General features: G+C 42.7%; 1 protein-coding gene across 3 annotated transcripts; it reads right to left on the reverse strand.

The window, feature by feature from the left end:
• Positions 1–15,455: 15,455 nt before the first annotated feature.
• Positions 15,456–103,086, reverse strand: arap3 (ArfGAP with RhoGAP domain, ankyrin repeat and PH domain 3). 3 transcript variants are annotated; one of them, XM_034182251.1, is made up of 36 exons: positions 102,964–103,086; positions 77,477–77,622; positions 72,818–73,780; positions 71,438–71,478; positions 70,374–70,447; positions 70,141–70,208; positions 69,854–70,069; positions 68,645–68,788; positions 65,759–65,828; positions 65,563–65,683; positions 63,801–63,985; positions 63,609–63,715; positions 62,267–62,466; positions 62,065–62,150; positions 61,761–61,943; positions 49,236–49,359; positions 47,125–47,229; positions 46,756–46,906; positions 46,394–46,496; positions 44,939–45,137; positions 44,169–44,232; positions 41,347–41,510; positions 40,722–40,934; positions 38,198–38,303; positions 37,915–38,062; positions 37,766–37,834; positions 36,192–36,266; positions 35,954–36,071; positions 35,690–35,818; positions 34,045–34,181; positions 28,840–28,922; positions 27,353–27,388; positions 26,727–26,790; positions 25,492–25,635; positions 17,433–17,471; positions 15,456–16,593 (listed from the first exon to the last, which is right to left on the reverse strand). In XM_034182251.1, the coding sequence occupies exons 2-36, from the start codon at positions 77,536–77,538 to the stop codon at positions 16,114–16,116; spliced, it is 5,271 nt and encodes a 1,756-aa protein (XP_034038142.1). In that variant the 5' UTR covers positions 77,539–77,622; positions 102,964–103,086; the 3' UTR covers positions 15,456–16,113. The 3 variants fall into 3 exon arrangements, with proteins under 3 accessions (XP_034038142.1, XP_034038141.1, XP_034038143.1); XM_034182250.1 differs by having other exon boundaries at positions 70,374–70,456; XM_034182252.1 differs by lacking the exon at positions 68,645–68,788 and having other exon boundaries at positions 70,374–70,456.
• Positions 103,087–112,770: the final 9,684 nt, after the last annotated feature.

Raw genomic sequence — 112,770 nt, forward strand, 5'->3', positions numbered from 1 at the left:
CAGCTGAAAGAAGGAGAAAAATATTATTGCTTTATTACTTAGTCTTTTTTAAACTGTGCCATGACTTTGCATTACGGCACGTTTGTTCTTTGTGGTTTTGTGACGATGGTTTGGATTTGCTGAAGACGCATCAGGAGCCTGGAACTTGTGATTGTATTTTGGAAACAATCAGCGTCGTGCCTGAGCTCCGAGTCCTCGCTGTGGAAGGAGGAGGATGCAGTGATTATTCCTCCCCTCTAAGTCCACACATCTGTCCCCATTTAGGGCGTCCTGAGCGTCTTTCAGGAGACCTGACAGGAGCCTGCAGTCCAGGAACAGAGAGCTGGTGGGGGGGCCTCCTCCATAGCTTTTTGATAGGCTTTCAGTCCCCACAGACACGCCACACTGTGGCAGGACAAGAGTGTGTCGGGCTGAGGGACGAGACAGAAGGGAGGGGAAGACAGAGCTGATTTTTCAAGGGGACAGGGAGGAAAGAGGAGGGGACAGAGGGAGGAGGGTGGAGGAAAGGAAAAACTGGGACAGATGGGGCTGATTGTTGCTCTCTACGCAAATTAAGGAATGAGACATCTGCAGGACAAACGTCCTGGTGGTCCGAGGCAATTAGAGACAGACAGACAGAATGAGACAAACAGACAGAATGAGAGAGAGAGAGACAGACAGAGATAGTGAGACAGATGGAATGAGAAAGAGAACGAGAGAGACAGACAGACAGAGAGATAAGACGGTCCGAAAAAAAAGTACACCTACGTCAGAATAAACATCAGCACCAAAGACAACTTCAACAAAGCTGTAAATGACCTGACAGACGAGGCAAGAAGGGCTTTTTGTGACATCAAAAAGAACATCAAAGTAGACATCCCAATTCAAATCTGGTTCCAAATATTGGACTCCGCCATAGAACCCACTTCTCTTTATGGTTGTAAGGTCTGGGCCCGTTCGCCAACCAAGACTGAGCAAACTGAGACTCTGCATGCAGAATTCTGTAAATCCATCCTCCGTGTCCAACGGAAAACACTGAACAACGCACGCAGAGCAGAATTAGGACGATATCCCACTAATTATTAAAGTTCAAAAGAGAGCAATTAAATTTTATGAGCACCTTAAAAACAGTGACCCCAGTACGCTCCATAAGAAAGCCCTGATCCACAGAGAGACTGTAGAGAGACCCCCCTCAGCCAGCTGGTTCTACACAAACACAAACAGAGCCACCAAACACAAACCCTGTTAGACTAAAACAAATTCTAAGAAAACAAAAAGAAAACTATGTGACGCACTGGGAAAAAGAAAAAAAAAAAAAAAAAAAAAAATCAACCAAAAACCAGAGTAAATTGGAATGCTTTGTCCCTAAACAGACAGAACTCGGTGGAAGAATACCTAAGCACTGTGACCAACCCAAAGCTCAGGAAATCCTTTACCAAGTACAGACTCAGTGAGCACAGCCTGGCCGTGGAGAAAGGCCGCCACAGACAGACCTGGCTCCCCAGAGAAGACAGACTGTGCACCCACTGCTCACAACACCAGGTGGAGACAGAGCTGCACTTCCTGACCACCTGCCCGCTGCACCAAGACATCAGAGACACGAACAGAGACACAGATCACAAACACCCAAACAGACTCTGACAGCAAGATCAACAAACTTCACTATCTGTTGGCTGAAGGACAACAAACACAGCAACAAGGTTTGAAACACGAAAAGAAGGAATAATGGACACAAACCAACGTAAACCCAAAACAGGAGATTAAACTGCTACCTCATTTTATCTACGTACAATATAGGATAATATACTATTACACCGAAAGCACAATTTTTACTATTATTTCAATCCCACATCTGCTGTTTACACATTTATTTACTGTAGAATATTGTTAACTGTTTGTACATCTATTTCATTTTTATTTGTTGCTCTGTGTAACATTTACTTTAACAATGTAAACAAGTTGGTAAATGTATGTTTCCCGTGTCAGTAAAGCTCCACTGAAACAAAATGACAGAGTGAGAGAGAGAGGCGCTAACCATGATTAGCCCAAACATAACATTAGCTTAGAGCAGTAATAACACTAATCCTCATATAATTTTGAAGGGAAAATCAAATAATTTTCCACCTAGGCTGTGTTTTTTATGAGACAAAAAGCAGTTTAGTTGGTGCAGTTTTGTTTTAGAAGGCAAACACAGTCACGGGCTAACTGGCTACATGAGGTTATTGTACGGAGCTAAAAACACAGAGATGATACTTAGAGGTCCAACATAGACTGAAACAAACATATTCTTAGAAAACTGATAATACGGCAGCACAGTGTCTTAGCTGTTAGCACTGTAGAAGGTTCCAGGTTCTGCTCCTGCCTGGTTCTTTCTGTGTGGAGTTTCCATGTTGGCCCTGTGCTCATGTTAGTGTGCCTTGATTGAGAAGTGGCGTCACGAAGAGGACAGCAAGCAGACACGCGTGTCACAGTGGACAGTTGTTAGTTCATGTCCATCCAAAGACGGTACGTGTTCCCCAGCTGTGACATCCAGATCCACAGATCTCCACAGCCACTCCTGTGGGTGGCTACACCTCCTGTCAGTTCAGCGCACACACCAACGCGTCACTATGTCTGTTTGCAAAGCCACACTCGTGGGATTCACATCCAGCTCGAAAGTGATCATCTGCAGACTGTTGTCATGTTAAATGTGCGAATGGCCATACATTTTCTAAGTGCCGAGCGAGTGGTGTTAGATGTTCGTGTGTGTGTCACCTGGAATTTGGCAGACACCTGCCACGAGAGGGTTCGATGGGCTCTCACAGCACACACTCTGTCTTTCAGCCGCTGGTGTGCACAAATAGTTGTAGCAACAGGTGTACGAGGCGTTGGAGGCAGCTACGATTTTACACGTGTTGCATACGATTCCTGCTTCTGCGCACTTCATGTGCAATTCGACCACATTCATGCTGTGACGGGGCCTTAGTAAATACCTTAGAAATGCATATATAATATTATTGATTTCAGACTCTCTAAACCCATGTTAATACATTGTTGCATTTTTTCTGGGGTTATGTGAGGTTAAGAGTGATGACTGTCAGCAAGGCTCCATTGGATCAATATGTTCCTGATATCTGCACAGTAATTCACTGTACTCTTAAGATATTTATCTGCACCAAAAGTATATCTTGTAAAAGCTAAGCAGTTTTCATCTTCTTATCATTTGAAAAGACCTAACAGCGGCAGCTGTTCCACTAACACAAGGTGCTGCTTTTACCACATGTGCTAAACATGACACAGCATTTTTTGATCACGTAAGCACGCGCACAGGAGGATCACTGCTTTATCAGTGATGTCAGTGGATGTCTATAAAACCTTACTGTAAACTGAACGAGTTCCTGTGTGACCTCGGGATGGTGAGAACCCCAGATCTGGTATGGTATGAACTAAACAGGCTTCAGGTAACTAAATGGGTTTCAGGGAACTAAACAGGCTTCAGGAAACCAAATGGGTTTCAGGGAACTATCTGGGGTTCAGGGAAGTAAACCGATTTCTGATAACTATCCAGTTTCAGGGAACTACACAGGCTTCAGGGAACTGAATGGGTTTCAGGGAACCAAACAGGCTTCAGGAAACTATCTGGATTTCAGGGAACTCAGTCAAGCTGTCTGAAGAGAGCTCAGGCAGCACAGGAATTAAAGCATTTCTTTGCTATAAATAGGTGACAATCAAATGAATGAGTGGAACCTTTTTTGTAAACTTGTACCAGGAATATAATCAGACTTTATGAAAAATAAATGTAGTATAAATCTGATAAAATCTCATCTGACATCTGGCCACTTCATTAGGCATGCACTATTAAGGACGTAGAAGATAAAACCAGACATCAGCTGACTGGACCGGTTACTGTCATACTGTTTACGTCAGAGAAACGTTTTCACAGGGACACCGACTGTTCGATGACATCAACTCTGTGGGTGTGGTCAGAGTGACATCATCATAATGAGTCTGAGAGTTCCTGCCTTTCCCAAGTTGAAAGTTTGAGAGTTCTGAGTCGTCTGGAAGGCAGACCGAAGTAAACGTGTCCTTTCTAAACTCTGCACAGAAAGAGATTAAGACTCAAGTCCAGGTCCACCTGGTTCCGGCGCAAAGTGGGTCCTTCAGTTTGACTTTGGGGCCTCTGTGGATCGCAGCTGCCACTTTAGCCACAGTCCAGGTGGTGGGGTCTCGGTCTTGGACTTGGTTTGAACCTGACTGCTGTGACCACAGATGCAGAACTGCTCCTCACTTCAGTCTGAACAGCAGCTGTTGGAGATCTTGGTGCTTTCATTTAGTTTTTCACGTCTTCCACTGGCACCTCGGGGCATTTTGTCACTTAAGGGACAGACAGAGGACGATCAGTTTTCCACCGCCAGCCACCCCTCCTTGCCTCTGCACTTCAAACGGATGAGCAGATCAGGGGTCAGGACAGACTTGGGACTAACTGATTTAGGGGACAGTCTGAAATCAATCCTCTTTGTTCTCGGTGCTCAGCTTCTTGATCCGTTTCTCTTTGCATCAGCGAGCTTCAAAACCTGGGGCAGGACGAGTCACGCTTCCTTCTCACGTCCTCGCCACACTTTTTATTTTGGTCCACCCACAAGGTTCAGTTTTCACCTGCACCATTTCAGAAATAAGAGAGGTCGTCATGTGAGACATCTATACACCAAATTTGGCAAACCTGCTGTTATTTTTTCTCAAGTTATCAAGTTCACAAAGAATTTCCTAAATTGACCTCTGCGACCTTGAAAAAATGTTCTGGGCATCTCACATGCAAACTCATAGGAAGGTCCCCATAAGAGGCTCTGACACTAAAAGTTTAGTGGGCCTGTTGTCATTTGTTCTTCAGTTATCATCTTCACAAGCTGCATGCAAATCTGTCCTCCCCCAAACTGAAGCTGTTTTCATGAACCCTGCTTTATTGAACCCTGGATCAAACCTGAACTTGCCCAGGACATGTTAACAGTTTTGTTGTTGAAAGTGTTCAGCATACTAGGTGAAAGAGAGCAAAACACACACACACACACACACACACACACACACACACACACACACACACACACACACACACACACACACACACACACACACACACACACACACACACACACACACACACACACACACACACACACACCCTCTTTTATGACCATGAGTCTAAAGCTTTCTTTTAGTTTATTGCTGTCAGTCAAAATGAAATAAGTCTCACATTTTTTAAAAATTCTGTTCAAATCAGTTTTTGTGGCTGACATGCTGGTGACTGAGTGAGTGTGTGTGTGTGTGTAAGTGACTGACTGTGAGTGAGTCACTGACAGCGTGTGTGTGCATGACTGACTGACTGAGAAAATAACTGTGTGACTGACTGAGTGAATGTGTGAGTGACTGTTTGTGTGACTGTCTAATTGAATGAGTGACTGAGTGACAGAGTTACTGACTGAGTAAATGACATTGTGAGTGACTGAATGAATGTATGCGTGATTGACTGACTGTGTGTGACTGACGGAGTCTGTGAGTGACTGACTGTGTGGGTGACTTGAGTGTATGAGAGACTGACTGACTGTGTGTGAGTGACTGAGGGAGTGAGTGACTGACTATGTGAGTGAATGAGTGAGTGTATGAGTGACTGAGTGTGTGTGAGTGACTGACTGTGTGTGACTGACGGAGTCTGTGAGTGACTGACTGTGTGGGTGACTTGAGTGTATGAGAGACTGACTGACTGTGTGTGAGTGACTGAGGGAGTGAGTGACTGACTATGTGAGTGAATGAGTGAGTGTATGAGTGACTGAGTGTGTGTGAGTGACTGACTGTGTGGGTGACCGAGTGCATGAGTGACTGACTGTGTGAGTGAATGACTGACTGACTGTGATCCCTGAAGGATGCAGTGTACTTCACAAGGAAAGAAACTCTAAGTCATCGCCATAGGAAAACTCCTGCAGCGTATGGCTGAGCATCATAACTATCACGGTCTGGTTGTCGGGTTGAAGGCCATCTATGGTCCCAAAAGCAATGCTGTTCCCCAGTGAAATCAGCTGATGGTAGTAAGCTGCTCACAGACCTTCAGGACATTAAGACTAGATGGAGGGAGCATTTTAACAACCTGTTTAACCAAGAAGGATCTGCACAGACATATGCATGTGTAACAGAGGCCAGCAGGTGTCGCTGTGCAGATGTAGTTAGTAAACCTCACTCCCAACTGCTCAAAAGGATTCTCTGGTCACAAGGCCAGAGCCCTGGGTTCACCATCTATATGAGAAAGGGTGACCGCGCAGAGTGCAGAAACCACCGGGGTATATCATTGTTGGCCACATCTGGTAAAGTTCTTGCCAAAACTGTGTTGAATAGATTGAAAATCATTGCAGAAGAAGTTCTCCCTGAATCTCAGTGTGGATTCCGGACTGTCCATTCCACTTCCGATATGATATTCACCCTGTGGCAGCTCCAAGAGAAGGTGGCAGAGCAACATCAGCCGTTATACAGGCTTTCGACACCGTGAACTCCACAACTCTATGGAAGGTCCTTGAAGTCTATGGATGCCCTGACAAGCTTGTAAATATCGTCAAACAATTCCGCGATGAAGGCACAAGTCTCAGGCAACGGTGAACCCAATGATGCCTTCTTGGTGTGAAGCAGGAAAGTGTATTGGCACCAACTCTTTTCTCCCTTTACCTCACAGCTGTGCTGGATATTATGAATGAAGGGCTCAACAAGGGTGTGTTTATTGTGTTTATCTGTACAAGAACAAATGAGAAACTTTTCAGTCTTGCCGGCCTTTGCGCAATATAGCTTTCAGAAAAGTTATATTGGACTCGGCTACACCTCGTCCAATATAACTTTTCTTCATCCAGTATTTCTCTATGTTGGACTCCTTACCATCCATTATTTGTGTAATATATATATATATATATATATATATATATATATATATATATATATATATATATATATATATATATACATACACACACACACACACACACTGGGGAAAATAAGTATTTGACCCCCTGTCAGTTTTGCAGGTTTTCCCACCTACAAAGAATGGAGAGGTCTGTAATTTTTATCGTAGGTTCACTTCAACTGTGAGAGACAGAATCTAAAAAAAATCTAGTAAATCACATTGTATGATTTTAAATACTTAATTTGCATTTTACTGCATAAAATAAGTATTTGACCCCCTAGAAAAACAGAGCTTAACAATTGGTACCGAAAAATTTGTCTGCCATTACAGAGGTCAGACGTTTCCTGTAGTTCTTGACCAAGTTTTCACACACTGCAACAGGGATTTTGGTCCACTCCTCCATACAGATCTTCTCCAAATCTCTCAGGTTTGGAGTTTCAGCTCCCTCCAAAGATTTTCTATTGAGTTCAGGTCTGGAGACTGGCCAGGACACTCCAGGACCTTGAAATGCTTCTTACGGAGCCCCTCCTTAGTTGCCCTGGCTGTGTGTTTGGGGTCATTGTCATGCTGGAAGACCCAGTCATGACCCATCTTCAATGCTCTTACTGAGGGAAGGAGGTTGTTTGCCAAAATCTCGCACTACATGACCCCATCCATCCTCCCTTCAATACGGTGCAGTCGTCCTGTCCTCTTTTCAGAAGAGCACCCGCAGAGTATGATGTTTCCACCCCCATGCTTCACGGTTGGGATGGTTTTCTTGGGGTTGTTCTCATCCTCTAAACATGGTAAGTGGAGTTGTTTCCAAAAAGCTCTATTCTGGTCTCATCTGACCACATGACCTTCTCCCATGCCTCCTCTGGATCATCCAGATGGTCACTGGTGAACTTCAAATGGGCCTGGACATGTGCTGGCTTGAGCAGGGAGACCTTACTGCCCTGCAGGATTTTAAACCATGACAGCATCATGTCTTACTAATGTAATCTTTGTGACTGTGGTCCCAGCTCTCTTCAGGTCATTGACCAGGTCCTCCTGTGTAGTTCTGAGCTTTCTCAGAATCATCCTTACCCCACAAAGTGAGATCTTGCATGGAATCCCAGAACGAGGGAGACTGACAGTCATCTTGTGTTTCTTCCACTTTCTAATAAATAATCATAACAGTTGTTGTCTTCTGACCAAGCTGCTTGCCTGTTGTCCTGTAGTCCATCCCAGCCTTGTGCAGGTCTACAGTTTTGTCCCTGGTGTCCCACAGCTGTTTGGTCTTGGCTATGGTGGACAGGTTGGAGTGTGATTGATTGTGTGAACAGGTGTCTTTTATACAGGTAACAAGTTCAAACAGGTGCAATTAATACAGGTAAAGAGTGCAGAATAAGAGGGCTTCTTAAAGAAACATTAACAGGTCTGCGAGAGACAGAATTCTTGCTGGTTGGTAGGGGGTCAAATACTTATTTTATGCAATAAAATGCAAATAAATTATTTAAAAATCATGCAATGTGATTTTCTTTTTAGATTCTGTCTCTCACAGTTGAAGTGTACCTACGATAAAAATTACAGATGTCTCCATTCTTTGTAGGTGGGAAAACCTGCAAAACTGACAGGGGGTCAAATACTTATTTTCCCCACTGTATATATGGTTGTGACTGACTGACTGACTGACTGACTGAGTGAGTCCACCCCAGGGAGATGATACAGTTGTATGCAAAAGTTTGGGCACCCCTGATGATTTCCATCTTTATAAAAAATTGGTTGTTTGGATCAGAAATTTCAGTTAAATATACAGTAGTGTTCAGAATAATAGTAGTGTTATGTGACTAAAAAGATTAATCCAGGTTTTGAGTACAACCCCTGGCAATAATTATGGAATCACCGGCCTCGGAGGATGTTCATTCAGTTGTTTAATTTTGTAGAAAAAAAGCAGATCACAGACATGACACAAAACTAAAGTCATTTCAAATGGCAACTTTCTGGCTTTAAGAAACAGTATAAGAAATCAGGAAAAATAATTGTGGCAGTCAGTAACGGTTACTTTTTTAGACCAAGCAGAGGGAAAAAATATGGACTCACTCAATTCTGAGGAATAAATTATGGAATCACCCGGTAAATTTTCATCCCCAAAACTAACACCTGCATCAAGTCAGATCTGCTTGTTAGTCTGCATCTAAAAAGGAGTGATCACACCTTGGAGAGCTGTTGCAACAATTACAACCATATATCTCAACTCCTCTCCTTTTGCGCTAATCTCAGCCTCAAGGGCTTTCACTTCAGCGACTGTCTGTGTGCTCTTCTCAGAGCATTCGACTTCGAAAGCAGCTGAGGCATCTTTGAGCTAGCTCTCTTCTCTGCCTCTTCAGTGAGTGCATCTGCCTCACTGGAAAGACAGGCGGACACACTTTCCAGACTCCTCTTCCTCTTCTTCAGGTCCTCCAGAGCCTGCTCGGCCAGCTTTCTTTTCTGACCCTGGGTTTCCTTGTCTTTTCTGACACGCTCCTGATCCAGAAAGAGTCGGTATTTTGACCGGGCTGCACCCACAGACGCCATAAGTTCCTTGGTGAGGGGGACCTGAGTGACACCATGCATTGCAACAAAGTCATATATGAGCCTTTGGGCAACAATTGTGTTACCCATTTCACAAACACACGTCCACACTATCGATTCTTGACTAACAGCAGTGGCATACACTTGGCGGAAACGAAAATGACAAAAATTTGAAAGGTACGGAACGCGGTAGTGGACATACCGAGCCAACTTATTAAGGGCCTTTCACACTGAACGCGTCAGAAGCGTCAAAAATCGGTCTAAAAAGCATTATTTTCAATGAGATGCGTTGCTTTTTAGACGCGTCAGAAGCGTCGCGTCAAAAGCCGAGCTAAAATGACACTTCTGACGGGAGCGCACATTGCCGCTTGGCGGCAGGCTGACGGGGTCAAAGTTCAATCCAATCCAACTTTCGACACTGAGCTGTGACGTACCTTTGCGTTGTCCAATAGGAACGACGCGTTGGGCCAAAACACGGAAGACGAGTGGCAGAAATCACTGATTTCTACAAAATGGATCGGTAGAAACCACTAATCTGTACAAAACATTAACGTGTGACAGGACTGCTCATTTATAGAGCAGTTTTCTGAAGAAAAATCATTGGAAATGTTTTTTGTTGCTTGTTACCTCAAAATTTCTGATTACTGTTAAAAAAAAGTTTAGAACACTTGTAATTAAAACAGCTAAATAAATCAATAAATGGTTCTTTAGAAACCTTTCATCTGTAAATTAAAACCACCTGTTATTTCAGATTAGATAATTTCTTGTTTAACATAAGGAACCTTGGACATTTATTTTTAGACAAATAAAATAACATGGAAACTTGTACATTTTTTCAAGTCTGGTAGATTATTTATATCTCATTTCAACCAGAAAAAGACAATAAATACAAATGTGTATTATAAATGCAACAGGAAATAATTTAACAATGACTGCAGTGTGATTGTAAAGTAGGATTTCTGTGACATAAACCTCATTTTTTTTATATAGTCATTTAAACTTGTAATTACCTCAAAATATGTAATTGCCTTTAATGTTGTTATCAGGACAGTCATTTCTAAAATATGAATTTGAGCACAATAAGTGGAGAGCTTCTACCTGTGCAAATGTCTTTTGACTTTGATTTGTGGATATTTTTAATGATCCATTCATTTATTGTTAAAATATAAAATGAAACAGCTTTTTAAAAATAATGAAATTGTTGCTGTTTAAAGAGCCTTTTATTTAGAAGCAGGTGATGTTCTGCTGGATTCTGTGGACCAGATGAAGGTCTCTTCTGCAGTTTTGAACTCTGGCGGTGTTGCTGAAAAGCAGAGATGTTGCTGTAGCTTTATTTGGTAACAATAAAAAAACCTGAACCATTTAGAAATTAAAGCGTTCACTCAGATCAACTGTGCTAAGAGGCTACGGTAACGTTAGCCGATCATTACCTTCACAGCAGTTCAGCAAACGTCATGTTTTATTTTTACATTATTCTCACCTCGATAAAGCTGCAGAAGTAAACTCCGTTGGGCAAACTGGGACTTCACATATATCCAAAAAGTGGGAGATTTCGGACTGAGTGGGTTTGTTCCATCTCCCCGGCTGCCTGCCTCGGTCTGCCTGAAGGCCGGCTTCTCCGTGCGGGTCAGCCCGCTGTCGCGGTTCGATTGATATCCCACCAAGTCATCAGTCCTCCCTCGGTCGGCGTCACTCCAAAAAGTAGCTGAAAAAAAGCTTCTCCCAGCAGGGTGATGGGAGAATCATTTTACTGCTGTTTTTTAAAGCTTTTTTGTGGTTCAGGCGACGCAAATTCAAGATGGCAATCGCTGAACTTTTTTCAGGTTGTGAAACAGCCAGAATGTGACGTGGCCACAATCTCTGCCCCCTTGCTGCTTCCGAAGCAACGCGTCTGACATCACGACGTGTTGGAAAGCGTTTCATTTTTCTGTTCTACAGACACTTCTCGGAATGGACGGAGCGAATGTAATTTTTTAAGACTTGAGTAAATTAAATTTTAGACCTGTGATGAAAATGTGAGTGTTTTTAAGACATTTAAAGGCCTAAAATTTTAGTTTCTCAATTTAAGACTTTTTTAGACCCCACGGGAACCCAGCAATTGAAACAAAGGAGAGGATTATCAAACTCTTAAAAGAGGGTAAATCATCACGCAATGTTGCAAACGATGTTGGTTGTTCACAGTCAGCTGTGTCTAAACCAAATACAAACAACATGGGAAGGTTGTTAAAGGCAAACATACTGGTAGACCAAGGAAGACATCAAAGCGTCAAGACAGAAAACTTAAATATGTCTCAAAAATCGAAAATGCACAACAAAACAAATGAGGAACGAATGGGAGGAAACTGGAGTCAACGTCTGTGACCGAACTGTAGGAAACCGCCTAAAGGAAATGGGATTTACATACAGAAAAGCTAAACGAAAGCCATCATTAACACCTAAACACAAAAAACAAGGTTACGATGGGCTAAGGAAAAGCAATCGTGGACTCTGGATGACTGGATGAAAGTCATATTCAGTGATGACTCTCGAATCTGCATTGGGCAAGGTGATGATGCTGGAACTTTTGTTTGGTGCCGTTCCAATGAGATTTATAAAGATGACTGCCTGAAGAGAACGTAAATTTCCACAGTCATTGATGATATGGGGCTGCATGTCAGGTAAAGGCACTGGGGAGATGGCTGTCATTACATCATCAATAAATGCACAAGTTTACGTTGATATTTTGGACACTTTTCTTATCCCATCAATTGAAAGGATGTTTGGAGATGATGAAATCATTTTTCAAGATGATAATGCATCTTGCCATAGAGAAAAAACTGTGAAAACATTCCTTGCAAAAAGACACATAGGGTCAATGTCATGGCCTACAAATAGTCCAGATATTAATCCAATTGAAAATCTTTGGTGGAAGTTGAAGAAAATGGTTCATGACAAGGCTCCAACCTGCAAAGCTGATCTGGCAACAGCAATCAGAGAAAGTTGGAGCCAGATTGATGAAGAGTACTGTTTGTCACTCATTAAGTCCATGCCTCAGAGACTGCAAGCTGTTATAAAAGCCAGAGGTGGTGCAACAAAATACTAGTGATGTGTTGGAGCGTTCTTTTGTTTTTCATGATTCCATAATTTTTTCCTCAGAATTGAGTGATTCCATATTTTTTTTTCCCTCTGCTTGGTCTAAAAAGGTAACCGTTACTGACTGCCACAATTTTTTTCCTGATTTCTTATAGTGTTTCTTAAAGCCAGAAAGTTGCCATTTGAAATGACTTTAGTTTTGTGTCATGTCTGTGATCTGCTTTTTATCTACAAAATTAAACAACTGAATGAACATCCTCCGAGGCCGGTGATTCCATACTTTTTGCCAGGGGTTGTATATTTCCTATTGTTACATGGGAAACAAGGTACCAGTAGATTCAGTAGATTCTCACAAATCCAACAAGATCATATTGTAGGTCTTTGGAGCAGGTCTGTGGGTTGACTTTGACTGTTCTCACAATCCTTCACTTCAGCTTATCTGAGATTTTTCTTGGCCTGCCACTTCAGGCCTTAACTAGTACTGTGCTTGCAGCCTTCCATTTCCTTACAGCCTTCCATTTCCTTACTATGTTCCTCACAGTGGAAACTCACAGCTGAAATCTCTGAGATAGCTTTTTGTATCCTTCCCCTAAACCATGATGTTGAACAATCTTTGTTTTCAGGTCATTTGAGTTGTTTAGAGGCTCCCATGTTGCCACTCATTACAAGAGATGCAAAGAGGGGAAACATTAAATACCCTTTCTCGATTGGATTCACTTGTGTAAGGAGGTCAAGGGTCAATGAGCTCACCAAACCAATTTTGTGTTCCAATTAGTGCTAAATGTATTCAAATCAATAAAATGACAAGGGTGCCCAAATTTATGCAACTGCCTAATTTTGTTTAAAGAATTATTGCACATTTTCTGTAAATACTAGAAACTTCTTTTCACTTCTCAAATAACAGTGTTCATCTGCTATATATTTAACTGAAATTTCTGATCCAGACAACCAATGATTTATAAAAGAAAATCATGAAAATTATCAGGGGTGTCCAAACTTTTGCATGCAACTGTAACTTAATCATCTTGTAAATCATACATGAAAACGTCTGCACCATATCAATCCCAAACCAAGTGTTTTCTGTGTAAAATCCCATAGACGTGTCTGCCACCTGCTGGATGGTTAGTAGCTACTGGATGGGTTTTGATAATTTAAACTTTTTTTTTTATAATTTTGTCTCTTTTCACCACCACAGTGGCTCTGAAATGAATCTTACAGGTGTTCTTGTAGCTTTAATTCAAAATAACCATTTAGCAATGATGGACGTTTCTGGAGACAGTTCCTCCGTTTTCAGAGATGGAACTGGACAAACTAGACATGAGAATTCTATTAAATCATGACTTTTACAGCCAGTTTTTGTTGGGGGACATCAGGTTGATGGACCCTGAATATGTACCACCAGGTCTCAGTGATGCTGCTGGAGCTGATGTAGTGATGAAACTCCCCCTTGTGGCTGATGAGGAGAGTGTCCAGTGGAGTTGGCTACGTGTTTATCTGCTGGAGAGGGACAGACGAGGACTTTCTGAGACATGAAGAAGATGCAAAATTTCAGCCAGCGTTCGTCAGAAGGCACATGGAAGACTGGAGGCTAGATCAGAACCCTTCTCCACTATGAAGACTGAACTCGCACCAGCCCCAGCTTCTCCAGTCAGCCACAGGACCCAGTCAGTCAGTCGGTTGTCTGGGTGTCTTGGGGCTTCCCTCAGCCATCTCGTTTTTGAGATTGCCTCCTCCAGACAGATTTACGGGACAGAACCGTGCTGAATGTTGATGTAAACCGGTTGATGTAAATCATCACGTGTCCTCCACTGACGGCTCCAAAGGAAACTGATTTCAACTACAAATAAGTTCAATTTTCAATTTATTTTCATTTATATAGTGCCAAATCACAACAATGTTGCCTCAAGGTGCTAAAAATAATCCTCATGTCAACGCAGTGAAACAGCTGAGCTGAAGTTTCAGAGCTGATCTCCAGGCACGCGGACACACTGCTCTGCTGGTCCTGCAAATAACCTGTTTCAATCTGAGAAACGGGTGACATCCCTCAGACTGTGTACAGGGAATAAGCACAGAGGTGTCCAGTGACTGTGACCAGGTCCTCTGAGCTCAGAACCTCAAATATCACTGGCTGGACATCATGTCCAGCCTGGACAGCAGCACTGTGAGGACTGTGTCCAGGCTGCGAGGACATAAATGGACTTTTCCCCACTGAAACTTTGTCTTCCATCAGGGATGTGTCTCAGGGTTGAGGACCCCAGCAGGTGGAGGAGGTCAGGGACATGCCCACATTTCACTGGAAAAGATGGACCGGGTCTGCCTGGGTGGTTGCCATCCAGGATCCGGTACAGTTCAGCTGTGGTCGGAGCAAAAATGTTCTAACCACAAACCTCCATCACGTGACCTTCCCACTGATCTGAAAGCAACAAATCAAAGTGAACAAATGACATTTAAACGTTTGTGCTCCTTTAATGACGTGTCTGCACAGAGTTTACGCCTCAGGGTTGTACTTTGAAGTACTCCATCAGTACTTTTACCTGACAAACATGAACGTCTGCTCCCACCTGCTGGTCAAACAGGGCCGTACAGCTGTTCACAGCAAAGCTTTACTTGAAAATCAACACTTAAAAACTCTTTCAGTTTGTACATTAAAACATTAAAAGGTCTCACACGTTTCCTTGAAGACGTTGCACGAGCCGAAACAACAAAGAAACAACCTGAATTTTTAGGAAATCATTTGGAACTTTTCAGGAAGCAACAGTAAGATAAAAAATTTAAAGGTTAAAACAGAAATAAACTTGATTTTGGGAGATGCTCAAAGTGGCTTTTATTCAAACAGTTTAATTAGTTAATCTTAATTAATTAATCTTCAAACTTTAATATGATGAGAATCAAAAATCACATAGAAAATTCTCCAAATATCTTTATATATAGATTTCATTTACAACTTTTCTTGTGACTATTTTCTCAAAATTGTAACTTTATTTTCTGAAGACTGGAACCGTTGGAGTGTCATGATGCCAGAGTTTGACCTTTAGTGAGCGTAAATATCGGCCGATTATTAAATCTAAATGCAGATGAGAAATTAAGAGCTTTGTGTTACAATTTGCAAAAAATAATGTTTGTGTTTTAAGCTAAGAGCTTTTTCTTTTCTTTTTTTTTTTTTGCTGAACAGAACTGGAGGAAAAGATAGAAAAACTGCTTCAGAAGAAGGAATAGCATTAGCATGTTAGCAAACAAGCCTTCAGGTTTACTGAGGTTTTGCATTAGCATTAACTAGCTAGCTTTAGCGTGTAGTGCTTATGTTAGCAAACAAACGTTAGTGGGTTCTGGTGTGTTCTGATGTCAACTGTGTTCAACGTGACGCCCACAAAACCAAACATCAACTATAAATAAAAGCGCTGATTAACTCGTAGCTGTTAGCTGCAGCCGCGAGCTTGTTAACGGAACAAATGCTTGGATTAACGCGATATTCTTTCTTAATATTTTCTTTCCCTTCGATAATATTTATCGCCATTGTTGTCTTTAATTATTCTGTTCACTCAACAGCAGGGGGTCCACATTTGTGGACGGACTGGGACGATAATTCGGAGGACAGGACGCCTTCAGAAGAAGGTCCATCAGACATCGTAGGGACGCTCAACCGGCTCATCCTCAGGTCTCTTAGTGAATGCAGACGACAGTTCTTGCAGCAGCAACTCCTGTGATGGTGTGCACACAGCGTGCGGATGCTGCCTCCTCCTGGTCACAGGATGAATGTCCCGCTGTTCCAAAATGCTGAAGTCCGCTGAATCACATTCCGGTTCCCCGTCACCGCCAATACTGCTGCTGCTGCTGCCATCATTGTCCAAACAACCTGCCATGGACAGAAATGGACTAAGTCCACCAGTTCCATCCATGTGGGCAGTTTCCCGCGGAAGCAGTGCCAGCGGGAGGTGGTCAGGGAGCTCCTGGGTTTCTGGAGCCTTACTGGTCAAGAAGCTGGTTTCCAGGGATTTGAGGACCTGCAGGCCAAAGTCTCCAACCTCCTCGTAGAGTGGCTCCGGAAGGTCGGGAGACTCTGAGCGCTCCTCAAAGGAGTCCTGCTGGACCTTCATGGGCTATAAGGTGGAAACAGAGAGGACATTATATATTATATCAGGTGGTGGTGATCCTCAGGACTCAGTTCTTGGCCCTGTACTACTGTTCTGTGTAGGTGTCTGCACAGCGGACTACCTTGTGTTGTTGTATTTTTTAATTAGCTAAAGAGATGAGTCTGAATTCAAAACCTGTTGTGTGATAAAAATCCACCCACTGATCCTTCTTAAAAGCACGTCTGTGCGTGTGCTCAAGTACAGCACACGCTAACATGAATGCTAAAAATTTTAAGTGAAAACACACAACATGCACACACACGCACACACACACGGAATGCACACCAAACACACACACAATGCACACCACACACACACACACAGTGGACACCACACAAACAGTGGACACCAAACACACACACACGCACACCACACACACAGACAGTGCACACCAGACACACACACACACACACACACACACACACACACACACACACACACACACTGCACACCACAGCGTGCACACACACAGTGCACACCACACACACACACACGCACACACACACACACACACACACACACACACACACACACACACACACACACACACACACACACACACAGTGCACACCACAGCGTGCACACACACAGTGCACACCACACACACACACACACACACACACACACACTGCACACCACAGCGTGCACACACACAGTGCACACCACACACACACACTGCACACCACACACAGTGCACACCAAAGCATTCACACACACACACACACACACACACACACACACACACACACACACACACACACACACACACACACACACAGCAAAAAATAAAGGTGCAAAACACTCACAAAGTACATGGACAGAGTCCTCCTGTCATGCAACTTTCTCTGCAGAAAAAAACACAATGTTATAAATTGTTGTACAAACATCCTGCGCTCATTAAAACAGGAGTCATCAGAAGATGACGTGTGTGTGTGTGTGTCTGTGTGTGTCCGTCCGTCCATCCCACAGAGCAGCAATCGACTGGTGTCGGGGATCATCCAAGCACCCCCTTATGCTAAATATGAATGAAATTGGTCAACTGGTTCTTGAGAAATCACGCTAACAGGTGAAAATGGGCGGACGGACATGCGGAATCCTGATATCCCCCCGGATTTTATAGTACTGTATGTACTGTCATTTATTTAGCGCCAAATCACAACAAAGTTGCCTCAAAGAGCTTCACACAAGTAAGGTCTACCTTAACCAACCCCCAGAGCAACTGATGATTTGAGAAAGAAACCTCAAATAGACCAGACTCAAAGGGGTGACCCTCTGCTTGGGCCATACGACACAAATTACAAAACAATTTACAAAAGCAATATACAGGAAATGTTGCCTGTGAACAGGACAGGATGGTTTCAGAAACAGACACCACACCCATCTCTGGATGGAGCCACACCTCAAACAGAGAGAAAAAAACAGAATCAGACATCATAAAGACAACAAATACAGTATAATTTGTCAGCATTAAGGACAAAGAAAAACTAAGGTGATCGCTGGCCACTAGCCCTAAGCTTCACTAAAAGACCCAGAATTTAGGTAAAGTTGAGGCCACGGCCCGCTCTGTCTACTAATAAAATGAATTAAACGAGTAAAAAGCATAGTAACATACAGTAGTGTTCAGAATAATAGTAATGCTATGTGACTAAAAAGATTAATCCAGGTTTTGAGTATATTTCTTATTGTTACATGGGAAACAAGGTACCAGTAGATTCAGTAGATTCTCACAAATCCAAGCATTCATGATATGCACTCTTAAGGCTATGAAATTGGGCTATAAGTAACAAAAAAGTAGAAAAGGGGGTGTTCACAATAATAGTAGCATCTGCTGTTGACGCTACAAACTCAAAACTATTATGTTCAAACTGCTTTTTTAGCAATCCTGTGAATCACTAAACTAGTATTTAGTTGTATAACCACAGTTTTTCATGATTTCATGGCTAATTGTAACCTCTTCTGCACATGTCTTATTTAACAGAGGGACTTTGCGGGGGATTCTTGCACATAAATTAGCTTCACACAGGCGGCGTCTAACTGTCACAGCACTTACAGGTAACTCCAGACTGTCTTTGATCATCCTGGAGCTGATCAATGGGTGAGCCTTTGCCATTCTGGTTATTCTTCTATCCATTTTGATGGTTGTTTTCCATTTTCTTCCACGCGTCTCTGGTTTTTTTTGTCCATTTTAAAGCATTGGAGATCATTGTAGATGAACAGCCTATACGTTTTTGCACCTGCATATAAGTTTTCCCCTCTCCAATCAACTTTTTAATCAAACTACGCTGTTCTTCTGAACAATGTCTTGAATGTCCCATTTTCCTCAGGCTTTCAAAGAGAAAAGCATGTTCAACAGGTGCTGGCTTCATCCTTAAATAGGGGACACCTGATTCACACCTGTTTGTTCCACAAATTTGACAAACTCACTGACTGAATGCCACACGACTATTATTGTGAACACCCCCTTTTCTACTTTTTTTTTACTAATAGCCCAATTTCATAGCCTTAAGAGTGTGCATATCATGAATCCTTGGTCTTGTTGGATTTGTGAGAATCTACTGAATCTACTGGTACCTTGTTTCCCATGTAACAATAAGAAATATACGCAAAACCTGGATTAATCTTTTTAGTCACATAGCACTACTATTATTCTGAACACTACTGTACTATGCCAGTATGCTAGCCATATGAAAGGGAAAATAAGTGCGTCTTAAGTCTGTGGACTTGAAAGTCTCCACAGAATCTGACTTTTATTGATGCAGGGAGATCATTCTACAGAAGAGGGGCACGATAAGAGAAAGCTCTGTGACCCACAGACTTTTTATTCACCCTAGGGACTCTACGTTGCCCTGCACCCTGAGAACGCAGAGCCCGTGCGTGTACGTAGGGTTTAATTAGGTCAGCTAAGTAGGGAGGTGCCAGCCCATGAGCAATTTTATAGGCTAGCAGCAGAACCTTAAAATCTGATCTCACTGGGACAGGAAGCCAGTGAAGAGACACCAAAATGGGTGTAATGTGGTCAGACTTTCTGCTTCATGTCAAAACTCTCGCAGCAGCATTTTGATCCAATTGAAGAGCCCTAATGCTGTACTGTGGTAAACCAGAAAATAGAACATTGCAGTAATCCAATCTAGAAGAGACGAACGCATGAATCAGGGTCTCAGCATCAGCCATAGACAGGATGGGATGAATCTTCACTATATTTCGCAGGTGGAAGAAGGCAGTCCTGGTAACATCCCTGATGTGGAGGTCAAAGGACAACAGAGGATCAAAAATTACCCCAAGGTTCCTCACTTTTTCATTGTGATGTATGACACTGGTCAAATTGATGCCGATGTCTCACTAGACCAAGAACCATCATTTCAGTCTTATAAGAGTTTAAAGTAGGAAGTTGCTCGACATCCAGCGTTTCACTGATGCAAGGCAATCTTCTAAGGATTTTATGTGGATGAGATTTCCAACAGTTATCGGCATGTACAACTGAGTATCATCATCATAGCAGTGAAAAGTAACCCCAAAATGCCGCAGTATGTGCCCAAGAGGTGCTATATAAAGGGAGAAAAGCAGGGGGCCTAAGACGGACTCCTGTGGAACCCCAAATTTCATGTCACTAAGGCTAGAGGTTGTGTTATTGTACAAAATCAAATCAATTTTATTTATATAGCGCCAAATCACAACAAACAGTCGCCCCAAGGCGCTTTATATTGTAAGGCAAAAGCATACAATAATGACAGAAAAACCCCAACGGTCAAAACGACCCCCTATGAAACCCTACAAAACACAGTGAGAACTGGTCAGGTATGATGCCAATCACGCAAGGGCATTCCCAGTAATCCCAAAATGATTCTCCAGCCTATCGAGTAGAATATGATGATCCACAGTATCAAATGAAGCACTGAGCTCTAACAGCACCAGACTGTAGTGGTGTCCGAATTCATTGCAAGCAGAAGATCATTCACCACTTTAGTGAGAGCTGTCTCTGTGGAATGATATTTTCTAAAAGAAGATTGCAGTGGCTCAAAAAGATTATTCTCAGTAAGGTGGTCCACAAGCTGTGTATGCCGGTGGGCAGGTCTCATTTAAGGGGAGAACAGCTGTAGGTTTAAGACAGGTTTCACATAATCCTTTTGAAAGATCATTAATCAACAATGATTTTGAGGACAGAGATTTTATGTTAATATGACCCAGACTAATAGTGGTGCAGCTCAGCTAAAATTTTTGCTAAGATGCTTGTTATCACAAGCTAAAAAGCTTGTGATAACAGCTTGGGACACCGTGAGGGCGTTTGCATCTCCTCCTCTCTCCTCTAGCTCTGCTCCAACCTTCAAGTCCCCTACTTCACCAGACTGTGAATTCTTCAAACTATATTGGATTAACCATGGAACTGATCAGCTGGTCTCTGAACGCTATTGATGCCATTTTTTCAACAAAGAGATCAGGGCTGGGGCACCCTGCATGCCCAGATGGAACCTACCCTGCGGACTATGTTCTTGACGCCTGGGAGACATGGCGGGCCACATGCTTTGCGCCATTCTCTGTGGAGGACATCGAGGATTTATTTATATTTGGTTTCACTGTAGGAGGGCTGGTACGTATTGGCCTATGTGTTGCCCGGCTTTTCCGGAAAATTGGCAAGACGGCTGCCACCAAAACCACGACCCCTCACCTGTCCGTTATGATTAATGAGTTGGGCAAGGCGATACATTCTCAGACTGCATTAACCCTTGAACTCAGACGCAAATTGGATAAAATCTCAGAGCAAATGCACACCTTGCAAAGGAAGATGTCGGAGACTAGGAAATATTCATAATTTGGTTCTGGTTGTTCATGTGAAGCTGTAAAAGTGTTTTTCACTGCTCAACCATGAACATGGCAGGCTTATCAGCCTCTGAAAGACAAAATGCCCCGTTGTTTTCCTCCAGAAGAGTTTCTACAGCCTTGGTGAACATTCGGCTGCCTCCTTATCTTCTCTAACTCCAGGACACACGGACAGAAACTGACTCGCACATGGACAGAGACTGAAAGTATGCTCCACCTCCCCCCCCCCGTCCCCAACACACACCCCATCCCAGTCCCCGCTCACGCCACTCCTTTCCCCCTCCAAGGGCTGAGCAGTTTTGGCTGCGGTAGGTCCCTGTTCCCCACATGCTGGCAACGGAGTGACTGCATGTTGCTGCGGCTACCACACACTCATATCGCCTCAATTTGGAAAACGGACTGTTTCAAGTTTAGTGCACATAAACAATGTCAAATGTATATGTGTTGTCTTAATTCTGATGTGTGCCATTATCACAGTAAACAAGTAATAATTGTGGATTAATTGCTATATCTTGTCTGCGGCAATTTGAGTGTGGACGTAATCTCGTTGTTGTTGCACTTGTAATGACAATGACAGTAAATCTCATCCATCCATCCATCCATCCAAAAGCATGAAATTTGCCACACATATTCTAAATTAACTAATGTTTATTTTCAGATATGGAGCCATCCTGGAGCTGACCTCTAATAAGCTACAGTGGTCAATAAAGAATTACACAGGGGTCAAACTTTAAAAATGCTTCAGTCATATTGAGAACTACACCACATTATTTGTCTGATCATAACGATTCCAAAAAGGTATAGTTTGGACTATCTACGAAGTCTGTCCATAAAGTAACGGTCCTTTTTATTTTTTTCAAAAACTATATGGATTTCATTCATATGTTTTTACGTCAGACATGCTTGAACCCTCGTGCGCATGCGTGAGTTTTTCCACGCCTGTCGGTGACGTCATTCGCCTGTGAGCACGCCTTGTGGAAGGAGTGGTCCCACCCCCTCGTCGGATTTTCATTGTCTGGAAATGGCGGAATGAAAAGGACTTTTTTTCCATCAGAATTTTTTCAGAAGCTGTTAGAGACAGGCACCTGGAAACCATTCAAAAAATGTATCTGGCTTTCTGTGAAAATTTTACGGGCATTTTTCGCGCATCATGACCGATTCGCTGATGAAGCGAGACAAAGGAACACCTCCGTTTCGGAGTGTTAGAGGAAAAGTTGGGACATGTCCAGCTCTCCACAAGTTCTCTTATACTCACTCGACTGGTAAGCACTGAAAGCCGAGATAGGCATGTCCAAACTTGTCCTCTAACACTCCGAAATGGAGGTGTTCCTTTGTCTCGCTTCATCAGCGAATCGGTCGTGACGCGCGAAGCCTCCGCACAGCTTTCCATGACAAAATCTCTCGTTAAAAGTGAAATCTGCCGGAAAATGGCTGATGTCCAGCTCGTGTGATAACCAGAGAAAGAGCACACGACGGTCTCGTATCCACAGAGCCATCAGCTTAGAAATGATCCAGTGGTTTGTGCCGCGACGTTGCAGCTCGGAGCGCGGTGCACCGACCGTCCTTAAAGGGGTCCTTAAAGCTGTAGTTAAAGTCCTTATTCTCTGTGAAGCCCGTAAAATTTTCACAGAAAGCCAGATAAATTTTTCGAATGGTTTCCAGGTGCCTGTCTCTAACAGCTTCTGAAAAAATTCTGATGGAAAAAAAGTCCTTTTCATTCCGCCATTTCCAGACAATGAAAATCCGACAAGGGGGCGGGACCACTCCTTCCACAAGGCGTGCTCACAGGCGAATGACGTCACCGACAGGAGTGGAAAAACTCACGCATGCGCACGAGGGTTCAAGCATGTCTGACGTAAAAACATATGAATGAAATCCATATAGTTTTTAAAAAAAATAAAAAGGACCGTTACTTTATGGACACACCACGTATGTCTGAATATTCTGGAGTTATGGGGTAAAAACAGCAAAAATGGTGACAAAGGTCAATTTCAGTTTGTACAGGGGTCAAAGTGAAAGTTGCTCCAATTTTGTTAAAAAAAATGTTGCAAATTATTGGCTGAGTTAATAGCATTTTAAAAAGGAATAGTTTGCGCCATCTGTCATGCTTAGTTATCATGTTACGGGGTAACATATGTCACATGTCATAGAATCCAATAGACGTCAACCTTTTTTGACCTTTACTTTGGAAACCAAACATTCAACACAGTCAAAACTATTCCATTTATTAATCCTATTTGTAGCAGACACAAAATATTTGCTATTGATCCAACAGCCAAAGGCCATCCTCAATTGCAAAGCATATCCCTCGATTTTTTTATGTGGTCTACAGAAACAGATCGCAGTCTCAACTTGATGAATTTCCCTCCCTGGCAGATAAAATCCACTATCAACGTAGTGGATTTTCTGCACTGATTTCCTCACTAAGCTTATGGATTCAACACCTGCATTTGTCATAAGCCTTGCAGAGTCTCTAATCACCTGCTCCGTGGCCTGCTGTAAAGTCCTAATGTTATCCTCCCTGTAGAGCTCAAGATGGTGCTGGCTTCCCCAGTAGGGTGAAGGCCGTCTGGCATCAGCAAGCCACCGCGGCCCAAGAACAAAGGTTAGTTATCAATAAAACTAAAGCCTTGCGCTCTTCAAAATTGCACCAGCCACCTATTTAATGATGTCAGCCTGCTAAACGCCTCATCATTACAAGGGGAGGGGAGCAGAGACTAGTGTGCCTAGACAGAGAGAGAGAGGTGACATGATGAGTTGAAAAAAATCGGTCATGTGACTCATGGTTACATCTTGGGTTCAAAGCAGTGTTTGCTGGTAATCTGTCTGTATGTAAATCCAGCTATTTTATTTATTTATTCAATGAAAATGACGGGTTGTTGTGCATTTGGAGGAATAAATAGACACAACAAGGGCTTCAAGATGTACAGATTCCCTTCAGATCCGAGCAGAAGAAACATTTGGGAAAATAAAGTCAGTCGTGTGGGATGGAAGCCGACATCATCGTCAAAGCTTTGAGAGGTAAATTTACTGTCCCATGTACAGTAAAACTCACCTAAACAGTCATCGTATAACCAGATATTCACAGTCACCGGACAAAATAAGTCCCAAAGATTTTGTATCGTTTTCCATGTTATAAACATTGTATATAACGGATTTTGTACAACGGATTTTTTGCTCACAGCGGATAAAATGTCCCGTCTGGTCGCAATGTATTTCCATTAAACCTCTCACATGAGACCAGAGTCATTTCTGTGATTAAAAGACCGACCATTTATTTTTTCACACAGTGTTCAGCCTGACGAGCACATGTTAAATCAAACACAAAAGGCTGTGATTTGACACTTTTCTACTTTCAGCCCTTCGTCTGCCATCATATTATAATAGTTTTTACAGTGCACGTGCTGATAAATAGATTAGAAAAGTCTGCACATTTACAGCACAAAGTCAGTACAAGAGGAAATTGTGCATCTTACCTTTGACTTGGAGGTGATTGCAGAAAGAAAAGTTTGCTGAGGGACAAATTAGTCCAGAATAAAGCAAAATCCAGAGATGGAGAACTTTCAAAAGGATAAATCAGGCTTTAAATTAAGTAAATCATCATAAATTGTAAATTTGTGTAAATTTGATAACTATTTTATATCTATTTTGATAGTATCTGTACCTGGATGTGTTGCTGTATGTGGTTAAATGAAAATACGAGTATTAAAGGTTCATTCAGTAGTTCAGCACAACTGGAACCAAAATGGCGCCATGTTCTGAGTTGACGCCACTCTATCTAGGCACACTACAGAGACTATTAATTGATGCTGAGACGTTATTCCACATAGAACTTGACTTCCGTGTGTTTTTGGTATTTATTGTTCTTTTACCTTATTTTTGCACACTTTGCACCATTCTGTGACTGTCCCTTTGCTGCTGTAGCATTGTAAATTTCCCAGTCATCCCAGGACTAATAAAGGGTTATCTCATCACAGCAGCCCTTCATATATCCTGGACAAACTCCTCCACTGAGGAGACAAACTGAGACTTAAGTGTTCTTGGTCTCACCAGCGTCTGGTTGGCCGACAGCATGGTGCTGTTACTCTCGTCTCCTCTGATGGGGACGAGCGGCATCGTTCCAAACCTCTGCTTGGAGATATCTGAGGAGGAGGAGGAATGGCGCCTCAGCACAGGAGGACCGGGATCATCATTCTGGAAAACACACAAAAAGTCTGGAAACTGCAGTGAACCTGATGTTGCAAACCGAATGCCCCCCCCCCAATAATCAGTCCCCCTTTCCTCCATTGCACATGCGTCATTTGTGACCATAGCAGCTCATCCAAAGCGATCAAATGGAATAATGTGATTATTAACCATCAAATGACAAAGTAAAACCTCTTAAATCATTCTAAAGTCAGTTTTAAGCAGAAACGAGGCGATAATCAGTGACACTTTGAAATGATGGAGGTGCAGTGAATGAAGCAACTCGTCTGGCCGCGGCGCTCTGATCGCTTCCTCTGTGTTTTATGATGAAATGATGCTGAATTTATGCAGAAATGATTGTTGTACAAAAGCTTCAGATATTTTTCGCTGAGATAGATGATGACTGGGGAGCAGTTTGAAGCAGAAACGAGGTGTTAATTGGTGAAATACTGCAGACGCTCCGAAATGACATATGCACAGTGAAGGCAGGGCAAACTGATTTTTAGGGGGGGACCGTTTGGTCTGCGACACTGGGACTCCAGAACAGCTTTAGCCCCACGTTTGTTTCCTTTATTTATCAAGATACGACGGTTTATTGTTTGTTTTTGTGTCTGGCTCGTGATACATTCAGGTTTCCAGTATTTTACTGTTAGTTTTTTCTGTTATAATACTGTATATAGCTGTGTATAAATGTATTATTACTGTTTATCTTTCATCATGTGCAGGACTTGAGAACGGCTTGTGGATTTCAAATGTGTGCAGTCTAACGTTGGCGTCACTGGAGTTCAGAGAGGAAAAGCTTCAGTTCCTCTTTGAGCAGTATGTCTGAAGCTACTCTGCAAACAGGTCTTAGGTCTGAACAGGGCGAGTCTGTACACTCAGAAGGACCGAGTCAGCACCAGCCAGCTTGCTTTTGTCCTGTGTGAGCATTAATGTCTAACAAACCGAAACTATCTCTTACGTTTCAGGTTTTTAAACTTTTACAGGCAGCAAATAAAGTCTTCATGGTCCAGGTGCTTCCTGTGTGACTGTCAGAACTGGACTCTAACCAGTGACCTCAGGCGGTGAACGGACATCTTTGGTGTCTACTGGGAACGAACCTTAGCCTTGAGGAAGCTGGTGATCCAGTTCCAGAGGTCGACTTCAGAGCTGCAGCACAGATACCTGAGGAAGAGAAGAACTTCATCCACCACCAGCTCCACCTCTGTCTCCTCGACAAGGAGCGTGATGCAAATCAAGTGCTTTTCACTTTAACATGTCTTTTAGATTATGTTCATACATAACGAACAGACTTATTTGGAATTATTCAGAGTTATGTGCAATATTGTCAAAGATCTTGTGCAAATATATCTTCCAGCCATTTCCATGGATTTGTTGAACTTATTGTAAAAAAGATTAAAAAAAAATTGATTTATTTCTACTTAATACTAACACTTTCTGTAATTGTGTATTTAGCTAACCATTGTTTACTGTTTCAGTACTCTGGCAAAATAATTTCCTTCAGGATAAACAATGTTGATCTTTATCTTTATCCAAAAATCAAAATCAAATCAATCCTCATCATTTTGCCAACAGATATGAATAAAAAAATAATAATTTAACAGAAATGAAAACTAAACATAAAGAAAAAACACAACAGAAAGCCACACCCTCTAATTAACAGACCCTTAAAATGTGAGTATTTTTTCCCCTCATGTGACTCATAAAATAGACAGTTTTTACTCACAGCTGATGTTTGTCCGACATCACCGTGAAGCCCCACCTGAAGGAAACACAAGATTAATTTTCATCATGACATCATACAAACATTTTCAAACACAAATGTCTGCAGCACCAAACCAACACAACGACCATCTGCACACAGACATAAATCTCCTGCAGAATCACACGCCACACAGCCTCCACTCACTAAAGTGGTGAATAATGTGTTGTTGGCTTTAGATTCAGATTCCATGTACGTGCTGCTATTGTGGGATTTATTTGCAGCCTTTTACAACACAGTTGATCACTGGAATTCAGAAGTATTATGGTATTTTTGCAAAGTACTGAGGTTTTACAGCAACACTTAACATTTTCAATTTTTAGTTAACTATGGCATACTTCAGGGTTTTGTTCTGGATCCACTGATAAGTTTTCTTTATGTTGAATGATATGCAGCTCTGGGACTGACTTTCAAAGTTTTCTTTATGTTGAATGATATGCAGCTCTGGGACTGACTTTCACAGTTATGCTGATGACCTGCAGGTGTTCAGGCCTCCTTATCTCAGTTTATAAAACTGGAGGTTTGTCTGACTGCAAATGATAGTAATGCTTTTTTAATTCTGAGTGGAATTCATATATTTGATAACATGACCCCAGTGCTGGTTTATCTTCACTGGTTGTGTGACAGCAGATTTGGCATCTTACATGACTGCGTGTCTTTGGCCACGTGTGTACGTGGCCTGCTGTGTGTCCCAAAGGTTTAGCAGGTCAAAGAGCATTTTCAGGTCATGCACCAACAATATGGAGTAATTAGTCAGTTGAGGTCTGCGAAATTAGACTTTTCTTTTCTCGGCTATCTACAATCTGTGATAGTAACTTAAAAAAAAAAGAAGTAATATTTTAATGTACTTATGTATTTTATGTGTTGTCTTGTTATTCTGTTTAATTTTGTGAAGCAGTTTGCATGTTTGATTTAAAAATACATATTATCATAATTAAGTACTATCATTATTGTGGGAATCGAGTTCTTCCAAATGTTCCATCAGACATTCAGTAACAAACTTATTTGTCCTGTTGTGTGTGTTGTTAAAACAAAACCTCCCAGAATGTAGGGTATTTTTTTTAATTCCATGTTTTCCTCTTCTTTGTTGTTTCCTGTGTTAAAAGCAGCTTTGAGGTTATACTGCCCCTGTGGTTGATGTGAGTACTACAAGCCTTGGTTTCATTATTTATTAGAAGCAAACTACAAATACTCAAAACCAATGCAGCACACATATAATATCAGCTCAGTGTCCTTTTAAAATAAAAATAATAAAAATAATCCTGCATGTGTTCTTGTGAAAATGAACATTTTAGACTCAAACTCACTTTTTCTGGATCCAACCCAGAATGCATGTTTCCATTACAAACAAAATAAAACTGTTGACCATGTTTAATGACAAGAAGTTCATTAGTTTGACTCGTGCTAAGAAGCAGAACCAGGTCCAGCACCTCGGGTTAAAAGCTGATTACCGTGACGGTGCTTTAAGCTTCCTGCGGATGCCGATGTAAACCTTCATGTTCTTCAGAAGCCACTCCTTCTCCGGCCTGATGCTCTGCGTGAAAAGAATAAACAAACGAAAAACTCTTGAAACTGCAGTCACTCTGATAAATTCAGCTTTAAAATATCAGAGTTATTAATGTAAAGTAAGTGAGCTTTTTGGCTGCTCTGTTGTTTTTTTATGCTGCATGTTGACTTGGCACAAGTTTTACACTGGATGTCCTTCCTGATGCAACTCCAAATTACATGGAGAAATGTGGCAGGGGTGGGGTTTGAACCAGGAACCTTCTGCACTGAAACCAAGAACACAAACCACTTGGCCACCACCCCCATCAGAGTTATCAACAACGGAGTGAAAATAATTTAGTCACTCTAGTGCAGCAGATAACAGAATACAACCCCTGGCAAAAATGATGGAATCACCGGCCTCGGAGGATGTTCATTCAGTTGTTTAATTTTGTAGAAAAAAAAGCAGATCACAGACATGACACAAAACTAAAGTCATTTCAAATGGCAACTTTCTGGTTTTAAGAAACACTACAAGAAATCAGGAAAAAAAAAATTGTGGCAGTCAGTAACGGTTACTTTTTTAGACCAAGCAGAGGGAAAAAAATATGGAATCACTCAATTCTGAGGAAAAAATTATGGAATCATGAAAAACAAAAGAATGCTCCAACACATCACTAGGATTTTGTTGCACCACCTCTGGCTTTTATAACAGCTTGCAGTCTCTGAGGCATGGACTTAATGAGTGACAAACAGTACTCTTCATCAATCTGGCTCCAACTTTCTCTGATTGCGGTTGATCAGCTTTGCAGGTTGGAGCCTTGTCATGGACCATTTTCTTCAGCTTCCACCAAAGATTTTCAACTGGATTAAGATCCGGACTATTTGCAGGCCACAACATTGACCCTGTGTGTCTTTTTGCAAGGAATGTTTTCACAGTTTTTGCTCTATGACAAGATGCATTATCATCTTGAAAAATGATTTCATCATCCCCAAACATCCTTTCAATTGATGGGATAAGAACAGTATCCAAAATATCAACATAAACATGTGCATTTATTGATGATGTAATGACAGCCATCTCCCCAGTGCCTTTACCTGACATGCAGCCCCATATCATCAATGACTGTGGAAATTTACATGTTCTCTTCAGGCAGTCATCTTTATAAATCTCATTGGAACAGCACCAAACAAAAGTTCCAGCATCATCACCTTGCCCAGTGCAGATTCGAGATTCATCACTGAATAGGACTTTCATCCAGTCATCCACAGTCCATGATTGCTTTTCCTTAGCCCATTGTAACCTCGTTTTTTTCTGTTTAGGTGTTAATGATGGCTATCATTTAGCTTTACTGTATGTAAATCCCATTTCCTTTAGGCGGTTTCTTACAGTTCGGTCACAGACGTTGACTCCAGTTTCCTCCCATTCGTTCCTCATTTGTTTTGTTGTGCTTTTTCGATTTTTGAGACATATTGCTTTAAGTTTTCTGTCTTGACGCTTTGATGTCTTCCTTGGTCTACCAGTATGTTTTCCTTTAACAACCTTCCCATGTTGTTTGTATTTGGTCCAGAGTTTAGACACAGCTGACTGTGAACAACCAACATCTTTTGCAACATTGCGTGATGATTTACCCTCTTTTAAGAGTTTGATAATCCTCTCCTTTGTATCAATTGACATCTCTCGTGTTGGAGCCATGATTCATGTCAGTCCACTTGGTGCAACAGCTCTCCAAGGTGTGATCACTCCTTTTTAGATGCAGACTAACGAGCAGATCTGATGTGATGCAGGTGTTAGTTTTGGGGATGAAAATTTACAGGGTGATTCCATAATTTATCCCTCAGAATTGAGTGAGTCCATATTTTTTTCCCTCTGCTTGGTCTAAAAAAGTAACCGTTACTGACTGCCACAATTTTTTTTTCTTGATTTCTTATAGTGTTTCTTAAAGCCAGAAAGTTGCCATTTGAAATGACTTTAGTTTTGTGTCATGTCTGTGATCTGCTTTTTTTGTACAAAATTAAACAACTGAATGAACATCCTCCGAGGCCGGCGATTCCATAATTTTTGCCAGGGGTTGTATTTGCAGAGGAATCCTTCAAATCCGGTTACAAGCACCAACGTTTGACTGTGTATACCTTTTGGTACATATTTTAGAAAAATAACGTTATCCATTTAAATTTTCAATAGGGGGCCAAGTAGGCGTCAATTGAAAAATTGCCTAGGGGTCAAAAGAAGAGTTCCAATAATATTGAAAGCTATACCACATTATGTGTCTGATCACAAAGGTTCCAAAAAGGTATAGTTTGGACTATCTGTGACTGAATGTTCTGGAGTTAAGGGGCAAAAACAGCAAGAATGGTGACAAAGGGCAGTTTCAGTTTGTACAGGGGTCAAAAGTTAAAGTTGCTCCAATTATGGTAAAACATGATGCAAATTATTGGTTGAGTTAATAGGGTTTTAGGAAGGAATAGTTTGCACCATGTGTCATGCTTAGTTATCATGTTACGGGATAACATATGTCACATGTCATAGAATCCAGTGGATGTTGACATTGTTTGATCTTTACTTTGGAGACCAAACATTCAACACAGTCAGAACTATTACATTTGTTAATCCTATTAGTTCAACCAATAATTTGCACCACATTTTACCAAAACTGGAGCAACTTTAACTTTTGACCCCTGTACAAACTGAAATTGACCTTTGTCACCATTCTTGCTGTTTTTACCCCATAACTCCAGAACATTCAGTCACAAATAGTCCAAACTATACCTTTTTGGAATCATTATCATCAGATACATAATGTGGTATCACTTTCAATATGATTGGAACATTTTTTAATTTTGACACTGTGCAATTCTTCAATTGACCCCTACTGAAAATTCAAATGGCTAAAGTATACACAGTCAAATTTTGGTGCTTGTAACCAGATTTGAACTATTCTTACAGTTACCTGCTGTACTATTCTGATCTGTGACAGAGAAAGAACATCTTTGACCTCTGACCTCAACCTGACCTTTACCAATGGAAACATTGACTTTCATTGGTTGAAACTAGGACGAGTATAAAGGAGAGGAACATTCATTGGTTCTTCATTCTCAGCTTGTTTGTTTTTGGGACCTGATTTTCCCTGTGCACTCTGACCTTTGTGAAGGTTAAAGGTCAGGCATCACAAAGCAGTTTTACAGTCATCACAGTTCACCTGATGGTCAGTTTAGGCAGTTAAGGTTTTCTGCACAACATTTTGGCAAACCTGTGAGATACTGGGAGAATATAGTCTGGACAGATGAGACCACAACAGAACTCTTTGGACGCCATCATACACATCAGCCCAAAAACACCAGATCAACAGTGTGAAGGTGGAACATCATTGTGTGGGGCTGTTCTTCACTGACAGACTTCATATAACTGAAGGAAGGATGAAAAGAAAATTTACAGAGACATTCTTCATAAAAATCTACCAGGATGATGAAGATGTAACAAGGGTGGACAATGACCCCAAACACAGAGACAAGGAAACTCTCAGCTGGTTTCAGAGAATGAAAATAAAGATGCTAGAATGGTCAATCAGCCGACTGGAATCCAACAGAAAATCTATAGAAAGAACTAAAGGTCAGAATTCATAGAAGAGGTCCACGAACCTTCATGATCTGAAGACTGTTTGTGTGGAAGAATGGACCAAAATCACACCTGATCAATACATGTGACTAGTTTCTCCGGACAGGAGGCATCTAGAAGCTTCATTACCAACAAAGGTTTTTGTACCAAAGTATTAAATAAATTTCAGTGAGCGTGTTCAATACTTTGTCCCTGTGTCATTCCATTTTATTATACATAACTTCATTTCTGTACTTATTTGTGCTGGTTTCTTTGCATGTGTGGGTTAGTTGGTTTGTTACAGAAATCAGGTGAAATTTCACATCATTAGGACTTTTAGAAATATATTTACTGAAACAAAAGGTGACGTGTTCAATACTTATTTTACCTGCTGTGTGTATATTATATTTATATAGACTGTAAAATTTTATATTGGTCCAAACCTCAACACGTCATCAAACAGACACAAAACAACCATCAACATCAAACTTCACTCGGAACATCCACGGTTTTCTTACTTCCTGTGACTGTTACAGCACGTACAGGATTAATGTCGCCTGTCAGTGGGTCCACAAAACCTCCTGCAGTGTCGCTGTAAAATCTACTGAAACCTTGGGTTCTGACAGATCCGGGTGAGGACCAATGGACCTCCTGCTGTGGACCACGCTGGCATCTTCTTGCATACAAAATAACATCGAACAGGTCTACATTACCTGTGATGCCTTGTTTCTCGTCACAGGCTTGGGGTGGGCACTAGAGGCCACTGTTGCATGTTTTTAGCAGTGGCACCCTTTCTCAGAGTTGAAGAGGAAACTCCTGGTAACAACTCCTAATTTAGCCCCGGATGCAAAGAAAAGCTGACCATGAAATGGTGAATTATGAAATAAATTGAACCACTTCCTATCCAGGGTGGTTTGGTTCGCTTGTTGAGCCCAATCAAAGGGACACTCCATGACTCTGTGTCTTTTGGTGCCCTCTACAGGAAGTTAATGTCTCAGAGTGATGAGAAAAAAACTGACTTTTCATCAGACAGCCACAACTGAATGTCAACAACCTTTAGCTTTGTCTGAACTAAAGGTCTGTGACGTAAAGCAGAGACTTTGTGATGACATATACACTCAGCAGCAACAGTAAAGGTCTGTTCTGTGTCAGTGTAACAGAATGATATATTTTGTGATTTTACTGATCAGCAATGTTTTAATTTCACATCAGTGTATGTGGAGTATTGGCTCTAGTGCACCCTCTTCTGGCCAGGTTTAGAAGTAACAGATAAATGCCACTTGCAGGTGTGACATATTGCCAGTCTGTGCGAGACATTAATACACCACAAATATAGTGTATTCATGTCCACGGTATGGCCACCATACAAATATGGAAATGCACCGCCATCTAGATGTTTCAAGCAGTTTCATGTACTTCTTGAGTGGTGACTTGACGGTTAAAGAGGACCTATATCACTTCAAACGCAATTAACTGGCCGGTGACAGTCAGGTGGAGCTGAGCGTGGGGATGTGGATTTAGTGCTGATGTGGGTCAGAACCACCTGAAGGTCCCATGTTCAAGGGTTCCTGTGTACCTTCTTGTCTTTAAGAAGCACCAGCTTATGGTCTCTGATCTGGAAGGTTCTCTCTTGGAACTTATTGCCTTGTAGAAACTTTGGAGGCTCCTCGCGGCACTTCAACAAGCCGATCTTCATGACCTCACTCCTGTAGGCTGCTCAGAAGACAGAAGACAACATCATGTTGAGGACACCATCAGGCACCGGGTGGGTGTGGGCTTTCCACAAAACAAACAAACAAACAGTTTATTTGAATAGAGCCAAATCCCAACGCAGGTCATCTCAAAGCACTTCACAAGAGCAGGATCCAAAAGAGCAGAGCCAATGCAGCTGGAGGAGCACCAATAACAACACGAAACATCAACAGGAAGCAACACAAAATATAACCAACAGCAAAGAAAAACTTCAAAGAATTAAAACACGGAAGTACAAAAAGTACAAAACCAAAACATGACATCAGTGTCAGTTATAAGAAACAGAAAACAGAACAATTCTTCAATCTACATTTAAATGAGACCACAGGATCAGAATGTCTTAGCTGGCAAACCGTTCCATGAAAAAGGAAAGTCCCTGTGACCAGCTACCTTCTTCTTCACCCTCAGAACATACAACAAACCTGGATCCTGAGAACGGACAGCACAATCTGGTACATACGATTGTAAGCGCAACCACCAAACATGAGTCCATGAAGCATTTTATTTGTTAAAAACAAAACCTTAAAGTCAGACCTCATGTGATCAGGAAGCCAGTGAAGAGAGACCATAACTGGAGTAATAAGATCAACCTTTCCTCTCGTAGTTAAGCAGCATTCTGAACCAGCCGGAGACCTTTGATGCTCAAACGAGGTTAAAAAAAAAAAAAAAAAAAAAAAAAAATTACAATTGTTGATTCTCGACTAAATGAAGGCATGAATCAGTGTCTCTGCATCCTCCACCTCCACTGACAGCAAAGGTCAAATCCCTGCAATATTACACAAGTGAAAGAATCTCTCTAATGTGCAGACCAAAGGACAGTAAAGGGTCAAAGACCACCCCTAAAGTTTTGACCTTATTACTCTGTTGACACACATGCATCCAGTCTTAAAGATAAATGGTCAAACTCCTTTTGTGACTCAAGGGACCAATGATCATTAACTCTTGGCAGACATCAACAGCAACAAATTTTCTGGACATCCAATTTTTCTCAGATGCTAGACAATTCTCCATAGTCCCAATCTCAGAGGGATTATCAACATAAATCAGCATCTAAAGTTGGGTGTCATCGGCATAACAATGAAAAGTAATTCTGTCACTAGACAAATTTGTCGGAGAGGTGCAATAAACAGAGAAAACAACAAAGGGCCCAACACAGAACCCTGCGGGACCCCATAGTTTACTGGAACAAGTTTCAAAGTCATGTTGTTATACAGTGATGTTGTTATATGGGTGAAGAGACTCCATCTCAGACGAGTGTCTAAGCTCCGAAATGACGCATGCACAGTGGAGGCAGGGCGTGGGAGGCGGGCGGTAGAGCTGATTTCACTCTACAATAGAGTGTTTTTTACTCTATTTAGACTGGGATCAAATGTTATCCCAGCAGAGTAAATTTTACTCAGAAAAATTTACGGTGTGGAAGAGAGGAAGATGTCGATCTGGATCGTGTGTGGACCTGCTGATGGACCTACATGTCAGGATGTTAATTCCTTCTTTTCTAGGAACCTTCTTCACCACCAGGTACGCAGAGCTTGGGTTGGCCATTTCACACCACTGCAGCGCCTGTTCCAGGACCTTCTCTTTGGGGTGTAACGGCCGCTCTGAAAAACATCCACCATATACTGAAATTAAATTTAAAACAAGGCCAGGAAAAACTAGGTCTTCACGCTGACTTCAGGACCCAGTTTTTTAACTGGCAGATAGTTCCTGCAGTGTACAAACACACAAAAACTCACCCAGCTGTCCATCCTCGACAGCCTCAAATGTCATCCAAACATCTTTGTCTCCAGCCGGGACGTTTCTCAGATACAAAACCTGATTGGTTAGCTCTTCAGCACACATGGAGGGAGAAACCTGTAGAGGTCAAAGGGCACAAACTCTTCTCACATCACTCCTTTGTGTGAAGCCCCATTGGGGTCGGGTAGGCAACTGCAGCTGGTGTGTTTGACATTAACAGCCGATATGTTGACGTACTTTGAGAGTAATGCAGCAGTCTGGGATCTTCATCTCCAAATAGACCTCAATGATCAGATCACCTGCCTGAGAAAGCTGCAAAAAGACCACCCAAAGTCCATATCTCAGATTAACACGAATCCAATAAAATCATGAAGTTCAGTCACACCTGACCTAACATATTAATGCCAAAAAGCTCCAGAGATAACAAAAATACATTCTGATGGAATCTGTTCAATCCACAACAATGTATTCTGACACCACCAGAAGGAGCCAATGGACCTTCAAAGCAGCTGCTACTCCCTCAGTATGTCTGCCACTGGGGCCTTGAACAATTGGTAGGTCTAACCTCCCACCAAAATCTGGTGTCTTCAAGGTCTCTGAACTTCAGACATCACAGCCACTGCAATGGAGAGTTTCCAGTCTCCCTGGACAGCAGTGGATGAGGGTCAGCAGACAATCTGCAAGCACCTAAGGAACTTCTCCAGTGGTTTGGTCATGAAGACCCAAACAGCTTTTCACGAAATGTGTGCCATCCTCTGATGTAAAGTGGCAGAGTTACTCCAGCATGGTGTTAAAAGCACTTCTCCCACGCCAAGCTTTGAAATGTTTGACAGGAGCTTAAGAGCCAACTCACACCCAACCCCCAAAAGGGAACTGACTGCAGCCTGGAGGACCATGTACCGACCCGGGCGCAGTTTAAATGTTTTGTTCAGGGTATATGACGGTCTGAAGGAGAACAAAGGTCCAAGTCTTTAGGGTCCTGGTGCTTCCTGTCTGACTGTCTGGTTGTCAGACTTGGACTAACCCGTAACCTAAGGTGACAACTGGATGTCTCTGGTCCCAGGTCTCTATAGAGGATCTTTGGGTCTTGCTGGAATGAGTTTGTGTCCAATGAACGGTTACTTAGTGAGACTCAGATGAGGAGGATCACAGGACACTGTGAGGGAACATCAGACACCACATGTGGTCCATGTGGTGAGTTTCTCTGGAAGTGATCCAGGACACAGGTGCCTCAACACTGAGGCAAAAACATGCCCACATTTCACCTGGCTGCAGCAGATAAGTTGTTACTTTCAAGAGGTGGGGATGGACCAGTTGTCTGCCTGGGTGATTGACAAGCAGGACCCAAGGTGGTTCTGTAGTGCATGTTCCCAAAACCTGACCTGACACCATAGTAACCAAACTAAACACCATACAAACATCCTTCAGACGTATCTGCGGTCTTATTTTTAACCCAACATGCCTGTGTCCTGAACTTGCATTTGAGACAAAACCTGCAGAAGACTTTATCAGGAATAGAGACGGGTTTGAGCCTGAGGTCTCCTTCTTCAGAAGTTTCATCTTTTCTCCAGTTCTGCCCCTGTATTCTCAGACTTTAGTGAAAATCATCAGCTTTGGCTGATGGTGTCATCAGGTGGTGAATCAGCAGCTTCAGTCAACACTGCGCAACGTTACACCCATACAGGAACGTTTCTGTAGTTCTGACACTGATGCAAATAACCACTGACTGAAGCTGAAGATCTCCACTGAAACGTGTTTTAGCTTCAAATAGTGTGGTGACCAAACTGGACTTGTGAGACAGTTGTTTGAACCTGAGTGTCCTTCCAGGTGGTGATGAGGCTGATCTCCAGCTCGATCTGCGTCTGATGCTCCTCATCGATCTGAAACCGACCACATGGAAAATTAATCAAAGCTTCACTTTGATCTGAAACCATCAAACATGACGAGGAGTTTAACTCACGTCGAAGATGCACAGGTAATTGTCGATCAGATCTTCTACAATCTTCACCTCGTGCTCGCCCTTCCCGTCCGTCTGGAACAGACTGGGGGCGAAGAGCAGCGCCAGGTTCTTAGTGCACATCTGGTTCAGCCCGGCACACTTCTGGACCCTGATGGGGATGGAACAAGGAGTCAGACAAACGGGGAAAAGGAGGGTGGAGAGAGAGAGAGAGAAGACAGAAGAGATGGAGGCAAAAAAGGGGTTTCTGATGATCTGAAGCTCGGTTCTGATGGCGTAGACTCACCTGTACAGGTGACTGATGAGAGCCGCCAGAGTGGTTCTGTTGACTCGAGGTAAATTGCGGATGATCTCTTTGTAGCGGTCCAGTCTCTGCCTCTTTTGGGGGATTTCTGAGAAATAACAGAACCGAGCCACTTCATCAGAACCACACAGAATCTGCTGACGTTAAACCCAAACAAATATTTAAAGTCAATCAAACGTCTGGTGAGTTTGTCACAGACACACACAGTACCATCAGCACGATATTAACCCTCTGGGGTCCGAGGGCATTTTTTGGACAGTTCGCTCGCCTGGCATAAATGTTTTATTATTGCTGTTAACAGCTCTCCCTGCATCCCACAATCAAGTTTTATGTCTATTTTTCAGGATAACCTGTGCTTTCAGAATATATATGTTTTTGTTGTGTTTTATAAGTGTAATAAAGGTTTACAATCAAAAATAGGCAAGGAAAAAATAAAGTGAAAAATAATTTTCCACACATTTATTCAAAACACACAGCAAACTATAATAAACAATTGTTTTGACACTTTAGAAAGGTAATTTGAGGTCTTGTGTGAAAGACTATACAACAAAAAGATTCAAACAATAAACACAAACACAATATATACAAAATGGTCTATGCGTTTTGTTGTCCATTGATATGGTAAACAGTGCTTTACGCAGAGAAAGCAACAGAGTTATCCAGTAACATTCACATGCAAACTAGTGGAGCAATCCTGATTACACACTCTTTGTTTGAGCACGTGAGATTGTCATCAGAGACTCTCTGTCTGCTCTTGCTTTCACTGATCGCTGTACATAATGGCGCAGGGCACACTGAGTATGTACTAATAGTAGGTACTCACTGGAGCACCCAGGGGGCTATTCAAACGGGCCAACTAGTAACACATCACTCCAGAAAATGATCTTTGGCTTTTCACGTGAGGCAAATCTGCCCTACGATTGGATTTTGGAAAACCATGTGACGGTGAACTACGCAATTCCAATTGGACACTCACATTGCGCACATCATCACACAGCTTCTATGAGGAGTATAAAGATGGCCCATGGCTGGCTCGAAAGTCTGCGGAACTAACTTTTCAGCAAAAAAAAAAAGTAAGTTTCTATCTTATATCATTCAAAAGTTATTTTGAATGAAAAGCTTGGTCTTAGCCATCGTATACGACGACGTTAGCTCCAGAGGGTTAATGTCAGTGGGTCAGTAATCGTTTGGACACAGCAGAGACGAGAATTCGGCTTCTCTATCAACAGAAAAAATAAAAAAATTAAAAGAAAATCAGCTGGACCTTAATGTGGTTTGAAGCCATTTAAATCTTAAACCTGATCACAGCCGTCAGTCACACAAGAGGCTGCTGCAACAGCTCTCAGACAATCTGAGATTATTTCAGGGTCAGTGTTCAAAATATTTCACAAAGACTTCATCTTTATGAAGTTTGACATGAGTTCAGCTCACCGGCCAATCACAAGCCACTCTGATCCTGCTTCTTCACCTGAAAGAGGTCCCCCTGAAAGGAGGAAGAAGGTCCTGCTGAAAGGAGGAAGAAGGTCCCGCTGAAAGAGGACAGCGATCCTGCTGAAAGAGGACAGCGATCCCCGTGAAGGAGGTCCCTTATCAAATTTTCCTGTCACATAATCCAGCTTTATAAAGTCTCTCTCTGACTGACTTTATCACCATTTAACTCTTATATGAATGGTGATGTCACTGTGAATATTTATTAAAGTAGATCAAACATGTGACAGTATAACTGAGGCCAGAACAGACAGGTGCCTATTTTTGTGGCGCTCATTCCTTTAATATGCAGTGATGAATACTAATGATCTGTCAAAAGAAGCTTTTTCAGCAAGAAAACTATTTTGTGTTTGGTGAGGATTTGGGATCAATATGCATAATAAGTTTTTCCTGTTTGGTGCCAATTGGACAAGCACAACTGAAGTCCTCCCACTCACAAGAGAAACGTCTCACGACTGACTGACTGACTGTTAAGTAGAAGAGAACAGAATATAAACTTTATTGTCACTGCACATATATAAATACAACAAAACTTGTCCTCTGCATTTAACCATCCTAATTACAGTTAGACACAATCCAGCCACTAGGGGCAGTGTGCAGACACAGTCCGGCACCCGGGAGGTCCCCATGAAAGGAGGAAGGAGAAACCCCTGAAAGGAGACTCTGCCTTGCTCAGGGGCAGAGAAAGGAGCAGACCCTAAATAAACATGTTTTTGATTGTGGGAGGAAATCCACAAAGACACAGGGAGAACATGCAAACTCCACACAGAAAGGCCAGGAATTGATCCCATGAAATTCTTGCTGTGAGGCACCAGTGCTAACCACTAATCCACCGTGCTGTCCTGTGGAAAAAAAAGGGGAGTGTATCTTGCTTTATTTCTGAGTGAGTTTCACTGTTGCGGTGCAGATGTTCAGCACAGTATGCAAATCAAAACATTGTGGTGCACAGATGGTTGGTGCAAAGCAGGAACCAGATTGAAAGGTTCAGACTGTGAAGAAGCCTCAGACACAAACTCACTGGCGGCCTCCTGCCACAGTGGGTGAAAGTCAGCCATGAAGATTGGGTCATCGATCTCTCTGAAGAACCTCTTCAGGACGTCAGTCACATCCTCAATGAAATGGTCTCCGATACGCAGCTTGACATTTCGGGCGTCTTTCCGGAACTCTTCCATCAGCAGTTTGATTCTGGATTTGGCGCCGTTCTTCCTGTAGATCCCCTCGTGGCCCAAACCTGAAGAACAAACCCGTATGTCAGTAACACTTACGACGATCTCAGCCCCCCACTGACAGCGAGAGTTAGCACTCAGCCAGCGCACATCTTCAGAGACAAGAAGTCTTTTGAGAAGAGATCACGACCAGGCTCCCAGAGGTCACGACCCAGCTCCCAGAGGTCACCCGCCCTGAAAGTTCTCCACATCAACCTGCTGTAACCACCCACAGTTGACCAACGGTTCAAGTACGGCATTTTCTGGCTCCTGATTGGCTGAGCACATCTGACTTAGTCAATTAGTGGGTGAAGCAGGAAGTGTTTCAAAACATGTCGGACAGGTGACCTCTAGGAGCAGGTTGATGACCCCTGATTTAGAGGAACCGTCTAGAGAACCTTCATTCCTGCTGTTGGAAGTGGTGGCGTTTGTGCTCACCATACTGTGTGATGAAGGAAATGCAGCTGTCCACGATGATGGGAATGTCGTTTCTGCTCAGCTGCTGCTCGCGCAGCGCATTTCCCTTTCCACCGGCCGCTCGCTGGATGTCCGCGTGCCAGAGTGAAAAATCAGACTGCCCCACCCCCTGCAAATGAAGAGTCCTGAGAAGACCCGCAGCAGAGGAGGAGTTGGTTACTGTTCTTTCAGAAGAGGATGATCTCACTTTGAAATAGTCCAGTTGTGTATGTGAGGAAAAAGACACACAGAGATTTTATAAAAAAATCACACACTCCCAAAAAAATAAAAATATAGAAGATAAACTCTCTATTTCCTGCTGAACTTTTAATGTGAAATATCAACAAGAAGTACTGAATATCACTATTAGTCAGTTCTGGGAGAGCGACGGTGTCATGCATTGCCACATCCACCACTACACAGAACTCTGTCAGGTCCTGGATGACAACCACCCAGGCAGACAATGGATCCATCCCCCCAATCTGCTGTAATCTGGTGAGACGCACAGCGCGTCCTTGGCCAGGTGAGACACAGAATGCGTCCTTGGCCGGGTGAGACGCACAGTGGGGGAAATAAGTATTAGATCCATTATCAATTTGGCAGGTTTTTCCACCTACAAAGAATGTTGAGGTCTGTAATTTTTATCGTAGGTACACTTCAACTGTGAAAGCGAGAATCTAAACCAAAAAAAAAAAAATCCAGAAAATCACATTGTATGATTTTTAAAAAAATTATTTGCATTTTATTGCATGAAATAAGTATTTGATCACCTACCAACAGCAAGAATTCTGGCTCTCACAGACCTGTTAGTTTGTCTTTAAGAGGCCCTCTTATTCTGCACTCTTTACCTGTATTAATTGCACCTGTTTGAACTTGTTACCTGTATAAAAGACACCTGTTCACACACTCAGTCAATCACACTCCAACCTGTCCACCATAGCCAAGACCAAAGAGCTGTCTAAGGACACCAGGGACAAAATTGTAGACCTGCACAAGGCTGGGATGGACTACAGGACAACAGGCAAGCAGCTTGGTGAGAAGACAACAACTGTTATGATTATTTATTAGAAAGTGGAAGAAACACAAGATGACTGTCAATCTCCCTCAGTCTTGGATTCCATGCAAGATCTCACCTCGTGGGGTAAGGATGATTCTGAAAAGTCCAGAACAACACAGGAGGACCTGGTCACTGACCTGACCAGAGCTGGGACCACAGTCACAAAGATTACATTAGTAACACATGATGCTGAGTAACACACGATGCTGTCATGGTTTAAAATCCTGCAGGGCAGCAAGGTCCCCCTGCTCACACCAGCACATGTCCAGGTTTGAAGTTCACCAGTGACCATTTGGATGATCCAGAGGAGGCATGAGAGAAGGTCATGTGGTTGGATGAGACCAAAATAGAGCTTTTTGGAATCAACTCCACTTGCCGTGTTTGGAGGATGAGAACAACCCCAAGAAAACCGTCCCAACTGTGAAGCATGGGGGTGGAAACATCATGCTCTGGGGGTGCTCTTCTGCAAAGGGGACAGGATGACTGCACCATATTGAAGGGAGGATGGATGTTCAGTGCATCTTCAATGCTCAGTAAGAGCACTGAAGATGGGTCGTGGCTGGGTCTCCAGCATGACAATGACCCCAATCACACAGCCAGGGCAACTAAGGAGGGGTTCCGTAAGAAGCATTTCAAGGTCCTGGAGTGGCTGAGCCAGTCTCCAGACCTGAACTCAATAGTAAATCTTTGGTGGGAGCTGAAACCCCAAACCTGAAAGCTCTGGAGAAGATCTGTATGGCGGAGTGGACCAAAATCCCTGCTGCAGTGAGTGAAAACTTGGTCAAGAACTACAAAAAACGTCTGACCTCTGTAATGGCAGACAAGTGTTTCTGTACCAATTGTTAAGGTCTGTTTTTCTAGGGGATCAAATACTTATTTCATGCAATAAAATGCAAATTAATTATTTAAAAATCATACAATGGGATTTTCTTGATTTTTTTTTTTTTTAGATTCTGTCTCTCACAGTTGAAGTGAGCCTACAATAAAAATTACAGATCTCTACATTCTTTGTAAGTGGAAAAAAACTGAAAAATTGACAATGGATCAAATACTTACTTCCTCCACTGTAGACCGCATCATTGGCCAAGTGAGACTCAGAGCGCGTCCTTGGCTGGGTGAGATGCAGAGCGCGTCCTTGGCCGGGTGAGACGCACAGCGCGTCCTTGACTGAGGCATCTGCATGTTGGGTCATGACCAGAAAAAACACAGAATATGGTAGCTGACTAGAACTGCAATGTTCAATTACTAATCAATCATTAACTGATTGATTAAGTTAATGGACAACTATTTTGATAACTGCAGAGCAGTAGCTCATTGGATAAGGCACTGAGCTGCCAATATGTAGACCTGTGTTCAAATCCCTGTGTGTTTGGACAAGACACTTAATCTGCACAGTCTCAGTCCCCCCAGCTGTAAAGAGATACCAGCCTTGGCTGGGGAAGTAACTTGCATCTGACTGGCGTCCCATCCAGGAGGAGTCATAGACTTTCATCTGCTTGATGCACCAATCACCAATTTGAATGTGTCCAGAGAATCAGTCTGTTTTATCTCATCAGGCGGATTGTACAAGTGCACGGTAAGAGAAAATTCTGTAACCTGCTGACTTCTTTTTAACCTTTGGGACACACAGTAATCCTGCATCCTGAGAACTCAGAGCACAGGTCAGTACATAAGATTTAATTAAATCAGCCAGATAGGAGGTGCTAGTCCATAAACGATTTTATATATTAATAATTTATCTTCTCACCTTCCTTTTTCCACTAAAACCAGGATGTCCTTCTTCTCGTGGTTCTCAGTCTCTGAGGTAACACCTTTGAGACAAGTAGAACAGGATATGACATCACAAAAAAAAAAAAAAAACAAGAACATGGAAGCACAACAGTAAACAATGTCTGAGGTATCAGCGAGTAAATTGGCTGAGTCAAGCACGCTGTCATTTTACAGATTCAGTCACTTGTTTCTGCTGTCACACATGTCCTGGAAACCACGTGTGGACATGAGTCTAAGTGACATTTAGTCTGTCAAATGTATAAACATGGCTAACGGTGTAAAAAACTGTTTTATAAACTCCTGACTGATTCAATTATTAAAAAAAAAAACTAACACAGGGACAAACTACAGGACAAGCCAACATAACGTGTCTTCATAAGGTTTTGGACCATTGCTCTTCCCATGCTCCTTCAGAAGGATTCTAAAAGTCTGTGCAACTCTGCTAGGCGGAACTCAGTTCCTTGAGAAGACAATCCCTCATATGATGGTGGCAGAGAGACACATTGGTCCAAAATCTATGAGGTGAGACCTACTTAATTGTACTGTGTAGAAACATCGCCATTTGTTATGTTTCTCCAGTCAGTTATTCAGGTTTTTCCCTTTAATGTGTCATCTGTCTGTGAGTACAGGTGGACAGACAGGCAGACAGATATACAATGAAGCACTTCCTTTTTTTTAAACCACAGTCAAATTTGAGGAAAACACAGGATGTGAAGGACAGGAAGGGAAGAAGAAAGTGTAACTCACTGAGCTCCTGCAGGCGCTTGAGGTTGATGATATCCTCGGCAGCACTATCATTCTGAGGACATACAAAGAGGTTGGACTTCTGAAGAACAAAGTAGGCCTCCTTCCACTCCTGTGGGTCCAACATGGCTCTGTAGCGAAGCAAGCCAACACGTTCAAACTCTCGCGTCAGGAGGCAGTGACAGCTTAGTGGCGTCGCTGCCTGAGGACAAAAAACAAGACCATTGTCGAAAATATCACAATATTGTAATAGTACCAGGTGGTGATGAATATTTTGAGGTGGAGTAGTCCAGGGTGATGTGTAAGAGTGGAGGAAGGTGCACATAGGTGGACTACATCCTATGTAGGAGATGCAACCTAAAACAAATGAGAGACTGTAAGGTGTTGGCAGGAGAGAATGTAGCTAGATAGCATCTGTGGAGGTAAAGAACAAGAAGAGAATAGAGCTGACCCAATGATCAGATGGTAGATTGCAGTGTGAAATCCAGGAGGTGACACAGGTACTGAATGGAGATGAAGTGATGTTGGACATCTGGACAGAGGAAGAAAGACACTGCAGATGTAGTGAGAGTACAGAACAGGTTGAGTCTAGCCTGGAGAGGTGGAGATATGCTCTGGAGAGCAGGGGAATGAAAATCAGTAGGAGCAAGACTGAGTCCATGTGTGTGAATGAGAGGGAGCCCAGTGGAATAGTGCAGTTACAAGGAGTAGAAGTGGTGAAGGTAGATGAGTTTAAATACTTGGGGTCAGCTGTCCAAAGTAATGGAGAGTGTGGTAGAGAGGTGAAGAAGAGAGTGTAGGCAGGGTGGAGTGGGTGGAGAAAGGTGGCAGGAGTGATTTGTGACAGAAGAATATCAGCAAGAGTGAAGGGGAAGTTTACATGACAGTAGTGAGACCAGCTATGTTGCTGCAGTTTTCTTTGGGATTGATGATTTCTGCCTGGGTAGTTGCCATCCAGGTTTGTAGTGTGATTGATGCAGCAGCGTGCAGCACCAGTGCATGCGTCAAGACATGAATACATCAGATGGACAACAGCGGTAGGACAGTTTGGAGACAAAGTCAGAGAGGTGAGACTGAGATGGTTTGGACATGTACAGAGGAGAGACCCAGGGTATATAGGGAGAAGGATGCTGAGGATGGAGCCACAAGGCAGGAGGAGAAGAAGGAGGCCAAAGAGGAGGTTTATGGATGTGCTGAGGGATGACATGCAGGTGGTTGGTGAGACAGAGGAAGACACAGAGGACAGGGTGAGATGGAAACAACTGGTCTGCTGTGGCGCCCCCTAACGGAAGCAGCCAGAAAAAAAAGCCATTTAAGTTGGGGCACACTGTTTGAGATTAAGTGTGGACAGAACATGTCAGTTCTAATCAGACAGGACAAATCTCTGGACCTTTAGGATACCTTAGGTCCTGGTCAAAGTATGTCAATTTCAATTTAAGTCAGAACAGAATCTTGGACCTTTCCAATGGCTTTAGTCCAGCTGTGTAGAGCATCTGCTGTCTCCAGCCCAAACAGGTAAAGCTTCTCTGAGGTCAAGTACAACTCGAACGTGTAACGAAACCTGATGGCAAAACACAAAGAACATCCAAAGTCACTCAGAAATGCTCTCCTCTGCACATTTCTACACAGTCAGCTGATCTTTTTTTGCTTAAGGCCTGAAAAAGCCTGAACTAGTCTCAGCAGCAAACAGTAGTGAGAATGTCAGTGTGACTTTTGTCCCAGCATGTTAATATCAGATAACAAAGAACTGCTCTTTGGGCTTTAAAACAAATGGAGACTAAGGAGTGAAAACATCCCAAGTGGACACCAGGGGGCAGTACCTGTCAATGAAGCCGTTGTTGATGGAGTTGGGTCGACTGACACCCAAACAGACGATATCTTTAACGCCGATCTGCATGCAGGGATCAGCTGAGTGGTCTGACTCGTACAACAGCAGAGACTGATCTACAGAACACCAGAACTTCTGGAAGTCTGACAGAAAAAAAAAAACAAAAAAAAAAAAACACAAAGTTGGCAGGCTGGCGAAGGTTCGAATCAAAATCAGGAGCATGAAAACTAATAATTAATGGAAGCATCTCCTGTGTGTGATCAACATATTGAGCCTGTTGAGTTCTGAAAGTTCTTTTCTACTTCTCAGAACAAAGTTGTCCTTTAAACCTGCCAAAGTGTCCTCGTCCTTATCATCCTACCTTCTCTGGTTTTTCTGGACAGAGTGCCTTTGTGGACTGAAGCCGACTTGTAAAGGTAACCAGAGTGAAGAACGGGCTGCATGATCTCATCGTACACGCTGGGGTCTGAGAACCAAAAGAACACAACAGGATTACATCCAGCCACTTTCTAAATCCACTTACTCCAATGGGGGGTGCTATCTGAAGAAGATTACAGTTTTAAATAAGTTAACGACAAACCCTGAACAATCGTCTTTTATGTATTTGATGTGCTTTCAGGGAATCACACAGTCTGCAAAGCTGGATTCTGTCATGTGGGCAGTCATTTCATGTGTGGGTTTTTGTATTTTCATTGTATTCATGTATTCATGTTTGGGTTTTTCTTTATGTTCAGGTTTCATCTGCTTTGAGTTTTTCTGGCTGCACAGTCTTGTCTTGCGTTTGGGATTGGGACTAGGTGTGTCTTGTCCCTTTCGTTTGCTACGCCCTCTTCCTGGCTGTTCACCCACACCTGTGTCTCATTTTCCCGAATCACACCTGTTATTTAAACCCTCCGTTGTCCCTCCTGTCATTGCCAGCTCCTTGTGTCTTCATTCCAGCATTTTTTCCACAGTCCTTGATCTTGTTTTTGCCTCGCCCTGTTACTGAACCTTTTCCCTGTTTTTGACCTCGATTTAGTCTCATGATTTGGATACTGTTGTTGATTTTGGCTTGCCTACCTGTGTACCAACCTCAACTCGGTTTTTCAGTAAATCCATTTTTACACTCAATGCCTCCATGTGATGCTCACATTTGTGTTGTGTCCACCCCTTTTGGGTCCAAGTTCCTTACAGATTCCACCCTGCATGTATTTGGTTCACTACTCTTCTCTGAGTTCTATGGGCAGGGGTTAAGTGTTTCCAGTGTGGAAGGTTCCTGGTTCAAACCCCACCCCTGCCCATTCTCCTTGTAATGTGGAGTTGTGTCAGGAAGGGCATCTGGTGTAAAACTTGTGCCAAATCAACCTGCAGATCCACATCGGATTTGCTGTTGTGACCCCAAGTGAAAAACAAGGGGACAGCAAAAGGGACTTATGTTCACTATTCTCCGGGTTCTGGGTCTACATACAAAAATACAACCAGGGTTTTCAGGGACCACTGGGATGTTTGCACCAACCTGAAACTTCCAGCAAACTTTCAGCTGAGTTGAATAATGTTGGGTTAATGCAGATGATTGGACTTGGGTTGGGTAACCTGGTCTGGTTGGGTAGATTAAAGGTCAGTTGGGTGAAGTGGACATAATTCAAACACAGTTACCCGTGTTCAGAGACCCAGTAAAGCAGAGCTCAACATTTTCTTGTCAAACAGAAATTGAGTTGGTTCGTGTTTTGCAGGGTTAAGTCAAATCGAGCTGAATCCAGTTCAACAGGATCAAGCCGAGTGAGGTCGAGTGGCAGAGATTAAAGTAGACTAGTCAGAACTGTCTGTGGTTCTTTAACTGCAACATCTGTGTGACTGTATGTTCTGAGGATTCTGAATTATGTTTTTTGGTTTCATAAGTTTGACCACAGCAGATGGTCCTCCCCACAGAATCCGGTCTGCTTCAAGATTCTTCCTGTCATCCAAAAACACAGAGGGTTTTTCTTGACCACAGTCTCCGGTGTGCTGGGTAAACTCTGGACTCTAGTCCTCACTTGTATGTAGCATCTTGAGATGATTTATGTTGCAATCTGGTGCTGTATAAATTCACTGAATGAAACAGGATTAACAGATTAACAGTTACATTAGTAATGTGCAAGAGACAAGCTGACTCTGGAAAAGTAGAATCCAGGTAGGTCAAGTAAAATCAGACTAATCCACTGCAGCAGAGTGGAGCCAAAACGACCCAAAAAGGTTTACTCCAAGCAGAATGCTGGACCACGTTATCATCTGTTCATCACTTCCTGAGGCTAAAGTCCCGGCTTCGGCTGGTTAAAGTCCTGCCATATGTTGTTCCTACCTGTGCACCTGAAAGAGGTGATTGCACAGAGTAACTCGTCAACCTGCATGAAGATCTGAACTCAGTCTCAGCTGATTTAGTGGGTGGACTTTGACTCACTGAAGCCGGGTTTTCCACCTCTGATCATTTCCAGTGTGAGTTAGAAAGGAATGAACCTGAACCTCCTGCTGGACTGTGATCCGTGTTAGAGACATCAGACAGGTGAGCAGACTCCGCCTCCAAGAAGATCTGAGTGACAGTTTTCAGGAGATTCTGCTCAGTGACAGCAGTACATAACACCTAGAGAGCGAGAGAGAGAGAGAGAGAGAGAGATTCACTGGGTCTGTTCATAGTCGATGGTAGATTCCTACGGGAAACACCTACAACTCATCTCTGGGTGATGAAGTCATCACCCAGAGATGAGCAAAACCACACTCAACCTGAACACATCAACACCAAATCACCAAAGCAAACTACACACCATCAAAACACACTACAAATGGAAAGAAAAAGGACAGAGACAAACCAAAACCAGGACAAATGACTTGACAAGGAATGTAAAAATCTCAGAACAAAGTTAAGAAACATCTGCTGTCTAAACTGTTGGAAAGTGGGGTTGGAGCAAAACATATGACATCACAAAGTCAATGTACACAAACAACAAGCGACAACAAACACAGACTTCTTTCTCCAAAGCAGGGGGTCAGACAGGGAGGCAGTCTGAGCCCAACCCTCTCCAACACCTACATCAATGAACTGGTCAAATCATTAGAACAGTCGGCAGCACCGGGCGTCACTCTAGTGGACACAGAGACCAAAGGTCTGTTTTTAGCAGATGACCTGGTGTTGCTGTCTCCAACCAAAGAAGGACGACAACAACAACTTGACCAACACAATTTCTCCCAAACCTGGGCCTCAACAGTGAATCTAGCCAAGACAAAGATGATGATATTCCAAAAAGGATCCAGCCTCCAGTCACACAGATGTCATTTCTTCCTGGATCAGATGGTCCGAGTACACACAAAAAACTACACCTACCTCTGAATAAACATCAGCACCACAAACAACTTCAGCAAAGCTGTAAATGACCTGAGAGATGAGGCAAGAAGGGCTTTTTATGACATCAGATAGAACAGCAAAGTAGACATACCAGTTCAAATCTGGCTCCAAATATTGGACTCCGTCATAGAACCCATTTCTCTTTATGGTTGGGAGGTCTGGACCCGCTCACCAACCAAGATTTAGCAAAATGGGACAAACACCAAACTGAGCCTCTGCATGCAGAATTCTGTAAATCCATCCTCAGTGTCCAACAGAAAACACCAAACAACGTACGCAGAGCAGAATTAGGATAATACCCACTAATTATTAAAGTTCAAAAGAGAGCAATTACATTTAATGGGCACCTTAAAAACAGTGACCCCAGTACGCTCCATAAGAAAGCCCTGATCCACAGAGAGACTGTAGAGAGACGCCCCCTCAGCCAGCTGGTTCTACACAAACACAAGCAGAGCCACCAAACACAAACCCTGTTAGACTAAACCAAATTATAAGAAAACAAAAAGAAAACTATGTGACGCACTGGGGTAAAAAAAAAAAAAAAAAAAAAAAAAAAAAAAAATCAACCAAAAACCAGAGTAAACTGGAATGCTGTTTGTCCCTAAACAGACAGAACTCGGTGGCAGAATACCTGAGCACTGTGACCAACCCAAAGCTCAGGAAATCCTTTACCAAGTACAGACTCAGTGAGCACAGCCTGGCCGTGGAGAAAGGCCGCCACAGACAGACCTGGCTCCCCAGAGAAGACAGACTATGCACCCACTGCTCACAACACCAGGTGGAGACCGAGCTGCACTTCCTGACCACCTGCCCGCTGCACCAAGACATCAGAGACACGAACAGAGACACAGATCACAAACACCCAAACAGACTCTGACAGCAACATCAACAAACTTCACTATCTGTTGGCTGAAGGACAACAAACACAGAAACAATGTTTGAAACGCGAAAAGAAGGAATAACAGACACAAACCAACGTAAACCCAAAACAGGTCATTAAACTGCTACGTCATTCTATCTATGTACAATATAATACATTTTAATAGGATAGGGTATTATTACACCAAAAGCACAATTTTTACTATTATTTCAATACCACATCTGCTGTTAACAATATTCTACAGTAAATAAATGTGTAAACTGTATGTATCTACTTAATTTTTATTTGTTGCTCTGTGTAACATTTACTTTGACAATGTAAACTTGTTTCCCATGTCAAAAAAGCTCCTTTGAAATTTACTTTGACAACGTAAACTTGTTTCCCATTTCAATAAAGCTCCACTGAAATTTAAAATTTAACTGAGACGAGAGAGAGAAAGAGAGAGAGAGATGTCATGGAGACTTGCCCCTTTGGACATCTTGTGTAAGGTTTGTGGATGACGTCAGATAATTCTCAGACATTTAATCCAAATCAATTAATTTCATTCTGTTTTCTGTCTCCGGGCATGTAAGAGGCAAATAAAGAAAAATGCTTAAAATGGCTGGGGGTCAAGAGGGCCCTGGTCGGGGGGTCTGGGGGGCTTCAGCTAATGCTCCCCAGACCCATTTTCTTAATTTAATTTTGACTGTAACAAATAAAAATGTGAAAAGGGCAGTGAGAAAAGAAATAGGACATGACCATACTACATGAAACTCTAACCACATGGGTTCCTGCAACCCTCATATAATTTTAATAAGAGAATGGTTGCCTTGTTGTACAGGATATAAAATGCACGTACTCATGCAAATGGTAAATGGACTACATTTATATTGTGCTTTTCCATCTGCATCAGACACTCAAAGCGCTTTACACATCAATGCCTCACATTCACTCCGATGTCAGGCTGCTGCCATACAAGGCGCCCACTACACACTGGGAGCAACTAGGGGATCAAGGACCTTGCCCAAGGGCCCTGAGTGATTTTCCAGTCAGGCTGGGATTTGAACCGAGGATCCTCTGGTCTCAAACCCAACACTTAACCATTAGGCCATCACCTCCCCCAGGATGCACATGAGTCCAAGCTAACATTCTGAAAATACATGAACAGACATGCGGGAAAACTTGACTAAATTCCATGAAAACACTTCTCACACAATTTAACCTATTTTCAATAGTCAAGATTATCAATAGCTCCACTTTACATGTTGTTGGTACTTGTATGGTTTAATCAATATCATTCCAGGTTATTTTTTTTATTTGCCTTTGGTTTCTGTGCATTGATTTACTATGAGACTGTCTTGCTCTCTTAGCCTCCGTGCGCTGTACTGGGTGAAGTGTCGCCTCCTGTCTGTCTCTACAGCCTCTGCAAATCCGAGCCATCACTTCGATTGATTGATTGATTTTATTTAGTAAGTTCTATGTAAGTACACAAATGTAACTGTAAATGCATTAAAACACATGAATGACAAAGTGAAAACACTTATTTCCATTGTGGTCTATTTAAAAATCAAATGACAAAATAGAAGAAAAAATACAATAATAATAATAATTCATGATCTGATAAAATTCGTTATCAGACAGCCACGTTCGGTTCACTCTGTCAGCCATCGAGATGTTTATACTTTCCGAAAATGTATACATTTCGAGAAATGCTGAGTAAGATGTTTTCCAGAAATCATCACTCATCTTCAACCGGATAAGCAGTTGAAGACGAGTGATGATTTCTGGAAATACATGCAGGGTGGAATCTGTAAGGAACTTAGACCCAAAAGCGGTGGACACAAATGTGAGCATCACATAGAGGCACTGAGTGTAAAAATGGATTTACTGAAAAAACGGGAAAGGGTCCGGTGTGGTCCCTTTCCCGGACCACACTGACTGGGGGATCCCGAGGTGTTCCCAGGCCAGTGTGGAGATATAATCTCTCCAACTAGTACAGGGTCTTCCCCGGGGTCTCCTCCCAGATGGCCGTGCCTGAAACACCTCCCTAGGGAGGTGCCAGGGGGACATCCTTACCAGATGCCCAGACCATCTCAGCTGGCTCCTTTCAACGTGAAGGAGCAGCACCAGCCACCCTCCTAAGGAAGCCGATTTTGGACACTTGTACCCGCAATCTAGGTCTTTCGGTCATGACCCAACCTTCATGACCATAGGTGAGAGTAGGAACGAAGACTGACCAGTAGATCGAGAGTTTCACCTTTTGGCTCAGCTCCTTTTTCGTCACAACAGTACAGTAGAGTGAATGCAACACCGCCCCTGCTGTGCCGATTCTCCGCCAATCTCACACTCCATTGTTCCCTCACTCGTGAACAAGACCCTGAGGTATAGTGCAGCAGATAACAGAATATTTGCAGAGGAATCCTTCAAATCCGGTTACAAGCACCAAAGTTTGACTGTGTATACCTTTTGGTACATATTTTAGAACAATCACATTAGTCATTTGAATTTTCAATAGGGGGCCAAGTAGGGGTCAATTGAAGAACTGCATAGGGGTCAAAAAAATGTTCCAATCATATTGAAAGCTATACCACATTATGTGTCTGATCACAAAGATTCCAAACAGGTATAGTTTGGACTATCTGTGACTGAATGTTCTGGAGTAATGGGGTAAAAACAGCAAGCATGGCGACAAAGGTCACTTTCAGTTTGTACAGGGGTCAAAAGTTAAAGTTGCTCCAATTATGGTAAAACATTGAATTAAAAAATGTTCCAATATGATTGGAACATTTTTGACCCTGTGCAATTCTTTAATTGACCCCTACTTGGCCCTCTAATGAAAATTCAAATGGCTAAAGTTATTTTTCTAGAATATGTACCAAAAGGTATACACAGTCAAATTTTGGTGCCTGTAACCAGATTTGAACGATTCTTACAGTTATCTGCTGTACTAGAACTCCTTCATAGATTTAGAGGTGCTGATCCTCGTCCCAGCCGCTTCACACTCGGCCGCGAACCGATCCAGTGAGTGTTGGAGGTCACAGGCTGATGAAGCCAACAGGACCACATCATCTGCAAAAAGCACTGATGAGACCCTGAACCCACCAAACTGGAAACCCTCCTCCCCCTGACTACGCCTCGATATCCTGTCTATGAATATCATAAATGGGATTGGTGACAAGGCGCAGCCCTGGCGGAGGCTAACCCCCACCGGAAATGAGTCTGACTTACTGCCGAGCACCCGAACACAGCTATCGCTTTGCAAGTACAGAGATTGGATGGCCCTGAGAAAGGACCCCCTCACTCCATACTCCCGCACCACCTCCCACAGTATCTCCCGGGGTGCCCGACCATATGCCTTCTCCAAGTCCCCAAAACACATGTAGACTGGATGGGCATACTCCCAGGCACCCTCCAGGATCCTTGTGAGAATAAAGAGCTGGTCAGTTGTTCCACGACCAGGACGGAACCCGCGTTGTTCCTCTTCAATCTGAGGTTCGACTATCGGCCGAACCCTCCTTCCCAGCACCCTGGAATAGACTTTACCAGGGAGGCTGAGTAGTGTGATGCCCTGCAGTTGGCACACACTCTCTGGTCCCCAATTTAAATATGGGGACCACCACCCCAGTTTGCCACTCCTTAGGCACTGTCCCAGACCTCAACGCAATGCTGAGGAGACGTTTCCAGAAATCCAGCTGCTAATTCGCTGAGTGAGAGGGATCATTTGTAGTGATGTTCTGCTCAAAGCAAATGCCTTGACAATGTACTGATCTTTCAAAACAGAAGTGTTGCTGCAAGATGTTTCAATGCCTCGCTTCACCGTGAAAAATCATGTGACTCCCCAAATGAAGCTTCATTACGTCACACGCGTATCGGCGACGTATCACACTGATTTGAATTCAGGGCGGGGCTTATTACCAGAGGTGCAGTGTGATGTGATGTGTTTGTGATAGTTCTCACATTAACCAGCAGGCGTCACTGTTACGCTGAGTAGGGTAGTGTGCACAAGAGGCTTGTTGGAAGGAGAGATTTTTTTGTAGGATACTTTTGGCATTATGTACATTTCTCAGCCAATCAGAAAGTCAAAACTCATTAATGCCTAACGGGGTGGAGCGCGTGCGGCTCTACATGTGATGAAAGACGCCCGAACACGCCTCTCTGTGATGTCTGATCCACCTAATCTGGGTTTGGGTGTTTATTAAATCATATTTTTGGGGACTGTGCAGTGGTTTTCCGAACGGTTTACTTTACTGTGGAGATTAAAGGTTATGAGCCACATATTTTTTCCAGTAATCATACATTAAGTGAAGCTATCAACAGCTGAGGTGTCAAGGAAGCATTCTTTGTAAAACAGTTGAAACCCAGCCTTAACCGGGGGGCGGGTCTCAGACACGCTTTGTCCCCCGTTTACAATGGGGTACTCAGGTCAAAGCAGTTTCAGTCTTTTGCTCATGGTAATGAGTCATTCACGTCATCAGGAGAGTCATCAAGGGAGCCATCAGGGGAGGCTTCCATCCCATCATTAGGAGAGTGCTAACTAGAGCACAATAGGTGCTAATTAGAGCTATTGTTTAGTCACTAGCCTATAGCAGTCGGCCTCTCGGTAGGAGGGGTCTGGTTAGGTTAAAAAACTCCAGCTTTTGTTGGCTTCTGGTTTATTCTTCTCTACAAGAGTCAAGACAGAAGTCAGACTACCAGAGCAAGAATTTTAGCTGAGGAAGCTTCTGTGATTTGAAGCGAAACGTCCTCACGTCAAGCAACCCAGTCCAGTCAAAGATTCAAGCTTCTCTACTATGGAAACCACCTGGACAACTGAGATCCTACACAGAAACTATCAACAGCTGCTAAAAGTGCTAACAACGTTAGTATACAACATTAAATCCAACGAGAGTTTCACTATGTGTCTACTACAACAGAGGCGCCTGATCCATTAGGACATTTGCGCCCTATGAGCGTGGTGTTCCAGTTTGGAGAATTTTACGACAAACACCTGGAAGAATCTGGCTTGTTGTGCCGTGAAACGTCCTAACAACCAAACAACCTGCAGCCCTGCGACTGCCTGCTTTGATGGTGGCACGAATATCTACCCCTGATGGAAAAAAATGGACTAAGAGGGTAAAAAAATACAAATACAGTAGTGTTCAGAATAATAGTAGTGCTATGTGACTAAAAAGATTAATCCAGGTTTTGAGTATATTTCTTATTGTTACATGGGAAACAAGGTACCAATAGATTCAGTAGATTCTCACAAATCCAACGAGACCAAGCATTCATGATATGCACACTCTTAAGGCTATGAAATTGGGCTATTAGTAAAAAAAAAAAAAAAACAAGTAGAAAAGGGGGTGTTCACAATAATAATAGCATCTGCTGTTGACACTACAAACTCAAAACTTGTTTTTTTTTTAGCAATCCTGTGAATCACTAAACTAGCATTTAGTTGTATAACCACAGTTTGTCATGATTTCTTCACATCTGCGAGGCATTAATTTTGTTGGTTTGGAACCAAGATTTTGCTTGTTTACTGGTGTGCTTGGGGTCATTGTCTTGTTGAAACACCCATTTCAATGGCATGTCCTCTTCAGCATAAGACAACATGACCTCTTTAAGTATTCTGACATATCCAAACTGATCCATGATACCTGGTATGCGATATATAGGCCCAACACCATAGTAGGAGAAACATGCCCATATCATGATGCTTGCACCACCATGCTTCACTGTCTTCACTGTGAACTGTGGCTTCAATTCAGAGTTTGGGGGTCATCTCACAAACTGTCTGCAGCCCTTGGACCAAAAAAGAACAATTTTACTCTCATCAGTCCACAAAATATTCCTCCATTTCTCTTTAGGCCAGTTGATGTGTTCTTTGGCAAACTGTAACCTCTTCTGCACAAGTCTTATTTAACAGAGGGACTTTGCGGGGGATTCTTGCAAATAAATTAGCTTCACACAGGCATCTTCTAACTGTCACAGCACTTACAGGTAACTCCAGACTGTCTTTAATCATCCTGGAGCTGATCAATGGGTGAGCCTTTGCTATTCTGGTTATTCTTCTATCCATTTTGATGGTTGTTTTCCATTTTCTTCCACGTGTCTCTGGTTTTTTTTGTCCATTTTAAAGCATTGGAGATCATTGTAGATGAACAGCCTGTAATTTTTTGCACCTGCGTATAAGTTTTCCAATGTTCCAAGTTTCCAATGTTTCCAATGTCTTGAATGTCCCATTTTCCTCAGTCTTTCAAAGAGAAAAGCATGTTCAACAGGTGCTGGCTTCATCCTTAAATAGGGGACACCTGATTCACACCTGTTTGTTCCACAAAATTGACAAACTCACTGACTGAATGCCACACGACTATTATTGTGAACACCTCCTTTTCTACTTTTTTTTTACTAATAGCCCAATTTCATAGCCTTAAGAGTGTGCGTATCATGAATGCTTGGTCTTGTTGGATTTGTGATAATCTACTGAATCTACTGGTACCTTGTTTCCCATGTAACAATAAGAAATATACTCAAAACCTGGATTAATCTTTTTAGTCACATAGCACTACTATTATTCTGAACACTACTGTAACTAAAGTAGATGGAAATAAAGGTTGAACACATCAACATGGGGCATGGGTGGGGCCATGTTTCACCAGGATTCAACATAAATTACTGAATAAGAGTAAAACACCACATAAACTAGCTAGAACTGTCTGTACATGATGTTTTTGTTCTTCCTTTCAGTACTGTAGATCGTGTTAACTTGGATTTTACATTGGACTGAGTGAAAATCAACATACCTGGCCTTTTAATGGAAAAAACAATTTGTTGTGTGATCTTGAGTGGATTTGACCAAGATTTACATGTACATTGGACTGACTATCCTGGCTATTAGGTTTCATTGACAAACATTGATTTGTCATGTCTGGTCATAATAAATTTAGATACAATTTATTATGAATCGTCAGTCATGGTCAAGATTTTAAACAATTAAAGGTATGAATGAGAGCATTTTATACCCACATAAAATCATCTTTTCATCTGTTAAAATTCACCAGAATAGCTCCTTTAAAGTGTGAAAAATTCTAAATTTTCCCCTTGTAGGAGGGGGACGTTTCCCCCCAGTGGTAGTTACTGAATTACTCCCCGGGCGAGACCTCCTTAAGCGTCCCCCCTCCAAAAAAAAACAACTGCCATTTTTTCTTATTTTATTATTATTTTAAATATTTTAGAAGTGCCCTGAAATTGCAATTGAAATTGACATTAAAAGACTACAGGCTACAATATAACTCTGATACAAAACATCCATGAGTTGCAAATTTGAATAAACACGCCCTCACATGTTAAATGTCTGTCATTAGATGCTATATTAATCTCTCTTTTAAGGAGGAATGATTAGCGCTTTTATTAAGGTGCATATTTGTCTCAACATTCAGCTAAATATTTAGCTTGATGTTTGTAAAACCACCTAAAACAGTTCTGCATTTTTAAAGGTTTAAAGTGGTCTCACCATTTTCGTACTTATTTATATCTGTTGTCAGCCGTCAGTCATATTGACTGTGGTGTAGCACCAGAAGGATTATCTTGTTTGACTGTGTGGATTAATCTTAGATTTATGTCCTCTGTTGGACATTTCTGACATATGAAGACAGACGCTTGTTGTAGATGTGAGTGCTTCTGCAGTGCTGACTTTCCTTCTGGTCCTGGTTTCATCTTTACAGTTTCTGATGACAGTCCGTCCATTTCTGAGTTCTTGTGATATTTGTTCTTGAATCTTTTTTGTTTTGTTTTTTCCTGTTTGTAAGTGACCGTTATCTGATCTCACAGCCGTCATATCACCAGTGATGACATAGAAAGTAGAATGAAATCAGAACTGAATCTGATCTCTGAGCAAAAACACAAAGGAAGGTAACAAGAAAAACACATACATTAAACTTAAACTGTTCAGACGGCGCATAAAACAGTAAGGCGCACAAATCTCACATCAAATCATTTGATTTGGCACATTCACACTCTGCTATATTCACTTAATCTAGTTCTGTAAACCGGTCCAGCATACCTCAGTTGTTTAAATATTAAATAGAATATACTGTAAAATACAATTAATTGTATATTTTGTTAAATTAGCTATATATTTTGTTAAACAACTAGGTTATGTGGTGAGGGTTAACAACAAATTAGATTAAGTACATATATGTTGTAATTTGTTAAAGTGTACACTGCATCACGCAGGCACACAAAAAACAAGGTCAGATTCAAGTCACTTCAGCTCGTAATGTCAACGCAGCTCAATTTCTAAACCCTCAATAAGCAGGCTCTCCTTCTGCAAACTTTTTTTTTCCACAAGTGGACAGTTTGTCCTCTCTGGTGAAATTCGAACCCGTTCTTACACTCTTGTCTGTTCGCTTTCAAACACCTGTGCTGGCCGCAGAGTTTTGGTTCTGTGCTGCGTCCGACGTGGACTTTGCCATCGGACAGCAGGATCCTGCTGAGAGGAACAGTGGAGAAACGGGAGCACTGCAGGATGATCCATCTGTCAAACCGAAGCAGAGCGCTGGGGAGGAGAGCGCCTGTCATAGGGGACAACTGCAGAAAAGAACCGCCGAACCTTTTACACTGGTTCTGTTCTGTCCAGCTCAGCAAGCAGGGGCGCCTACAGTTGCAGGGACGGGGGCACCAATTTGCTAATTCCCATCCCCACAGTGATATGATCACCGCAAGTGTTTGTGCCGCCCCCTGTGTGTCATGGAAAAAAAACGCCCCGGGCAGCTGTGCAGTTCGCCTGCATCAAAAACCGTGTCTGCCTCCCCCTCACAGACACCCACCAGTCTTTTTCCTTCCTGACTGTTCTCATCCCTGGTTGTAGTAGAGAAGCTTGAATCTTCGACTGGACTGGGTTGATTGAACGCGAGGACGTTTCGCTTCAAATCACAGAAGCTTCCTCAGCTAAAATTTTTTGCTCTGGTCGTCTGACTTCTGTCTTGAATAACAGAAGCAACAAAAGCTGGAGTTTTAAACCTAACCAGAACCCTCTAATTAGCACCTATTGTGCTCTAGTTAGCACCCTCCTAATGACAGGGCACCTGTCCCTCCTAATGATGGGACGGACGCCTCTCCTGATGGCTGCCCTGACAATTCTCATGATGACGTGAATGACTCATTACCATGAACAAAAGACTGAAACTGCTTTGACCTGAGTACCCCATTGTAAACAGGGGACAATGCCTGTCTCAGACACCCTCCCCGGTTAAGGCTGGGTTTCAACTGTTTCACATAAAATGCCTCCTTCACTCCTCTCTCAAACCATTTCCTTTCTCTGGCTAAGATTTTAACTTCCTTGTTCTCAAACGTGTGGTTAGTGTCTTTAAGGTGAAGATGAACTGCAGACTGAGGTCCACTGGCGCCCTCTCTACGGTGCTGGTATTGCCTTTTGTGTAACGGCTGCTTAGTCTCACCTATGTAGCGTTCGTTACAGTTTTCCTGACATCTGATAGAGTACACTACATTGCTCTGTCTCAAGGTGTTAACAGGTTTAAAGTAAACTGGGATTTTGTACTGTCTGAAGATCCTCTGTAGTTTTTCCCCTACTCCTGTTAAATAAGGGAGAGACACTCCTCTTCGTCTTGGCTCTGTCTCCTATCTGTCTGGTCTCTTTGTTCTTTGAGACTTTTGCACTTTATCCAGGGACCATCGTGGGTAACCACATACTGTGAGGGCTTTCCGGACATGTTGTTGTTCTTTAGCCCTTCCCTCTGTAGTTGTGGGCACCTGTAGGGCTCTGTGTTGAAGAGTCCTGATCACCCCAAGCTTGTGTTCAAGGGGGTGGTTTGAGCCAAAGAGCAGATATTGGTCAGTGTGAGTGGGTTTTCTATAAACCCCTGTCTGGAGCTGCCTGTTCTCTCCAATCGTAACATCGCAGTCTAAGAAGGCTAAATGGTTGTTTCTGGCATCTTCACGTGTGAACTTGATATTGGAGTCCACCGAGTTGATGTGCTCTGTAAAGGCCTCCACTTCCTGTTGCTTGATTTTAACCCATGTGTCATCGACATATCTGAACCAGTGACTGGGAGCGATGCCCATGCACGATTCCAAGGCTCTCTTCTCCACAAGCTCCATGTACAGATTGGCCACAATGGGGGATACCGGAGACCCCATCGCACAACCATGGATCTGCCTGTAGTAATTCCCCCTAAACAGGGAATACGTGGTGTTGAGACAGATCTCCAAGAGTTGGCAGATGTGGTCTGGTGTAAGTATGATCCTTTCAAGTAGAGACACATCCTCCAGCAGCCTCTGCCTCACAGCTGTGACGGCCTCCGCAGTGGGGATGCAGGTGAACAACGATGTCACATCAAATGACACCATAGTTTCATCTGCCTCCAGCTGAAGGTCCTTGATCTTGTTCACAAAATCTTGTGTTCTCCACATGGTGGTCTGAGTTGAGTTACAGAATCATCCCTGGTTTAATGACATCTTGCCCTTTATTGTTCCGTACAACTGCTATGTTAAACATTGGCCAGCAGATGTCGCCATATTTAATTGTATCAAATGCTTCAAAACACTGAACCATTTCAATACAATTGCTTCATATTGATTCAGTGGTTCAAAACTCTTGGGATCCTCACTAATAATTACCAGTAAAATTAAGCAGTGATCAGTAATTATTCTGGCATATGCACAGACAGACTCAGATGTCTCAGTGGGTTTGATTTTGTTCTGTTTTTGTCAAACAGGAAACAACATCATGAAGCAGCAGACACTGAACGCTTGCATATTATTGAAACCAGCAGGTGGTGACCTTGAGTAGCTCATCCTGTGTGCTGAAGCTTGGGTGAGCGAGGCGAAAGTGGCCCTCTTTGTATTTCTGGGTGATGAACTCTCTGCGCTGCTCAGGCGTGGCGTCGCAGTCCAGAGCCTCGCACGCCGACAGCCGGGCCGCCCAGAACTCGTTGGCGCGGTCGTTCCCCAACATGATAAAGAGCTGCAACAGAAAAACAAACTGCACATGATCTGTGTAAGCTCTGAGATCTGAGTGGTATTCCTGCACAGTGTCACGTGACCACAAACGGGTGGATCAGTGCGACGGCGCTGTCCGATCTCACCTGGACGATCTCGTTGCTCCACACACTCGTGTCCAGCTTTAAGCTCTGAACCTTGGACACCATTGTTCCCAGACTGCGGTGTTGGCCTGTGGATCAAACAATAACAAGGCTGACTAAACAAAGGGGCAGGACTGTGCTTTTGCTACGCTAACATGGCTCCTCCCTAAACCACTGTCATCTAGTCTCCAGTCTAATCTGGTACCTGCACAGTTCTTGCAGATGACCACAAACAGGTTGATGGAGGCCCAGTCCGGGTTCAGGGCCCTGCAGTCAGCACAGGTTCTGTTGGAACGGTTGGACCAGATCTTCTCAGCCACTTCGTAATCCGACAGTGTCTCTGCTATCGACTCCTGCAGCGCCTCCATCCACTCCCGTTTCTCTGAGTCCGACTCGGCTGTGAAGCTGAAGAAACACAAAGTCGGTGGCAAGAATACCAAAACAATGTCGGTGACACAAATCCAGACCGAGTTCTGACACGGGGTCAAGAGCACTCCATCAAGGAGTCAAGGACTAATCGTGACACTGGATTAGGACGGTCAAAGCTAAACCGATGGAGTCCTGAGTCTTCAGCTTCAGCTTCAGTCCCTCCTGCAGAGGGACATCTGATTCTCATTCTAACAAACTCAAACAAAGATTCCTGCAGATGGCCCAATTTTTAGGAATGAACATCATCACAGTTCGAGTCGCCGAGTGGAAATCAACCAGAGTGGAAACATCTGAAGACATAAAAATACATAAGCAGCTATTTGTCACATTATTTTTGTTAATGATTTAGGAAAATTATCCGACAAGTCTGGGTACTAGTTGGGTGCTAGTTAGCTGTAGTTAACTCTGATGAGTGGTTTCAGAGGGTGTGTGTCGATTGTTGCCCCCCCACCCCCGAATCTGACATTAAGTTGTCGAGGAGAATTTTCTGGATGGTTTTGGTTGTTGATGCACTTTTGCTGATGAATTTTGGTTGAAGAGTTGAACATGTATTTTGACACCCACAGTTCTCACAGCAGATGGCGTATTGCCTTCACTTTGACCTCTGACATGGTCGGTCACTATTAAATCCATATTTTTGTAGTTTTTGTCTGAGCGCCTAATTATCTGTCAACTTTATCTGCCGTCACTGTGACTGCAGCTCAAGGTGGAGGAAGGCGGAGCTAATGATGCTGGGGATTAAATCCTGATTCTGGATCAGCATACAGTCGAAATGAAAGCACTCCGATCGCGATCCAACAAACTTGCCGTCCTGAAACATTAGAACCTCACAGCTTACTGTCAATCATTCAGTCTCCATAGCAACAAGACCACTGGTCTCTGTCCATGATGCATGTGGTGTTATTTTGCAGAAGATTGGGTGTGGGTGGAGAGATCTGCCCAGGTTACAGCTCCAACGATTTTTTCCAAGCACTCTGACGCAGGAACGCTGACTAACGTATGTGGTGCGTGTCTGAACTGCTCAGGCCACAGACGCGTCTCTACACCATAAACACAAGGACTTAAGCTCTGGATGCAGAGAACCGAGCCGATCCTCGCTGGAACAATAAGAACGCTACCTGAAGGTTTTGTACGGCGTGATGAGGTCAAAGCTCTTGTGCTTCCCATCTCTGATTGTTGCTCCATGAGCCTCGATCACAGTGATGGCGATTCCATTACGAAAAGACTGAAAACACAACCGAGTTAGTCAGACTCACGTCCTGGACTACCGGTCTGCAGACAAAAAGTTGTTTTTGTTTTTCACCACTCACGCGTTCACTCTTGTAAAGCCAGATCTGCTCCGTGTTGACAGCGGCGTAGACTTTGGATTTGGTTCCTTTCAGCTCCAGCGCTCCGTGTTTCTGGCAGTGTGACCCGGGTCCAAAACATCGGCGACCAAACACCAGCTGCTCTCTGATGTGCGCCTGCAGTGTCGAAACCCAACGACGCCTTAACACTGACAGTAAACACAGAGACATGACGTGTGAACAAAAACAAGGTGCAGACCAGCTTCAGCCACCTGGGAGGGTACTCACACGTAGCCGCACCAGCAACACGCGGTTCTCCCTGTAGGTATCGGTGTCGACGCCACGCGATTCTCCCCGTACATATCAGCGCCGACAACACGATTCTACCTGTACGTATCGTGCCGACGCCATGCGATTTTCCCCGTACGTATCCGTGCAGACAACATGCGATTCTCCCTGCACGTATCAGGGCCGACAACACATGATTCTCCCCGTACGTATCAGCGCCAACACCACGCGAGTCTACGCGCACGTATCGGAGCCGACAACACGCGATTCTCCGCGCACGTATCGGAGCCGACAACACGCGATTCTCCGCGCTCGAATCGGAGCCGACAACACGCGATTCTCCGCGCACGTATCGGAGCCGACAACACGCGATTCTCCGCGCACGTATCGGAGCCGACAACACTTGATTCTCCGCGCACGTATCGGAGCCGACAACACATGATCCTCCCTGTACGTATCGGCGTCGATAACACAATTCTACCCGTACGTATCGGCGCTGACACCACGTGATTCTCCCCGTACGTATTGGCATCCGCGCCACACGATTCTCCCCGTACGTATCCGCTCAGACAACATGCGATTCTCCCCGCATTCATGTGTGGTACGTATGATAACTTCACGCTGTGACCCTTGTACAGCGTTAGTGGAAGGACACTGGCCTTCTGAGCCAAAAGTCCCAGGATGAATACCAGTTATGTTAAAAGCATTTTCTTTTTTTCTACTTCAACTAGAAAATGCATATACGATGATCATCTTAAATAAACAATTATAAATATTTTGGAACCAGAGAAAATGTTTAATATCACTTCAAAATTTAATTGTAAAATGTAATGTAAAAATGTAATTTTGACCTACATATAGATAAGAAATAAAAATGTACATCACATAAACTATACTGACCAATCACACGTGATACGTACAAATAAAATTGTGTATCATCAATACAGCTACGTACAGCTGTATTACTTAAAAAAAAGTAATATAGATCTATCCTAACAACAGTATCCCATTGAACACATTTTAGTTATGACTGTTTAAATTAACATCATATTAAATGTTACCACAATCTGTACAGATTCCCAGCATCATAAAAGATTCTCATGTAAAAAAAACAAACAAATGTGAACACCTGAACATTTCCCATCCAGTCCATATTCTACACCAGAACCACAAAGACCACCTGCGGTATGGTTAACCCAGTCATCAAGCATGTGTTTAAAATGGTGACCAGAATCTCAGAGTCCCCTGAGCCACCTACAGGTCAGATATAAAACTGCAGCATCACAAAGTTCTACAACATCATCACAGTGACAGCCAACTCTCCTCAAAACCTCTTTGCCCACCTAACCTCTGCAAAGAAGGCTTGAGATCAGACCAGAATCACCAGACTGAGTGACAGATTACCCCCCCAGTCTGTTCTGTCTCCCCACAAACCCCTGCAGTACCCCGACCCGAGGTTCTCGTTATGCTTTCTATGAAAAGAGAAAGAAATGTTTACCATCATTCTCGGTGCGGAAAACAAAGATCCTGTGACTCGTCACAATCTCAAACTTATTGTCTTTGGTTGGGCGGGTCATCTGCATGGCAGCCAATGGGATCACTCCTTTAGGATATACGTCCTGAAACAGACAGAGGTCAAGAAAGTCTTTACAACATCCAACCCTGGTATCTCTTGCAACCCTGGACACTCGTACCTTCTCACTGCCGAAGTACATCAGGTTTTTGCCATCAAACTTCACATAGCGCTTCTGGAAAACATAGTTCCTGGAACATAAAAAAAAAACACTAACGGGTCATTTCACCTGGACATGGGTTTGGTCCTTCAACCATGTCAGAGCACACACTTCACATTTTCTCTAATTTGGATTGAATTACCCTCAAATTCAAACTGGGCTCATCGTTATTATTTGATTCTAACTGTAATAAGCCTCAACAGGAAACTAAAATAACCAGAATTTAATCCAAATTTATATGTGGCAAACTGCATTTTCTTGCTTCTTTTACATGGAGTTTATGATTAAAAGGTGCATCCACCAGGGGGCAGATTATCACTAAATCATCTCTGCAGACACCAGAACATCTCCTTTATGGTGTCACTGTGTCAACACCACTGTGGTGTCACCAGGAGATGGACCCCAGGTCCTGATGGACCTCAGGTTTTGATTCCTCAGCACAGCTTTAAACCTCACACAGACCTCGGGCCGTTACGCTCTGTGCTCGATTGGCATGTTGTGTTTTCGTGTACCTCGTGTTCGCACTGAAACAGGAAAGGACGCTTTTAGTTTTTCTGCTCCCTCTGATCTGAACGTCCTCCAGTCTGAACTGAAACAGTTTGGGTTAATTTCTTTAAACGCCTTCTGCTCTGTTGTAAGAGATTGGGAATGGAATTCTTTAGCCCAGTGTCTGTGTTTCTAAATTTTAATTTGTTTTATCCTGTACATTGTTACTATGAGCAAACTGATTGTTTTTTTATTCTCTGTATATTCCTTGTATTTTATTTGTCATTAATGTTCTCATGTTGTTAACGTGTGTTTATTATGACATGTGCTGCTGCCTTTTGTTGGCCAGGTCACCTTTGTAAAAGGGGTGTTGCAGACTGAACGGTCTGCCCCTAAAAATCGGTCTGCCTTTTGCATCTGCGCATGCATCATTTCGGACCACAGCAGCTCGTCTGAGACGGACTCTCTTCACCCAAAGCAATCAAATGGATTAATGGGATTAGTAACCATCAGATGATAAAGGTCAAACCTCTTAAATCATTCTAAAGCCAGTTTGAAGCAGAAACAAGGCGAAATTCCGTGACGCTTTGAAATGTCCGATGTGCAGTGAACGCATCAGCTAGCAGCTCGTTTAGCCGTGGTGCTGTGATTGCTTCTGCCGCCTTTTATGATGAAATAATGAATTTATGTGGAAATGACTGTTGTACTAAAGCTTCAGATATCTGTCACTGAGATAGATGATTAGTTTATTAGTGTATTGATTTGGCTCCCCATTAGCTGTAGCAAAGCTGCAGCTAGTCTTCCAATCAAATTAAATTAATCATCACACATGGCCAGTCTCTATACACAAAAAAACATGTCTATACTTGATCAAAAGTCAAACCCAGAATGCTTGTCATACCAACAGATGCAGCCTTAGAGGTTCCTTAAAAAAAACAAAAAACAAAAAAACATTCATATGAAGTGAGTTTAATGCAATCTGGTAATAAATTCCATTCCTTCATACCCCTGAATATGACTGTTTTTTTTATGGCATTAGTCCTGGCTACAGGTAGCGTAAAGTTTCCCACCACAGCATGTCTAGTTATGTATCTACAATTTTCTGAACTGAAAGAAAAATTCCTAAACAAAATACAAGGTAACTTAGTGACAATAATCTTTCTGGTAAAAATAATCAGTGAATATAAAAGTCTGTCTTTAACTAACAGCCAGTTCAATTTTTTATGCATTGTAATGATGTTAGTCCCATAACTGCACTTAAGTGCTATACAAGCAGCCCCGTTTTGAATAATCTGTAATTTATTTATCATTTCTCCGGAGGCATTTGACCAAACTGCTGGGCAATAGTCCAGGTATACTAATAGTAATGCTTTAATAGCATAATTCAATGTTGTACAACTTAAAAATGTTGCATGTCTTCTCATAATTGATATACCCCTGCCCTTTTTTACAAAAATATTATTTATATGTTTTTTCCATGATAATTTTGAATCTACCATTACACCCAGCAGCTTAGTCACATGTACTTGATTTATTCTCATGTTATTAATTTTAATGTTTAATGCGGGATTTTTCATAATAACAGGGCTGGGGACAATAATCATGCACTTAGTCTTTATTGTATTTAACACTAGCTTATTGGATGTTACCCAGTTAACTACCTTGTGCAGTTCAATATTTAAAACAGCTTCTAAATCACTGTGTGAGTGTGCTTGTGTGGTTGACTCATCTGCATACACCACTATACTAACTTTATCAAAAGTATATGGTAAATCATTCGTGAAAATTGTAAATAATAGTGGACCAAGGCAACTCCCTTGTGGCACTTCACACACTCCTGGTGTCAGAGAAGCTGCCATTAAAAAAAAACACTGTCTGTGTCCTGTTAGATGGATAAATATAAAACCAAGTAAGGGCTGATAGCTCAAAACCATAAGCAGCAAGTTTTTTCAGTAACAATTCATGGTCAATGACATCAAAAGCAGCAGAGAAATCGAGAAACACACTGCCGACTATATTCTTCTTTTCAACCTCTCTGAGTCAATCATCGGACATCTGAGTCTATGGAGGCAGTTTGAAGCAGAAACAAGGTGATAATCAGTGAACCGCGTCATCGGGGGGACCGATTTTTAGGGGGACCATTCGGTCGGCCACAGGGGTCACAGTGTTTTTGTGTTTATCTGCTTTCGAGACAATCACTAAATTGTGGCATCCGCCCCCTAGTGGCAGGTAAAGAAACAGAAACAGGAAGGAGGAAAATGAGAAAGTCACATGTGTCTGTTCTCTGAAAAGAACGAGGAATGAAAGAAAGAAGGAAGGAAGGAAGGAAGGAAGGAAGGAAGGAAGGAAGGAAGGACACACCAAGTGGATGATGAAGAGGTGGCAAAGGACGAAGAAGACGAGGATGTGATGAGAAAGAGGCAGCTCCTCAGGAGGGAGGAGACACAGGGTGGAGAGAGGAGGAGGAGGAGGAGCTGCAGCACAGTCAGCACTGACCTTTGACCCCTGGGAAATACAACATATACATGAAAAACAGGTGAAAATCTCCATGAGACCATCAGGATAAATGGAACAGCACTGTCTGAACACGCTCAAGCCTCTGGACCAACAGAACCCCAGTAAGAACTAGTTCCACTTAACACTTTTAAATCACTCCGGCTGAGTTTTGAAACAAAGTCTCTGACCTGCAGATGTTTTACCTTATTGTATTATCTTGTTTAAGTGTGTGTTTTTGTGTAAATGTAACTGTGTATGTAACTCTGCCCTGCCTCTTGGCCAGGACACTCTTGAAAATTATATTTTTAATCTCAATGAGTATTATCCTGGTTAAGTAAAGGTTAAATGAAATTAAATGTTCAGTAGCGAGACCGGATCCAAACCAGACCTGACAGTAATCAGACTTGACAGTAACAAGACCGGATCCAAACCAGACCTGACAGTAATCAGACTTGACAGTAACAAGACCGGATCCAAACCAGACCTGACAGTAATTAGACCAGACAGTAATTAGACCAGACATTAAGGAGACTGGATCCAGACAAGACATTAACAAGACCCGACCCAAGACAGACCCAACAAAAATGAGACCTGACCCAAAACAGGCCTGATGGTAATGAGACCAGACCCAAACTAGACCCGACCATAATGAGACTCAACCCAAAAAGGTCATGAGCAAAGAGGTCATGAGCTAAGACCAAAGATTTTCAGACCTGTCCCAAATCAGACACAAGTCCAGTGGTCTGACCCAAACTGATTTCAGTTACATATGAAACAAAACGGATCAGAGAAAAGCCCAGCTCGACCCAAAAACAATCAGACCATAATTACACCTGGCTTAAAGCAGCAAATTCTATTAAAGCCAAAATAGGCGAAAACCTCGAGGAACTGCAAAATCCGTTTTTCATTTTTACATTACATTTTACAAGTTCAAGAACAGAAATAATAACCAGTCGAGGATCTTTCCTGAGCATCAAAATGGGTCACATCTTAGCATTTACCAAAACAACCAGAAGTTTGTCAGTTTCAATCCCTGAGCAGCTCTATGACCTAGTACGACTGATTCAAACGCACCCCTGAGGCGACAGCTTGTCCAGCCAGCCACAGATGATAGGCGGCGCCCGTTCATTCAGAGAGGTGTAGCTGGCGTAGGGAGAGATGGTCAGGTCATCGTCGGCCTCGGGGGGAAAGCTGCGGAGCGGCAAGGCTTCACCAACGGTGCTATAACCCTGAGCCTCGCCACAGTGCACGGCCTGAGAGAAATGCTTGGCCCAGGACAGCTTGTATGACCTGCAGACAAACGTTTCAGCTGCAACATTTCAGAAAGCAGGACTGACATCAGACGCACACAGAGACGTTACCCATGAGCCTCGGCGGCCTTCTCCTTCTCCTTACTCGCGTCCTCTCCCACCATTTTTCCACTTTCAGCCTGGAAATGAGGAAAAACATCCTTTAAATGAGCACACATCTGCTATAACAATAATAAGTGATACAACAACTATTTGATTTGATACTGAACTTGAAAATATTCTGTGTAATTTTCATAAATGTGGATATTTTCAGCGCTCATCTTTCCACACTCGATGGTTCTCACCTCGCTGAGCTGGTGGTCCCTCCGGGTTTGGAAAACGGTTTCACAGTAAGGCGTGATCTCGTCCTCGGGGTCATCCGTCGAAACTGCAATTTAAAAGAAGAACGAAAGCTGAGTAATGTTTTGCAGCACTGGTGGAACCCTGAACGCCTCGTCTGTCTGTCAAGCCACAGAAATCAAACCTGAACCAGAACCCAAGAACTGGGCTGGTCAGGATTTCAACTCATTTACTCATTCATTAACTTTGAGATATGAACAAATTAAAACTTACACGGCCAAATGACATTAGACAGATGCAGATAACAGCCTGTATGTGGCGCTATAACAAACCGCAGAACCTCATTGTTTTGCCATATTCATCTTTTACGTTTCATTGCATCTGTTGGATATTTATAACAGTTTTCTGAGTCTTCACAAAGTCTTCCCATCTCAGACAACTTTAAACTGTTTATTTCACCAAAACCCTGAAAAAGTGTTGAGATAGTCAGATGATCAAAACCGTTAGAAATCATCCAGTTTATTATGACAATGAAAGAAAAAAATCTGATTATCTTTGGCCTTAAAATGAGCAAAAACCAACTGGACAAAATGATGCAGTTTAAATTGTTTTGACACAGGGTTTACATCATTACATTATTTATTTTTATTATTATTTTTTATTATTATTATTATTATTTTTATATTATTTTTTATATTATTTTTTTATTATTTATTATTTTTTTATTTTTTATATTATTTTTTATTTTATTATTTTATTATTATTTATTTTTTTTTTACAGGGTTTACATCAGCCAATGTGATTTAAATCGGTTTAGAACATGTTTGAAGGAGTTCTATAGCAGCTTAAACCAGTTTAAGTCAAATTAGAAAGTGATCAAAAACTCACTGCAAAATATCAAAATACAGCTTTAAAAACTGATACATAATAAAGATTTAATCATTCAAGCAGTTAAAAAGAATTCTATTGATTGATATATTTATCCAGGAATCTAAACTGTCAAATAAAACAAACAGACAAACCTGAATTTTAGTGAGTGTCATGTGGAATAAGTGGTGGCTGAGCTCACCTCTGGCCGAGCATGAAGAATCGTTACTCAAAGTGCCGCAACTGTTCACACACACACACACACAGAAGAGAAGAAAAGACGAGATATTAATCAATACTGTAGCAACCGGATTATGATCAGGAGTGAGTACAATCCACAGAAATGTCACTTCAACCATCTGGTCACCTCTCAGTAATCTCATTACAACGGGCCGCGCGGTTCTTTCGCCACACGACGGCATACGGACTACATTTACATCACACGTTTCCCATCTCAATCAGAAACACAAAGCACTTTACAATGATGCCTCATATTCACCCATTCAGACAGACATGTCAGGGTGCTGCCACACAAGGCGCTCAACTACACACCGGGATCAACTTGGGGATTAAGGACGTGTCTACACACCGGGATCAACTTGGGGATTAAGGACGTGTCTTGTTTCCAGTGAGCAGTCCGGGTCGGTACGCCACAGTGTGATATGGGTCTGAATGGTTATTTCCACCATCAGCAGGATCCATTTGTTTGGTAGGCGGAGGCTTTATGTGGGTATGTTTTCGTCAGGCTGTGATGATGAATCTGACTGAAACCAAGAGGTCAGATTAAGACTTTATATTTACTCTGTGTGTGAATGGTTTTAATATATGAAAGAGTCTGAACTGTTCACATGAGGACTGCAGCTTTCAGCCAATCAGTGGAGAGCAGCGGGTTAGCGCCTCCCTTTTGTAACCGGTCCATAATTCTGGGACACCAGCAGAAGGGTGATGACAAAATGGTACGTGCGGGTCAGTTATTTTGGTACCTGTTCTTACATCTGGATGTGGAACACACACAAGACAGCATGCTGTACCAACCTGGACTCCTCGGGGGAAACGGGGCTTTAGTGACTTCCAGCCCGGTGGGGTTTGAACCAAGGATCCTCTGGTCTCAAGCCCACCGCTTAACCATGAGACCATCACCTCCCCCATGGTTTTCACCACCATAACCAAAAACCATTCTTTTCTTTTTTAAGTCACTACTCCATTGTAGCAAGTTAGCTAGCTACTGGCACTCTGTCTCCAATTACTTTGTGGTCTCCAGTCCTGGTTGACACATTTTTTTTGTCTTTTCAGAAGAGTTAAATGTCCCTCTTTGGTTAATGAGTCTTTTTTGTGAACATGGATTCTGTGACACAGCTAACTGCCAAGGTACCTTCCCGCTGTTCACTCCAGTGCTCAAACTTAATTTACGAAATCAGTCAGTTCAAAGCCCACACTGATCAACTGCACAAAATCTACTTCCAAGTGTGTAGCTTCTGCAGGGGGCGTGTCAGCCATCTTCATACGCTGTCAATTATACCGGCTGACGTTTCACAATAAATCTCGTCTTTTAGCCCAAGGAATCGTAACAACAAAGACATACCTGTTTCTTTCAAGGTTCTTCTCCAGCGTTTGTCTTGGCAGGACTGGAGGAGGTGACTGCAAACTGCAGTAACTCCTACCTCCACCAGGGGCAGTACAGCCCTGTAACGTTCCCCAGTAGATGTCATTAGAGACCATCTCTATGCTGCTGGTCCTGGGTGAAGCAGAAGGTGAGGATCCAGAATCCCTGCTGTGGTCAAGATACGCAGGGACAGAAGCTTGTGGAGACAACGGAGGTGAAGAAACCAACGAGGGCAGAGAACTCTGGAACATGGTGGAGGTGACGCCATGGTTCAGCCTCGGAGGAACAGGAGGCAAAGGTCCGTCTGACTCTGATAAAATTAAGCTATGACTCAGCCTCCTTTCCACCCAATTCTGGTTTTGGTTGAACGGTTTGGTTTTGTCAGGCGTCAGGTTATCATCAGATGTAAACATGTCCCCTGAGATCAAGTCCTCCAAAACAGTAAAACAGATGGATTCCTGGGAAAGCCTCCTTGGCGGTGGCAGCACAGGGTCTGGGGTTGGACAGAACTGGACTGGTGCTGTCCGTCGTCGATTGAAAACAGTTCTGGGTTTGGGAACCGGTTTGTGGACAGTTTTCACCGTGTTGTTGCTGTTAATATCTACAGAACTCAGGTTTGTTGCCATGGCATCAGAGACAGGAGAAGAATTGCTTTGGGATTTCTCAATGTGAACTGATCCCACTGCTGAACCTCCTTCAGACAAATAGGTGTTCTTGAGAGATTGACAGCAGTCCCACATTAGCTCAGCCGCTGCTTCCTGATTGGTTCTTTGACCTACTGGTCGTGTTCGGTCATGAGTTCTTTGCATGTGACTGACCACACGTAATATCCTCTTTCTGTGTCCTGTAGCAGTTATTCCCAGGCTCACCAAAGCATCGTGATCCAAGTGTGTGAAGTCTTTAGCTAACAGCAGGCCGGCTTGGAGGAAGGTGTCCAGGTACCTTCAACAAGGAGACAAGTTAGTCACATTTAAAAATCCAAAGGTCTCTGAAGTCCAGGAAGCTTTGAGTTTTACAAACAACAAAAATAACAAGAAAGAACAGATGATTTGCTTGTGTTGGCCAAGACCATATTTAAGACCTTCCTTACCCGAATGGTTGTTTGTTCAAACTCTTTGTTGAATGATTGCTGACTAGCACAATAGCATACAGTCACTGAGCGTGAGTAAGCTACATGATAACAATTCAGGCTGTAGCACACAATGTAATAAACACCAACACCTTAAAGTCTGCTTAGTTCTATTCCAACACTTTTGCAGCATTAAGGAAAAGGACAGTTCACCTCAACACTTTGGAACACAAAATACTGAAAACAAACTACACAGAAATATTTTTCATTTACATTTTTTGTTCCACAACTAGTATTTCAGTTATATGATGCTTTGTTCTGAGGTTTAACACTCTGCACAACAGCATCTCTGTAGTTTACTTGCCAATGTTACCGCGACAACCCCCTTGAGGAATTATGAACTACCACCTTTTAGTTGTAGAACAATTAGTCTGCCCGTGGTCCTGGAGCGGTGTACCTGAAAGGGTCATCCTGGAAAACAACTTTGACTTAGAAAACCCTTCCAGCTACACAGCTCCAGGACCACAGGCAACCTTCATATGTCGTCACGAACTCTGGGTACTGATCCCATGAGATCACCAATGCAAACTGCAAAAACAAGTTTCCTCTCTCAGGGCGATTATAGACAAAGCGATGACATCCAGCATCTGGAAGGAGCCCAGAGAAGAAAAGCGGTTCCGGGTATATCCAACTATATGGAGAACCTGAGGTAGTCCTGCAACATGCTGAAGGGTTTCTCTATGTAACCAGAGGTCTCACATGAGCAGCTAGTTATGGTTACTGAAATGTGAAACGCAGCCTCAGATATGTTGTTGGAATGAAAGATCGGCTCTGTTACCATTAACAGTCAGCAAATAATAAGGAGGTCGGATTATGTGCTTGTAGCAGACCACTTCCAGGACATTTCTGCAAGGTACAGAATCCGACAACCTGTGACATCACTGAAAAGAGAAGACCACACCCATATCTGCTGGGTTTAGACTTCATTTTTGCGTTGCCCAAGTAAACAGGGAACGGTGGTTATCTGTAGTTACTGCAGCAACTGGCAGTTACAGTTGGGAAAATAAGTATTTGACCCCCTGTCAGTTTTGCAGGTTTTCCCACCTGCAAAGAATGGAGAGATCTGTCATTTTTATCGAAGGTACACTTCAACTGTGAGAGACAGAATCTAAAAAAAAAAAAAAAAAAAAAAAAAAATCCAGTAAATCACACTGTATGATTTTTAAATGATTAATTTGCATTTTATCGTATAAAATAAGTATTTGACCCCCTAGAAAAACAGAGTTTAACAATTGGTACAGAAACATTTTGTTGGGAAAGTGTAACGACACGGACCCACAACAGGGGGCGTAAATGAACGGACAATAGATGAGCCAAAATACAACACTTTACTGTTGTGAAATGTGCACAACGAGAATACGGACAAACACAGAATTTGGGTTACAATCAAAATGTACAAGGTGACGTGTGGGCAGGCTTGAGGGTAGGAGACGTCTGTCCCGAGAAGAACCGGATCCCACACGATTTCCACTGCCACCGAACCCGAAGGATACTGGAGCCGCCAAGTCCTGAGTCCCCAGGTGGTCACCATCTCCGACTGTCGGATCTGGTACTGCTGGCAGGAAGCAGAGAAACAGATATAATGAGTGTGTGGAAACACACCCAGTAAACAGTCAGCTGGAACAATAGTTTCTGTTAAGGTGGGAAAGACACCTCCACCTCCGAAACAAGTACACAGTTCGTGCAGAGCCTGAATAACTACTTATCAGGTTTGGTGTGAGGAGTGAAGAGCGTCGAGTCCTCCACAATCCGCAAACCCCAGCTCCAGCTGCGAGTAATCACCAGGTAAGTCTGCAAAAGTTTCAAGAACAGATTACGTGCGTTCGGCACAATAATGGCTGAGAGTTTTACCTCGTAGGTAGACGATATCTCGGCGACGAGGTGGAGATGTCGTCCGGCTTGTATAGTGTGGTTGATGACCTGGTGATTGGTGACAGCTGTCACAGTTGATGAGTGACAGCTGTCTCCTCCGGCTGTTCTTGTGCGGCGGCAGCTCCCTCTCGTGCCTGAAGCCCGCATTTCAGGCAGGGCGCCCTTTGGTAGTGGACCAACAGTACCTCCTCTTCAGCGGCCCACACAACACATTTGTCTGCCATTACAGAGGTCAGACGTTTCCTGTAGTTCTTGACCAAGTTTTCACACACTGCAGTAGGGATTTTGGTCCACTCCTCCATACAGATCTTCTCCAAATCTTTCAGGTTTGGAGTTTCAGCTCCCTCCAAAGATCTATTGAGTTCAGGTCTGGAGACTGGCCAGGCCACTCCACGACCTTGACGTGCTTCTTATGGAGTCCCTCCTTAATTGCCCTGGCTGTGTGTTTGGGGTCATTGTCATGCTGGAAGACCCAGCCATGACGCATCTTCAATGCTCTTACTGAGAGAAGGAGGTTGTTTGCCAAAATCTCACAATACATGACCCCATCCATCCTCCCTTCAATACGGTGCAGTCGTCCTGTCCCCTTTGCAGAAGAGCACCCCCAGAGTATGATGTTTCCACCCCCATGCTTCACGGTTGGGATGGTTTTCTTGGGGTTGTTCTCATCCTCTAAACATGGTAAGTGGAGTTGATTCCAAAAAGCTCTATTTTGGTCTCATCTGACCACATGACCTTCTCCCATGCCTCCTCTGGATCATCCAGATGGTCACTGGTGAACTTCAAATGGGCCTGGGCATGTGCTGGCTTGAGCAGGGGGACCTTGCTGCCCTGCAGGATTTTAAACCATGACAGCATCATGTGTTACTAATGTAATCTTTGTGACTGTGGTCCCAGCTCTCTTCAGGTCATTGGCCAGGTCCTCCTGTGTAGTTCTGAGCTTTCTCAGAATCATCCTTACCCCACAAAGTGAGATCTTGCATGGAATCCCAGACTGAGGGAGATTGACAGTCATTTTGTGTTTCCTCCACTTTCTAATAAATAATCATAACAGTTGTTGTCTTCTACCAAGCTTCTTGCCTGTTGTCCTGTAGTCCATCCCAGCCTTGTGCAGGTCTACAGTTTTGTCACTGGTGTCCTTAGACAGCTCTTTGGTCCTGGCTATGGTGGACAGGTTGGAGTGTGATTGATTGAGTGTGTGGACAGGTGTCTTTTATACAGGTAACAAGTTCAATCAGGTGCAATTAATACAGGTAAAGAGTGCAGAATAAGAGGACTTCTTAAAGAAAAATTAACAGGTCTGTGTGAGCCAGAATTCTTGCTGGTTGGTAGGTGTTCAAATACTTATTTTATGCAATAAAATGCAAATTAATTATTTAAAAATCATACAATGTGATTCTCTGGATTTTTTTTTTTAGATTCTGTCTCTCACAGTTGAAGTGTACCTACGATAAAAATTACAGACCTTTCCATTCTTTGTAGGTGGGAAAACCTGCAAAACTGGCAGGGGGTCAACTACTTATTTTCCCCACTGTAACTGTGTAGAGCGACTCCGCAAACACATCATTTACTCTGGTTGTTGGCACATAGAGCAGCTTTTCCTCTATCAATATCTACATCTTCTTCTGGATCTTAACCTCTCCAGATGGATCACTGCCAGAAGTGTCTCAACTGCTGTGTTTCCATCCAACGAGGCCATCACGACCAGAGAGGGCTCTGAACCGGGCTCTGTCTCCTCCACATCCGGGAACAATAACGGCCATCACAGACAATGTTGTTCCATCTGCAAAAGAAAAACACATTCACGGCTCATTATGGTGACGGCAAAAAAACAAACAAAACAAAAAAATCAGTAAGAAATACAGCTCTATGGACACAGGTGAGGAAGAAAATTAGTACACCTTTAACAACTTCACAGGCACTTAAAATTACTAAGATTGCTGATTTTTTACCGAATAAAATAGACTCTGGATTTAAGGCCTGGGCAGAAAAAGGTTTAATAACTATACACCAAATGTTTGATGGAGGGATATTAAAATCTTTTAAACAGTTGCAGGACAAATTTGGTTCAGGTTCTGACAGGTTTTTTCCATATTTACAATTGCGAGAGTATATAGTGCAGTCGTGCAGAATGGGGCTCTTTGAAACAACTGCCTACGCCAATTGAACACTTACTGATTAAGGCGACTGAAGAAAAAAAGTAATGTTAAAATAATATCGAACATGTATAAACATCTACAGTCTCACCTGTCTGACACTTCACTGGACTTGAAGGAAAGTTAAGATTTTTTAAGACACCATCAATTAATTTTAAAAATGATAATAGTAAAACTAATCTGTGTTGGAGGGATTGCAAGCAAATTGGTGATCATCTGCATATTTTTTGGGACTGTCCCTCCTTGAAATCATATTGGCTAGGGATCCAGGGAGAGATTCGAGCCATACTAAATTTTAATTTACCGCTTGATCCAAAATATTAGCGAAACGTCCTTGCGTCAAGCAACCCAGTCCAGTGGAAGATTCAAGCTTCACTACTATATTATAGGACTGACTCCAAGGGGTAGTTTGACAAAAGGGAAGTTCAATTACTCTACATTTGTTTATTGGTGGCAAAGAAAATGATAACAAGGTCTTGGTTAAAAGCTCTACCTCCCACTCTTCTTCAATGGCGTGAGGGATTAAAAAACGTATATCTGATGGAAAAAAATTACTGCGAAGCTTCATTTGAAAATGGACCTGTTTTTGGACTGGTGGGCTCCTGTCATTTTTTACTTGGATTGGACATAATTATTTTTGCTCATGGTTCTTCATTTGAAGTATGAGTATTATTTATTTATTTATTTATTTAAATATACCAATTGTAGATAGGGTGAAATATATTGTAGGATGTACCCCTATTATTTCAGTGGGATGGAATACTTTATTTGTCCTTATTTTACTATGTTGTAATTTAACATGGAGTTGACACGATCTTTTTGAATAAACAGTGTTAAAAAAAGAAAGAAATACAGCTCATTATTCACCATGTTACCCTCTAAAACACTGCTTCCCAAAGTGTGGGTCTATAGAGGTACTGCAGGTGGCCCACGTGGGAGCAGTGTGCAGAGGACCGTGCAGCCTGGCGCCTTACTGTTACAATAGGTGCACAGAGGGCTGAGCAGGAGAGAAACCAAGGTCTTGGTGAGCAACGAGCTAGGAGGAAGGAGCGACAGCGGCAGCCTCAGCAGGCATCACAGTTCACGTGCAACAAATGCAGCAGAGATTGTCACTCGTGCATTGGACTGATAAGTTATTCGTGCAGGTGCAGACAGAAACAAAAGACAAAAATTTCCTGTATATTCATTTTGTAAATTGTTTTGGTAGCATGGCTCAAGCAGAGGGTCCGCCCCTTTGAGTCTGGTCTGCTTGAGGTTTCTTCCTCAAATCATCAGAGGGAGTTTTTCTTACCACTGTCGCCTGTGTTCTTGCTCTTGGGGTTGGTAAGGTTAGACCTTACTTGTGTGAAGCACCTTGAGGCAACTTTGTTGTGACTTGGCGTGATATAGATGCAAATAAATTGAAATTTAATTGAAAAAGTGTATTTAAAAAAGCAAAAAAAAAACACAAACAAACTGGACGCTACACCATCGTCTCCCGCAGATGGACAGATGCCAAGATGCAGGTGAGTCACCAGAGGTGATTAAAAATAAATTTCAACATTTCTGATTGTCAATTTTGTAAAAGTTCAAAATGACCTAAAATATGATGTAAAAAATCTTATCAGAAGTAATAAAACAAACCCATGGGATTTAATGGATTTAATTAAGAGAGAGTTTAGCATATTTATGGAAAACCTTTATCTTAGTCTCAAGTGTTGATCAGATTTCAAAGTGGGCCCTACCTTTTTGTTTGTTTGTTTGTTTTTTGGTCCCGGATTTTTTAATTTTGGGAATGTCTACTCAACACCAAAAGGTCAAATATGTGACACAGCGGATATAGAATGATTTAAAGTGGTACTCATCAGCAGACAAATATTTCCTCAGTCTGCTTTTACGCTGCAGACAGATGTGAGGAAGTGAAAACACCAAAAAAAAAAAAAAACCCAATCAATTCTGCCTCAGACAAATAATCATCATCACATCATCCAACAATATCACACAGTATTATTACTATAAGATCTCAGTAACAGTAAAAATGTCTGAAGGTCTGCAGGTACATGAACATTATCGAACTTCAACAGATGCTGAGGATGAAGAAGGCTGGTGATCACGTGACCTCCGCGGTGGAATGAAATACTCAGGAAAACCCTGAAAATACAAAGGAACAGAAAAATTTGTCCTGAACGGAAAAACAAGTCAACAAACACTCAGAAAGGCAGAGGAAGTAATGAGTCAGCAGCTTCCTGCTGCAGACTTTAATAAATCAGGACAACCTTTAAACACACACACACACACACACACACTTAAAATCCTTTACGGCTCAGAATCTGGCAGGTTCAGAATCCGACGGGTTAATTTAATCACAGATCAAAATAAATTTAACAACTCCACTACTACAAAATCCCATTTTAATGGCTCTAAAACTCATTTTTCACGCCAATATCGGCTGAATGAAGCCATCAGTATTTGAGTGACAATGTCAATCAATTAAAGCACTGTACAGGTGGACACTTTGACCTTGTGGTGGCGCTAGAGCTCAGAGAATTCACACATCAGGAAGACACTTCCGCTGAGAAAAATGTCAATGGCGAAATATTTCTTTGTCCAAATTTTTGGGTTCTTCTCATTCATAGTCCTAATTCAGAATGACAATAAAACAAAGTAATGAAACTGGTTTTGAATCTAAAAATCTGGTTCTGATTCTGAATTCCTGAAGTTATAAATATCAAGACATCATGAGCTGGTCTGGCTGTGCACATGCAAAAAGTGCACAAGAGCCATCAGGAGATGACACAGTAATCCCCCACCCCCCTCCCCGTCGGCCCCACAAATCAGTCGGATGGACGGACACGCGGATCACTATATCCCACTATATCCCCCGGATTTCATACCACGGGGATAAAAAGGAGTGAAACATTTTCAAGCCTTGTTTGTCGGCGTCTCCGCCCACCAGCTCGGGTTAGATGAAGAGTCTGACCCTGGGAGGTGACAGTGGGAACACATGTTCACAGAAGACGTGTGTGTGTGCGTGGGATGTTAATGGAGTGTAAGAGGCGGCTGTGCTTTGACTGACTTGCCACACCCCAGCAAGTGTCGGCAACCATGTTGTGTTTGTGGCAGATCATGGCGAGCGCTACATCTGCCAGTAAATGCCACAAATTTGCTGTCTGTGACGGAGGAGTTAGACTATACATGCAAGAATGATGAGACACATTAAAGTCTTTCTGTGTGTGTGTGGAGGCAGGGGGGAGACCCATCCTAATAAATAAATTAATAATTAATTAAATGACTTAAAGTGCCAAATCGTATATAACCCTCCAAAAAGTTAATAATGACAATAAATATTTTGAACCAAAAATTAAAAATCTATCTGCTAACTTTATGAGCCTGCTTAATTTGATGGAACTGTGGTTCTACAGATTCTAAACATAATAGAGTGAAATCCAGAATGTGTTGGAAGGAAAATCAGTAGATTTACTGCCCCCTCTCCAAAAGTCAACCAGCATTCTTGTTTGACTGTTTGATTCTGAAGAGCAAAATCTGACATGATGCTGATGACATGGTGATATTTCAATACAATCACACAGACGATATAACGGGAACAAGAAACAAAATTCTGTTGCTGGCAGAAGACACTAATAATAAAGGAACAAAGACACTGATAATAAAACAATAAAGACAGTGAAGCTCGTTTAGTCTGACGCTGAGGTTTAGTCACAGCTCTGACTCGCGATGAGTCCACAGGAAGACGATGCTCCTTAAGTCAACAAATCAATGACGTTCATTTGTCTGAGCAGGAAACAAACATCCATCTCTGTTTTCTACATTTACATCATTCTCCTATCTATCAATCAACCTTCTGAAGCCACTTATTTCAGTTCAGGGTCCAGGGGCTGGAGCCTATCCCAGTGGTCACTGAATGAGAGGCAAGGTTCACCCTGGACAGGACACCAGTCTGCCAGAGGGACAAACACTTTCACATGCTCACTCACACCTATGGTTAGAGTCCTGCAGGTCTTTGGAAGTGGGAGGAGCACCCTGGAGGGAACCCACGAGAACACAGGAAAAGCATGCAAACTCTACACAGAAAGGACCAGGTCAGAGGGGAACCTGGAACCTTCAACAGTGCCGATCACTGAGACACTGTGCTGGTTCTAAAATTAAAAGTCCTCAGATCCAAAACAGTGCCAGATGAGGTTTAACTGAAAATATCAGGAGCCAATTAGAGAAAAAGTAGAATCCCAGAAGGGACTCAGAGAAAAACTGGTGTGAGAGGAAAAGTTGCCAAAGGCCACACAGGAGGAAGAAACACGACAGAACAGATGGCAGGTTTACAGAGAGGCAGGAAGCCGGTGAAGGCTAAAGATAAAAATGGAGGCCCAGAGGATATGGACCCTCCCATCCCACCCCTAGTCCATGCTCAACCCAAACAGACCGAGCTGGAAGATGGGATGGAGGCCGGAATGAAGGGGGTCTGGGGGGGGACAGAGAGTTTCACATTTTGTTTCAGGTTGGTATGAAAGTTTTATTTTTCAGTCACTCATTGTTACTTACAAACTACAACTACTAATAATTGCAAGGAAAACTCTGACTGATACCACTAAGCTCCAATAACATCAACATGCCTCATGCCTTTTCACAGTAAAACTATTCCTGTGCAGCTGCTTTTACTGTGAAAAATGTTGAGGAACAATTATTGCCAGCAGTAGCTTTACAACGGTCCTCAGAGAGAGTTTGATAGGAGGTTCATTTTGGACTATTAACATGAAGAAGCCGTGAGGTGCAATACTCCATGAGAGGTGTGTCCTGTTCACAGGACAGACTGTTAGCGGAGCGATGTCGCACTCAAGATGCAAAATGCATGATGGGAAAAGGACTATGGTAGTGGTTAATGGGAAATAGAAGAGTGTGATGAATGAATTTAGCAAGAAATGAAATATGAGTATGCCAAAGAGTCTTTATTCAATGAGGTAGAGCAAGTGGAGGTCTGGCTACACAGAGTCCGCAAGGCAACAGTGTTTGTGAGGGAATAATCACTGAGACAGTTCAAAAACCATAATCAAAGCACAGTCAATCATCATCCCAGCCAGATCATCCAAAAGGTGGCAGGCAAAATACACAGGCCGCAAACGGTCGGTAACAGGAAAACAAAAACAAAGAAAACACTGTGAGAAGATGTGTGGGAGAAAAAAAATATTCTTACCCTGGAGTGAGGAGAGAGGAATAACTAAACAGAATGTGGTGCAATTAGTGAAGAAATAGACATGGATAGGGTTGCGTATCAAGAACCGGTTCTTTTTGAGTATTGTTAGGAAATGATTCGATCCACCGACATCAATAGCCTTTTTGCTTAACGATTCCCTTATCGGTCCTTCAAAGCAGCTGTTTTTGAGGGTGTTTGTCTGGAAAATGAATGATCATTCTCTACATTGATTACAGATCCTGCAGCGGGTCTGTAATCAACTGCTTCTGCAGCGTGACTCCACTTTGAAGCTTGAACCAATGAAGCAGTGCTTTGATCCATTGGCTCGTTGGTTCTTTGATTCATTGCTCTTCAGAAGTGGCAAGTCCGCTTCTTAACCCCTCTCAAAGCCATTAAAATATGTCAATCGTGAGTCACTTTGTGTGGATTAAAGTCATTAAATGGGACTCTTGTCTTGTTGCAGTAAAGAAATGAGAATCATCCTCCATTCCGTTGGTACAGCTCCAAACACTGCGCGGCTCTCTGCCAAGACAGAGTACGGTCGGAACTGATAACTTCAAAGCGAATCGCCACCGGGCGACTGACAGGCTGGTGAGGAAAACTGGTTTAGTGCTGGGAACAAAGCTGGAGACACTAACATCAGTGGCAGAGAGAAGGACCCTCAGTAAACTGCTGGCCATCATGGACAATGTTGAGCACCCTCTGCACAGCATCATCATCAGGCAGAGGAGCTCATTCAGTGGCAGACTGCTGTCCCAGTCCTGCCACACGGACAGATTTAGGAAGTCTTTTGTCCCTCAGGCCATCAGACTGTTTAACTCTTCCCAACACAGCAAAAAATAATCCTGTGATACATCTGATTAGACCTTTTATTGCTTTTTTTTGCACTACCAATAATGTTTTCACTGTTTACTTCTTTGCACAACATACACTGTTTATATTGTGTACTGTTTACATCTGCACTACCTCCTTATTACTGCATTATTACACTATATTTACTCCTCCGTTATATTCTGTGAGACTGGATGCTGAAAAAAAAAATTTTTATTTTCAGTTTAGTTAGTGGTTTTTATTGAGTGGTCTATTTTCTTTTATTTATTTAATCTTATTTGTGTGTCTGGTGTAATGTGTGTGTCTTGTCTAATGTGTAAGCTGCTGGATGCCTTGAATTTCCCTCTGGGATCAATAAAGTATCTATCTATCTAAAGAAAATGACACCTCTTTCCAAATGCTGAAATACAGACAAACTACAATCAACTAAAACATTTTTTTCCTCCCAAAATGAGATGTCCTACATTCTTTATGAATTACATCCTGACGTGAAGCACAGCCAGCTGCAAGAGCTCAGCTCAGAGGTATGGAAAGACATTCATGCTAATAATGTCTGAAAGGAAATGCTTTTGACAAAAACTACAGATTTTGTTTATTTCTATTTATGTCCTGAGATCAAGGATCCACCATGTAGAGTTTATTATGTCCAGAGTTTAAGGATCCAGTGACCAATTTCATTTGATCTGTTTTGGTGAAAGAAAATCCTTCTCTGCTCTACTCCACTATGAAAGCTAAGAGTAGTTGGGCACCCCAACAGAAAAAAAATTCATCAATATTTAGTAGATCCTCCTTTTGCAGAAATAACAGCCTCTAAACGCTTCCTATAGCTTCCAATGAGAGTCTGGATTCTGGTTGTAGGTATTTTGGACCATTCTTCTTTACAAAACATCTCAGGTTTGTTGGTTTGCATCACTACTCTTAGCTTCATAGTGGAGTAGAGCAGAGTAGGATTTTCTTTCACCAAAACAGATCAAATCCAGGCTTGCATCTCAGATGTACCTTCTGGTATTTTGTAGCTAAACTTTCAGGTCTTCTTTTTAAGAAAATCCTCTTCTATACCACTTCATCATGAAGATGGATAACTGGTGATACAAAATGCAAAGCTTGCACTGTGCATAATTTCTCCAATCACAGCCACGTAAGCCTATAACTTCTTCTGGGTTTTCTGGGTGTCTTGGTGGCTTTCCTCACTCCTCTACTTCTTGCACAGTCACTCAGTTTTTGAGAACTGTCTACTCCATGCAGATTTACCATAGAGTGCCATATTGTTTGCATTTCTTTGTAATTGATGTAAATAAAGTCGAAACATTCAGTGGCAGCTTTACCATCAGAGAGCCTCGTCCACAACTACCACAAAAGACTCAAAGCTGTCATTGATGTTCAAGGGGAAATACACAGTATTAAGAACAGGGGTATGTAAACTTTAGGTAGTTCTCTTGTCATTTTGATTTAAAAAGAGGAAACACAGTTATTTAACAATAAATGCCTTCACCCAACCACTAACCATAAGTGGGAAAAAAAAAATTTGTGTTGTCATTCATATTTTCTTACAAATGGCCCAAAAAAGCAAGAATTCTGCCCAGGAATGTAAACTTTTGAGCACAACTGTGCTTTCCTCTTCAGTGGACAACTTTGTTACCAAGACAACAACATGCACACCTCGGCAAGCAAATATCCTGACTGAGGCAATCTTGAACATGTTGGTGACTGACATGGGACCCCTGTCCATGGTTGGCGATCAAGGCTTCAAAGACATGATCAGGCAGTTCAACCCAGAATACCAAGATAACTACCGACCCGGCCGATCTCAATGATGGAAAAGAAATATGATACAGCCTTTGAGAAGGTCAGGCTCTCTCGCTCTCTCTCTCTCTCGGCATGAATGTATTAAAGCAATACTAGCAACAATAACACATAGTAAAATAATAATGAAATGATATAATAAACAGCTACATGCGCTCTGGTTGGCTGATTTCTGGTCTGATATTTTCCTATATCCAACAAGTTACCATGACAATCGGTCTGAAATGCGTATCACATTCGTTACAAACCAGAAAGCTTTAAACAGGACTAGAAAAACCAAGTCGGACATGAACATACGCCATAAATATCTAAACAGCATCAGAAAAAAAACACACAGATTGAACCATCTGTTAGGACGTTCTTCATGGAGGTGAAGCGAACCGGTCTGACTACAAGCCTTCAGCAGCTTTCATATTCGAGCGATACCGTAAGTTCATGTGTTTATGTGAATAATAGTCATATAATAAATGAATTATTAACCTCCCTCGCTCGGTCTGTACTGTCAACACCTCAGTCTGGTATTTTCCCGTACAGACCTTGGAACTCAAGATGGCGCCATTGTATGTGGCCTGCCGTTGGCACTCGCTTCTTTTGTTGTCGTTTTTATTGTTTTTGCACTTTGTTGCATGGAATGTGTCACCGCTCCTGGTGTATGATCACCAGACTCTTATCAGCGTTCGGGCTTCGCTGGAGAATCTCGCTGTTTCTGGCTCGGGCGGACAGCCAGGGACGTGGCTGCCCCCGCCGCCTGTCTTAGCGTCCGTACCAGACTTTCTACGCCGGCCGCTTGGCGTGTTGCCTAGGCGTCTGTGCCGCAGAGGACGCGGGAAGAGAGGCGGAGTCTGTGTTTGGCTCAGAGTGTGCCTGGCTGCTTCCTGCAAACATGCGCCACGACAATTCATGGCCGGATTCTTCACACCATATGACGGCTACGACGTGTGGCGTTCCCTGACTTTTCGCTACCGGTGGCTCCGGCCAGTTGTCCGGGGTGCCGGGTCTCCACTTCCGCGTCGCCGTCCTGTGAGGAGCTGCAGTCGTGGCTGCGTGCTGGAGAACCTGCGCCCGCTCAGTCGTGTCTCGCAGCAGACTGAGGTGCGCTCAGTCCGTGTGGCGCTCATCAACACAAGGTCACTCACAAGTAAGACTTTCATTTTGAATGACTTTTTCTCCAGTCGTGCTCTGGATTTTCTCCTGTTAACGGAGACCTGGCTGAAACCAGGTGAAAATAGCGCCTTTTCTGAGCTCCTCCCCCCCCGGCTGCTCATTTTTCAGCTCCCCGCGAGCATCAGGTCGAGGTGGTGGTGTGGCCACGGTTTTTAAAGACAGCTTTAAATGCCGATTTTATCTTCTAATGCCTACTCTACTTTTGAACTTCAGTTGTTTGTGATGGAGTTCAGCTGTCCTGTGCTCTGTGCTGTTGTTTATCGTCCACCAAAATTTAATAAGGATTTATTCAGGAGTTTTCTGAGTTTCTGGCAGATTTTATTCCAAAATATGATAAATTTTTGGTCTATTGTGATTTTAATATTCATATCTGTTGTCCTTCTAATCAGCTGGCTGATGATTTTAAAATCCTCCTGAACTCTTTTGGTCTAACACAAGTTGTGGATGGACCAACACATAATCTTGGACACACCTTGGACCTGGTTATTTCTTGTGGGCTCTCAGTTTCACTTAAGGACATATCAGACATTGCTATTTCAGATCACTTTCCTGTTATTTTGAATTTATTGCTCCTCCATCTGCTAGTAAGCCACTTGTTCCTGTCTCTCGCCGCCGTTTGGTTATGTCCTCGGCAGTGGGGGACTTTGCTGCTGCCTTCATGGACTCTCAGTTTTATGCCATGAATGGACTGGTTTCTCCATTACTCCCAGATAACATCCTCTCTTCTTTCCACTCTACATGCACAGTAATTTTGGACTCTGTTGCACCGATGCGCTGTAAATCCAGGAAATCAAAATCCGACCCCTGGTTAAATGCCACAACCCGTGTCATCAGGCAACGCTGCAGACAGGCAGAGAGAAAATGGAAAAAGGACAAACTACAGGTGTCTCTGGGTATTCTAAGGGACAGTCTAACTGACTATCAGAAGGCTGTGAAGGAGGCAAAAGCACAATATCTGTCTCATATTATTTCGAGCAGTTGTCATCATCCCAGTGTGTTATTTCAGACTATAAACTCAGTTGTAAATCCACACACCTCTGTTTTGATGGACGCTACAACCACAACCTGTGAGGAGTTTCTTCAGTTTTTTACTGACAAGGTTTCATCAGTCAGACAGAACGCTGATCAGAACTGTAATGTTGAGTTGTCTGCTCCTCGTGCACATTCTGCTGTGCTCGAACAGTTTGAGCCCATTTCTTTTGCATCTCTCGCTGATGTTGTAAAACACATAAAACCTACAAGTTGTCCTTCAGATGTTGTTCCAGCTAAGGTGCTGAAGGAGGTTTTTAATACTGTTGGGGCGGGTCTCCTAACTTTTATCAATGCTCGTCTTAGATCAGGGTCTGTTCTAGCTGCTTTTAAACATGCTGTGGTTCGACCTCTTCTTAAAAAACCTCACCTGGACTCATCAGTTTTATCCAATTTTAGACCTGTGTCTCATATACTGTGGATCACACAGTACTTGTTTCCCGGTTAGAACATTTTATTGGCATTCATGGTACTGCACTTAAGTGGTTTAGATCGTATTTGGCTGAAAGGAGCTTTTCTGTCATGATTGGGGACGTCTCCTCATCAACTGTTCATCTGTCTTGTGGAGTGCCGCAGGGTTCTGTCCTTGGGCCGATTCTATTTTCTTTGTACATTCTGCCATTGGGGTCAATTATAACCCAGCACAACCTGTCCTTTCATTGTTATGCAGATGATCTGCAAATCTATCTGCCTGTGAGGACTAATGGGAGTGATGCTTTGTCATCATTATTTAATTGTATTCGTGATGTAAAGCAGTGGCTGTCCCAAAACTTCCTTTACCTGAATGATGGTACAACTGAGGTCATGGTGTTTGAGCGCTCTGGCATACCAAATGTGGTAACACCAAATTTTGGTGCTTTGGCTAACTATGTAAAACCAGCTGTCAAGAATTTGGGAGTGATATTTGACAGCTGTTTGAGGTTTGATCAACAGATAAATTCTGTTGTCAAAGCTAGTTTTTTCCAACTTCGCCTAAAATAAAGCACTTTCTCAGTAGACATGATCTTGAGACGGCCATTCATGCTTTCATCAGCTCCAGACTTGATTATTGTAATGCACTTTATTCAGGCATTAATCACTCGTCGTCTTGTCTCTTGTCTGAAATTTTAACTTTGCGCACCTACAGTAGGACATTAAGGGCGTCTGGCCAGCTTTACTTAGATGTTCCAAGGTCAAGATATAAACGCTGGGGTGATCATGCTTTCGCAGTAGCTGGCCCCAGACTGTGGAATGAGCTACCTCTTGAGTTACGTACTATTCTGGACCTAGCACTTTTTAAATCTAAGTTAAAGACTTATTTATTTAAACTGGCTTTTAACACTTAGTGGGGAGGTGACATGTTCTGTTATTTTATGTTCTTTTTTATGTTGTTTTAAAATTTTATATTATATGTGTTTTATTTTTGTAAATTTGTGTTTTTAATGTTAAGCACTTTGGACACCAGTCGGTGCTGTAAAGCGCTTTATAAATAAATGTTGACTGATTGATTGTGCTCAGTTAAAAACCCTTTAATAGCAACATTCAAAGACAAATAACAGCTGCATGCTGGTGCGATGCGCCACAATTTAGGTATGATCAGATCACTCGACTAAACTCAAAAATAACCAATGACTAGTCAATTATTAAAATAATCACTTGTGGCAGCCCTAATGGAGACACATCAAATTTAAAGTAGGCACTCAAATCAGTGTGGAACTTTAAGATTCTTTTACCAGTTTAACTAAAATATTGAGGTATTTTAATGTTTCTTGCAGTTAGAAAGTGTCAAAAGATGTTAAATGAAATAACAGGAGCATTAAATAGTGACATTTCCTAAATGAACTGAATATTGAAAGATATTAAAGCCGGAAAATCATAAAAGGATTTGTCAAAATAAAAGCACCAGCAGAAATGCACAGAGCATCACTGTGACACGAGTGTGAAAACGCACGACGCAACAAGCTCCGTGGTGAAGAGAAGGCTGACACTTTATTTCTAAAGAGGTGTCGTAGCATGCAGAGTGACCGACAGGAAGCGGCGGTAAAACAGAGAACGGTCAACCTGATATCATCTTGTTCTTGCAGATTGTATAATTACTGTGGGAAACATATGTTATAAAAAAAGTACCTGTATAAATCCTAATAAATACTCAGAAAGATTGTGATGAGATCAGCGTGAGCACGAGTACAAAAATACATGACAGCTTCTCTGAGCAGCCAGCAGCAGTCATGTGATCACCATCTGCTGAAGTGGGCTGCAGCACCTCAAAGGAACCATTTCAACTTTCCAACTCTTCTCTCCAAGTCGCCCCACCCACTGAGTGTCAATGTCCTGTCAGCCATTAATTCCCATGATGCTTCAGCACTGTGAAGACCAGCAGATGCTGAATGCTCCAAGTGGTACCGTTCTCAAGAACTGCAGCGAAGCCAGCTTCTGGAAGCATGATGAAGTTCAAACTTCTGGATTTGTCTGATCAGTTTAACCAAAGGTCACATGGGTGGGGGGGAGCACACAGAGAGAGTGAGAGAGCAAGAAAGAGATGGGCAGGGGAATCCTGCTGTATAAATAACAGAGAGGCTCTTTTGTGGGACACAGTGGTTCTATTGTTCCGTCACTGTGACTGGAACCACACAGACACACACTGGGAACATAATGGGAACTGTGGAAAAAAGTTTTGAGAGACGTGTTGCGAAAATTTGTGCTATGTTGCACTTTTACAAATAAAATTCAAAATATTTGAATCAGATCTCAAAGAACCACCTGATTAGCACTGAAGTCTGTTGATGACAGAATCCAGCAATTTGTCCAGGCTGACGTGATTAGCCAATTAATTAACTAATCAATCGACAAAAAAACCCAGGACTTTACATTAATTGGATTTTCTTGAAAGGAGATTTGAAAATTCAGCTGCAGTTTTGTCAGAAGGTACATGAATGACTTGAGCCTAGATTTGATGCGATTTCTTGTATTAATTAACCTCTTCTCTGTCCCACTATGAAGCTGGACAAACAGCGATGTAGAGACAAAAGATGTTGGACGCGGTCTTCTGCACTCACAGCCACATAGGCCTTGAAGTCCTTCAGAGTCCTGCACAGTCACTGCGTTTTGAGAGCTGCCTCCTTCAGACAGATATGCATGAACAATGTTGCATTTCTTAATGGAAATGTTCATGTGTTCATCGTCTGAGTGATTAGAGGACCACGGCAGTAAAATGAAATCTTATTTAACAACAGTCCTCTTGTTGTGAATCACTAGCAGTTAGGTTTCGTTAGCGGTTAGCTTGCGTTAGCTAGGTCGACCCCCCACGCCGTTTCTTTTATTGCTGGTTTTACCAATCTAATACTTCTGTTAGTTTTTCAGTGTAACTGCTGTGAATTTTAGGTCAATATTTTACTCCTGTGTAAATCTCCGGAGTGGCTAGCATTTTCGCTAGCGGTTAGCTTGCGTTAGCTAGGTTGACCCCCCCAATTTCTTTAATACTTCCATTAGTTTTTTATTTGAACTGCTGTGAATTTTAGCTCATTACTTTATGCTTGTGTTAACTGAGCCACATGGGGTGTGCGGCCAGTACATTCTGAGTGCCGGTCCCAAGTCCGGATAAATGAGGCGGGTTGCGTCAGGAAGGGCATCCGGTGTAAAACAAGCCAACCCAACTATGCAGACTAAGAATCGAATTTCCATACCGGATCTAGTCGCGGCCCGGGGTTAACAACGTCCCGCCACCGGTGCTGTTGCCAACAGGGTGCCGGTGGAAATTGGGCTACCGCTGGGCGAAGATGACGAAGAAGAAAACTAGAAGGGTGGAAATGATAGTTAGGGATTTGAATGTTGGTAGTATGACTGGTAAAGGGAGAGAGCTGGCTGATATGATGGAGAGGAGAAAGGTAGACATATTGTGTGTGCAAGAGACCAAGTGGAAGGGAAGTAAGAGCAGGAGCATCGGCGGTGGGTACAAGTTGTTGTACCATGGTGAGGACAGGAAGAGAAATGGTGTAGGGGTCATTTTAAAGGAAGAGTATGTTAAAAGTGTGTTGGAGGTTAAGCAAGTGTCTGACAGAGTGTGAAGTTGGAAACTGAAGGGGTGATGATGAATATCATCAGTGCATATGCCCCACAGGTAGGTTGTAAGATGAGGGAGAAAGAAGAATTCTGGAGTGTGTTAGATGAGGTGGTGGAGAGTGTGCCCAAGCATGAAAGAGTGGTGATAGGAGCAGACTTCAATGGCCATGTTGGTGAAGGGAACAGAGGTGATGAGGAAGTAATGGGTAGATATGGTATCAAGGATAGGAATTGGGAAGGACAGATGGTAGTTGATTTTGTAAAAAGGATGGAAATGGCTGTGGTGAATACCTACTTTAAGAAAAGGGAGGAGCACAGGGTAACATATAAGAGTGGAGGAAGGTGCACACAGGTGGACTACATTCTTTATAGGAGGTGCAAGCTAAAAGAAATCAGAGACTGTAAGGTGGTGGCAGGAGAGAGTGTTGTTAGACAGCATAGGATGGTTGTTTGTAGGATGAATTTAGAGGTAAAGAAGAAGAAGAGAGTGAGAGCTCAACAAAGGATCAGATGGTGAAAGCTGAAGGAGGGAAGACTGTTGCACTGGTTGGAGGGGAAGCAATTTTGGACAACTGGAAAAGTACTGCAGATGTGGTGAGGGAGACAGCTAGGACAGTACTGGGTATGACATCTGGACAGTGGAAGGAAGACAAGGAGACTTGGTGGTGGAATGAAGAAGTCCAGGAAAGCATAAGGAGAAAGAGGTTGGCGAAAAAGTTTTGGTATAGTCGTAGAGCTGAAGAAAGCAGACGGGAGTACAAGGAGATGCGGTGTAAGGTGAAAAGAGAAGTGGCAAAAGCAAAGGAAAAGGCATATTGTGAGCTGTACAAGAAGCTGAATAGTAAGGAAGGAGAAAAGGACATGTACCGATTGGCCAGACAAAGGGACAGAGCTGGAAAGGATGTGCAGCAGGTTAGGGTGGTAAAAGATGCACATGGTAATGTGCTGACAAGTGAGGAGTGTGTGCTGAGAAGGTGGAGGGAATATTTTGAAGAGTTGATGAATAAAGAAAATAAGCGAGAGAAAAGGTTGGATGATGTGGTGATAGTAAATCAGGAAGTACAAAAGATTAGTAAGGAAGAAGTGAGGGCTGCTATGAAGAGGATGAAGAGTGGAAAGGCAGTTGGTCCAGATGACATTCCAGTGGGAGGCATGGAAATGTCTAGGAGAGATGGCAGTAGAGTTTCTAACCAGATTGTTTAAATAAAATCTGGGACAGTGAGAGGATGCCTGAGGAGTGGAGACGAAGTGTGCTGGTTCCTATTTTCAAGAAGAAGGGTGATGTGCAGAGCTGCAGTAACTACAGAGGCATAAAGTTGATTAGCCACAGCATGAAGTTATGGGAAAGAGTAGTAGAAGCTAGGCTTAGAAAACAGGTGAAGATCTGTGAGCAGCAATATGGCTTCATGCCGAATAAAGAGCACTACAGATGCATGTTTGCTCTGAGAATACTGTTGGAGAAGTACAGAGAAGGCCAGAAAGAGCTACACTGTGTTTGTGGACCTTAGAAAAATGCTTATGACAGTGGTGCCAAGAGAAGAGCTGTGGTATTGTATGAGGAAGTCTGGAGTGGCAGAGAAGTATGTTAGGGTAGTGCAGGACATGTACAAGAATAGTGTGACAGCGGTGAGATGTGCAGTCGGAATGACAGACTCATTCAAGGTAGAGGTGGGTTTACACCAAGGATCAGCTCTGAGTCCTTTCTTGTTTGCAGTGGTTATGGACAGGTTGATGGATGAGATCAGACAGGAGTCCCCATGGGCTACGATGTTTGCAGATGACATTGTGATCTGTAGTGAGAGTAGAGAGCAAGTTGAGTCTAGTCTGGAGAAGTGGAGATATGCTTTGGAGAGAAGGGGAATGAAAGTCAGTAGAAGCAAGACTGAGTACATGTGTGTGAATGGGAGGGAGCCCAGTGGAATAGTGCAGTTACAAGGAGTAGAAGTGGTGAAAGTAGATGAGTTTAAATATTTGGGGTCAACTGTCCAAAGTAATGGAGAGTGTGGTAAAGAGGTGAAGAAGAGAGTGCAGGCAGAGTGGAGTGGGTGGAGAAAGGTGGCAGGAGTGATTTGCGACCGAAGAATATCAGCAAGAGTGAAGGGGAAAGTTTACAAGACAGTAGTGAGACCAGCTAAGTTGTACGGCTTAGAGACGGTGGCACTAACAAAAAGACAGGAGGCAGAGCTGGAGGTGGCAGAGCTGAAGATGTTGAGATTCACTTTGGGAGTTGTCAGGGTCGAACACCTTTTGACATCAAAGAAATGAATGGACACGGGAGGCAGCAAACCTTTTCTGCCAGCTTTGCATGTAAAGGGAAGAGCAGTCACCACCTCTCTCTCCTTTTGACTCTCTTCGACCGTCTTCCCCGCTGCTCGGCATTTTTAATTACTCAAACAGTGTGATGTACAAGCAGGGCGTGATCATCTAGTCAGTCATTAAGTGAAAGCTTACATGCTTGTCACAACTTGTCAGGTACCTTGAGTGGATACATGTACAAAACATCCTGTACATCTGTTGAACAAAGATCTATTACATGTCCTATCTGTGGGATTGTTTGGACTGCTAGCCTATACTCCCTTTTCTTCCCATCAAACAACCCATCTCCAGGCAGGATGTGGAACCGACTGGTGCTCATCAGTTCTGTTGTTTCACTGTCATCCCACAAGAACTTTCCTCGTTTCAAGGCCAGCAATCCTAACAGAGACGTGCAACACAGCACAGTGCAAAAAATATAAGCATGCATAAGATATGTGATGCAGAACAAACGACAATAAAATGTTAGTGTCCACAATTTCTCGGATAGTCACACGGCTGAAAAGCCACCGAAAGCTGTCTGAATCTTCCGAATGGTGGAAGAGGTGAGAATGTCACAACATGTCCTGTGAGGCTTCAACACGAAGGCGCTTTTGCTGCACCATCAGCTTCGTGCCGATGAATTTTGCCGCCACTCTTTTCATGGCAAAATCTTCTGTCACAGTGGAATATGCCGAAAAAGTGCTGATGTCCACCTCTTCCGCAATTTCTTGGATAGTCATACGACGGTCATACATCACCACAGCGTTCACTTTGGAATGATCCGGTCATTTCAGCGTGTTGATGGCCGCCGGAGCGCTCTCCACCGTTGTGCGGATGTCTTTAACTGGTTGTACCACTCCTTAATCTGTGTGATGCCATAGGATCGTCACCGAAAGCTGTCTGAATAATCTGAATGGTTTCCAGCTGGCTGTTTCCCAGTTTCTGGCAAAATTTGATGCAGTCGCACTGCTCCAGTTGTTCCGCCATTTCCTTGCAAAGAAAAAAACGACGAGAGACTCCACCCATCCTCACACAAAAGCTGCTTACAAGCAAATGACGCAACCAACAGGTGTGAAAAAATTCACGCATGCCCACGAAGGTTCATGGTTGGCTCATGCAAGCACACGTGATCAAATCCATCAGGTTTTTGAAAAAAATAAAAAGATCGGATACTTTTCTAACAGACCTCGTATATGGCTTAGAACATAATACTGTGATACAGCAGTGACCATGGCACACTTTTTTTTTTTATAAATTGGAGCCAGACGGAGCGCACAGCGTGTCGACAGACAGTGAGGATTCTGATGATGATGATCCCTCTTGTTCTGGACGAAGAACCAGAGCAGGTGGTCCACTGATGTGCACACAGATCTCCACAGCTTCCGTTTGCAGTTTCTCCAGGACTCAGGTGCTATGAGCTCTGTCCCAGCGCCGAGTCCTGGAACTCAGAAATGCAGACACACACTGCTCCAGCTGTGGCTTCAGGCACGTTTCGTTAAAGCATCGAGATCGTGAGCTTCAGTTTTCTTAAGTTTCTTTTTCGTGCCTTTTGCTCTCCTGCTTCGCAGGCTGTTCGGTGATAAAGCTCTTTTGTCCACCTTTTCTCAATGAATTGTGACTTTTTTTTTTTTACTTTTTCCCTTCATTCAGGAATCGTCGTGTGCAGTGTGACTGGGCCATTAGTTTTTCAGTGTAACTGTTGTGAATTTTGGCTCATTAATTTACTCTTGTGTGAACCTTAGGAGTGGTTAGCATTTTTGTTAGCTGTTAGCTCACGCTTGTTTGGCTATACTCTTGAATTTTCTGGTGCACAAAATACACTACTTTACACTTGACGTAAACTCTGCATGATGCTGAGAGATAGGGTGGCTCTTTTAGAGAGCCGTGTCCGTAAGCTAGGACAGCTTCTTAGCTCAGTGGAGATAAATGTTACGGGCACTCCAAACGAGGTTAGTGTTGGGCCAGCTAACGTGCCCATTAGCATCAATCTAGAAACGCCGGCTTGGTGCCTGGTTGCGGTATCCCAATCACTCCTATCTCCAGCCAAAAGGCCAGGCTTTAGTGATAGGAGATTCTATCATCCACAAAGTCAGGTTAAAAACGCCACCTGACGTTAAATGTATTCCTGGGGCCAGAGTTCCCAACATTGCTTCCCATCTTAGGGAACTGACACTGCAGAAGGGTAGACAGACTAAGGAACATGACACGAGATACAGTCACATAGTTCTTCACATTAGCACCAATGAAGTCAGGATGAAGCACTCAAAGCTTACAAAAATGGACATAGAGAGGACTTTGCCAGAAAGATATGTCGGCATTGATTAATAGTCTCTGGTTCCCTCCCCTCCTGGGGTAATGATGAGGCGTTCAGCAGGCTGACATCCTTATATAGGTGGCTGGCACAATTTTGTAGACAGCAAGGCTTTAGTTTTATTGATAACTGGCCTTCATTCTGGGGCCACCGTGGCTTGGTGATGCTAGACGGCCTTCACCCTACTGGGGAAGGTGCCACAATCTTGTCTGCAAACATAGATAGAGCTCTAAAGCGAGGGTAACATTAGGAATTTACAGCAGGCCGCAGAGCAGGTGATTAGAGACCCTGCAAGGTCTATGACAAATGCGGGTATGAAATCCATTAGCTTAGTGGAGAAATTAGTGCAGAAAATCCACTATGGTGATAGTGCAGTTTATATGCCAGGGAGGGAATTTCATCAAGTTGAGACTGTGGCCTGTTTCCATAGATGTGTCCATAAAAATCATAGAGGCATATGCTTTGCAAATTTAATACCCATTACTACAATGGATGACGTTGAAATTGAGGATGGCCCGTTGGTTGTTCCAGCAATATCAAATATTTTGTGTCTGCTACCTACAACTCATGTGGAATGTCTCAGACCTAAACCTGCTTCCAGGCATCTTATACAGTTGTATGCAAAGGTTTGGGCACCCCTGATAATTTTCATGATTTTTCTTTATAAATCATTTCAGTTAAATATATCATATAGCAGACGAACACACTGATATTTGAGAAGTGAAAAGAAGTTTCTAGTATTTAAAGAAAGTGTGAAATAATTATTTAAACAAAATTGGGCAGGTGCATAAATTTGGGCACCCTTTTCAACATGATGGTTTCGGGAAAGGATACAAAAAGCTATCTCAGAGATTTCAGCTGTCAGTTTCCACTGTGAGGAACATAGTTTGCTTAGAGGTATAAAATGAACCATTTTCAAGAACCGATCAACTACTGTCAGGACAACAATATGCCCCTTAGAGGGTGGAAAACCGGTCACAAAATCCATTGCGATGTGAGATCACGGACAAATCGGGATTGGTCAAGGCTGTAAAGTGCCTGCGGGTGGGTGATTAAAAGATTTGTCCATAGCACATAACTGACAAGCAGACATATTCAAGACAACTTTGACTAACCCTGGCCAGCAAAACCTCTGCTGCACAATGAATATGGTTTTCCTAATACCTGGATGACAGAACATTTGAGTTTCATGACACCAACGAATAGTTTTGCCCTGAGGGTGGAAGGAACGAAAAGCTTTCCCTGCGGACACCCAGGATAAATGGGCGCATTCCCCACGGTCGATTTGATGTGAGACTCATTGCCCCAAGTTAGTGTGGCCACAAAACAGGAGGAGGGTAAGATTGTTTCCAGCTCTACGGGCATGTCAACTGGGTCACCCTGTCGGGATAAAGCATCGGGTTTACCGTTCTTTGAGCCCAGGAGGTAGGACAGAGTGAAATTGAATCGACTAAAAAATATTGCCCAAGGGGCCTGACGGAAGTTAAGACGTTTTGCGGAGCAGAGGTATTCAAGATTTTTATGGTCGGTGTAGACTATGAATGGGTATTGTGCCCCCTCCAGCAAGTGCCACCACTCTGACTGCTAACGGTTCGTGGTCGCTGATACCATAATTTCGTTCAGCTGGGGACAGCTTCTTAGACAAAAAAGCGCATGGATGCAGCCTGTTGTCAGAGGGATTTGTCTGTGATAAGACCGCCCCCACACCCACACTGGAGGCATTGACTTCAACCACGAACTGCCGAGCGGGGTCAGGGAGGAGCAGTATGGGGCCGCAGTAAAGCGATTCTTTAGGACTCTAAACACCTCGTCACACTCCGGTGTCCAGACGAACAGTGGAGGGACGAGGTCACTGCATGAAGAGGAGCTGCGACAGTACTAAAACCCAGGATGAACTTGCGGTAGAAGGTGGCGAAACCTCAGAATCTTTTAACCTCCTTGCGGGATGTGGGAACCGCCCACTCCTGAACCGCCGTCACCTTTGCGGGTTCTATTTTGATTTCGCCTGTTGAGATTATAAAACCTAGGAAAGAGATCGTGGATCTGTGGAATTCACATTTTTCTGCCTTTACAAAAAGCCTGTTTTGCAGCAAGGTTTGTAATACCAGAAGGACATGATGTGTGTGTGTGAGACCAGATCATGAGAGAATATAAGGATGTCATCCAAATAATCAAAGACAAATTTATTAAGAAATTCTTGTAATACGTCATTGACTGGATTCTGAAATACGGCAGGCGTGTTCGTAAGTCCAAATGTCATTACTAGATATTCATAATGTCCAGACGGGGTGTTAAAGGCCGTTTTCCATTCATCACCTTGTTTTATTCTGACCAAATGGTACGCGTGCCATAGATCAAGTTTGGTCAAAATTGTGGCTCCTTCTAACAACTCAAATGCAGAGGAGATTAGCGGGAGCAGGTAGCGGTTCTTTCATGTGATGTTATTTAAGCCACAGCAATCAATGCAGGGGGTGTCTTATCCTTCTTTTCGACAAAAAAGAAACCCGCCCCTGCGGAGATGACAAAGGACGAATCAAGCCCGCTGCCAAAGACTCCTGAATATACTCTTTCATAGCATGACATTCAGGAGCTGAAAGAGAAAAGAGCTTCACTGGTTTCCTGTCCCTGTGAGATCAGATTTTAAGGTTCTGCTACTAGTCTATACAATTGTTCATGGACTGGCACCTCCCTACTTAGCTGACCTACTTAAACCCTACGTACCGGCCCGGGCTTTGCGTTCTCACGGTGCAGGACTACTTTGTGTCCCTAGGGTGAATAAAAAGTCTGCGGGTCACAGAGCTGTCTCTTATTGTGCCACTGTTCTGTGGAATGATCTCTCTGCATCAATAAAACAGTCAGATTCTGTACAGACTTTCAAGTGTTTGCGGTGCAAGTCCATCCAGAGATGGGTGTGGTGTCTGTTTCTGTAACCCTCCTGTCCTGTGCACCGGCAACATTTCCTGTATATTTGCTTTGTGAATTGTTTTGTAAATTGTGTCGGTAGCATGGCCTAAGCAAGGGGTCACCCCTTTCAGTCTGGTCTGCTTGAGGTTTCTTCCTCAAATCATCAGAGGGAGTTTTTCCTTAGCACTGTGGCCTGTGTTCTTGCTCTGGGGGTTGGTAAGGTTAGACCTTACTTGTGTGAAGTACCTTGAGGCAACTTTGTTGTGATTTGACACAATGTAAATTGAAATAAATTGAAATTGACTTGCTGTAAACTCATTAAAAGCTAACATTAACAGTCACACGTACGTTTACTTCACTTTATGATTCAGTTTTGTTCTTGTTCTGTAACTTTGGATATTTTATCCAGTAAACATTCTGATGATACAAATGCGGCTCATTTCTGAAGGTGTTTTAAATTCTGGGAACAGGACGGCGGTGAATCTGGGTTTTGCACAGACCCGTTCACCACACAGGACCTGATCTAACAAACTGGAGGATTACATCAGGGAGTCTTGTGGTTTGTCTGAGTCTCTGAAGAGGAAGCAGAGCAGTTCCTGTTTGGTACAAGAAGTGACAACATGGACGGGACAGATGAAGTCAATGTGTCCATTGTGTTCTGGATCTCAGTGTGTGGGACAAAATGTGTGTCTTTCTGCACAAGGTCACAAATCAAGTCTTGATCTGAGAAAGATCCGACACGCTGAACTGAGGTTGTCTCCAGAGTCTCAGACTTGACCCAGAACGTGGTCAAAAGGACCAACACAGAAAACACAGAAAACACCCACCAGCTTCAAGTCTGTGATGCCCCCCCCCAAACAACCAAAACGGTTCAGCACTGCCAGGGTTCTGAACCACAGCTGGATATCTCACCACACACACGCACACACACTGAACTTCTGATTAGTCTTCACAAGTTAGTTGAATTTTTTTAGTCTCTAACGTGAACTAGATTAAAACGTCACAAACTGCAAAGTCACCAAACATTTTACAGCCGGCCATGACGGCGTGAAACATACCATCAGTGGACAGACCTCCCTGAGCACAGGATTTAAAACTGAACACCAGGAATGGATTAAAGTAAGTTTAAAACGGGAGATTCCTGCCATTAACAGCAGACGCCCATTTGTTCCATCGGGTCATAGGGGGTGGAGCCTATCCCAGCAGGTGACTTCTAATGATATTTCACAAACATATTTCACAAACATATTTTGTGTATGCAGCTGAATACTGTTTCAGCAGTAGTTAACTCATTAACTAGTACTCTGACAGCCACACACCCCCAGCCAACCACAGTAATTAGTTACACAGCAATAGTTAACTCATTAACTAGTACTCTGACAGCCACACACCCCCAGCCAACCACAGTAATTAGTTACACAGCAATAGTTAACTCATTAACTAGTACTCTGACAGCCACACACCCCCAGCCAACCACAGTAATTAGTTACACAGCAATAGTTAACTCATTAACTAGTACTCTGACAGCCACACACCCCCAGCCAACCACAGTAATTAGTTACACAGCAATAGTTAACTCATTAACTAGTACTCTGACAGCCACACGCCCCCAGGTAACCACAGTAATTAGTTACCCAGCAATAGTTAACTCATTAACTACGACTCTGACAGCCACACGCCCCCAGCCAACCAGAGTAATTTGTTACACAGCAATAGTTAACTCATTAACTAGTACTCTGACAGCCACACACCCCCAGCCAATAAGAGTAATTTGTTACACAGCAATAGTTAACTCATTAACTAGTACTCTGACAGCCACACACCCCCAGCCAATAAGAGTAATTTGTTACACAGCAATAGTTAACTCATTAACTAGTACTCTGACAGCCACACCCCCCCAGCCAATAAGAGTAATTAGTTACACAGCAATAGTTAACTCATTAACTAGTACTCTGACAGCCACACGCCCCCAGGTAACCACAGTAATTAGTTACCCAGCAATAGTTAACTCATTAACTACGACTCTGACAGCCACACGCCCCCAGCCAACCAGAGTAATTTGTTACACAGCAATAGTTAACTCATTAACTAGTACTCTGACAGCCACACACCCCCAGCCAATAAGAGTAATTTGTTACACAGCAATAGTTAACTCATTAACTAGTACTCTGACAGCCACACACCCCCAGCCAATAAGAGTAATTTGTTACACAGCAATAGTTAACTCATTAACTAGTACTCTGACAGCCACACCCCCCCAGCCAATAAGAGTAATTTGTTACACAGCAATAGTTAACTCATTAACTAGTACTCTGACAGCCACACGCCCCCAGCCAACCAGAGTAATTTGTTACACAGCAATAGTTAACTCATTAACTACGACTCTGACAGCCACACGCCCCCAGCCAACCAGAGTAATTTGTTACACAGCAATAGTTAACCCATTAACTAGTACTCTGACAGCCACACGCCCCCAGCCAATAAGAGTAATTTGTTACACAGCAATAGTTAACCCATTAACTAGTACTCTGACAGCCACACGCCCCCAGCCAATAAGAGTAATTTGTTACACAGCAATAGTTAACCCATTAACTAGTACTCTGACAGCCACACGCCCCCAGCCAACCAGAGTAATTTGTTACACAGCAATAGTTAACCCATTAACTAGTACTCTGACAGCCACACACCCCCAGCCAATAAGAGTAATTTGTTACACAGCAATAGTTAACCCATTAACTAGTACTCTGACAGCCACACCCCCCAGCCAATAAGAGTAATTTGTTACACAGCAATAGTTAACCCATTAACTAGTACTCTGACAGCCACACACCCCCAGCCAATAAGAGTAATTTGTTACACAGCAATAGTTAACTCATTAACTACTACTCTGACAGCCACACGCTGTCAGAGAGACACCGGAAACCAGCCATATAAACCGGAAACGGTACGGAGCTCAATCTGAAGTTTTAAAATAAAATAATCCAACGGCGGGAAAAAATAAAAATAAAAAATAAAACACACACACACACACACAAAAACCTCCGGAACGACACTCACTTCCAAACCTCTTCAATAAATTTTTAGAAGCAGTTTAAACTTTTATTATTGCTGTGAAGCATTTTAAAGTCAGTTTATATCGTAAAACCAGAACCATGAACCACCGTTTGATAATCGATCGATCCGAGATTAATCAATCACGGTGCTTCGTATGAAGCACTCAGGAAAAGTGCGTGTTTGATCAATTACCAATAACTGTTCGATGACTCCGCAGCGAAAGCTTCCAAATTTATTTTCACAGATTGAACATTTTTAAAGTTCGGACGAATTGTTTTTGTCGTCATTAAGTTTAAAATTTAACGAAAAACAGGAAGACGAGGAGCAACAAAATAAAGTCAAAGTTTGCCTCACCTGTTCGGAACAGCTGGAATCCACAAGAACCGAACTGAACCAATGTGAACCGAATCGCGTCTGGAACTGAACGACTGGGAGCAGAACTCCGCTCTGTCAAGCTCACAGAAATCACACCACCGGCACTGTTTGACTCCTTCACAATGAAAGCACTGCCGCGAACAATTCCCTTATTTTTCAAAATAAATCGTTTTTTTTTTCTTTTTTTGTTTTATAAATCGATTACTTTCTAAGAACAGTGTGCAGTGTGCACAGATATGACGTCACTAATGAAGCCAAAATTAGGATATTTAGGAAGATCAGATCTACTGCAGAGAAGCTTCAGAACCAAAGACCTCCACCTCGTCCTCCTGCAGCAACCAATGCTTCAGAACCAAAGAATGTAGTAGTTCTGATTGTGTTGAATGTTTGGTCTCCAAAGTAAAGGTCAAACAATGTCAACATCCACTGGATTCTATAACATGTGACATATGTTACCCCGTAACATGATAACTAAGCATGACACATGGTACAAACTATTCCATTTATTAATCCTTTCATTTCAACCAATAATTTGCACCACTTTTTACCAAAAGCAACTTTAACTTTTGACCCCTGTACAAACTGAAACGAATCTTTATCACCATTTTTGCTCTTTTTACTCCATAACATTAGTCATAGATAGTCCAAACTGTACCTTTTTGGAATCTTTATGATCAGACAAATAATGTGATATAGTTTTCAATATGATTGGAGGATTTTTAAATTTTGACCCCTGTGTAATTCTTTATTGACCCCTGTAGCTCATTAGAGGTCAGCTCCAAGATGCCTCCATACATGAAAATAAACAATTAAATTTAGAATATGTGTGCCAAATTCCATGCTTTCATCACAAAATGAACAATTTTTATGGAATTTTTTAGCTAAGCTGCACCACTATAAGGATGAAGAACTGGAAACATCAAATGTTTGAGACAAGTTGACGTGAGTTCTATCCAGGCATTGAGGCCCGTTGATGCCTATCTCCGGATTCTGTAGCGTGGAGCGGATGAGAATCTACCACTCCCACCGGACGGGACACCACTCCATCACAGGCTACTTCAGACATCAAGACCAGTATCCACTTAGAGCTGTGTGGACTGAGACCATGCGGATGAAGTGTCTGGACCATGGAGACAGACAGAGAGCGTGAGCAGGATTTGAACTTAAGTCTACAGAATCGCAGACCAGCTGCTCATCCACTGAGCTCTTTATCCCATGATACAGGGTGGAAGAAAGGTGGAAGAACGACTATGAAATTATTATCCCACCTCAGAACTGTCCGGGGTGGTAACCAGCCTCACAGACAACCAGCCCATCATCCCCAAGTAACCCTCTGTCTGCTGGGTGACCTTGACCAGGTGAAATGTGGGCGTGACCTTGACGAGATGGAAATGTGGGCGTGGCCTTGACCAGGTGGAAACGTGGGCGTGGCCTTGACCAGGTGTAATGTGGGCGTGGCCTTGACCAGGTGAAATGTGGGCCAGATCCAGTCCAGACTTACACATACAGATGATCATGTCTGTAAAAGAGTGATGAGAATGAGACAGAAGAGAAGGCTGAAGACATGTTTAAATCCTTTCTTCATTTTTGATGTTAGATTTTTTTTTTCCTGCAAATATTACAATTAATTAATTAATTAATAATAAATTAATATTACAATTTGTGTCACTGTGTCAAAACTCTACACACGAGTAAGATAAGACTCAACACTTGTAAAACTCCTCACAACTCTGTCAAAATGAAACCCTCCAGTCAAAACCTAACAATCGCTTCTAAAAATGTCATTCTAGCAACTAAATGATACACATGCACCAATTTGAAACACTTTACAGTTTTTCTCAGTTGCTAAAACACTAAACCCTGTTGTCTGAACCAAACGCTCAGTTGTCTGAACCCACTGACTGAATAAGTCACTCTTTTGTCAAAACCAGCAGCAGCACTTTTCACCTGTTTAGACACAACTTGGCAACACATTTTCATCGTGATCCACCTGTGCTGCATAACGGTGTGCACAGGTGGCAAAAGTCAAACACAGTTAAAGCACTGGTGTCACCAGTTGAGGTGGTCACAGGATTTCTGTTATTTGTCTTTTTTTACTATGTACAAAAGTGCAAATAACAGGATTTCTGTTATTTGCACTTTTTTACTATGTACAAGTGTAACATGTAAACGCAGAGAATTTCTGTTATTTGTTTTTTTTACTATGTACAAGTCCTAAATGCACAGGATTTCTGTTATTCATACTTTTTTTACTATGTACAGGTGCTACGTGAAAAGGCACAGGATTTCTGTTATTTGTTTTTTTTTTTTTACTATGTGCTAAATGCACAGGTTTTCTGTTATTTGTTTTTTTTTACTATGTGCTAAATGCACAGGATTTCTGTTATTCGTACTTTTTTACTATGTACAGGTGCTACGTGTAAATAGACAGGATTTGTTATTTGTACATTTTTTACTATGTACAAGTGCTAAATGCACAGGTTTTTTGTTTTGCAACATGCATTTAGCCTCCAATAATCATTGATTTCTACAGCTTCATGTCTTGAACATTATATTATGTTGTGTTCAGAAACTGTTCAGTAGGGTTTTTAATTTTGATGGACTCGGGGCTCGATTTGACACCATAGTTCAGTTTTGGGCACAGATTGAACTGTTTTGAGGCAAAAGTTTGGTTTTGCAAGAAGAGTCTGTGGTTTTGTGAATGTAGATTGAAAATTAGGTTTTGTGTTCACAGTTTAGAGAAAAGAAAGAGCAGCTTCAGAGAAATGTGTCTTAGCAATTGAGAAAAACTATAAATTCAACAGTAACACACTGATGTGTTTTACACAAAACACTGAAGTCAATTTTTTTTTTTTTTAGTTTTTCTCAAACAAGAGCTGAAAGTTACAATAGCTAGAAACAAAAGTGTTTTTTCCCTGTTTTTTGAAATTTAATTTTTTGACAGAAATTTCTTACAAATACCTAAAGAAATAGAGTACTGTACAGTTCAAATTCAAAAGATAAATGAAAACAGGTGTTTGCAGTGCTGTAGTGTACAGACATGGTACAGTAAGATCAGAATGACATTGCTCTTGACAGTACGACCCACTGTGGGGTGGCTGAGGTTTGAGTGGACCATTTGTCCACACTCTAAAAAATGAACTGCTGTCTCAATGAGAAAAAGTGATGTAACAATTTACATATATTTTCTTAAGTAATTTTGCTGTAATTTCACTACGTAAAGTTATTTCAACTTACATAATTAGAGAAGTCTTGTGACATTATGAAATACTGTACACACACACTCACACACTCATCTTCAACCGCTTAGTCCAATCAAGGGTTGCGGGGGCTGGAGTCTATCCCAGCAGTCATAGAGCGCAAGGCGGGGTACACCCATGACAGGACGCCAGTGTGTCACAAGGCCACAAACAGACAAACAAACACATTCACACCCACTCGCACACCTACGGACACTTCAAAGATTCCAATCCACCTAACCCGCATGTCTTTGGATGTGGGAGGAAACCGGAGCACCCAGAGGAAACCCACGCAAACACAGGGAGAACATACAAACTCCACACAGAAAGGCCACAGGCAGGAATTGAACTCATGACCTTCTCGCTGTGAGGCATCAGTGCTAACCACTAAGCCACTGTGCTGCACCATTATGAAATAACTAAACTGAAATAACAAAAGGAAAAAAAATTGTAAATTGCTACATCAATTTTCTCACTGAGACAGCACCTTTATTTAGAGCTTCCCTCCGTTTGGGGCTGTGGTTGATCACATGGTCCATCAAAGTTGCTTGAATTTCATCTGAAACATTTCTCCTTCTTGCTCTTTTTTGTCTTAGTCCTTGTCCACGTATCTCTCTTTGTCTTCCTCTTCCTCTCGCTCTTGCTGCTTCCGTGATTGCAGATTTGACTAAATGTCTGTCTTACCTGAGCTCTATTTGTGGTGTCAAAGGTCAGACTGATTGGTGGTGAGTTTTCTATGTGAGCGTTTTCAGGTGTGCGCTTAAGTATTTCCAATTACCAGATGTGTTCTGCATTTTTATTAAAAGTGTTTTCCCAGTGAAAACAAGGGATTTGTCTTTGATTTAAGTGTCTAATGTGGGAAACTGTGGGTAATGTTCTCCAACAACTATGTTGAAGAATTGCAAAGTGCAAAGCAGAAAATGTGTTTAAGGTATTGTCACTTTGTGTTTTAGTGACTGTTCTGGATTTGAAGTTTTAGTCTACATCACTGGATGTAAGCAGTTGGCAAAAACCTTTAAGATTTTTGTTTTCATGAATTTTAAAACACCTGCATTTGGTCATGTGGTGTGTGCGTGTGTGTCTGCGTGCATGTGTGTCTCTGTGTGGTACGTGTGTGTGTATAAATGTGTGTCTGTGGGCGTTGGACTGGTTTCCTCCTGACTGACCAAACAATGAGACAGGAAACAGGACGAGCCTGGAACAAAGGCCTTCAGGGGGTCCAAGTTCCAGCTGCAGTTCTCAGGATGGAAACTCGTACACTTAACGGCTCGGCGCTGACGTGCACTTCTTCTCGTCTCCTTCGACAACTTCAGAATCTGATCCAGAAATCAGAGTCTGAATGATGTTTCTGCTCCGACATGACGACGGGTTTGAAGTGTCCGTCTCCGTGGTCTAAGTCAGAGTGAGGTTGTTCTCCTGTGCAGCCTCGCCCCCGGGCAGGGTGACGCTCAGCTCACGTGAAGAACAGGAAGCACTGCGAGTCCTGTTTCCTGTGCATTTTTCACCATTGCTGTTGGAGGCTGGAATGGAGACAGCAGATCCCAGGACGTGGGCCTGCAGGGCCGTGTCCACCTGTAGGGGTCACTGTGGACACGGCAGACACAGGAAGCAGTTTCTCCAGTAAGACCACTATTCATGGTTCCTCCACAGAGGAGGATGAGGGCAAGCTCAGGGGAGTCCACGTGGACTTTGTGGACTTCCTTCATGCCGAAGGAGAATATTCACCTCAACAGTAAAGTGGGCGGGACTAATGAGGCACTGTGCACAGGAAGTGGCAGCTAGTGTGCCTAAATTGAGAGAGTGGCGCACCCTGCTCAGTGTCATTCTCATTGGACCGACATCTCTGCTATTTTGGAATTGTGGGCTACTCACCCACAGATTGAGCTCGCCGGACTACTTTCACCATCCTGCTCAGCGTCCCGCTCTCACTGAAGCAACAACACACAGAATGTGTCTCTTTGTCCCAGATAGATCTGTTTCAGTGCAGCTTCTTGTTCTGACTTTAACACGAAGTAAACACCCAAGTCTTTCATCGCCAACTGTAAATGGTAATCAAATCATTCCAATTGTATCTTTCTGAACTCTTCCACATCAAACTCCATCGTGTCAATGTTTACAGTGTGTCACGTGCCATCTTGGTTCCAAAGTAGCATTTGCTGTTAATCTGTCTGCATGTAAATCCAGCTATTTTATTTATTTATTCACTGAAAATGTCAGGTTGTTGTGCATTTGGAGGCACAAAGACACAAGGGCTTCAAGATGTACAGATTCCCTTCAGATCCGAACAGAAGAAACATTTGGGAAAATAAAGTCAGCCGTGTGGGATGGAAGCCGACATCATAGTCAAAGCTTTGAGAGTTAAATTTATTGTTCAGTCCCATGTACAGTAAAACTCACCTAAACCGTTATCGTATAGACCAGATATTCACAGTCACCAGACAAAAAAGTCCCAAAGTCTTTGTATAGTTTTCCATGTAATAAACACCGTATATAACAGATTTTGTACAACGGATAAAATGTCCCATCTGATCACAATGTATTTCCATTAAAAACCCCAAGCAGTCTGGATGTGCACAGTAAAAGAGATACAAATTAAAGTCCAGCTCTGACACTCGCAGATTTGAGGAAAGTGGGACCAGAGTCATTTCTGTGATTAAAAGTCCGACCGTTTATTTTTTCAAACGGCGTTCAGACTCGAACCCGCAGCCTGACCTGCACCTGTTAACTCAGACACAAAAGGCTGTGATTTGACACTTTTCTGCTTTCAATCCTTTGTCTACCATCATAGTGCTGGTCATATAATTAGAATTTATGAAAAAGTACATTTTATTTCAGTAATTCCATTCAAAAAGTGAAACTTCTATATTATATTCATTCATTTCACACAGACTGATATATTTCAAATGTTTATTTCTCTTAATTTTGATGATTATAACCAACAACTAATGAAAATCCCAAATTCAGTATCTCAACAAATTAGAATATCAAGACCAATACAAAAAAAGGATATTTGAATATGTTGGCCAACTGAAAAGTATGAACATGAACAGTATGAGCATGTACGGCACTCAATACGTAGTTGGGGCTCCTTTTGCCTGAATGACTGCAGCAATGCGGTGTGGCATGGAGTCGATCAGTCTGTGGCACTGCTCAGGTGGTATGAGAGCCCAGGTTGCTCTGATAGTGGCCCTCAGCTCTTCTGCATTGGTGGGTCTGGTGTGTCACATCTTCCTCTTCACAATACCCCATAGATTGTCTATGGGGTTAAAGGTCAGGCAAGTTTGCTGGCCAATTATAAACAGGGATACCATGGTCCTTAAACCAGGTACCAGTAGCTTTGGCACTGTGTGCAGGTGCCAAGTCCTGTTGGAAAATGAAATCTGCATCTCCATAAAGTTGGTCAGCAGCAGGAAGCATGAAGTGCTCTACAACTTCCTGGTAGACAGCTGCGTTGACCTTGGACCTCAGAAAACACAGTGGACCAACACCAGCAGATGGCATGGCACCCCAAACCATCACTGACTGTGGAAATTTTACACTGGACCTCAAGCAATGTGGATTCTGTGCCTCTCCTCTCTTCCTCCAGACTCTGGGACCTTGATTTCCAAAGGAAATGCAACATTTACTTTCATCAGAGAACATAACTTTGGACCACTCAGTAGCAGTCCAGTCTTTTGTCTTTAGCCCAGGCAAGACGTCAAGTCAGCAGTCTTCCCCATGATTGTGTAGCCTACAGAACTAGACTGAGAGACCAGTTAAAGGCCTTTGCAGGTGTTTTGAGTTAATTAGCGGATTAGAGTGTGACACCAGGTGTCTTCAATATTCAGCTTTTTCACAATATTCTAATTTTCTGAGATAATGAATTTGGAATTTTCATTAGTTGTCAGTTATAATCATCAAAAGTAAAAGAAATAAACACTTTAAATATATCAGTCTGTATATAATGACTTAATATAACATACAAGTTTCACTTTCACTTTTTTTCACTTTCTGAATGGAATTACTGAAATAAATCAACTTTTTCATGATATTCTAATTATATGACCAGCACCTGTAATAGTTTTTTGCTAGTGTTGGGTTGAAAAGATTGATTCGTCGATTTTAAATCAGTTTTCATTTTAATTCCCGTAGATCGATTCACACATCCAAAGATCAACACACACACACACACACATATATATATATATATATACACACAGACAGACACGTACACACATACAGACACAGACAGAGACACACAGAGACACACAAATAGACACACACAGAGACACACAGACAGACACACAGACACATACAGACACACACGCAGACACACAGACAAATAGACACACACAGACACACACACACACACACACACACACAAACAGACACACACAGACACACACACACAAATACAAATACGTTGTGTGAAATGTAAATAAAAACAGAATACAATGATTTGCAAATCCTCTTCAATCTATATTCAATTGAATACACCATAAAGACAAGATATTTAATGTTCAAACTGATAAACTTTATTGTTTTTGTGCAAATATTTGCTCATTTTGAAATGGAGGCCTGCAACACGTTTCAAAAAGCTGGGACAGTGGTATGTTTACCACTGTGTTACATCACCTTTCCTTCTAACAACACTCAATAAACGTTTGGGAACTGAGGACACTAATTGTGAGTGTCATGATTGGGTATAAAAGGAGCATCACCAAAAGCTGTTAACAAGCAAAGATGGGGTGAGATCACCACTTTGTGAACAACTGCATGAAAAAATAGTCCAACAGTTTAAGAACAATGTTTCTCAATGTTCAATTGCAAGGAATTTAGGGATTCCATCATCTACAGTCCATAATATAATCAGAAGATTTAGAGAATCTGGAGAACGTTCTACACATAAGTGGCAAGGCCAAAAACCAACATTGAATGCCCGTGACCTTCGCTCCCTCAGGCAGCAATGCATTAAAAACTAACATTGTGTAAAGGATCTTACCACGTGGGCTCAACAACACTTCAGAAAACCATTGTCAGTTAACAAAGTTCGTCGCTACATTTACAAGTGCAAGTTAAAACTCTGCCATACAAAGCGAAAGCCATACATCAACAACTTCCAGAAACGCCGCCGCCTTCTCTGGGCCCGAGCTCATTTTAAATGGACAGACGCAAAGTGGAAAAGTGTGCTGTGGTCTGATGACTTCACATTTCAAATTGGTTTTGGAAATCATGAACGTTGAGGTATGGGGGTGTGGCATGGGCAACTTACACATCTGTGATGGCACCATCAATGCTGAAAGGTACATCCAGGTTTTGGAGCAACACACGCTGCCATCCAAGCAATGTCTTTTTCAGGGACGTCCCTGCTTATTTCAGCAAGACAATGCCAAGCCACATTCTGCACGTGTTACAACAGCGTGGCTTCGTAGTAAATGAGTGCGGGTACTAGACTGGCCTGCCTGCAGTCCAGACCTGTCGCCCATTGAAAATGTGTGGCGCATTATGAAGCACAAAATACGACAACAGAGACCCCGGACTGTTGAACAACTGAAGTCGTACATCAAGCAAGAATGGGAAAGAATTCCACCTACAAAGCTTCAACAATTAGTGTCCTCAGTTCCCTAACGTTTATTGAGTGTTGTTAGAAGGAAAGGTAATGTAACACAGTGGTAAACATACCACTGTCCCAGCTTTTTTGAAACATGTTGCAGACATCCATTTCAAAATGAGCAAATATTTGCACAAGAACAATAAGGTCTATCAGTTTGAACATTAAATATCTTGTCTTTGTGGTGTATTCAATTGAATATAAGTTGAAGAGGATTTGCAAATCATTGTATTCTGTTTATTTAAATTTCACACAACATTCCAACTTCATTGGAATTGGGGTTGTAGACACACACACACACACACACACACAAAGAAAACTAGATATCCGCCCCGCCGCCCCTTGTCTGCATATACAGTAATGGTCAATGCCACACTGGCAGAACCATTTATGAACATTAATAGACATATATGCAATTTATTCTTGCAAGACAGAAGGTATGTAGTGCATGAGTGAACGTGGTGTGCGCCCTTCCCGATCAGCCTACATCCTAATCAAAGCCAACCAACAACTTCTATCAGGAAAGGCCGACCACCAAAACAACACAAAGACAGACAAGAACAAAAGACAAGTGGTGAAGGCAACAACTGTAAAGTGAGACACCGAGGAGACGGAGCCCCAACCATACAACATTCAGGACAAACAACCATACATGAACAAGCAGTAACAGCAACAGTCTGTTGTCTAATTAGTGAGCATCCATACCCTAATCTAAGACACCAGAGTGTTAATCCCCTTGAGAGCACCCAAAACCGAATTGTGGTGACGGCCACAAACACGCAACCATCCACACACAGAGACCCAGATCACAGCTAAATATCCGATCACTACTGTGGCTGATGTGTTGGGCCAAGACTAAAGAATAGAACCCTACCATATGACATGGACCACTCCGACACGTCAGAAGTCATACGGCCGACCGCAAGCAATGACGGAAATGGGTCCAGGACACAGGGC

Source organism: Thalassophryne amazonica, chromosome 11 (genome assembly GCF_902500255.1).
Source record: "Thalassophryne amazonica chromosome 11, fThaAma1.1, whole genome shotgun sequence".
NCBI classification, from domain to species: Eukaryota; Metazoa; Chordata; class Actinopteri; order Batrachoidiformes; family Batrachoididae; genus Thalassophryne; species Thalassophryne amazonica.

Bases quoted from the DNA above. Each gene is read 5' to 3' on its own strand.
- arap3 (XM_034182250.1), bottom strand. From the start codon at position 77,538: ATGGCCTCGTTGGATGGAAACACAGCAGTTGAGACACTTCTGGCAGTG. The intron at 37,835-37,914 runs GTGAGTTAAACT...GGTCGGTTTCAG, and splicing joins ATTACCTGTGCATCTTCGAC to ATCGATGAGGAGCATCAGAC. The intron at 28,923-34,044 runs GTACACAGGAAC...CTTTTCACGCAG, and splicing joins TGCTTCTTAAAGACAAGAAG to AGCATCAGGCCGGAGAAGGA.